Source organism: Myotis myotis, unplaced genomic scaffold, assembly GCF_014108235.1.
Source record: "Myotis myotis isolate mMyoMyo1 unplaced genomic scaffold, mMyoMyo1.p scaffold_m19_p_17, whole genome shotgun sequence".
Taxonomy (NCBI): Eukaryota; Metazoa; Chordata; class Mammalia; order Chiroptera; family Vespertilionidae; genus Myotis; species Myotis myotis.
Window position 1 is genome coordinate 8,407,910 of NW_023416321.1, and position 118,909 is coordinate 8,526,818.

At 56.9% G+C, this 118,909-nt stretch overlaps 7 protein-coding genes and 1 long non-coding RNA gene across 26 annotated transcripts; 2 read left to right on the plus strand and 6 right to left on the minus strand.

The window, feature by feature from the left end:
* Positions 1-10,117: 10,117 nt before the first annotated feature.
* On the minus strand, positions 10,118-25,837 carry GRB7 (growth factor receptor bound protein 7). Of its 5 annotated transcripts, XM_036339110.1 has the most exons (16): positions 24,880-25,837; positions 24,594-24,800; positions 15,142-15,298; positions 14,889-15,039; positions 14,552-14,732; positions 14,304-14,425; positions 14,106-14,183; positions 13,433-13,570; positions 12,989-13,099; positions 12,676-12,774; positions 12,112-12,192; positions 11,890-12,006; positions 11,634-11,694; positions 11,427-11,514; positions 11,228-11,321; positions 10,118-10,639 (listed from the first exon to the last, which is right to left on the minus strand). In XM_036339110.1, exons 2-16 carry the CDS (start codon positions 24,748-24,750, stop codon positions 10,493-10,495), a joined length of 1,782 nt encoding a protein of 593 aa, XP_036195003.1. In that variant the 5' UTR covers positions 24,751-24,800; positions 24,880-25,837; the 3' UTR covers positions 10,118-10,492. The 5 variants fall into 5 exon arrangements, with proteins under 5 accessions (XP_036195003.1, XP_036195004.1, XP_036195002.1 ...); XM_036339111.1 differs by having other exon boundaries at positions 14,552-14,708; positions 24,594-25,837; XM_036339109.1 differs by having other exon boundaries at positions 24,594-25,837.
* On the plus strand, positions 23,781-25,100 carry LOC118671221. Its single transcript, XR_004972668.1, has 3 exons — positions 23,781-24,481; positions 24,566-24,663; positions 25,057-25,100. It is a non-coding gene; the product is annotated as an uncharacterized LOC118671221 (long non-coding RNA).
* Positions 25,838-26,121: 284 nt separating the features above from the next.
* Positions 26,122-50,503, minus strand: ERBB2 (erb-b2 receptor tyrosine kinase 2). Of its 6 annotated transcripts, none has more exons than XM_036339102.1 (27): positions 50,219-50,502; positions 44,025-44,176; positions 42,763-42,976; positions 41,851-41,985; positions 41,242-41,310; positions 40,940-41,055; positions 40,672-40,813; positions 40,020-40,139; positions 39,604-39,730; positions 37,086-37,159; positions 36,911-37,001; positions 36,528-36,727; positions 36,044-36,176; positions 35,870-35,960; positions 34,464-34,624; positions 31,975-32,022; positions 30,556-30,694; positions 30,358-30,480; positions 29,989-30,087; positions 29,530-29,715; positions 29,242-29,397; positions 29,078-29,153; positions 28,618-28,764; positions 28,149-28,246; positions 27,804-27,992; positions 27,279-27,531; positions 26,122-27,153 (listed from the first exon to the last, which is right to left on the minus strand). In XM_036339102.1, exons 1-27 carry the CDS (start codon positions 50,289-50,291, stop codon positions 26,783-26,785), a joined length of 3,783 nt encoding a protein of 1,260 aa, XP_036194995.1. In that variant the 5' UTR covers positions 50,292-50,502; the 3' UTR covers positions 26,122-26,782. The 6 variants fall into 6 exon arrangements, with proteins under 6 accessions (XP_036194995.1, XP_036194996.1, XP_036194998.1 ...); XM_036339103.1 differs by lacking the exon at positions 50,219-50,502 and adding an exon at positions 47,873-48,011; XM_036339105.1 differs by lacking the exon at positions 50,219-50,502 and adding an exon at positions 43,858-43,911 and having other exon boundaries at positions 41,851-42,064; positions 44,025-44,153.
* A 10,206-nt stretch (positions 50,504-60,709) lies between these two features.
* PGAP3 (post-GPI attachment to proteins phospholipase 3) lies at positions 60,710-72,980 on the plus strand. 7 transcript variants are annotated; one of them, XM_036340646.1, is made up of 9 exons: positions 60,755-61,023; positions 61,557-61,833; positions 63,055-63,152; positions 64,229-64,381; positions 70,080-70,142; positions 71,185-71,246; positions 71,428-71,564; positions 71,785-71,989; positions 72,159-72,980. In XM_036340646.1, exons 2-9 carry the CDS (start codon positions 61,653-61,655, stop codon positions 72,208-72,210), a joined length of 951 nt encoding a protein of 316 aa, XP_036196539.1. In that variant the 5' UTR covers positions 60,755-61,023; positions 61,557-61,652; the 3' UTR covers positions 72,211-72,980. The 7 variants fall into 7 exon arrangements, 6 of the variants coding, with proteins under 6 accessions (XP_036196543.1, XP_036196544.1, XP_036196542.1 ...); XR_004972870.1 differs by lacking the exon at positions 72,159-72,980 and having other exon boundaries at positions 60,732-61,023; positions 71,411-71,564; positions 71,785-71,927; XM_036340648.1 differs by lacking the exon at positions 71,428-71,564 and having other exon boundaries at positions 60,736-61,023.
* Positions 72,981-74,574: 1,594 nt separating this feature from the next.
* PNMT (phenylethanolamine N-methyltransferase) lies at positions 74,575-76,828 on the minus strand. The gene is made up of 3 exons (XM_036342068.1): positions 76,314-76,828; positions 75,217-75,424; positions 74,575-75,097 (listed from the first exon to the last, which is right to left on the minus strand). The coding sequence occupies exons 1-3, from the start codon at positions 76,591-76,593 to the stop codon at positions 74,656-74,658; spliced, it is 930 nt and encodes a 309-aa protein (XP_036197961.1). The 5' UTR covers positions 76,594-76,828; the 3' UTR covers positions 74,575-74,655.
* Positions 76,829-78,141: 1,313 nt separating this feature from the next.
* LOC118671672 (titin-cap) lies at positions 78,142-79,292 on the minus strand. The gene is made up of 2 exons (XM_036340262.1): positions 79,133-79,292; positions 78,142-78,965 (listed from the first exon to the last, which is right to left on the minus strand). The coding sequence occupies exons 1-2, from the start codon at positions 79,240-79,242 to the stop codon at positions 78,572-78,574; spliced, it is 504 nt and encodes a 167-aa protein (XP_036196155.1). The 5' UTR covers positions 79,243-79,292; the 3' UTR covers positions 78,142-78,571.
* A 1,954-nt stretch (positions 79,293-81,246) lies between these two features.
* Positions 81,247-100,589, minus strand: STARD3 (StAR related lipid transfer domain containing 3). Of its 4 annotated transcripts, none has more exons than XM_036340258.1 (15): positions 100,454-100,589; positions 90,774-91,045; positions 87,415-87,492; positions 86,962-87,039; positions 86,789-86,842; positions 86,058-86,175; positions 85,764-85,862; positions 85,485-85,540; positions 85,016-85,108; positions 84,303-84,365; positions 84,050-84,145; positions 83,682-83,761; positions 83,486-83,590; positions 82,345-82,438; positions 81,247-81,900 (listed from the first exon to the last, which is right to left on the minus strand). In XM_036340258.1, the coding sequence occupies exons 2-15, from the start codon at positions 90,993-90,995 to the stop codon at positions 81,796-81,798; spliced, it is 1,341 nt and encodes a 446-aa protein (XP_036196151.1). In that variant the 5' UTR covers positions 90,996-91,045; positions 100,454-100,589; the 3' UTR covers positions 81,247-81,795. The 4 variants fall into 4 exon arrangements, with proteins under 4 accessions (XP_036196151.1, XP_036196152.1, XP_036196153.1 ...); XM_036340259.1 differs by lacking the exon at positions 100,454-100,589 and adding an exon at positions 100,192-100,308; XM_036340260.1 differs by lacking the exon at positions 100,454-100,589 and adding an exon at positions 100,168-100,291.
* A 796-nt stretch (positions 100,590-101,385) lies between these two features.
* PPP1R1B (protein phosphatase 1 regulatory inhibitor subunit 1B) lies at positions 101,386-110,827 on the minus strand. Its single transcript, XM_036342004.1, has 8 exons — positions 110,703-110,827; positions 110,189-110,343; positions 108,216-108,276; positions 107,886-107,908; positions 107,406-107,481; positions 103,815-104,012; positions 102,283-102,402; positions 101,386-102,195 (listed from the first exon to the last, which is right to left on the minus strand). The coding sequence occupies exons 2-8, from the start codon at positions 110,267-110,269 to the stop codon at positions 102,146-102,148; spliced, it is 609 nt and encodes a 202-aa protein (XP_036197897.1). The 5' UTR covers positions 110,270-110,343; positions 110,703-110,827; the 3' UTR covers positions 101,386-102,145.
* Between the last annotated feature and the right edge of the window lie 8,082 nt (positions 110,828-118,909).

Sequence of the window (118,909 nt, forward strand, 5' to 3'; positions counted from 1 at the left end):
AGTCCTAAAGCAGCTTCAGGCAGCACATTTACCTTCTCAGCCACAGCCCCTCTGGACAGGAGCCTAGTAGGTCTCTCTGCTTCATTTCCCACCAGCCCTCTTATAAAGCAGGCCTCCCACCACATACCTAGGAGGCCACAGTCTGAGAAACAACCACCCCCTGAAAAGTTCCCTTGCAGCCAAGATGACATAATTGGGGTGAGGGTGGGAAAGGAAAAGAACTGCCTCCCCAAATGTTTTTTTCATTAATTGTGGCCTAGGTATGTCCTACTAGCAGAGAACTAAATGGAAGTGTCTCCTGTTGCCCACCACCACCATCACCAAAAAGACACGTGCTTGGTGCAGATAAGCCAGCCAATCTTAGGCTTTGTTACCTCTGAGCTGTCCTGACTCAGTTTCTGACTGTCAGTGACAAAACTTCTCACCTTTTAAATGCTTAACATTTTGTTAGGAGGCCCACCTTCATTAAGGCCCAGATCTAAAATGACCTCAGACTTCTTTTGCCAAGAGAAAATTTTAAAAACACAAAATTTGACTTGGTTGAAACACTGTATTACCAAAACTCACATCAACATAAAGTTCTTCCAAATAACCTTTATATCACTATTCTTTTTATCCTTTGCTAAATGTGAGATTTTAAATGTTTTAAGGGGAAAAGCAGTATTTTTTATATATATCCCAGGGCAGGCAATAAGACCATAATGGAAATGTCAAATGTTAAATCTTTTAAAGTTCTAACTTTTAAAGTACATCTCACTGGGAACAGGTATCTAATGGAGATTTGGAAACTCAGGGACACTCAAGATTTGAGCCCTCAGACATGTCTAAGCTCTTTCACAAAGACTCAGAGTCAAAAAAGAGAAGAACATTTTGTCCTAGAACACAGCATCAGGCTGTGCAGAAGAAGATGTACAGTGATCTCTCTCTCTCGATTTTTATTGAATTTATTGGGGGTGACATTTAATAGTAAACTTATATAGATTTCAAGTGTATAATTCCACAATACACCATCTGTATATTGTATTGTTTGTTCACCACCCAAAGTCAGCTCTCTGTCACCATTTATTCCCCTTTACCCTCTTCTACCTCCCCACCCCCTTTCCCTCTGTGTTTATGATACAGAGATTCCCATCACTTTTTAAAAATTGGGAACTATTTTTGTGCTCAGACAGTATAGTTCAGAGACTCTCTGTAGGCAGAGTTCAGAAAAGCAGAATAACGGGATTTAAGTGCCTATAAAGACAATTGTGACTTAAAACCAAAGGCTAGACCTGGGTCACCCTAGGAAAAGGACTCTGTTCTCTAAGGCTAAAGGACTGAACGGTTCTGAGAATGATCAGTGAACCGGGTTTGGGGACTGCTGCCTCTAAGCACTTTGGACTCAGAAGGGACATGTTGGCTTTAAACTTGCATGAGCTCGTAACACAAGACTGTGTATCCAAGCTGTATATAGTCTACCCCACAGGCCACCAATATGGTAAACAAATCTTTGTATGTAGGAGAAACAATGCAAATTTCCTCTAAATGTCATAATAGTGGACTGTCTTCTACTTTGAGATTGAGTTGTTATTTGAAACTATAATGTTAATATTTTGATTAAAAATGTAAGGTCATAATGATATCTACCTCCCAAGGATGTTGTGAGGTTTTATGTAATTTTGTGTATAGGATAATGTTACTTTTTTTTTTTTAAGGGGCTGGGGGATTATGTTGGATACTTGCAAATTTTTCACTATATGTACCGTATCTGGATTTAAAGACATGGAAAGTATTCCAGGACCATCCTAGGACCATAATAATAATTCAGTTGTCAGTGGAGGCAACTGGTCTCTAACAGTTTCCTTTATGTTGTTTTAATGTATAAGAGTAAAGAATGTGTTGGACCAAAGTGAGTTAACCACATGCTACAGGTACTTCACGGCATTGCAGCCAGGAAAGTAGAATAGCTTTGCTCCGCCATTGTCCTATAAGCCCTCAGCCATTAATTCCCCAAGCAACTTAGAGTTTCTCCAGATGGCCCCCGCTGTCCATCTCCCCACTGACCCACTCCAGAAAGCCTAGAGAGCTGTCCTGTAATGCCACCACCTTCTCCCGAGCCTGTGCCATGCACCCCTGGGGCCTGTTCCATATTCTCAATGCAAGTGCAGCTTTGCTTCTTTCTCCTTATAAAAACAGGGTATATTTTCACATGTCAGGAAAATGGGGCAGCCTTAAACATGACTGATCCCATTGCCTGTGACTCATTTATACAAGGACTCTTCCAGGTTAGCAGACAAGGCCCTTTTCGGTGGGCCTGCTTCTGTGGGTTCACAGAAACCAAATTACTGTGGGTTGCAAAGAATTAGCAGGTCATTTGAAAAGCAGACATCCCTTCACCCAGACTGTGGTTCTCAGGTTCTCAGTCTGAGCTTTGGTGAGGGATTATTTCGGCGGCTGGAAAAACCAGAGCTTATTTTTAATTTCTGATTGCCAAAGCCACCACACGTGTGGTCTGTGGATGGCCTTCGTCTGCAGAATGACAGGGGAGGGAGGGAATGTGGTTTGGGGCTGGTGGCCTTTCCACCAGGAGCGAGGGAGGGAGCCTCGCTGAGCAGTTTGACACAGCCTGTGCTCACAGCAGTCTCATCTGGGTTTCTCAGAAATGCCCCCCCCCCCCCCCGCCCCCAGCAGTGACCTTCCCTCTTGACTTCTCTTGAGTTTTTCCAGGAGTCCAACCTTTTGGAGCTCGGTAAGGTGCCCTGATCGCCATAAAGTGCTTAGAGCCAGCTTCTGAAATGTAGCAATGCTAACCTTGCCGGAACCATAATGAGTGCATCCTCGCAGCAAAACCGACCCTGCTGATCGTTTTCAAAGTTTTATTGTGTTTGGTTTTTATACTGAAAAATAAAAAAAATACTGGTGTGTTTAAAATTAGTCATTGTGCATGCCTGTCATTTGTAGTTGCTGCTGTCAGAAAATGGAAGGCTTCAATCCTGCCTCCAGGGGCATTTCCTAATTTAGGCCCTCTGGCTATTGCTTAACGCCCAAGTACCAAGATGAACGGAACTATCGCCAAAATAAAGCATCGCACCAGACGCCGCGCTGAGCTGCCACTGGTACCCTGTCTCCTTAGTGAGGTTCTGGTTCCGCTGGTCCTTGGTTCACTCGGGACCCGAGGCATTTGGGGCCTGGACCTGACAGGATCGATATATTGAGCACAGTGTCTTCAAATTAATTTCAAGACACCACTCTGCCCTCCCTCCCAGCAGGGATGCTTCCTGAAAGATAGGCCAGTCCTGACTTCATCTCTGGGGTTCCAGAAACATCCATGTTGGGAAACTCAAGTTGCAGTTGCTGAACCACACTTACACGTAGCCTGTAGACGCCTGGAGGCCCCCACCTGAGGGGCTGGGGAAAGGAAGACCCGCATAGAGGGTGCACAGGATCCTTCCTGTCTCGATGCCTTATGTTGTCTCTTAGAAAATGTCAGAAGAGAGCTGAGAGGTGGTCTGGCTGCTCAGCCTCATCCAACACACCTTCCCTTTCCCTTCTGTGGGAGGGGCAGGAGGAAGCTACGCTGAGGCTCAGGATTAGCAAACACGGGGCCAGGCTGGTGGCAGCCTTCGCCGGCTCCACCTTCAGTGCCACCGGACTGTTGGGAGGCTCTGCCCCAGGTTGTCCAGTCTCACCACCAAGGGCAGGGGGAGGGCACTGGCACTGCAGCCCGTCTGTATTGTAACATCAAACACATCCAGAAATGCCCTCTCGGTAGCGGACGCTCAGCCTTGGAGAGAACAGTGGGTGGCTGTCTCCATCCCGCTCCCTCCTCAAAGCAGCAGCCGCTGGGGAGGAAACGGACGGACGACAGGGACACTCAGATCCCCCCTGCCAATGAGGAGCAGAGAGAGATCACAGCTGGCTGGTGCTGAGGTTGGGGCTGAAGGGATTTCCAGCTCAAGGACAGTTTCCTAATTCTTGGGAACTAATTTAATGCTTTAGAGCAGCGGTTCTCAACCTGTGGGTCGTGACCCCTTTGGGAGTCGAACCACCCTTTCAGAGGGGTCGCCTAAGACCATCGGAAAACACATATATAATTACATATTGTTTTTGTGATGAATCACTATGCTTTAATTGTGTTCAATTTGTAACAATGAAATTGGGGGTCACCACAACACGAGGAACTGTATTAAAGGGTCGCGGCATTACGCAGGTTGAGAACCGCTGTGATAGAGGGTGGTGGGCCTGGCAGTGGAGGCCACCCCACACCTGCATCCTCCTCCCTCTCCCCCCACTCAACACAACCAGGCCATTCACACAGGCTCCACCTGCAGGCAACTGCCACCCGAGGGCAGGAGAAGGAGAAGGACTGTCTTCCCTGCCTCCCCTGCCTCCCACCTCCTAGCACCCAGAGTTTGAGGAAGAGTGGAGGTGAGAGCTCTGGGAAGGCCAGCAAAGCGGAGGGATGGTGGAGGAGTACATGCAGCCCAGGACAGAAGTTCTGGCTGCAAAGCATTCCTGGGTCAGACAGTTGTTTGCATAAAAGCCAGAAGCCACTGCACCTGGGGTGGGGAGGCCCTCTGGGGAGGTACTCCCTGGCTCGGGGGAGAGGGGGAAGGAAGGTGTCATGGAAAGTCCCTGAAGGACACGGGGTGTTGAATTTGCTGTGGTTTTGTTTTTAACCCTGTCTTGACCTGTGAAGTAGGCAGCTGCCTCCCTTCCCCCCAAATAACAGACCTTACCCCCAAATAACATGAACATACCCAAGGAAAGAGCGCGGCAGTGGAAAGAATGGAGGTTAGAGGGTGATGTAAACGGCCCCCCTTCCCTAGGACTGAGGGGGCAGGAAGCCCCAGAGCAGCCTTTTCCCATCACCTCCCTCCCTCACCTCAGCCCTCTGGCCCCCTAGCCCAGAAGAGACAAACCACAGCCTGGGGCAGCTGATGGCTGGGAACTAGGGGGGCAGATGCCACCTCCTCCCCCAGGCTCATCCTTCCACTGCTTATCCCCATGCCACCCCCACTGGAATTACACTCTCAGCACCTCCACCTCCCTCTCACAGCCCCTAACTGCCCTCCCTAGGCCTGTGTGTGTGTGTGTGTGTGTGTGTGTGTGTGTGTGTGTGTGTGTGTTGCAGGGAGGGTGGGGGGTTGGGGGGGAGAAGCAGCCAGAGTCCCTGACTCCAGAAAAGCTCTGAGGTCTCCATAAAGCAAATGACTGCCCGGTGCAGCCTCCAGCTGGGTCGTTTGGACCCCTGGGTTCCTATCCCAGCTCTGCCACTCTCAGGGTACCCTGGGCACTTGGCTTTCCCTCATTGGGCCCTGATTTCGCGCCCCCCTCCCCCCTTGTTGGATCTCTCAAGTTGCTTCCGCCTGGGACTCAGCCTGGTCTCAACCCCATGGCTCCAACCAGGCCTTTCCTCCAACTCCAGAAGCAAGAATAGCCGAGAAGGCCTGTTCCCTCTTCCTTCTCTCCCACCCACCCAGGTGGTGCGCTGGAGCTGGGGCGACGGCGGCCGTGGTTTCCCAAGTGGTCGCTTTTTTAGGGGGTCTATGAAATTCCAGTCCTGGCCCATCGGGGTGCAGCCGACTGGGAGGTGACAGTGGGAAGCTCTGAAGATGGGCACTGAGGCTGGGTGTGAACGCTGGGCCTCCGTCCTCTCTCAGGACCTCCTCTTAATTCTGCGTGAACCCAGACACCAGATTCCCAGGTTGGGGGTGCCTGTGAGAGGAAAGCTCAGGCTGGGCAGAGGGGGGCAGGGGTGCGGTGCGGTGCGAGGTGGGAGCTGAGGGGGGTGTGAGGGGAGGGGCAGCTGCACTTCTGAGAAACAGCTCGGCATCTCAGCAGCCCGCAGCCTAACCCCCCTGCCTGCGGCTTCACAGCTCCCTCCTTCTGCCGCCCACGCCGCTCGGGGCCTCTCCGGGGGTCGGCAGCCCCCGCGGAGGCGGTGGCAGCTGGGGAGGAGCGACAGCTCGGGGGACAGCGGAGTGGAACCCATCGGGCGATGGAAAATGGACGGGGCGGGGGCGTGGGGTGCAGGACACCCCGGAGTAAAAACCACCCCCCACTCGGGGTCCCGAGCACTGGACCTCGGCCCGCCCGCGTATCCCCCCTCCACCCCCACCCAGGTACTCTCCCATCACACCCGGCAGGATCCAGAAGTGAAACCGCTCGAGGTCACAGCCCAGCGCCGGCGCTGCGCCCCGCCCCGCCCTTCCGGACACTGCAGCCCTGCAGGATCTCCCAGCGCTCGGCGACTGCAAGGAGGAAGCGGGGGGAGGGGAGGAGTGGGGCCCCGCGGGAGTCTGCAGAGCGGGGCCTTCGCTCCCCGGGGTGCCCGCTGGTAACCACGAGTGGAAACCTCGATGGGCACCGACCTGACACCGGGAGAGGCGCGAACAGCGCTTGCACTTCCCACCGCGGCCGCTGGGTGTCACTGCAGCCGCGCGGCTGAGCCGGCCCGGGCGCGGGTCCCTGGGAGTGTGAGGACCCGAGCCCCCGCGCCGGGCGTTCGCCCCACCGACGCCGCACCACGAAGCGAGGATGCGGCGCTCAGCCCTCCATCCACCCTCCTGGTCTCTGGAGGCTGCCGCTCAGCCCACAGACTCGCAATGAACAAACGAACCCCCAGCTCCGCGGCGCATGGACTCATGGCCGGGGCGCTACGGGGACCGACGGCGCTGAGCGCCAGACACCGCCCCCCCCCCCCCAAGCGCGCCCCCTGGCGAAGCGGCCGGGCCTTCCAGTCGCAGAGACGGGGGTGCCTCTGCTGAGAAGGTGCCTGCATTCCACCCCCCGGATCCTGCCCGGCGGCCCAGTGCCCCCAGAGTGGCAGCAACCGCGTGCAGACAGCTGGTTCCAGAGGGAGAGGGGGCCGGAAGGGCGAGCTGCGGGTGCGGATCACACTCCGCACGGGCTTTGGTGCCAGAGCGACTACGGGATGGTCCCGCGGTGCATCCAGGCTCACCTGACTCAGGCCATGCCCTCCCACTCTCCAGCTCACCCCTCAGATGTGTAGGACGGGGTGGCTCCGTTCGGGAGAAGGTAACCGAAAGGGGACTGATGGGTGTAGGTGAGCCAAGGCTGGGGGGAAGGAGATAGGTGGAATGCTTTGGAAAACTAGAGTAGTCTGGTAGGAATGCCCACTTCTGCCATCCCAAATGTCGCTCAGGGCGCAGGTTGGGCAGGTGGATGCAGAGGAACATGCCCGGTTGGCTGTGGCTCCGTGGGGGTGGGGGTGGCCCATCCCATCCCTGCATGCAGATTCCCCTCCAACTCCAAGGTCATAGGGCCCAGCTCCATTACGGAGACGCTAGCAGGATCCACGTGGTGGCCCTAAAAGAGTGACACTGGCCTCCCCATCTCCCCCAGTCTCCTGAAAACCACCCCAACATAAACCCATACCATGGAAACGCAGCTACAGCTCAACAGCCCAGGTGCCCAGCAAAGAAAAACCTGCCCCGCCCTAACCGGTTTGGCTCAGTGGATAAAGCGACGGCCTGCGGACTGAAGGGTCCCAGGTTCCATTCCGGTCAAGGGCACAGGCCGGGGTTTGGGCTCAATCCCCAGTAGGGGGCGTGCAGGAGGCAGCTGATCAATGATTCTCTTCATTGATGTTTCTAACTCTCCCTCTCCCTTCCTCTCTTCCTTATAAAATTAAAAAATATATAAAAAATAAAATCTGGCCCTAACCGGATAGAGCAGCGGTCTGCAGACTGAAGGGTCCCGGGTTCGATTCCGGTCAAAGGCATGTACCTTGGTTGCGAGCACATCCCCAGTAGGGGGTGTGCAAGAGGCAGCTGATGGATGTTTCTATCTCATTGATGTTTCTAACTCTCTATCCCTCTCCCTTCCTCTCTGTAAGAAATCAATAAAATATATTTTAAAAATAAATAAATAAAATCTGTCCCTTCCTTGGGGGCGCCACAATCCATCGTTCAAAGCCCATGGATTGACTGGCGGCCTCATTAGGGCAGGTAGTGGACAACCCTTCTCAGCCCAGACACTCCTTCCTGTACGGAGATTCTCCATTAAACATGTATATAATAATCAAATTTTCAAGCTTAGAGAAGAATTTAATGACTCCCTGTGTACCCTTTAAGCAGCTTTAATCCAACATCAATTCATAACCAACCAATGACTATACCCACACCCTCTCCCCTAACCTCTGGGTTATTTTTAAAACAAAGCTGAGCCCAGCCAGTGTGGCTCAGTGGTTGAACATTAACCCTTGAACCTGGAGGTCACGGGTTTTTTGTATGTTTTTTATTAGGAGGCCACGTTTTGATTCCGATCAGGGCACATGCCAGGGTTGCAGGCTCGATCCCCAGCAGAGGGCGTGCAGGAGGCAGCCGATCAATGATTATCTCATCATTGATGTTTCTATCTCTCCCTTCCTCCGAAATCAATTAAAAATATATACATACATATTTTTTAGAGCTGAGATATCATTTCACCAATAAATACTCCAGAATGCATTTCTTAAAGACTTTTTAAAAAGCATAACCACAATACTATTATCACACTTTCAAAAATTAACTAATTCCTTAATATCACCAAATATCTCAGAGTTCAAATTTCCCCTAATTGCTCATAAATGGGTTTTTTTTTTTTGGTTGGGTTTTTCTTCTTCTTCTTCTTTTTTTTTTTTTTTTTTTTTTTTTTTTGCAGTTAACTAGTTTGGATTTGAATCAAATAAGGTCAATGCATTATATTTGGTTGATGTATGTCTAAATTTCTTGAAAACTAGATTCCCCATCTTTTCTTGAAATATGTTTTGTTGTTGAAGAAACTGGGCTGTGTGTTCTGATGTTTCCCAGTCTGGATTTTGATCATCGCGTCTCCATGTGTCATCTCGAATGTTCCTGTTCCCTGAATTTCCGATAAACCAGTCCAGTGATTTTCAACCTATTTCACCACTTGGCTCATATAAACTAATGACTAAAATTCTGCGGCACACCAACAAATATATGTTTTGCTGACCTGACAAAAAAATAGGTATAATTTTGATTCATTCACACAGGACGGTTATTGTTGTGTTGGCTGTTGTTTTTTTTTTTTTTTTTACAATCTAAGGGAAAAGAGGTCAGTGCCTGCTTTAGAAATTCTTGCAGCACACCGGCTGAAAACTGCCAAACTAATTGTTGGATCCAGATTTAGATTTGATTCCTTGGCAAAAATAACACCTAGTTGGCCCTAGCTGGTTTGGCTCAGTGGATCGAGTGTTGGCCTGTGGACTCAAGAGTTACGGGTTCAGTTCCAGCCAAGGGTACATGCCTGGGTTAGGGGCTCAATCCCCAGTGCGGGGCGTGCAGGAGGCAGCCGGTCAATGATTCTCTCTCATCATTGATGTTTCTATCTCTGTCTCCCTTTCCCTTCCTCTCTGAAATCAATAAAACTATATATATTTTAAAAAGAGCCAAAATTATTAAAATTCTTAAACAAAAGTCTTCAGACAAAATAAATAAATAAATAAAGGCCGGCATGGGCAGTGAGCGGAGACCTGGCCCTGCAGGGTCTGTCTGGGTGTCGGGGCAGGCGCAGGGGAGTGAGCAGATTTCTAGGTTGAAAAGATCACTCTGGCTGTTGAAACTAGGTTGGAGAGGGAAGCGAGACTCAGAGGGCTGAGTGCTGGAGGATTCCATAAAGGCTTTCTGAAAGGGGCAGGACTATTAGGATGGTAAACAGATCTAGGGTTGGAGAGGAGAGAGGGGGGTTGACAGTGGGGGTAGGTACTGGAGCCGTTCTGTGACTTGGTGGTGGACATACACCTGGGTGTGGATCAGGACCAGTCAGCGCAGGACTTGTAGAGGATGGGGATGCTGACTCATCTCCACAGCCCAGGCCCATTGGAGTTACCTCCATAGATGTAGGCCCTATTGGGAAATCTTATCTGGATGACAGTCCCTTGTCCACTCATTCATTCAACAAGCAATTATTGGGCACCCTCTATGGGTCAGGCTCCATGCTGGGCACTGGGGCTCTCAGATGACCAAGACCACGGCCCTGCCCTCAGAAACATCCCGGCTGGCCAGTAAGTGGCATCTATCCATCTGACACATTCACCAAGGCCTGGTGCACACCTCTCCTGCCCCCCTTCTCAACCCCAGCGAGCCAGGTCTTGCCAGACTGAACTCACAGGTGTATCCAAAAATAACCTTTATTGTAAGGAGTATAAAACAGATCAACTGGCCTCAGTCTGTACAACGTGTGGGGCATCAGACCACCTGGGCTACCCCCATTTCTCCCATAATGCCTTGCCCCAGAGTAGTGCCCAGAAAGGAGCTCCCTGAAGGGGAGAGGGCCACCCCAAGTGCCTTCCCTTGAGATGAGGGATTAAGGGTGAACTGGGGGGATGGGTAGGGGGACCACTTTCTGCCTCAGTGAAGCAAAGGAGCAGAGGAGAAAACTGGATTGGGGGGGGCCTTCCAATCGTTCTCGATCCTGTCCCTGCCCTCTGACCCTCTGAGTTCACCCTAGGAGCCCGGGGCTGAAACACGGGCCTGCCGCCGCCCGGTCAGAGGGCCACGCGGGTGCAGCAGTGGCGCAGCAGGCAGGGCAGGATGCCGCGGTTCAGCTGGTGGAACTCCACGAGCTGCAGCAGGTCGGTGAAGCGCGTCTGGCCCTCGTCCATGCTGAAGTAGAGGCGGCCCTCCTCCTCGCTCTGGGGCAGAGCCAGGGGGTGGGCGGTCAGGGGGGAGCATGAGCCTGAGGGGCTCCCTCCTGGGCCAGGCCCGAGGTCCCCACTGCTTGTGCAGGGAGAAAGGAGAGAGCAGGAGACCCCAGACACGCTGGGGACCAGGAGGGGAGGGTGGAGGCGACAGGCTGCCGGGAGCCCCATGTCTCCACTACAGGCATCGAGGGCAGCGGTCGCCAACCTTTCGGACCTCACGGACCACCAGCTGGCGACCGATGATCTAGGGAAGTGGTTCTCAACCTTCCTAATGTCTCGACCCTTTAATACAGTTCCTCATGTTGTGGTGACCCCCAACCATAAAATTATTTTCGTTGCTACTTCATAACTGTAACTTTGCTACTGTTATGAATCGTCATGTAAATATCTGATATGCAGGATGTATTTTCATTGTTACAAATTAAACATAATTAAAGCATAGTGATTCATCACAAAAACAGTATGTAATTATATATGTGTTTTCCGATGGTCTTAGGCGACCCCTGTGAAAGGGTCGTTCAACTGCTAAAGGGGTCGAGACCCACAGGTTGAGAACCGCTGAGCTAGGGGCTGACTCACCGGCAGGATAAGATAATGCTTGACTTTCTGCAGATGGCACAGAGACAGGACAAAGCCCTGCGGGTTCCGCTGGCTGTCCCGCACCAGGAACAGTCTGCCAGGAGACAGGGCCACGTCAGCCGAGGACACCGGGCTGCTGCCTTCACTCGGGGTCTCCCTTACCCCTGGGCCTGCTGCCCTGCCCAGCCCTGCCCCTTACCCGTCTACCAGGCCTTGCTGGGAGATGAGCCGCTGGCTGTCCTCGCGGGAAATCCGTCCATGGAACCAGGGTTGGGTTCGGTGGATGGCTGGGGTGAGAGGCAGACAGGTGGGCAGTCACTCTGAGGGGATCCTCCTACTAACCACCGCCCCCGCCATGAGTGCGCAGAGACGCCCCCAGCCCCAGGGAGGCTGCGCCCTCACCCACCTGCACTGAGGCTGGTGCTGGAGCACGGGGTGGGCAGGCTGAAACGGTGGTTCGTCTTCTTCTGCAGAACAGAGGGGACACAAGGGTCGGGGGTGGCAGGGCCTGGCTGGGGTATCGCCCACCCTGAAGAATGTAGAGCCCCTTTCTGCACCTGGGGGCCTCCCCTCACCCCTCCCCCTCCCCCTCCCCCTCCATGGAAACCCATATGAAGAGACGTTCCCCAGGACAAACATGCAGGTGAGTGCAGGCGCCTCACCCGCCAGGCGTGGGCCTCCTCCAGGGCGACACTCAGAGCCTCCTGGGGGTTCTCGATGATGCGCCCCGTGTGGCCAGAGAAGTCCATCGCCACCAGGGTGTTGTCCGAGACACTCCTCTGCGCGTGGGACAGAACGGGAGGGGAGCGGTCAGAACAGGACCCCAGAGTCCCCGGAACAGGGTCTGGGTACCCACCCCAACTCACGCCCCTGTGTACACTCACCAAGGGTGGGAACCCCACACAGGACGGGCGCAGGTGGCGAGACTGTGCCTGCTGATAATTCTTATACAGCTGCACCCCATACTGGGGTGTGGAGAGAGAAAGAGGGCCCGAGGTCAAGCAGGTGCCGGGGTGCGGGCCGTGACACCCCCCAGACAGGCCCCCCCAGGAGCAGGGCTGTGTCTGCCCCGGGACCAGGGGTGCGGGCCGTGACACCCCCCAGACAGGCCCCCCCAGGAGCAGGGCTGTGTCTGCCCCGGGACCAGGGGTGCGGGCCGTGACACCCCCCAGACAGGCCCCCCCAGGAGCAGGGCTGTGTCTGCCCCGGGACCAGGGGTGAGGGCCGTGACACCCCCCAGACAGGCCCCCCCAGGAGCAGTGCTGTGTCTGCCCCGGGACCAGGAGTGTGCTGAAGCCAGAGCGGGGACTCCAGCCTTGGACCTGGGATCCGAGAGCAGAATGACGCCCCTCTTTCTGGAGACCTCCTGCGGGCAGAGCTATCCCTCCTCCCTTGTGCTGAGGGTCCCGAGGGCGGGGCCAGCCCCCATGCTGCTCCCGGGGCCTCACCTTGAAGAGGCGGAAGGCGGATAACCAGCAGGTGCGGCTCTGCGCGTCCTCACTGCAGAAGATGCACAGCCCCTTGTGGCCATTGCGAAGCTTGTTGGGCTGCGGGGAAGGAAGCTGGCTGATTCACTATCTGCCTTTAGGTCCTGACCTCCGATTCCTGTCTGTCTCCTGCCTCCTGTCTCCGTGGGGCAGGGGCAGGGGCAGGCGCAGGGAGAGGAGCCTGGGTGTCCCAGACAGAACTCAGAAGCCCCAGGTAGGATCCCGGGGAGCTGAGCAGTTCCCACTCTCCCCCAGGCCAGGCCCGGGCCCTCACCTTGATACAGAAGCCGAAGTCGGTGGGCATCCCGTACAGCTTGCGGCCCTGAGTCACCACATACGCATTGGACTCGTTTACATCTGCCAAGTACTGCAGGTGCCTTGGATCCTGCTCAGCACAGGTGAGAAGAGCTTGGTACAGGCAGGCTCTATCCCCCAGTTACTGCCCAACCAAGCCAGCTGAGGAGATATCAGGACGGATACCGGGGAGGGGGGGCAGAGAAGTGCCCCAGCTCACACAGCAAATCGAAATAGAGGCAGGACTCGAACTCAGTCCCCCTGCCTTCCCCACTGCTACCTCCTGGGGCAGGTAAGCTGGGCAGGAGGGAGGAGCAGCCGAGGGTCTCAGGGCCCAAGGGGAGAAAAGGTCCAGGAGTTCCAACGGGGAAGAGGCGACACCTAGCAGGGCCCGGATGGGGTTTCAGAGGGGCTGGACTGTCACCTTGGAGGTGCCCTTGGTGGAGTAATAGAGGCCAGACCGGCGCAGGAAGCAGAAGAAGCGCTTCCAAAGCTTCCGTCCTGAGCCCCGCAGCTGCAGGAAGCCCTGGATCTCTGGGAAGCTGCCCGCATTCAGGAAGTTCTGCGGCCAGAGGAGAGCAAGAGGGTGAGAGGCCGCCCCAGCCGTGTGGCTCAGTGGATAGAGCGCCGGCCTGCGGGCTGAAGGATCCCGGGTTCGATTCCAGTCAAGGGCACAAGCCCGGGTTGCTGGATCCCCAGTAGGGGGCGTGCAGGAGGCAGCGATCAATGATTCTCGTCATTGATGTTTCTATCTCTCTCTCCCTCTCCCTTCTCTGAAATCAATACAAATAAATCAAATAAAAATATATTAAAAGAAAAAAGGGGGTGAGAGGCCTAGAGGGGGCCACACACTCACACAGAAAACACGCAGCACGCAGGCACTGCCCCTTCCCAGGACCTGCCCTTATGAAAGGAGCTGCCCCACATGCATTTATTGTCCCCGTTTAACAGATGAAGAAACGAATGCTCTCGCAGGGAAAAGACACGTCCCCTCGGTTCTCTCCACCCCACGGAGGGAGGCACAAGGCTTCAGGGCCGAGAAGCAGCGGGGGGGGCCGGGGGAGCCGGGGGAGCCGTGACGATGTGAGTTCCCTCACCTGGATGAGGTCTTCATGCGATAAGCCCGTCGGTGCATCCAGACAGCTGGAGACCATCTTCTCTGGGAACAGGGAGTGCTGGGCAGATGGGAGTCCAGAGTCAACGACTGAGGGCCCAGGTCAGGGATCAGGGTGTCCCATTGCCCGGAATCCCCCCCCACCCCCGCACCCCCCCCCCCCACACACACACACACTCACTGGGGAGCTCTTGAACAGTTCGTACTTGGCGAAGTTCTTCCGGAAGACAAAGCGGCTGTCTGCGCCGATTGGCCATGCAGCTTGTACTTCCACTACTGACTCATGGTCCTCCAAGACCCGCTCTGGGTCAAGGGCAAAAAGCAGGGGTCAGTGGAGATCAGCCCAGACCTCAGGGATGAGCCGTCTGCTTAGCCCAAGGTGTGAAGCATTGCCTCCGGGCCCAGGCAGCCCCTTGCACCCCAACTCACCCAGTGCTAGATGGGGGTGGCACTCCACCAGCCCCCAGTTCTCATCACTGAGGGCGTGAGCTCGCTGCACCAGCATTTCACACACGTAGCGTGCGGTGGCGCCCGCCGCCACCTCCACGGACCGGCAGGCCCCGTCTTCGCTATACACTTTTACTACCTGCACCCCAGGAATTGCAGATGACTTGAGGAAAAGCAAAGGGTGGTTCTTCCCCGCCCCCCCACCTGCTATACCCTCAGGGACCCCTGAGCAAATGCCCCCGCCTCCAAGTGGTGCTGTCCCCCTCCCAGTCCCAGAGCCCTCCCAGGGCCCTGCCTTCTCTTTCCCAGGACAACTCACATGGGGGCAGCTGGTGTCTCGAGGGAGCAGCCCCCTTGCACTGGAGAGTCCCCCAGTAATGGGCGTTTGTGAAGGAGGACTACACAGCTCAGGGAAAGGGTTGGGGATGGAGGGCAGAGAGGTTGTCCGCAGCTCCTCCTCTCGAAGTTTCCTGTGTGGGTTGGGGAAGCGTTGACTTCAAGCTTCTGTTGTCTTTCCCAGTGCTGACCGCGCCCCTCCCCCAGCCCTCGTCAGCCCCATCACCCCGTTGCACCTGCTGGTCGGGATGGACAAAGGCTGGGACCTCTTCACCTCCCCAGCAAGGGGGGCATCGGGCGGCGGGGGAGTCCCCGGCGGGGTCCCCGGGGCTGGGTACAGGTCTTCTGGGGAGCTGCTGTGATGCGGTGGAGACAGGCCCAGCTCCATGGCATCTGAGGGAGAAGAGGGGTCCGAATGCAGCCTCCCTTGTGCCTGGTCCTGGGGAGAGGGGCCAAGGGGACCCGACCTCCTGACTTCCCACAGCGGTCAGGTGCCCTCGGCATTTACCCAGCACCTCACTGCTCCCCCTCTACCTGGAGTTTTCCTGGAGCCTTTGGGGAAAGAGTGAGCCCGTTTTGCAAAAGGGGACACTAAGTCCTGAGAAGCAAACATGTTGTTGTTGTTAATCCTCACCCAAGGATATATGTTTTGTAAATGTTTTTCAAAATATATATTTTTTTATTGATTTTATAGAAGAAGGGAGAGGGACAGAGAGACAGGAGCATCGATGATGAGAAAGCTAGAGCTTGCAACCCAGCATGTGCCCAGACTGGGAAGCGAACCATGACCTTCTGGTTCATAGGTCAACACTCAGCCACTGAGCCACGCCAGCAGGGCTAAAATATGTGTTGTTTTTATTTGTTTTTAGAGAGAGAGGAAGGGAGAAACATTGATGAGAGAGAAACATCCATCAGCTGCCTCCTGCAAGCCCCCTACTGGGGATCAGGCCTGCAATCCCGGCTTGTGCCCCCAATGGGAATTAAAAGGTCAACCTCTTGGTGCCTGGGTTTAGGCTCCACCACTGAGCCACACTGGCTGGCCCGAGGATATTTTTTCCATTAATTTTTAGAGAGAGTGGAAGGAAGGAAGGGAGGGAGGAGGGGGGAGAGAGAGAGAGAGAGAAAAACATCGATGAGAGAAAGACACATAGATTGGTTGCTCCCGAACACACCCAACTGGAGTTGGGATCAAACCAGCAACCCAGGTGCCCTTGACCTGGAATCCTTGGCCCTTTGGTGCCCGGGCTGACACTCTAACCACTGAGCACACCAGCCAGGGCGAGAAGGGGGCATTCTTGCTCCCACCACAGGTGAGCCAGGGAATAGAAGCCAGTGTTGGGACTGCTAGTCCAGTGTCCTTCCTTTCACCCCAAGTTGCCCAGGGGAAGAGCTAAGAGGGTCACCCCAACACAGCCAAGGCGCAGCAATAGACGCCACGACCCACAGACTATCTTGGGCTCCAGCTCTCAGCGTCAGGCCAAAGGGTCACCTCTCGGTCTCCGGAGTGTGGGGCACTCACTCCTCTGGGCTCTGCGCTGGGTTTTTGTTCAGCTGCCAGACCTGGCTGCCAGAGCCTGTTGTGGCAACGCATGCCCAAGTGCTGAGTGATGCACAGAGGGGAGAAGGAGGTGGGGAAGGACAGGAACCAGGAAGGCAGGAGGCAGGCTCAGTTGTGGTGGGAAAAGGAGACCTTCGCCCCAGTAGCTCCCAAACCTGTGTGCCCTCCCCAGGCCCTTCCTCCTGCCCAATTTTCTTGAAGTTCTGATGCTAGAGCTACTGCCTCTGAGAAGCCTTCCTGAAATTTCCACATCAAATCCAAAGGGCTCCCAGGGCACTGTGCTGGCCTCCGTGACAATTACTGTGCTCCTGTCTTATCCACCCCGCGGTCTCCTCGGCAGGCCAGGGTTTTCCCCACATCTTAGCACCCACAGGTGCATGGGAACCCAGGACAGGTAAGAGTAGGAGAAATGGGGCAAAGATGCCCACTGTGGGGTAGAGGTAGTGCAGGCCCCTCCTCCACAGGAACCAAGACCCCCTTGGCTGGTTGAGACCTGGGAGGACCTGGAAGACCTCACTAATTCCAGCCCCCTGCCCACTCTCTGGATCTCAGACCAGGGTTGTTAGGCTGCCTTGGGCACCTGGGATTGACCCCCATCCCCGTCCCCCAAGGATGTGGCAGGCCCCTGGCCCTTAAGTGAGAGAATGAGGGGACTTGGGGGACAGGTGAGTCAAGGTGGGGCGGAGCAGCACTGCCTGGGGCTCTCCATTCAACCTTGACTCATCTGTACAACTTCCTGGCTTAGGAGAAACACAAACAACCCTGCCTCTACCCACCACCCACCCTCTACTCCCGCCCCCAACCTACCAGCTTGGGAGGAATGGGAGGCTCAGGATAGGGAACAAGATGGGGGAGGAAGAGGATGCAGGGCCTGAGGCTCCTTTGACATCATCTCCTCCTTCCCTACCCTTGGCCTGCCTCCACTTCCCCAGTCCAGGTGGGACCTGTAATCCCTAGGTAAGCAGTCCAGTACCTATCACCCAGCCCAGGAGCCCCCTCACCCAGGAAAGAGAGAAGAAAAGCCTGGCCTGGATTCAGGGGCCCATCTGGAGTGGAGCCAACCTCCCAGTGGTGCACCTCCCTCGCCCAAAGAAACCTCAAAATGCTCCCTCCCTTGTCTGGGACCTCCCAGGCCTTCATTCTGCTGCTGCAGCCCACCTCTAGCACCCAGGACTCAGCAGGTCCAGGAGACTCATCCCCATCTCCCTTGCGGGATGAAGGTCCTCCAAACACATTGTCCTAGTGTCCTGGCCAGAGGTGTACCCCAGGACCAGGAGTGAAAAGTCAAGACACCCCAGAGGACAGACAGGCAGGTTAGGAAAGGCCCAGGGGAGAGACAGGGAGGGGCTTAGGGTCTTGCTGGAAGGGGAAGACACACCCACCATCACCATCAACAAACACCAGTATTTCAACACCAAAACACAATTTCACCACCGCCACCACCACCCCTAGCTAACATCTGTCAAACAGCCCTGGTAGCTTCATTCCAGGGAGGACTAGGGAGAGGGGCTGAGAGGGGCTGACCCTCTTAGCTCTTCCCCTGGGCAACTTGGAGCTGTTCCCAGGAAGGCAGAGACCAAAAGTGGGGTGGTCTGGGTCCTCCCCCAAAACAGATTCCGGTCAAGGGCACATGCCCGGGTTGTGGGCTCGATCCCGAGTAGGGCGCGTGCAGGAGGCAGCCAATCAATGATTCTCATCACTGATGTTTCTATCTCCCTCTCCCTTCCTCTCTGAAATCAATAAAAGTATATTAAAAATAAATAAAGTTTTCAAACTGGGGCCCTCGGAAATTCGCGTGTTTAAGAAACCCAACTCCCAAATCAATTTGACCCCTCAAGGCTGCACGTCCCAGCGGCGGCTCCCCCAGCGCCTCCCGCCCGGTGGCTCCGGCCCCACCCTCCTCCCCGCCCTCCGTGCCTCCTTGTTTACTTCCTGAATCTTGCCCCACCTGGCAGGCCCCAAGGTGCGGAGGGTGGCAGGGCCCTTTGTTTGGGGCCGATAAACAACAGGCCATCGTCCGGCTTCCCAGGTGGGGGCGGGGCTCACAGGGCAGAGGCCTGGGCTGCGGGTCTGGGCGCGGCGGGAAGGCCCAGGTGTTGTCCGGTACCCCACGCCCCGCCCCCGTCGGGATGGATTGTAGGGGGCAAGGCTTAACTTTTGGGGGTCTCTTGGGGTGCAGGGCCCAGGTGAGGAGGCGGTAAACCCCTTTGTGACCCGGAGTTGGGGGGAGGGACCAGGACCTGAGGCCCCGCCCACTCCCTCGCTTAGAGAGAGAAAAAGCACCCAATGGGAAGGGGGCAGCCCTTTTAAAGTTTAATTCGGGAAGAATGCTACAGGGTCCGGGGAGTTAATCATTACAGGCCGCTTGCCTTCCAGAAGGGCCCCCAGCAGGGACCAGCGGGGAGAGCAGGGGCCAGGGAGGGCACACCAAGAAGGGGCCTCTGGAGAGGCGGTAGGGTTGGGACGCCTGCCAGCGGCGGACAGGTGCATTCTCCATCCCCGCAGTGCCAGGGCCACCCGGACCCGGACCCAGACCCGGACCCGGCTCTTTCTCCAGCAGCTCAGTCATCCCAGACCATCTCCCCCTTCCGCCCCTCACCCTCCGCGCAGGACACACTGTCCGCAGGCCGCGTGCGCTGCAGACCACCCACTGCGAAGCCCCCTGCGTCCTGAGCCAGGAGCCCCCCCGCCCCTGCCTGCCCCGTCCCCGCCTGCCCATCGAGGGCAGGACTGTGGTCCTGAGCGGAGAGATACAATCATCCAGAACCCCTCTCTTAGACTGCCCCCCAAACAGATGGGAGGGTGCCCCCGGCCCGCCGTGGAGGCGTTGGTCTTTGATAAACTTGGGGAACCTCAAACTGGGGTAAAACCAGGCTGGACCCGGAGTGACTCCCGGCAGCTGGCTCGGGATTCAGCCCCCCTCCCAGCTCGCCTTCCGGGAATGGGGAGGGGCTAGTTTCAGCGGGAAAGCGCGTCCCCGAAAGGGAAGGCTCTGAGCTCTGGCTTCCCCGCTCCCGTCGCCTCGTCCGTCCAGGGAGCGCGGGGTGGGCGCCCACAGGGCGGGCAGGAGATGAGAACGGGGCGAGTCTGGGGGCAGGTGGTGAGGAGGGGGCGGGATGAGAAACTCGAGGAAAAGCGCCAGTGAGGCCGCCGGGTAGCTCGGCAGGAGGCCGAATCTTTCCACCTGGACCCCGGACCTGCCGGGGCTCCGCACCCCCAAGACAAAACGCCCGCTTCGGCCCTTACCTGGACCTTGCGCACAGGTACACCTGGCTGGGGCCGCGGGTTCGGGAGGGAGGCGCCAGGCCCTGAACTACCTGTCCCCCTCCTGCCCCCGCCCTCGGCCTGACATCACTGAGTGGGGGAAGGGGGAGCCCGTCGGCGGCTCAGCCGCTCACCTGGGCAGCCAGCCAGCCCGTGGCCCTGAGACCAGCACAGCCTGGGGCCCCGGTGCGTCTGGGGGGACGAGAGCAGGTTGTCATCTGGGATCGATCTCGGTCCCCTTACCTGGAGAAGCCTCAGCAGGAGTCGTGGGACTCAGGGTCCGAAATCCGGCTCAGTCTAGGGGACCTAGGGACCTGGACTTGGTTGCAAATCCACTCCCTCTTCTCTACAGGTGGTAGCAGGGTGTCCCCACGTCGGAGGTAGAAGTCGGGGGTGGGGGAGCGTGAGCAGCCCCGTGTGTACCCGCTTCTGGCCCAAGGAAACTAAAATTTGTTGTGCAGGTGGAGGCGGGGCCTGGAAAGGGGCCTGGGAGGAGGAAGCACCCTAGGGGCGGGGACTCCCTGAAACTCGACGCCGGCTGGGATTGTTTTTGTCCTTTTCGGCCTGGCAGCAGGTGCCAGGGAAGAGGCGGAGACAGTCGACCTGAACCGCCTCCAGAGCGAAGATCTCGAGTCCTCGTCGCCCGTAAGGGAGAAGCTGGGGGCGGGAAAGTAGGGGGAAGCGGCCCCGCCCTCTCCTCCCCTTGTCCCTTCTCCAAACCTGTTCATTGGCCAAGCCAGGCGGCTATCGGTTCCACCCCCTGGGGCAAAGGGCACTCTGCAAAAGAGGGAAGCCTGCCCCTTGACCTCCGGCCAGTCTAGTTACCCAAGCTGCATCCTGGCTCCCAAGAGGCACCCAGAGTGTGTCCTTCCTTCTAAGCAAAGTCCAGAGACTCAGCTTCTCCTTCTGAAATGGAAGGGGTAAGTCAGGATCTCTTGGTGGGAGGAGTGATCTAGGCAAAGCTCTGGCCAGGTGCCCGGGGACGCGGGAGAGCCCTCCCTCTAGCTCTCTCCTGCAGCACTAGGCAAACACTGGGGCTGGAGGAGGATCTGGGAAGCTGAGATCAAAGGCAGCGGCCACCTCCCCGCCAGAAGTGGGTAATGGTTGGGTAAACAAACAATCCACAAGGTGATAAGAGGTCTGCCATGAGAAATGGCTCCAGCCTCAACTTTCTCCAAACCAGATTTTTCTAGGAAAAACCAGTATGAGTGAACTAAGCAAAGAAGTGTGTGTGTGTGGGGGGGGGGGGGGGGGGGCGAGGTCACCTGGGCCTCGGGGCAGCTGTGCAAAGCACAGTGGACAGTTCACGCAATGATTCCTTCATTCATTCAGCTGGTATTTGTTACGTACCTACTATATGCTAACCCCATGCTTGGTACTGGGGAATCCAGCCGTGAGCAACAAAAACAAACCCCACCCTTGTCCTCAAACAGCCCAGGCAGGGAGACTGATGTTAATCAAAGGATCATACAAACAATAAGAAATGATAGGTGACAACTATGCTGGGAGAATGACTCACCTAGGGAGTCAGGGAAGTCTTCTCCATGGAAGTGACAACTGAGCAGAGGGGAGGCTGTGTCGGGCAAGAAAGTGGGTGTGGAAGGTAGGGGGAAAGGCAAGTGCTTTGGACTCAGTTGTGCTTTTCCCAGTGTGGCCTGTGACCGCCTGCCTCCAAATCTCCCTAGCCTTGTGCAAAAAACAGATCCCTATGCACCCTCCCCCTACTGAACCTGTCTCTGGGGCCAAGATAGGAATGTATGGTATTGACAAGCCCTCAGGTGGTTGTTCTGTAAACCTGGTTTAAGAGCCACCCATCCTGTCTGTCCAGACCGGCAGGAACTGTGGACAGAGGCCAGACCCTGCAAGGTCTATCTGGGCTTACGTAGAGGCACCGAGGAACAGGCCCGTTTCTATTCTGGAAAGTTCACTCTGGATGTTGAAGGATAGGTTGGCGAGGGAAGTCAGACTGAGAGGGCTGAGTGCTGCAAGATTCCACGTATATGGATTTCTGGAGGGAGTGGAACTATAAAGACAGAAAACAGATCTGGGTTTGGGGAAGGCGGAGAGAGGTTGACAGTAGGGGCACAGAGACTTACGGAAGGTGATGGATTGTTGTGTATCTTGGTCATGATGATGGATATACAACTGTGTGTGTCAGGACTCACGTACACTCAAGTGGGTGAATTTTACTGTGTATAAATTGTATCTGAATTTTTAAATAAAAAAGAAACAAGAAAAAATAGATTCATAGCTCAATGAAACAGAATCAAGAGTCCAAATATAGCCAAAACCGGTTTGGCTCAGTGGATAGAGCGTCAGCCTGCGGACTGAAAGGTCCCAGGTTCGATTCCGGTCGAGGGCATGTACCTTGGTTGCGGGCACATCCCCAGTGGGAGATGTGCTGGAGGCAGCTGATTGATGTTTCTCTCTCATCGATGTTTCTAACTCTCTATCTCTCTCCCTTCCTCTCTGTAAAAAATCAATAAAAATATTTTTTTTTTTTAAAAAGAGTCCAAATATAAACTCTTACATTTCTGGTCAATCGATTTTTGACAAAGGATCCAAGACCATTCAATGTGGGAAAGGATAGTCTTTTCAATAAATACTTCTGGGACAGTTGAATATCCACATGCAAAGGATGAATCTAGATCCTGACCTCACACAAGGCACACAAATTAATTCAAAATAGATCGACCTAAATGTAAGAGCTAAAACCAAAAAACTTCTAGAAGAAACCATGGGAGAAAATCTTTATGACTTTGTATCTCAAATACAACAGCAAAAGCACAGGTGACAAGTGAAAAAATTGATGAATTAGGCTTCATCAAAATTTTAAATTTTTTGCCCTTCAACAGACACCACTAAGAAAATACACACACACACACACACACACACACACCTTGTCAAACACTGGGAGTAAATATAGCTGATTAGGGACTTTGTATCCAGAATATAAAAAGAACTCTTACAAATCAATAATAGACAAACAACCCAATTAAAAATGGGCAAAATATTTGAGTAGATGTTTTTCCAGATAAGATATATGAGTGGCTAGTAAAGTTGCTCTTGTAAAGATGCTCAACATCATTTGTCATTAGGTTAATGCCAATTAAAGCCACAATGCGCCCTGGCCAGTTTTACTCAGTGGATAGAGTATCAGCCTGTGGACTGAAGGGTCCCGGTTAGATTCTGGTCAAGGGCACGTACCTGGGTTGCAGGCTCAATCCCCGGGCCCCAGCAGTGCCCTTGTGGGAGGCAATATGTCTCTCGCATATCAATGTTTCTCTCTCTGTCTGTCTCTCTAAAAATCCATGGAAAAATATCCTCGAGCGAGGATTAACAACAGCAAAATCCCACAATGATATACCACCTCACACTCATCAGAATGACTATAATCAAAGGGACAGATAAGTGTTGACAAAGATACGGGGAAGCAAATCCTTATATATTGCTGGTGGGAATGTAAAATGGTACAGCCACTTTGAAAAAACAGTTTGTCAGTTTCTTAAAAAGTTAAACATAAACTTACCATGCACTCCAGCAACTCAATTCCTAGAATCTACCCAAGAGAAATGAAAACATGTACCAAGACAGTTACATGAACATTCATAGCAGCATTATTCCAAATAACCAAAAACTGGACTTTCAGATGTCCATCAATTAGAATACATAAACAAAAGGTGACATCCATGAGATGGGATCCCAAGCTACAAAAGGGAGCAAACTGCTGGTACAGGCTACAGCGTGGATGAACCTCAAAACCTTTACACTGAATGAAAGAATCCAGAAGCGAAAGACCACATATTTTATCGTTCCATTTAATATACGAAATGTCCAGGAAAGGCAAGTTTATAGACAGAAAGCAGGTCCGTGGTTGCCTAGGACTGCAGTTGAGAGCTGGATTGACTGCAAGCAGGCAAGAGGGACCTTCTGAGGTTGATGGAAATGTTCTGTAATTGGATTGTAGCCACGGGTACACAAGTCTATATGTCATTGTTTTAAAACGAATGGTTTAAAGAAATGCTAGGGTGGGTGACCTGTTAGTATATTATGGCGGGCCGCCAGCGAGGGAAGAGGCAGGGAGACCTCCTTCCCAGCCTCCATTTCTAGAGTCGCAAAATGGGAATAATGGTGCCAGCCTGTAGTAAGGCTGGGACGACAGGGGAGGTGCAGGAACTGGAGGCACGTGATGGTGATGGGATCAGTGAGCGTAAGGAGTGAGAGCCCCAAAGCCTGTGGTCCCCAAATGCAGGGGGAGAGGTGGTCACTGCCCCAGATTGTAGGGCCTGTTGAATCGGCCAACGCCGGGTCCTGAGACTCCTTGCTCCACCACATTCTCTTCCTGGAAAGCAGTTTAAGATATTTTATTCGATCAGAGGCAGCAGCAACCTCCCAGCCAGAAGTGGGTAATGGCCGAGAACTCCAGCGGACACCGGGTGCGGGACAAGCCCCCGAGCTCGCCCTGAAGGCGGTGTGCACTGGCCCACCCAGCCGCGAGCCTCCTGGCCGAGGCTAGGGCCAAACCCTGGCGGCAGCGGCAGCCGCGGCCTGCAGGGGGCGCCCGGACGGAACGCGTGGCCCCGCCCCCTCACGTGCCCGCGGCGTCACGTAACACCCGGAAGCAGCGGCCGGAGCGGAGCCGGCAGCAATGAGCGGGGACGCGGGGCCGGCGTCTGCAGCGCCCCATCCCGGGGAGCTCGAACCGGGCAGTGGGGTCCGCATCGTGGTGGAGTACTGGTGAGCGGCTCCGGCCGGTGAGGTTCCGGTCCGGATGAGGGCGGGTCCGCGGGCGGTCCCTGCCCCGAAACCCAAGCGACCCCCAGGTGTGGTCTCCCTAGTGAACCCTGCGGCTTTGAGGCGACCTACCTGGAGCTGGCGAGCGCCGTGAAGGAGCAGTACCCTGGCATCGAGATCGAGTCGCGCCTGGGGGGCACAGGTGAGGCCGCAGAACACCTGCTGAGTCAGGGTTCCAAGTCCCAGCTGCCCCGCTCTGTCTCCGGCGGTGGCTGGCACCTAGTGACATGTCCAGACAGCTTGACCCCCTTCCATCGTGGAGGGGGTCACAGACGAATCCTGTAAGGGAAAGCCGGTGAGACTGTGAAAGGACAGGTTTGGAGGGGAGGGAGCCCTTCCTGGAGTTCAAAGGGCTCACATGCGTTCCTTGTTCCTTTGGCCTGACCCCGGGTTGGGAAATGTCTTGAAGAGCTGCAGGTCTCTAACCGGGCATGCGGAGGACATGGGCGCCTGTGCCCACTCTGAGTGCGGAGGGCCTCCTGACCTTTGCCTTGTTCTCAGCAGACAGTTGATTCACTGGTTTATTTAATACCAGGGGCCTTTGAGATCGAGATCAATGGACAGCTGGTGTTCTCCAAGCTGGAGAACGGGGGCTTCCCTTATGAGAAAGATGTGAGTATTTGCAGTGTTGGAAGCACCCCGGGGTCACCACGCCTCTGCCGCACATCATCCCACGCCATCTCTCTGCCCTCCAGCTCATTGAGGCCATCCGGAGAGCCAGTAACGGAGAACCCCTAGAGAAGATCACCAACAGCCGCCCCCCCTGCGTCATCCTGTGAAGGCATGGGATTCCAGGTTCCTGTGGGTTCTGGGGTACAAGCCTTGGTCTCCCCTTTGGTCCTGCTGAGGGTTCCCCACTACCCCTTTCCCCTCACTTAGCTCCAGGTAGCTGAGACCCTGGCCTCCACTTTGCCCCTTTGGGTACCAGGAGGGAATAGAAACTTCTGTCGGTCTGGAGCATGGGAGAGCCTCTCCACTGATATTATCACAGCCACCTTGTACCCCTTCCGGGGATCAGTGTCCACAAAAACTTGCTCCCCGCTCCAGCCTCGCTGCACCTGTAAGAGGCCACTGTCGTTCTAATTTATTTTCTACTAGCCCCGGGCATTGTCAGCTATTGGCAATAAACTGGCACTACAAACACTTGTGCCAACTAGTGTGTGTTATGTCCAGCCTGGGAGTGTGGGGGAGGAGCAGGGTGGCTGTGCTGGGTGGGCGGGCTTTTTCTGGATAGCGACTTCTGGTTCAGTGATCTCTTCTCATAGCCAATAAGGAAAATGAGTGACCCAGTAGACACTGCCTCTTCCCCGCCGCCCGCCGCCCCCCCCCCCCCCCCGCCTCTCATTATGATGGGAGGGGTGGGTGGCCTTAAGGGATTTGTTTTTTTCTAAGCAAGAATGATTTGGTTGGCAAAGGGCTCTCAGATCAGTATCCTCAACTCCAAGATCCCCCTCAACCCAGAAGCCAGGACGTTGGAAGATAGGCTTCTCATTCAGGCTTCTTAAAGATGACTAGTCGCTCCCTCCAGGAAAAGATGAGTTGAGTGTATGTTAGGCGGCAAGCAATACGGGAAGGCACAGAACTACCCCCAGGCATAGGCTGGTGCCCAGCTGTTTTCCAAAATGTATTTGCAGATGGAGAAAGTGGGTATGGAGAAAGGACATCCCCAACCCCAGGGACCACTCCCCTTTCCACAATACCCACTCTCCCCGAGTCCTTATTTTATCTTTTTTTTAAAAAACAAAACACAAAAAAAGTAAGTAAAAACAAATCAAAGAAAGCACTCTGTACAAGGACTAGACCTGGGCACTGCTGCTATTCCCTTCTTCCTGGGGGCAGCGCTAGGACTCAGAGACAGTCTCTGAATGGACTGCTCTTGCCCTCGACACTTCTTTGGGGCCTCTTCCCCTCCTAGGCCCAGCTCCCCTAAGTCCTTCAGTGCCGGGGGTGTGGAAGGAGAGAGCCAGGCTGGGCTGCTCCCTCAGGTGAGGAGACTGTGGCTGTGGCATCCATTGGACCCTAGAGTCTGCTGGGACAGGGCTCCTTCCGGATGCTGCCTCCTCTTCCAACCAGGCTGAGCTCCTCTGAGCCACCTGGGAACTGGAAGAGGAAAGAAGGTGCCTGGCATGGCGGGCTCCACTGATACGGTCCAAGGGCCCTTCCCCACGTTGTCCTGACACAGGGTCCGACACAGGCCGGAAGTCAGGCCTCCCCCACTCCCCACGGGTTCAGTAGGGCCTAAGCAGACTTGGCCTTTTGGCTCACACTGGCGCATCCAGGCCCAGATACTCGGGGTTCTCTGCTGTAGGGGTCCCTTCAAAGGTGCTGGGCAGAGAGCCACGCTCGGATGGGTCCTGGTCCCAGTAATAGAGGTTGTCAAAGGCTGGACTGAAGGCGGGAGGAGGGTGGGGCTGAGGGGCAGCCCTGCCGCGGGGTGCCAGGTACTCAGGGTTCTCCACGGCACCCCCAAAGGCGAAAACGTCTTTGACAACCCCGTTCTTCCCAGGGGACAGAGTCTTGGGGGAGAGAGTCTTGGGCTTTTCCAGAGTGGCACTGGCAGATCGAGGAGGCGGCAGGGGGCCCTCTAAGGGTGAGGGGGGCTTCGGGCGGACCTCTGGCTGGTTCACGTATTCTGGAAGGGCAAGAGGGGGGGTTTGTTAGGGAAAGAAACCCATGTGTCCCAGCTACTAACACAGCCCCCACGGTGGTCCCCACCTCCCCCACTTCCCAACCTCAGCTCAGGCCTGGATGCCATACCTGGCTGGGGACTGCAGGTCGCAGGGGCAACGTAGCCATCAGTCTCAGGGGGCAGGGGCACTGTGGGGTCCTCACTGTACCGCTGTAGAGGGCTGGGGTCATGTGGGGAGAGGCTCTGCAGCCCCTTGGCCGCCCCCATTCCCAGGTCGCTCTCAAACACATCAGAGCCCGCCCCCTCGGAGGGTGCCAGTGGAGATTTCGGGGGCTCCTCCTCAGGGGGCTCCAGGCCCAGTGTCAGTTCGCCACCGCCACTCTGGGGACAAGAGAGAAGGTCATGATGGTGGGGTCATTCATAGATTTGAGATGGAGACTCCACAGGGTCACAGGAAGGAAATAGAGGTCCCCTTTGGGGTATGGCACGGTCACCATGGGGAGAGTGGGGACATGGGTTGGAAGGCAGCAGGAATCCTTAGGGAAAATGGGATCTCCATGAGGCAGTGGTTGGGGGGGCGGACATCGAAGAAAGGGACCTAGTGCATTAGGAGAGGTAACCACACCCACCAGAGTGTGACCAAGGGCACTGACCCTGGTGGATGAGCTGCGATGCCTGCGGTGGGCCGTGCCCCCCGCACCCGGGGCAGGGTCTGGGCAGAAGAAGCCTTGCTGGGGTACCAGGTACTCCTCGGCATCCACCAGGTCCCCCATGTCGTCATCCTCCAGCAGCGATCGGTAGAAGGTGCTGTCCAAGGGGCTGGTGGGGCCCAAGTCCTCGTTCTGGGGAGGAGGGAGACAGCGTGGCAGCCTCTCCCCAGCCCAGTGCCCGGCCCCCGGGGAAGGCTCAGGGAGGTGCTGTGCAGGAGGCACGATGAGTTGGGCAAGGGGCCGGGCTGGGAGGCCTGGGACCCAGGGAGGTGGTGGGTGGTCCGGTACCTGGATAACCACGAAGCGCTGGGGGTCCCTGGCCATGCGGGAGAATTCGGTCACCAACTCCCGGAACCGGGGCCGGCATTCAGAGTCAATCATCCAACCTGGGGGCGGGAGGAGGGTCAGCATCTCAGTCCCAGGGGCAGTGGGTGTGCGGCCCCGCCCCTCCCTCTCCAAGCTTGTGTAGTGATTCGAGTCCAAAGCTCTGAGGTGGTAGAGACGAGGTACCAGAAGCTTTGAGAATCTCGGTAAGTTTGCCCTTTTGATTTGCGTCTAAGTCTCTTTCTAGCTGGTCCCTGGAGCGTCCCTGGACTGGTATGTGAAAGGGAAGCGAGACCCTGTGGAGGTTCCTGTAACCACGAGGGGCCTCTGGGTCACATGCATTCTGGCTTGGCCCCCTTCCATGTTCCCTGGAGACCCTCTACCCAGAACCTCCCACCCGCCTCCGGGCTGCCAGCACAGCTCCACCACGCACATTTGACCATGATCATGTAGACATCGATGGTGCAGATGGGCGGCTGGGGCAGCCGTTCCCCCTTCTCCAGCAGGTCAGGGATCTCCCGGGCTGGGATCCCATCGTAAGGTTTGGCCCCAAAAGTCATCAGCTCCCACACAGTCACACCTAGGGCAGAGACAGGATGAGACGGGCAACAGGAGGAGCTTTAGCGTCTGCGTCCCAGAGGCTCTGTCCAGGAGCCTGGCACCATGGGGGAAGGAGGAGAGGGATGTGTTGCCAGAGGGCAGGAGCTACCCCTAGTCCTTCCCCAACCCCTGGGACATGCACAGACCCTAGCAGGTGGAAGCACTGCAGTCCTCCCTTCCAACCCACATTTATGCTGAGGTGTCTCCGTTCATTCTCATCCTTTCACCAACATCCCACCATGGACAGGACCATGGCTCCTCGTCCACCCCGCCCAGGGCTGCCCCCCACGCACCGTAGCTCCACACATCACTCTGGTGGGTGAACCGTCGGCGGAGAATGGACTCCAGCGCCATCCACTTGATGGGCACCTGAGAGGGAAGAGAAGTCCTTGGACTAGGTGTGTTGGGGGTGGGCGGGGATTCTCAGAGTGCTCCCAGGGCCCAGACCCCACTCCACCTTGCCCCCATCTGCATGGTACTCCGTCTCGTCGATGTCCAGCAGCCGAGCCAGCCCAAAGTCTGTGATCTTGACGTGGTTGGGACTCTTGACCAGTACATTCCGGGCAGCCAGGTCCCTGTGCACAAGCCGCACTTCCTCCAAGTAGCTCATTCCCTGGGATTGGAGGCAACCTTGTTAACCAGGCTCTAGCCACACTCTCCCAGGAAACCTCCCCATCCCCACCCTGCGTGGGGGCACGCTTGCTCTCAGGGGCACCCATGGCGCCCAGACCCCCTGGGTGCGTACCTTGGCAATCTGCACACACCAGTTCAGCAGGTCCTGGGAGCCCAGGCGCCCGCGGTGTTCGCGGACGTGGTCCAGGAGGCAGCCATAGGGCATGAGCTGTGTCACCAGCTGCACCGTGGAGGTCAAGCAGATGCCCAGGAGGCGCGACACATACGGGGAGCCCACACCGGCCATCACATATGCTTCCTGGGGGCGAGGGTGCACACTGAGGGGGTGCGGGAGACCACGAACCCCAACCACCACGCGCCCCTCCTGAGGGCCAAGGTGTGACTGGGGACCCCCACTGGACCGACCCCATCTGACACCAACCAGAACCACAGCCCACAGGATGGGGAGGTGAAGAGTCCAGGTTTGGGGATAACACTTGTCTCCTTAAATCCCAGGGGAGAGGGAGCCCAGAGCCAGACCTGCAACCAGGGGTCCTCCCGTGCTCCAGGCTGGGAGGGTGGAGGGACTTACATCCAAGATTTCTTTGTTGGCTTTGGGAGATGTGTTTTCCCTCAACACTTTGATGGCCACTGGGATCTTCACATTCTCCCCATCGGGGATCCAGATGCCCTGGGCAGAGAGCGGGGAATGTGAGCAGGAAACGGCCGGCCCAAGAAGGTCATTCCTGTGTTTCCCCACGCCTGGGCCAACCGCACAATTTACCAGCAGCCTCATTATCTAGCCACACTCACCCATCCCTTTCCCCTGTTCCAGCCTCTATAACTGCCCTACCAAACATCACCGTCCCCAGCTCAGGGCTGCCTTCCCCAACAGAACCCTTGGCCACACCCCAGTGCATCCTCTGGGACCGCCCACCCCAACTGTGGCCCCACCCCTGACCTTGTAGACGGTGCCAAAAGCTCCGGATCCGAGCACCTTCACCTTCCTCAGCTCGGTCTCTTTGAGGATCCGCATCTGAGCCTGGTTGGGCATCGCCCCGCTAGGCGTCAGCGGCTCCACCAGCTGTGGGGAGAGGGAGCCTGCGTCAGTGCCTGGGGTGCTGGGCCGCAGACCCCAAGCAGGTAGGGAGGCCCTCACCTCCGTTTCCTGCAGCAGCCTCCGCATCGTGTACTTCCGGATCTTCTGCCGCCTTCTCCTGATCAGGACGCCGAGGACTGCCCCCACGACCATCACCAGCAGAATGCCCACCACAGCAGCAATGATGGACGTCACAGGGCTGCAGACAGGGGCCAAGGTCAGGGATTGGGGAGCAGTCTTGGGGAGCAGGGCTGAAGGGGCCCCATGGAGGCGCAGGAAGGTCACTGGTGTTTGGAAGGGTGACCCACAGACTTCTACCCTCTCTTCCCTGTTTTAAAACCTCCCTTGGCTCCCTGCTGCCTCCAGGATCAAGTCCAAACTCCTTGCTGGGTATTCAAAGCTCTCACCACCCACATTCCCACATTGTCTATGCTCTTACCCCTGGCTTAGCCCAGGATTCTCAAACTTCCTGACAAAAACCACCAAGGAGCTTGTTAAAATGCACAAGTCTGGAGCCCCACCCCCAGAGAGTCTGACTGTGGGAATGGGGTGGGGCCCAGGAATGTGCACCCAGTGATTCTGATGTTCTAGCCACACTTTTCACCCATAGGTCATGGTTTTCCATGCCTCCCAACCTCTGCACTTGCTGCTACTTCTGCCCGGACCACCACTTCTCTGTGGGGTCACCTTTCAGACTCGGCCTGGAATCGCTGGCACTCCTGGGCACTGACTGTCCTCCTGGCCCCTCCCCTGCCTAGCCAGGGGCTGGCGCATTGCAGACTCTCATGAACGCTTGCTTCCTAGACAAATGATGGCCTAGGACATACGCCAATCTTTTTCTCCCCAAAGCCCTTCCCCCAGCCCCCCACTGCCCAGAAGCCCAGTCCAACCCTGTGGCCTGCTGGTGAGGGAGGCCCCATGCCCTCCAGATCCAGCCTGGGCCTGACTCAGACTTCACGCTGTATCCCTCCTCTGTGCTGACTAACAGCGCACCACGCCAGGACCTTCCAGGAAGCACAGCCTAGGTTTTTCCGACCCTTCCCCAGGACGCCACCTAAGCTGCTATCCCCCTAAGGCAAGTGACGGACCTGCCCCTCTTTCAAGGCCTGGCTGAAATGCCACCTCCTCCTTGAAGCCCGCCTCCACCCCCTCCTCTCCCTCAGGGCTGCAGCTGCACCCTCTTCTCCATCTGCCTGGAGTCCCAGGGTCCCTTACGAGACGTCTAGCTACTCGAGGGTGGGAGGTACTGGGAACCTGTGCCATCTTTTCCCTGTTCCCCAGGCCACAAGCATCCTGAGCAGGTCCTCCATCCACTTGTTGAAACGAATTGGAAGGAAGACCCACAGTGGAAGAGTGGGCAGGAAAGGGACCTGTGTCATGTCAGGAGGCCTCCTCCCCTCCTTCATTCAGCAGTGACCACCCAGGGGCCGGTGGGGGATGGGGGAGCAACCAGGGGCATGTCCTGGGGACCAAGCTGACCTGGCTCTCTGCTCGGCGGGGCAGCCCTTCTCATCCAGGTCCACGCAGCTGCAGGAGAGAGAGGCCTGTCAACAAGGCCTCCCAGCAACCCCGGAGGTAGGTGTGGCTGCCTGGTTATCCCCGTTGGACAAAGGCAGAAACTGGGCTCAAGGTCATCAGTGATTTTCCTACCATCCCACAAGGGAGTCCCGTCCAGCCGGGGAGCCCCCGGCCCCCGTCCTCCTGCACCTCCCTGCGGTGTATCCTGTGGGGGCCCCCAAAGGAGCACCGAGTCCCAAAGCCCAGACATCCCCTCCCTGAAAGGCCAGGGCAGCGAACCAGCCCCACTTCTGGAGGACAGTCTGTGACGCAGCAGCCCCCCTCTCGTGTGCCCTAAAGATGCCAACACCAGGGGGCATGCCCAAGATGTTCACTTGTACAAGGAGCTCCCATGCAATAAACTTCCAAAACATGAAAATAAAAGGCCCTGGCCGGGTAGCTCGGTTGTTCAGAGTGTCTCCTGAGACACCAAGGTTGTAGGTTTTATTCCCGTCAGGGCACATGCAGGAAGCAACCAGTGCATGCGTAACTCAGTGCAGCAACAACACTGATGTTTCTCTCTCTCTCCCTTCCTCTCTCTCTCTAAAAAACAGTCCATCAATAAAAATTTAAAAATAAAAAAAAAGCCTAATCAATATCCCTCAAACAGGGACATGGTTAAATAATATATCCCAAGTCTGATCCCCTTCACAATACAAAAGGCACACACACAAACCCACACTGGTTACATGTGAGTTGAAATTGCCTTTTCCTGGGCATTTCTGACCTACAAAAACGGCAATCTTCTATGACGCAGCCCAGCGTGTTTATGTGAATGGCGGAGGGAAGCCTGCAGGAGGCACCCACCCCAGTGAATCCGGAGGTTCTCCCCAGGGAGCAGGGGGGGGCGGGGGGGGGGGGCAGGGGCAGGGACCGAAAGGGCACGTGCGCTTTGCAGTGTTTATACTTCTGATTTGCTGAAAATGTTTGTCACAAGGATGCATTCACGTATTTCATGTGTAATTAAAGACAACTTTGGCGGGGGGGGGGGGGGGGAAATAGGGTAGATCACCATGTTAGGACATGAAAAAACACTGCAAGATCCTGTCAAGTGAAAAAAATGCCATTTGCGCCCTAGCTGGTGTGGCTCAGTGGATGGAGCATCGGCCTGCGGACTGAAGGGTCCCAGGTTTGATTCCGGTCAAGGGCATGTACCTTGGTTGTGGCACATCCCCAGTAGGGGGTGTGCAGGAGGCAGCTGATCAATGGTTCTCGCTCATCGATGTTTCTAGCTCTCTGTCCCTCTCCCTTCCTGTCTGTAAAAAATCAATAAAATATATTTTTTAAAAGCCATTTGCAAACAATACGCATGATGTATGGTCTACGACACCATTTTGGTGGGGGGAAAAAAGGCTCTAGCTCAGTGGTTCTCAACCTGTGGGTCGCGACCCCTTTGGGGGTCAAACGACCCTTTCACAGGGGTCGCCTAAGACGGTCGGAAAACACATATATAATTACGTATTGTTGCCGAAACCGGTTTGGCTCAGTGGATAGAGCGTCGGCCTGCGGACTGAAAGGTCCCGGGTTCGATTCCGGCCAAGGGCATGTGCCTGGGTTGCGGCACATCCCCAGTAGGAGGTGTGCAGGAGGCAGCTGATCGATGTTTCTCTCTCATCGATGTTTCTAACTCTCTATCTCTCTCCCTTCCTCTCTGTAAAAAATCAATAAAATATATTAAAAAAAAAAAATTACGTATTGTTTTTGTGATGAATCACTATGCTTTAATTATGTTCAATTTGCAACAATGAAATTGGGGGTCACCACAACATGAGGAGCTGTATTAAAGGGTCGCAGCATTAGGAAGGCTGAGAACCACTGCCTCGCTGGTTTGGCTCAGTGGATAGAGCCTCGGCCTGGCGACTGAAGGATCGGGGTTCGATTCTAGCCAAGGGCACATGCTTGGGTTGATGCAGGAGGCAGCCAATCAATGATTCTCTCTCATCATTGGTGTTTCTACTTCTCTCTCCCCTCTCCCTTCCTCTCTGAAATCAATAAAAATATATTTTAAAAATTTTTTATAAAAATAAGTTAGAATACAGATAAAAACAACTGGAGAACAGTAATATGCATACATATATGTAACATGTTGTAATAATATACGTTAGAATACACAGATAAAGACAACTGGAGAGTATAACACGTTAGAATAATATATATGTAAGCATGTGCACAGATAAAAACTAGGGCAAAACACTGTAACTGATAAACAGTGGGGACAGAACTGCTAGCAACACTAGTTTATATTTTATGTTTTAATAAAAAATGTTAACCTGTTACTTTTGGGATCAGACAAAAAGGAGGTGAAAATGAAGCCTCAGGTTTTAGCAGAGCAGAGCTGTCCCCTTTGGTAATGCCGCAGAGGCTCCTGGGACAAAGCCCGCCTTTTTGCAGAAAAGGGCCCGCAGACTCACGAGTGGGTGCAGTTGATGGGGCATGGCTGGCACGTGCCCTCCTCGTCGGGGAACTTCCAGATGGGCATGAAGGAGTGGTCAGTCTTCACGCCACTGGGGCACCGAGCCACGCAGAGGGGGGCGTCCTTGTAGTGGGCGCAGGCCATGCACTGGTCGGCCTCCTGGGAAGGCAGGAAGGTCTGTGAGGGGCTGGGGGCAGGGTGAGGCGCCTGCGTCCCCTTCGAGCTGCCCACGGCCACTGGACAGCACTTTTCACGCTGTTCCTGGGACAGCCTACACCCGCTGCGTCTACTGCCCCTGCTCTTCATCCAGGCCCGCCCACCTTCACCTCCCTCCTCACCTCACCCCCCACCCCCGCTTCAAAGCTTGATCCCTGAGCGGGGGGCTTCAGGTGAAGAACTGGAAGCCAAGGGCGGGAGCTCATTGCTAAGGTCTAACAGCAAGTAGTAATAGTCACGAACATGTAGAAGCCTCTCCATGCTCAGGCCGGCGCAAACCCTATTTTACATCAGTTCTTCCTGCCCCCTAAGGGAACAGGCACCATGTGACACTCGCTTTACACATGAGGTTGGAAGTAGGCCCTGCACTTGAATCCAGGCAGCCTGATGCCGAAGCCCACAAGTCTATCCAACCACCTTGGCACAGTCACAGCCAAAACACAGGCTTCCGCCCGGCCAGCATGGCTCAATGGTTAAGCGCCGACCCTATGAACCTGGAGGTCATAGTTCGATTGCCAATCAGGGCACATGCCCGGGTTGTGGGCTCGATCCCCAGTGCAGGACGTGCAGGAAGCGGCCGATTAATGATTCTCTCTCATCATTGATGTTTCTTTCTTTTTCTTTTTTTTATATTTTATTGATTTTTTTACAGAGAGGAAGGGAGAGGAATAGAGAGCTAGAAACATCAATGAGAGACAAACATCGATCAGCTGCCTCCTGCACACTCCCCACTGGGGATGTGCCTGCAACCAAGGTACATGCCTTTGACTGGAACTGAACCCGGGACCCTTGAGTCCGCAGGCTGACGCGCTATCCACTGAGCCAAACCGGTTAGGGCATCATTGATGTTTCTCTCTCTCCCTTTCCCTTCCTCTCTGAAGTCAATAAAAATATTTTTAAAAGAACGCAGGCTTCCCTGGGATCTCTGCACAGTCTGAAGGGTCTCAGGGTCCATCACACAACTCACAGTCCGCAGCATAGAGTCTCCTTCCACCCACAGGCTGTTCCACCTCCCGCTGTTCCACCTCCCGCTGTTCCACCCTCCCGCTGTTCCACCCTCCTGCTGTTCAGGTCTGAGCTCAGGGCTCTCTCCACAGATGTTTTACCAGACTTGGCCAGGTCCCTGGCAATCTGCCCCAACCCACCCTTGCTTCCCTCCACCCAGCTCTGAGCCCACCAGCACCTCACCGATCCTAAGCAGGTCACTGAGCCATTCTGGGGCTGGCACTCGGGGTGGCAAGGCAGACAGTACCTGTCCTTCACATACTCCCTGGGGAGCCTGTGAGAGGGGATGGCGGGTGAGGGGGTCTGGAAGGAGCCCCCGTGCACCCCTCCGCCCTCCCCCTGCTCCGCCCCGCATACCCCTGCAGTACTCGGCACTCCTCCACGCACTCCTGGCCCCGAAGGAACTGGCTGCAGTTGACACACTGGGTGGGCCCCGGACCCCAGCAGTGCCCGTGGGCGCACAGCGGGTAGCAGGCCAGGCCCTCACCCACTGCAGTGAGAGGAAGGAGTCAGAGGGGACCCTTAGGGAGGCTCAGGCCCAAGTGAAGCAGGGGGAGAGGCTGTGGTGTGGCTTTGGGTGGGAACAGGGCCTGGGCAATGCAGGGAGAGAGAAGAGTTCTGAGGTCCCAGGAGGAGAGAGGAAAGGGGGGAGGGGGATGCCGAGGCAGTGAGGCAGGACTCAGCTAGAAGCCATGCCAAGGGGTCAAGCCGGCCAGAGCTGTGTCAAGGGTGGCGCCCCGGGGGCGGGCAGTCTGCAAGAGTCCCAGGTTGCTGCTGGGAGGGCCCCGGGCACGGTGTGCCGGCAGACGGGGAGCGGGCAGCGCTGGGCTCCCTGTCTTACCACACTCATCCTCTGGCCGGTTGGCACTGTGGAGCAGGGCCTGGTGAGGGTTCCGGAAGAGCTGGTCCCAGGGCACCGTGTGGACAAAGCAGAGGTGGGCGTTGCGGTGGATGAGGGCCAGCCCACTGCCCAGTTCCCGCAGCGAGCGCAGCCCCAGCCATCGGATGCCCAGTCCTTGCAGGGTCAGCGAGTAGGCGCCGCTGTGGGAGAAGAGTGTCAGCTGCAGGGTGGGCAGCCATCACTGGCCCCTCCCCCGTCAGCAAGGGCTGCCCTCACCTGCTGTCCCCATAGAAAGGCTGCCCCCGGAGCCCCTGGGGAGCAGGACGCCCCACATGCCCACGCGTCTCCCAGCCCCCCTCCAGCCCCCGCCTCCAGGTGCTCACTCGTGCAGCACGCGTCCCCGGATCACTTGCAGGTTCTGGAAGACACTGAGTTCAGGCAGGCTGTCTGGCCACGCCGAGATGTACAGGTAACCTGCAGGCACAGGCGGAGGCTAGGGTGCGGGGACAGGATGGCGCCCCCAGCCACTCCCGAGCAGGACGCAGGGGCAGAGCTCACCTGTGATCTCCTCCAAGGTCTCAAACACTCTGAGCTGCTCAGGCTCTAGGGGGGCAGTGTTGGAGGCGGGGTTCCTAGAAGAAAGATGAGAGGAGTGAGCAGGGCCTGGAGGGAGCGAGCACAACCCCAGGGCCGGCCCTGCCGCCCTCTCCCCACTCCCCTCTATTAATAACCGCACTTAAACCCTTTGCTCAAGCCCGGCTGTTCCCATCTTGAGCTACAAAGCCCAGGCCGTAGTTTGGCAGGACCCATCAACACAGTATTTATATCCTTTGATCTAGAAATTCTGCTTCTAGGAATGTGGCCTGGAGGAACACGGCCCCTGAGGCACGTACAAGGCCGAACTGTTTGTAAGAGCAAAAACTGGAAACAGCCCCGGCTGGTCTGGCTCAGTGGATAGAGTGTCAGCCTGGGGACTGAAGGGTCCCAGGCTCGATTCCGGTCAAGGGTATGTACCTTGGTTGCAGGCACATCTCCAGTAGGGGGTGTGCAGGAGGCAGCTGATCGATGCTTCTCTCTCATCGATGTTTCTAACTCTCTATCCCTCTCCCTTCCTCTCTGTAAAAAAATCAATAAAATATATTTTTAAAAAAAAATTGGAAGCAACCTAAGCACCCATCGGTAAGTAGGGGAGCTGGTAAACATAATCCTGATCTCTCCAGACTACAGACAAAAAGCTAACACCCAGGAGTACTCAGGTGGGTGCCAGGCACTGTTCTAAGAGCTTGTGCATATTAACTCAGTCACACTTTACAACCACTTCATGAGGTTGGAACTACTTGTGCCCCCATTTTAAAGATGAGGAAACGAAGGCCCCATAAGGTCACATGCACAGTAAATGGTCAAGCCAGGTTTCAAACCCAGGCGGTCTGGCTCCCAGGCCTGGGCCCTTAGCTGCTACTCTTTGCTGCCGCCACCTGCTCCATAGCTGTCGAAAGAATGAGGCAGAACCGTCACGACCAGCTCCCTAAAGGAAGGAGCAGACAATACCCAAGGTATGCTCCAGCTCCATTTACCTAAGCCAGTGGTCGGCAAACTGCGGCTCGCGAGCCACATGCGGCTCTTTGGCCCCTGGAGTGCAGCTCTTCCACAAAATACCGACTTCTGCGCATGGGCCACGAAGTTTCAATCGCACTGTACGTGTGTGCCCGCACGTGGTATTTTGTGGAAGAGCCACACTCAAGGGGCCAAAGAGCCGCATGTGGCTCGCGAGCCGCAGTTTGCCGACCACTCACCTAAACCAACCCCCTCCCTCCCCAGCAGAACTACCAAAACGATGTTTCTGGTCCTGGCCAGGTAGCTCAGTGGGTTAGCGTCGTTCCCATACACCAGGGTTGCGGGTTTGATCCCGTCAGGCCACATGCAAGAACAACCAATGAATGTATGGAACAACATTGACTTTGGCTCTCTCCCTTCCTCTCTCTCTGTCTAAAAATCAATAAATTTAAAAAACCTGAAACTATGTTTCTCCGTGTGTCTATGTGCAGATAATGGTCTAGAAGACACACAACCCGTTAACAGTGTCTCCTCTGGAAAGGGCAGTAAAGGTGGAAGAAGTGTTGAAAGGAATCTCCTCTTTTTTATTGAAATATAATTCACATATAATAAAATGCACAGATTTTTACTAGGCAATTTGATGAGTTTTGACAAATGCATTCATTCAAGACTCCAAGACACAGAACATTCCCATCATCCCAGAAATTTCCTTTCTGTCACTTTCCAGTCCCCCCACCCCCACCCCCAACCACCACCATCCCAGGACAACGCTGTTCTGACTGCTATCCCCAGGGTGGTCTGGCCGGTCTGGAACTTCACTTAAGGGGAATCACAGTGTGGACTTTGTCTGGCTAATTTCCCTTAAGATAATGTTCTTGAGAACATGTATGTGATCAGTGTGTTTCTTTTTTTCTTTTTTTTTTTTTTTTTTAAATATATTTTATTGATTTTTTACAGAGAGGAAGGGAGAGAGATAGAGAGCCAGAAACATCGACGAGAGAGAAACATCGACCAGCCGCCTCCTGCACATCCCCCACCGGGGATGTGCCCGCAACCCAGGCACATGCCCTTGACCGGAATCGAACCTGGGACCCTTCAGTCCGCAGGCCGACGCTCTATCCACCGAGCCAAACCGGTTTCGGCCAGTGTGTTTCTTTTTGTTGCTGAGAATTTCATTGTATGGACAGACCATCATCTATTTGTTCACCTACTGATACACATATGTGTTATTTCCAGGTTGGGACTCAGGAGATAAAGCTGCTATGAACTCAAGGAGAATGTAACTTGACCTGGATGGCTTGACCGCCACACAAGTGCACGTTCACGGATAACGTGTCATTTATGGAAATAACACCCCTCCCGGGAGTCCCCACTCTCTCTGAATTCCAGACCTCCCACCTCTGGCTCCTACCCGCCCCCCCCCCCCCCACCAGATGCTGCCACTCCTGGGTCTTCAGGAATCGGTGACTGCCCCGATACTGTCTGCGACCATTGTGCCCGCCCTTAATCGGAGTATCCTTACCCCTCAAAGCTCTCTGGCAGAAACGCCAAGCTCCCAAAGATCTTCTTGCAGCCGGCAAACTCCTGGATATTGGCACTGGTGACTGCCCTCGCCTCACGCAGGTGTTCCATGCCCAGCCCATAGCACACTGTGGGAGTGGGCAGGTGAGGGGGCCATGTCAGCCCCACATGGAGCACCAGGAACTCAGACTCCTGGGTCCCGTCCACAGTCCCCTCTTAGGGCCACATGCCCTCTCCCCACACTGGCAAGATATGGGGGAGCTTGTGGGACTGATCTTGGGGGGGGGCAGGGCAGAGACAGTGGGAGACAAGGACTGAGTCCCAGGAGGGTCTGAGGAAGGGGGGGACACTGGGCGAGGCCAGACAGGGTGTGCAGAGGGCCAGGAACCACAGCATGGTTTGGGAGGCGGTGGGTACCTCGGGCACAGGGCTTGCTGCACTTCTCACACCGCTGTGTTCCGTCCTCAGCTGTCACCTCTTGGTTGTTCAGGGGACAGACCAGGGTGCAGGATCCCACGTCCGTTGACAGGTAGTTGTCTGAGGAGACCAGGATTATGTGTCCATGCGCCCCAGCCCCTCACACCGTGAGCAATGTCACAAAAAGAGTGACAGCAACCAGGACTGAAAGGCCCTCCGGCAGGCCTGAGCACTTACCACTCGCGTACCCGCAAACAAACCTATGCGGGAGACATGGTGAGACCCCCATTTTGCCAAAAGGGAAGCCAGGGCACGATTTGATGTAAATTACTCAAGGTCATTGCGCCAGTGAGTGGAGGAGCCAGGATTTGAACTCGTTCAAACTTTATAACCACCTTATGAGGTTGGGGCTATTATTGTACCCATTTTAGAGATGAGGAAACTGAGACACAGTAGGGTCACATGACCAGTCAGTGCTCTGGCTCCCAAGACTGAGCTCTTAGCTTCTACTCTCTCTGCTGCCCCACAGCTGTTGGAAGAACGAGGCAGCTCCCCAAAGCAAGGGGCAGACAGCACTCACCGCAGGCTCCCACTTACATAAACCAACCTCCCCAGCAACATCACTGAGACCCTGCTTCTCCGTGGCACTCACAGGGACAGGTTGTCACACAGCTGGCACCAAAGGTGTAGCGGCCCTCGGGGTTGGGCATGGACTCAAAGGTGTCCGTGTTGTAGGTGACCAGGGCTGGGCAGTGCAACTCACAGATGCCACTGTGGTTGAAGTGGAGGCAGGCCTGGGGGGACAGGCAGCTGGTGGTCACTGGGCTGCTTTCCCCTGATGTGCCAGGGGCAATAGGGCAGGACCAGGCAGGGTGCCCCTTCCCTAGCTCCCCCAGGGGTGGGGCCCAGGGGGCACATACCAGGCAGTCAGAGTGCTTGGGGCCCGTGCAGCCGGCAGCACACTGCTCGTGGCAGCAGTCGGTGGGCAGTGAGCCTTTGCAGCGAGCACAGCCGCTGGCACACAGAGTTCGAGTCACTGTCAGGCAGAGGGCAGGATGAGGGCTGGGTGGCCACCTGGACACCAGACCCCCACCAGCATCACCTTCTGGGGAAGAGTCCCTGCCCCAGGGGACACCCCTGAGGTCCGGTAACCCACCCCTCCCCACTTCACCTCTATTCCACCAGCCCGGCCCCCCAGACTCCGTGCCTCCCAGAGACTCACAGATCTGACAGTCCTTGGAACTCTCTCCCCAGCAGTGGGAAGGGCTGCAGGATGGAGAACAGGGTTTGCCTGGGGAGAGAACAGAGAGACAGTGAGACAGACAGTGAGACAGGCCAGGAGGCAGCATGCACAGTGAGGGTGAGACCCAGGCGAGCCAAGGGGACCCCAAAAACGGAGACACAATCGAGAAGCAGAGGGAGCCTGGCCGGGTAGCTCAGTTGGTTAGAGCTTCCAATGTGCTAAGGTTTCGAGTTCGATTCCCGGTCAGGGCACATGCCCGGGTTGCAGGCTCAATCCTCAGTGGGGGGGGGTGCAGGAGGCAGTTGACTGATGATTCTCTTTCATCATTGATGTTTCTCTCTCTCCCTCTCCCTTCCTCTCTCTGAAATCAATAAAAGAAATATTTTTTTAAAAATCAATAAATAAAAATTAAAAAAGAAACAAAGGGAGACAGAACAGAGGGCCACAGAGATGAAGAGATGGCAGGAGGCACCAAGAAAGAGGAAGTGGGTGGTGTTGGTGCAGGGTCGGGGGATGTAAGCAGGATTTGGCGGAGCGGGGGTAGGCGGCTGAGAAGGAGGAGGCTGCAGGCGGGGAGGAGCGGCTTACAGGCCCGCGAGCGGTTGGTGTCTATCTGCAGGAGGGCCAGCCGGTTGTTCTTGTGGAAGATGTCCGTCCACAGGACGGTGTCCTGGTGGCAGAGCTGTGGGTTCCGCTGCATCAACACCCCTCCCTTCAGGATCTCTGTGGGATGGACAACAACCAGGCATCTGTCTGTCAGCTTCTGCTCCCGCCCCCCGCCTTCTAAAAGGGGAGCGGGCTTCTGAAACACACCCCAAATCCCCCGGGGAACAGAGAGGACACCCTCAGCATCTTTGAGCCCGACCGGTGCCATCCCCCACCCCGTCGCCCCCACATACACGAAGAACAGACTGAGGTCCGGGAGGAGGGAGATGTCCGTGTCAGGGTCCAGATGCCCAGGGACTCTCTCTTCTCCTCCCGCCCCTGCTCTGTGCTTGTTGTAAAAAGACGGACTCTGGAGTCTGAAACCCCGCCTCACCACCAACTAGCTGCGCAACCTCGAGCAAGTCACCTATCCTCCGTAAACCTGTTTTCTCGTCTGTAAAGTGAGAACACCGTGAACGCTGCCTGGCGAGATCACGGCCTGACTGAAATAGAATCATTGCACGCACAGCCGCTGGCACGCAGGGCTTGGGCCACTGTCAGCCCCAGGGCTACCATATACAGTGACACAGGCTGTTCACCACACACGTGTTCTCAGCCAAGGAGTGGGCAAGACCCACCCAGCATCCTCCTGTCAAGCTGCGTGGGCGGGAACAAGCTGCGACTTGCCAGGACGAAGGGAAATCTTTATTTTATTCTTCACAAGGACACCTTTCCTAGCGCCACCTGCACCCACCCAGAGGGGATGCAAGTTCCAGGCCACCCCACGCCTCCTGGCTAGCAGCGGCCCTGGCCAGCTCTCCATCACCAGGCGATGTCAAGGGTGATGGTGACCACCTGTGAGGCTTCGAAGCTGCAGCTCCCGCAGCCCTCCTGGGGAGGCCCCGGCGACAGGGGTGGCGCTGTCCTGCTGGTCTCCGTTGTCCAGCACGGCCAGGGCATAGCTGTCCTGAAAGAGCTGGGTGCCTCGGATGATTCGCAGCCTCTGCAGCGGGACCTGTGTCACTTGGCTGTGAGCGATGAGCACGTAGCCCTGCACCTCCTGGATATCCTGGGAGGGCGCAAGGGAGGTTGGGGTTGAGGCAGGCCTGGGTCCTGGAACACTACCCCCCTCCAAGGCCTCCTCGGGGTTACCCAGTGCGCAGGGACCTTGGGCAAGGCCCCTAGCCACTGAACGGTCCTGCTCTCTTCATGTGTAAAATGGAAACCAAGGCCACTCCCCAAACCAGATTCCTGTAGATCAGGAAAGATAATGGTGGGGGAGCACTCGGTAAGCTGGGAGCAGATGCCCCACCCTCTCTGCATCTCAGTTTCTTCATCTATATAAGGAAAGGCCTGGACGAGATGCCATCGGTGCATTGCATACCTGACCCCACTCCGGGGCACCATGGAAAAGGTTCAGCAGGCTGGTTTCCACTCTCCTGCTCATGACCCTTTCACACACATTTCCCATTTTATGTACAGAATGGGTGAGTCAGAGCATGCCTACTGCTCCCCATATACAGATAAGAAAACTAAGGCCCAGAGCAGACAAGAACCTAGACCACATTCGCATGGTCTGTCAGTGGCAGAACTGGCCCTGACACCCACATTTCCCACTACTCCGGTGGGAGAGGGACAGTGGCTGGGCAGTTGGACGGGGGGAGGTGATCGTGCTGGCAAGAGAACAAGAATTTAGCAAAGGGCCTAGCCAGTGTGGTTCAGTGGTTGAGTGTTGACCTATGAACCCAGAGGTCACGGTTCGATTCCTGGTCAAGGGCACATGCCCGGGATGCAGGCTCGATTCCCAGGGTGGGGCGTGCAGGAGGCAGCCCATCAATGATTTGCTCTCATCACTGATGTTTCTATCTCTCTCTCCCTCTCCCTTCCTCTCTGAAATCAATAAAAATATATTTTTAAAAAGAATTTAGCGAAGGAACAGAGGCATTCCACCTAGAGATGTCCACGGCCAGCCACGCTACAGAGAAGGAATCAGCTGGTCTTGCACTAGAATGGAGAGGGGTCAGACATCAGAAAGGACTTCCTGCTGAGGAACCGCTAGCGAGGAAATCTAGGCCCAGCTGGCGGCAGGGACCGGCTGGGTTGCCCCTGGCTCTCACCTGTAGGAAGAAGAGGCTGGCATTGCCAGGCAGGTGGGTGAGCTCCAGGTTACCCTGCACCACCTGACAGCCCTGGTAGAGGTGGCGGAGCATGTCCAGGTGGGTCTCGGGACTGGCTGGGAGCCGCAGCTTCATGTCTGTGCCGGTGCACACTGGCAGGAGGGAGGAGGCGGGTCAGAGGGCACCGTCCAGGGAGCTGCTCCAACCCGGCTGCCTCCTCCACACTCACTCCCCAGAGTCATGCCCTTAGACAAGGACCCCTCCTCCCATGTCCTTGCACCTGCAGAAGCTGCAACAGCAAAAGGAAGTTTGCAAGTTTGGGAAGAGGAGGGAAGTCAGGGGAGAGGCTCCGTCTGACTCAGCCCATTCTAAGCGTCCGAGGGCCCTGCTGTGTAAGCCTTAGGGAGCTTGCCCACCCAATCCAGGGGGCTGTTTGCAAAGAAAGCCTCTCTTTGTCCCGAAGCCACGACTCAGGGCCAAGGGGTAAAAAATCCCCCAACGGAGGTGCTGATGAATCATGAGCCCTCTGGATACCCCCTATCTCTCTCCCAAGCAAACAAACTCTGGGTATTCTCCCCAGCCCATGCCAATGCCACCCACGTGCCAGCCTCCTGGCAAGGGATACCCACCCCCACAATGCCACCCAGAAAGTGGGGAAGGAGGGTCAGCTGGAGTCATCGAGGGGGCATGGAGACCACCAGCGGCCTGGCCACTGCAGGGACCTCTAGAATTCCCCCAGGCAGAGACGAGGAGCATCAGACCCCATCTATGGGCACCCGGACCCAGGCTGCAGATCCTGGGCCGGAATGATGCCTACTCCGAAGGCTCCTCCTCTGGTACCTCACCCTCGCCACCTCCTCAGGGCAAGACTCCAGAAGCAGCTGGCACAATCTATGCCACGAAACTCCTGCCACAAGAGCACTACGTCAGCCCTGAGTACCTGCCCAGTGCCAACTATCAGCCAACTATCATGATGAACTGCCCCCAGGCCTACCTGGACCCCAGCTGGGTGTCCCTGAAACCAGAAATGCCCATGAAGCCCAGAAACACAGGACGGGTAAACTACTCCTGGTGAGGGGGCACTGGGGGCAGCAGCTGGCACCATGCCTGCCAGCAGGGGGGAGATTAAACTGTCCAGTTGAACTTGTTTTTCTGCTCTGGTGAGAAGATGAATCACCTGGTGCGTCTTGCCCAGGAGGGTGTGCCGGGGGGAGTGGGTGGAGGGCACCCCCAGGTACACAAGCCCACAGGTGCCTGAGCTGCCCGGAATTCCTGCTGGTCCCCACTCCACTTCCTACAGTCTACGTGCAGATTCAGGGGAACAGCACGGTGGCTGACCTCGAGGTCTGACACTAGGGCTCCTGCTCGCCCATCAACTCGGAGCTGGAGGTCAAATCCTGAGAGGGGCAGGTAATAATACCCTCGGCCTCCAGAAAGCTGGGGAAAGGCTGGTGGGGCAAGCCCCACCCTGCCCCCCATTGCTTCCTGGGCCTCCTAGTAACCTCCAGAGTGCTCTCTGTTCCCACCCCTCTGGGCAGAGAGAGAAGGAAGCAAACAGAGAGGATGGGGGGAGCCCAGAAATAGAATCCAGGGTCCCTCCCCCCAAGCTCCCAAAAGAAACAGGAGCGGGGGTAGCAGGCCAGGCCCAAAATAACGCCCGCTGCCAGGACCTCCCCCGGCCTCCGCAGCTTCAGCTGCTTTGTAGTCACAGCTGTCTCCAGGCCCAGACCCCGAGGCCCTGGCCCAAGCCCGGGAAAGGGACCAGCAGCGCTGGGGCAGGGGCTGTCTCCACCCCCTGCAGTCCTGTGCGGCTTCCAAAGGACACCAGCTGTGGCAGCCAGGCAATAGGAAAACAACAATGGAACAGTGCAGGCAGCTGCATTAACTGAGGGCCTACTGTGTGCTCAGCAGGCACTCGAGAGGGGGGGAGCTTCATAACATCCTGCAGAGGCTGGGACTGAGACCTCCATTTTGCACAAAGGGAAACTGAGGCTGACCGGGGTTATTCTCCCAAGATGATGAAGCCTGTAGGGAGCAGGATTTGAACTCATGTCTGTGTGCCTTTAGAGTCCGAGTTTCTTCCACTCGGCCTAATTGCACACACAGATTAACCCCACCCCCCACACAAACGTAAATACACACCAATTCCACCGGTGCCACTGAAAAACATTACAGGTGCTGGGCAGGGCAGAGGTGCTGGGCTGGGCAGGAGCAGAGAGAGTAGCAGCCCCACCCGACTAGTGAATTTGTTTGTGGCTCATTTGAGTCTGATTAAGACTTTTTAAGTGTTGGCAACAGGTGGTAAACTAGGTGCCCTGAGACCCACTCCCAGGGAGCTTGAAGCTTGTGTGCTAATCCCGCATGCACACACCAACCTGACAGAAAGCCCAGAAGGCCTTCCTAGCACCTCCCTTACCGCCACCTCCCTCCCCTCCACCAGGACCCGTCCCCCTCTCCTACTCCCCCATCTCGTCACCAGCTCCCCACTCCTCAGTCCCCACCTTCAGCCCCCACTGATTTTCTTGGGGGAGGGGGAGGTCCTGTTCCCTACAGGGGAGCTCTTTGTTTCCAGCACACCTGCCCCTTAGGAGCCACAATTAGGGCAGGGCACACAGTGGGCACTGGGGGATGGATGGATGGATGGATGGATGGATGGATGGATGGATGGATGGATGATGGACGGATGGGTGGATGAAGTCCGATCAAGAGTCTCCAAACCAAAAGGGACCAGTTGAGGTCACGGTGACCATCCCACTGCTGAGAGGCTGGTCACGGTCCCTCCCACCTGTCCCTCCAAATAGACTTCAAAGGTCAGGGTTTGGTCCCAGTTCTGGGGGTGTCCTCAAGTGGGTTCTCTCCTCCCCGCCAGCCTTCAGGCCCAGCTGCTTCTCTTGCTCTATACCAGCATGAAAGCCAATACTTCCTTTGGTTTCCATGAACACTACCTGCATTCCCAAAGCTCACCTCCACGAGACCCACCAACCACACACCTGGTACATCAGGGGGCCTGGGCTCAGGGTCACCAGACCAGAACCCAGCTGGGCCGCTCACTCTGTGACCCTGAGCACATCCTGGGCCTCCAGGGTAGAGGCCAAACCAGCTTCATCTCTGCGGCCAGCAGTGCCTGTGACTTAGTAGGCCCTCAGTGAATAGTCACTGACCTCAACTTTGCTGTAAGGAGGGAGTAATAAAACAATAACAGCTCTTCCCTTCTGCAGAGAAGTTACATGAGAAAATGAATCAAAAAGCAGTTTGTAAACATGACAAGGCTCGGTAAACAGAGCTGAGACAACACAAACATTGGCTATAACTCCCCTACTCCTTGAGAGAGAGCACACCCTTCCCCCTACCTCCACTCTCTTCTCAGGGGTAGACAGGAAAGGTGGCCTACAAAAGAGGGGGGTGTCACCCCAGAGGGGCTTCCCAGAGGCAGAGGGCGGGCATCTTTTTCCAGATCATTCCAGCTACCCAGGGACAGGCATAACTATCTGGGCCCCACACCAGCTCCCCTAGCCCCAGCCCACCCTGGTTCCTCTTGCTCCTAATGCAGCCGTCTCCTTCTCCACTTCAGTCCCCTGCCATGCCAGGAGGGCGGGCCCAAGCAGAAGGCAGGCATGAGGTGGACAGGGAAAGATGACTCCTAAGCCAAGAGGGGACCTGGGGTGGGCGGGGGTGCCCAGTGCAGCCCCATTTTCGATAGCCTAGATAAGGAAGGTCATTCGCCTAAATAACAGAGTAGCACCTCTACCCCAGTCTGGCCACCTGGCTGCCCCCGAGGCTTTGCTCAACTCCTTCCTGTTCAAGAGAGTAAGACTGATCGACTCTGAATACCTCCTCGTTAGGAATACCTCCTCGTTAGAAGCCAAAAATGCCCTGGACATGACTGGGTGGCTGGGAAGCCGTGGATAAGTCGCTTCATCTCCCTGAACTTCCGTTTTCCCCTCCGTGCAGCTACTTCACCGGGTTGTTGCAGAGGTGGAGTGCAACTGTCCACGGATAAGAGCCCGGCATAGACGAAGCCAGCTGTGCATTTTTGAGAAGTGAAGGCAAGGGAAGTTCCTATAGCAAAAGTGTGGGCCATTCCCCACCAAAAGAAAAGAAAGTGCTCTGTGTTCGGAATGTAACGTCTTCTCTTTTTGCATTTGATACCCTCTTTTCAATTGTTTTATTGTGAATATTGAAATGAGGTTACTTTCCCTAAGTATAGTCAAAAGAAGAAGGAGAGTGTTGGGAGAATCGTACAGGGACTAAATATGAGCTCTGCAAGATAAAAAAAAGAATGTGTTTGCTGCACCTTACAAAACCTGAACTCCAAGAGAGGGTCTCAGCAAAGTCCTGGGACTTCCCCATCTCCCCTTCCCCTCCACGCTCCTACCCTCAGTCCGGGGATGCCATGGGGGTGGCTAGAAGCAGCTGGGTGGTGTGCTACCATTTTAACCATTCCCTGCACCGCACACCCAGCATCCCTCTCTGCACCACCCAGCAGTGCACCCTGAGGAGTGAGAGAGGAGTGAGAAGACGGAAGGAGTCCCCAGTCATTGCAGGACCGACCCCTCAGATCCCAGCACAGCAGCAACCCAGCCGCTCCCCACCTGCCCAGCTCACAGGCCCCGGCGAGGACAGCCACTGGGCCTGACAGCCCAGCCCGGCCTCGCCCTTTTCAGCAGGAGGTCAGGGGTGAAGATGCCAGCCTGGGAAACAGGCAGGGAGGGATGGGCTCCAAGGAGAGGAGCCTTCGTCCCGGGAGAGAGGCGTGGGGCCACCTCCTGCGCTGTTTACAGCGGCGCTGGCCCAGCACCTTCCTCGAGAGGGCAGAGTTCACCCCAGTCCCCAAGTCAGCGAAGAGAGACTTTGTGTTTAGCAACACAAAGCCCAGACACACACACACACACAGACCACACAACTCAAGAGCACCGGGGCACAGAGGCCCCTCAGCTATCACAGCAAGGCTCTGAGGGAGGGGCCCTCCAGCAACAGGCAAGATGACACCCCCTTCTCCAGACGCAGGACCTGCTAAGACCACCCACCACTCCCAGAACCCCTCCTGTGTCTCCCCTCCACCGCCCAAGGTAGACGGGCAGGGAAATGTGTGCTGGGGGTCGCACTGCCCCACCTCCTTAAGCCCAGTTTCCGCCCGGAGGACGGGAATACCGCAGGCCTTCTCTCCTGGGACGGGTCTGAGGAGTAAAAGAGGGAACACACGCAAAACACCATGCTAGGGCCTGGCCCCGCGTGTAGGTCCAGGTTCAGTCGCTCTTGCAGACAGACGGACAAGTGGGGCAGGGCACGGTGCGCCCCTATGGCCCCTCCCCGCACACAGCACGAGGGAAGGCAGGACTCCCAGCCTCTGCACAGCCCACCTGGCCCCAGCCCTGCGCCTCCCCACACCACGCGCCCGGTGTCCCTCGCGTCTATGCCTCAGACCAGGACGCCCACCCGTGCTCTCCAAGTCACAGGGCACCGTCCCTGCGCTGGCCTCGAAGAAACGGACTCAAAACTCACGTCTCGCCCTCCCCCAGCCCCACCCCCACCCCCAGCCCCAGCCCAGGCTCCAGCGCCAGGCGACTCCGCGGGCCGGCCGGCCACCCTCTCCCTCGGGCTCTCGATGGACAGGCTGCTCTCCCCACCGCCCCCTCCACACCCAGATCTCGCCTGAAGCCGGAGAAGCTAAACCCAGTCGGCCGAGGGGGGGCGGGGGCCAGGGCTGCAGGGACCCCCGAGGAATCCAGCCCAGGCCGGTCCGGAGGCGGAGGCTGCCAACTGGAGAGGCTTTGAGAAGCTCGAGGGGCTGGAGAGGAGGCGCGCACACACACGCACACACACACACACACACACACGCACACACACACGCGCGCACACACACACGCGCACACACACACACCCCGTGCAACACGCCCTTTGAGGGAAACTTTCTGAACCATTTCAGGGAACTTTTCTGACAAGTTCCCGGCGCGATCCCGGAGTCTGGAAAGCGCCGGTCTCCCGAATGGGGCAGCGAGAGGCGCCGCGGGGTAACTGCCCCCCCACCCCCTTCTTCTGCCCCCTCCCCCCGAGAGCTGGACAGTCCGAAACTTCGGGTCCGGGAGCTCGCACGGCCCCCTCCGCCCGCCTGCCCGGGGGTTTCGGGGGGGGGGTGTCCCAGGCTGGGGGTCCCGTCGCGGCTCCCTGCCCTCCCCACCCCACCCCGGACTCACCTTGGGTGCCCGCGGCTCCGGGGGGCAGGAGGGCGAGGAGGAGCCCCCAGCGGTACCAGGCCGCCAGCTCCATTGTCCTCAGCGCGGCTCGGGTCCCATGGCTCCGGCGGGACCAGGCTGGGGCGCGGCGGGCGCAGGGGCCGGGAGCTCCGCGCCGAGAGGGCTCCCCGCGAAGGGGCGGGCAGCTGCCGGGGGGGCTCGGGGCGGCTCTCTGCGCGCGCGGAGGGGAATCTCAGCTCCACAACTTCATTCTCGCACTTCCTCGAGGCTGCCTCCTCCTCCCCCGCCTCCTCCTCCTGTGATTGGGAGCCGGCGCGCCCGGCGCCCCCCCACCCCCTCCAACCACATTCCTGCAAGTCCCTGGGAGTGGCCGCCGCGGTTCACTTTCTCCCTCCGCGCAGGCCTGGGTGCGTCCCGCCCAGCGCCCCGGCGCCCGGTGCCGGCCGCCGTTCCCACCCGTGTCCGCGGAGAAGCCCCCAGAAGCCGAGGAGGCGGTTGCGCCCCCTCCCCCGGGAGTCGGGGGCAAAGGCTTTAGGCTGCCCTCCGCGTTTAAGGCGCAGGTTTCACCCGTAAACATTCCTGGCGAGTTTGCAGCCTACTCCATCACATGCCCATTCGTTTTAATAGCAAATAATGGTTTTCCCACCCCATCCTTAAGTAGCATCGGTAGCCGGGGGGGGGGGGGGGGGGCGGGCGCGGGTCGTGCTTAACTTGTGGCTCCCAGGACTCCCTGACTTACCTTCTCGAATCTTTTAGGTGTATTTTCTAGTCTGAAAAGCAGGGTTTTAAGAGGGTCTGCAAGTTTGGGGAGAGAGGGTCCAATTGGAGGCACCGCCCATTTGAAGAACATCCCTCTTGTTTCTTTACCCCTGGGGCACTCAGCACCGATTTTTCCAAGAGTTCCTGTCTGTCCCGCACCTTCCATTGGCAGCTCAATTTCCCCTCCCGTCCCTGCATTCCAGCCGCAGCCCCTGGCCCGGCACTTAAGGCCCAGTGGGGGGTGGATTGGGGGTGGGGGGCTGGAAGAAAGACATGTTTTTGTTGGAAATTCCAACAAAATATTTCATGGGACATACCACTAAGTCTTACACTGACAAATTATTCCTTTTTGATCTGAAATGCTAATGTAACTGGGCAGCCTTATTTTCATTTGCCAAATCTGGCCACCCTGGTTGGAGTGCCTCAGCCAAGAGCACGCTTGTGCTGCTCATGGGGGTGAGGGGGTGGGGGGTGATCGGAGGCACCTCCTGGGAACTGAAGAATGGACTCCAGCATTTCTTCCTTTTTTTTTTTTTAATCCTCACCCAAGGATATTTTCCCATTAATTTTTAGAGAGAGTGGAAGGGAGAGGAAAAGACAGAGAGAAATACCGATGTGAGAGAAACGCATCAATTGGTTGCCTCCTGCACAAACCCTGATCAGGGCCTGGGCTGGGACGAGCCTGCAACGGGGGCTGACGCTCTATCCACTGAGCAAAACAGGCTAGGGCTAGTATTTCTTCTTTACAAAAACGTTGATTGATTTGAGAAAGAGAGAGAGAGGAAAACAGAGAGAGAGGGAGAAAGAGAGAGAGACATCGATTTGCTGTCCCAGTTACTTATGCATTCATTGGTTGATCCTTGCATGTCCCTGAGTGGGGATTAAACCTGGAACCTGGGCATATCTGGACGATGGAGCGAACCAGACAGGGCTGGACAGTAGCCTTTCTTAATCTGCCTCCATATTCCCTAGCGTGGTGACAGGCCGGCACTTTCACAATAGGGGGCATGGAGAATAGGGTGCTCTGGGGCCAGAAAGACCTGGGTTCAAATTTCCACTCCACCACAGGTTAGCTGAGTGACCTCAGGCAAGTGGCTGAACCTCTCTTAGTCTGTTTGCTCACTTGTGAAATAGCATCTGTGCTGCGGGTTGAAGGATAATATTACTGAAGCATTCGGCACAGTACTTGCCCATAGTAATTTCTCAATAAATGGTCGCAGAGTTAGTGTATACGGCTGCAGATCCAGGTTTTGTGGGGCCTGAAAGTTATGAAATTTGGGAGCTTCTTTTTAGGAAAAGGAATACAAAAGTTATGAATACAAAAATTGACGCATGCTCCAGCTCTAACCAGTGATAGTCAAACTAGAGGCCAGGTTCTAGGACAGCCGTGGGCAAACTACGGCCCGGGCCCGTTTGAAAAGAATAAAACTATTGAAAAAAAAGACCGTACCCTTTTATGTAATGATGTTTGCTTTGAATTTACATTAGTTCACACAAACACTCCATCCATGCTTTTGTTCCGGCCCTCCGGTCCAGTTTAAGAACCCATTGTGGCCCTCGAGTCAAAAAGTTTGCCCACCCCTGTTCTAGAAGGTCAGTCATGAGTCCAATTTAGATCATTTAGACAATTTTTGTTTGTTTGTTTGCTTAAGAAATAGAACAGAATGCCCTGGCCCGGTAGCTCAGTTGGTTGGAGCATTGTCCTGATGCACCAGGGTTGGGGGTTCGATCCCCGGTCAGGGCACATGCAGGAGTCAACCATGGGTGGGCACACTGATGGGTGGAACAACAGTTCAGTGTTTCTTCCTTCCTCTCTCTCTCTCTCTCTCTCTCTCTCTCAAAAATCAATAAATAAAAATTTAAAAACAGAAATAGAGTGGAATCAAAAAGATTCATGAATATCACATGCAGGAAGGGTAAGGGTGGAAAGGTATGTGTGTCCCGGGGATGAGGTCCAGTGGATTTATTCCTTGAATAAGACTCAGAAACATTCGAGAAATCCTGGTGTGTGTGGAGACACCGCTGCCCTTCGGGGTGGACATCAAAACCCCTCTTTTCTCCAGGGTTCAAGTTAAGAGTTAGAGAGGGTGAGGGTCCAAGAAACAGGTCAAACGAGTTAACCAATTTGTTCAGGACCCTCTCATGGCTAATGCGGAAGAAGTGGAACAGCCAGCAAAATCACCCCCTCACCCTCACCCCATCACAGAGCCCAGGACCTGGGCAAGGTGCCTCTCAGGCCCTCGGGGTGAGGAGACAGTGACCTGGCTCCAGGAGTCACTTGCTGGCCACTCACTGGACAGCTTGAACGTGGGCTTGTGTGCATTTGGCCTTCAAGAGACCATCAGGGTGTTAGGGTCCCCCAGCCCCCCTGACATTGAGTTAGGACAGTGGTCAGCAAACTCATTAGTCAACAGAGCCAAATATCAACAGTACAACAATTGAAATTTCTTTTGAGAGTCAATTTTTTTAAAACTTAAACTATATAGGTAGGTACATTGTTATTAACTTAATTAGGGTGCTCCTAAGGCTTAGGAAGAGCCACACTCAAGGGGCCGAAGAGCTGCATGTAGCTCGCGAGCTGCAGTTTGCCGACCAAGGGAGGGCTGGTCCAGCCGGGAAAGCTGCTGTGACAGCTTCACTGAGCCCCCTACTCTGTGCTAAAGCCAGAGGAGGCAGGTGTTACCTGTCTCGTCTTGCAGAAGAGGAAACCTCAGGTTCCCAGACAATGGGAACTGAGGCATGAATGAGGCTGTGGCTTCATCCATTCCACTCCAGAGCCAGAATGAAGGGTACCACGAACCCACCTTCACCCCGTGCCCCCACAGGGGATCCAGAGGAGGGCCCTCCAAGAAATCCTGGAAACGAACTACCGGTCCCAGCCCCCTCTCCTGCCCAGCTCAGCCAAGCCCACCCTCTCTGCATCCCAGATCCCTGAAGGAAACCCCAACTGGAGACAATGGTCAGTCCGAGTGGGCTGCCAAGGGGGGCGGAGCCAGCGGGCGGGAGTGGGATAGGGAGGAGCAGCGGTCTGAACTCAGGCTCTGGGGAGGAGGCTCAACAAGGGCCCAGGCTCCCAGAGAGAATGAGCCCATTCAGAGCTGGGAAGGAAGGGGAAAAAACCTTGTCTGGTGTTTGACAAGAGGCGAGGAAGGGGGGCAGGGGTGGGCGCTGCCGATTCGCTTCTCCCCTCCACGGCCCCTCCAGCAGGGCCTGGCAGGAGAGCCAAGGAAAGAGGATGTCTGAGGGACAAAGGCTGGGAGGGGAGGGCACTGGGGGAGGGTGGGAGTGGGGGGACCAATGTGGTTGCTAGAGGAGCCTGAGAGTTTGCCAGCAGGGTCCGGTAAGGGCCCGGGGAGGAAGACAACAGGGCAGAGGCGAGCCAACCAAGGGCCAGAGGACAGATGCGTGCGATCTGCACGAGAGGGTCTTTGGGCGACAGGTTCCTGGCCTCTGAGCAGCGGAGGTGACCACTGGCACTGCAGAGGCAGGAGGGGGCTCTGGCTTAGGGAAGGTGACCTCCAGGATCAACAGACTGGGGTCTGGAACCAGCAGCCTGTGAAATGCCAATCAATCATTGACCAGCCACTGAGACTAGGGGCCTCAGGAGACTCTGTTGTGTGTGGCTGTGTGTGTGTGTGTGTGGCTCTGTGTGTGTGTGTGTGTGCGTGTGGCTGTGTGTGTGTGTGGCTGTGTGTGTGTGCGTGTGGCTGTGTGTGTGTGTGGCTGTGTGTGTGGCTGTGTGTGGCTGTGTGTGTGTGTGCGTGTGGCTGTGTGTGTGTGTGTGCGTGCGTGTGGCTGTGTGTGTGTGTGCGTGTGGCTGTGTGTGTGCGTGTGGCTGTGTGTGTGTGTGTGTGTGGCTGTGTGTGTGTGTGTGCGCGTGTGGCTGTGTGTGTGTGTGCGTGTGGCTGTGTGTGTGTGCGTGTGGCTGTGTGTGTGTGTGTGGCTGTGTGTGTGTGTGTGTGTGGCTGTGTGTGTGTGTGTGCGTGTGGCTGTGTGTGTGTGTGCGTGTGGCTGTGTGTGTGTGTGTGCGTGCGTGTGGCTGTGTGTGTGTGTGCATGTGGCTGTGTGTGTGCGTGTGGCTGTGTGTGTGTGTGTGTGCGTGTGGCTGTGTGTGTGTGTGTGTGGCTGTGTGTGTGTGTGTGGCTGTGTGTGTGTGTGTATGTGTGTGTGCGCACGCGCATGCGCCGCGTGTTGGCACCAGAGTCTCCTCCCTCTGCCTTCCTCACCTGCCAGCCTGGGTCAGAGGATTGAAAACAAACAGAAAAAGGGAGGAGACGGTTCACAGTTCACAGTCCGAGGTCCAGGCCACAAACTGGGGCCTACCCCACAGGGCCTCGGATCTGGGATTGCTGGGGGAGCGTCTGTATGAGTTGGTTACTGGGGCACGGCCTGCAGAAAGTGGGCGCCAGGCCTCCCTGGGGCCACTGGAGAGTGATTTGGAAGGTTTTGGTCAGAAAATCTATTTGAACTTCCAAAAGGTGGCCTTTTAAGAATACTTGCAACCTAACCACTGGAAGGTTAACCCCAGTCCCGAGGTTAAAAAGGAGCACGTCAGACACGCTGACCCTGGGCATGCTGACCGCCTCCCTCAGTCCCTCTCACCCCCATCTCGGGGTGCAGGCCCAAGGCCTTTCTCTCTCCCTAGGTTGTTTTGCCAAGACAAAAATCTCTCTGGGCCCCGGCCGGTATGGCTACATGGTTAGAGTGTCAGCCCTCACACCGAAGGGTCATGGGTTCGATTCCCAGTCAAGGGCACATACCTGGATTGCAAATTCAATCCCGTTCAGTGGGGCAGGAGGCAACCAATCAATGTGTCTCTCTCACATCGATGCTTCTCTCTCCCCACTCCCTCACTTCCTTCCACTGTGTCTAAAAATCAATGGGGAAAATATCCTCAGGTGAGGATTAACAACAACAGCAAAACCTCTGTTCTCTCAGCCTCACCTGGCTTTAGTGCATGTACATAAAGGACACGTGCCTTCCGTCCTGGCCTGTGCATACAGGCTGTCAGCGGGTGTGTTCCTATCTCCTGTGTTGTAGTGTGTTTGTGCTGCCACTTAACATGCACCGGGGCAGCTCTGGGTGGAGTGCCTCAGTGGTAGAGCATCAGCCCATGCACCCAAAGGGTCGTTTGTTTGTTGTTGTTTTTTTAAGTTTAACTTGATTCATCTAATGAAATATTTATTTTTTAAAATACATTTTATTGATTTTTTACAGAGAGGAAGGTAGAGGGATAGAGAGTTAGAAACATTAATGAGAGAGAAACATTGATCAGCTGCACACCCGCTACTGGGGATGTGCCTGCAACCAAGGTACACGCCCTTGACTGGAATTGAACCTGGAACCCTTCAGCCCGCAGGCCGACGCTCTATCCACTGAGCCAAATCGGTTAGGGCAAGGGTTGCAGGTTCAATTCCTGGTCAAGGGAACATGATTGGGTTGCAGATGTTTCTCTCTGTGTGTCTCTCCCCATCCCTTCCACTTTCTCTAAAAATCAATGGGAAAATATCCTCGGGGGGGAGATTAACAACAACAACAAACCGCGGCTGGAGCTCTTTCCGGAAAGTGTCACTGGGCTGCGTGGCCTTGCACAGGCTTCCCTTTGTCGTCTGAAATACGAGAGTTTGATTGAATGGCTTCTGGTCACAGAGTCTCACGATTTGGAGTAGGGAGCAGTGACCCCTTCAGACCCCCATGCTGATCCCTTAAAGCCCTAGTGAACCATCCCTCTGCCAAATTTCAAATTCTTTACTTCACAAGCACTGGTTCTTCCTGCTCCATTTAGCCCTTCAGAACCCGGAGCTCACCCCGCTTCTGCCGGAAATAGCACTGGGGCTGTGAGGATTTGCTTGCTTTGGATTTGAGGAAGAGGAGACTTGTCTGGGGGCCGGAACAAGTCTCCCCAGAATGCGCCACCCTGGCAGTTGTTGTTGTGTTACCTTCCCCTCACCTGCCTACAGAGACGCAGACAGAAGATCCTGCTTAGCAACGCAACCTCAGCTTAGTCACCTCAGCACATATGACTGGTGTGTGGCAGGCAGGGGGGCACCCCAGCAAAAATCCGTTTGCTAGATTACCCTTGTCCCATTGCTTGTAGGTAGCCCTGCGAGAATGTGTTTACCAAATGTTTGCTCGGTTTTTTTTTGTTTATGAATTGCCTACCTTCCCTTCTTTGGCCCCAAATCACATGTATACCTCATTTTGTCCGTCGTCTTTGGAATTTTCATGCTTATGTGAATTCCCTGTGAGCACATATTAAAACTTGACTTTTTTTCTTGTTAATATGCTGTATATCTTTTAAAAAATTTATTGATTTTAGAGAAAGAGAGAGGAAGAGAGGGAGGGAGGGAGGGACATCAATTCCTTGTTCCACATATTTATGCATGCATTGGTTGATTTCTGTCTGTGTCCTGACTGGGAATTGAACCCAAAACCTTGGTGTATTGGAATGATGTTCTAACCAACTGAGCTGCCTGGCCAGGGGTCATGCTGTATGTCTTTTGAATTATCTCACCAGTCACAAGTACTAAAAGAGTCAGGGAAAAATTTCCCTCACCCCAACGCTAAGAAGCTTCTAGAAGCATAAAACTATGGCAATCATGATGACCTGATTTAGGGGGGGGGACAATTCTAGTTTCAAAGAATTTTATTCACTGAACCCATACTGTTTTATTTTTTTAAATATATTTTATTTTTTACAGAGAGGAAGGGAGAGAGATAGAGAGTTAGAAACATCGATCAGCTGCCTCCTGCACATCTCCCACTGGGGATGTGCCCGCAACCCAGGTACATGCCCTTGACTGGAATCGAACCTGGGACCTTTCAGTCCGCAGGCCGACGTTCTATCCACTGAGCCAAACCGGTTTCGGCCATTGTTTGTTTGTTTTTTTTCTCTTTTTCCTTGCCCTTTGCAGCCAATCATTCTTTAAGATCGAAGATCGACCCATTTCTCTTCCGTCTACGATTTTCCCTCCCCGTTACCCTTTTCCCAGGGCCACCACCAGCTAGGCTAAGCCCATCAGTTGTCCTTGAAGGAAGCACTCGCCTTTGATCTCCCAGTGCTGCTCTCCTCCCCTTTCAATCCCTAGGCCCCACCCCTCCTTCTTCCCCTCAACAGTGAAAGTAAATGTTTTAAATAAAAATCAGATCATTTACTTCACTCCAGGGCTAACACACCTCCCAATGGCTTCCCTTCCCCTAAGCCTTTCACCTTGACCTTCTTTTTTGTTTTTCAAAGATGCTAAGTTTGTTCCTGCCTTAGGGCCTTCGCACTCCCTGTCCACTGAGCCTAGAACAATCTGCCCTGAGGTGTTTGCAGAGCCGGTTCTTTCTGGTCCTGCAGGTTTCGGTTCAAACTGTTACTTTCTCAAAAAGGCTTTCTCTGACCACTCAAGGTAGTCTCTCCGGCCACCCCACCCCCTTACTTTCTCTCTCTCACTATTACATTATCCAATGATATAACTCGACACTTGTGACCATATACACTTTTTTAAAACATTTTTTTCCTACCCTAGCCAGTTTGGCTCAGTGGATAGAGCACTGGCCTGTAGACAGAGGATCCCAGGTTTGATTCTGGTCAAGGGTATGTACCTTGTACCTCGGTTTGGTTACAGGCCCCTCCCGGCCTGGCCCTGATCCGGCGCATGCAGGAGGCAACCAATTGATGTATTTCTCTCACATTGATATTTCTGTCTTTCCCTCTCTCTTCCACTCTCTAAAAATCAATGGGAAAATATCTTCGGGTGAGGATTAAAAACAACAACAAAACATTTTTCTTTCTTTTTAATTGATGATATATACAAATGGTACAAAATTTAAAAGGTATAAAAATAAAAAGTGTCCCTCACTTCCTTGTAACCCAGTTTCACTCCTGTCCAGGTGCAACAACTATTTCCACTTTCTTGTATGTCTTTCTAGATATATTCTCTAAAATAACAAAGACCATATACTCTTATTTTTCTTCACATGAGGTAGCATGTATAGACACACACACACACACACACACATACCATTTTCATCTCGCTTTTCATACTTACCAAGAATAGGAATATTTTTCCATGTCAGTGCCTTACGAATCTGCCCCATTCCTATTCATTTTTGTCCAGTATTCCACTGTAACTGAATGGATCTCTCTCAATCAATGTAATCCATTCCCTATCAGCATACATTTAGTTGTTTCCTTTCCTATTGAAAGTAACCAACAACGTTGCCATGAATAGCTTCATACTTACACCATTTTGCACTTGTGTAGATATACCTAGGAGAAAAGTTGCTGGTTTAAGGGTGATGTGTAATTGATAGCCTGACAGTGCTAAAGTCTCCTGTATGGTGATCACACCGATGGGCTCTTACACTAGCAGTGACATCATCTTAGTCTTTTGTTTGATACTTGCTTATTGCCTGTCTCCCTTCTCTGACCATGAGAAGTGCTGTAATGTACCCCGCGAATCACAGCAGGACGCCTCAAGAAGTCGAATTAAAGAGTCACATTTATTGCAATCCGGGACTATGAGGGGCCATTCCCCAAATCTCATAGTAATAAGATGGCCGCAAAACCAGACTTATATAGGCAAAGATCACAAAGGTATTGATTACATCCCAAGGTTTGGAATGAGGAACCTGGTTTGCAAAAAAAGCAGTTTAGCCCTGGCCGGTTTGGCTCAGTGGATAGAGCATTGGCCTGCGGACTCAGGGGTCCCAGGTTCGATTCCGGTCAAGGGCATGTACCTTGGTTGCGGGCACATCCCCAGTGGGGAGTGTGCAGGAGGCAGCTGATCGATGTTTCTCTCTCATTGATGTTTCTAATTCTCTATCCCTCTCCCTTCCTCTCTGTAAAAAATCAATAAATTAAAAAAAAACAAACAACCTTATAGTGCCTGGCCTGGATGGCTCAGTGGTTGAGCATCATCAACCTATGAATCAGATGATGGTTCATCCCCAGTGTGGGGCGTGCAGGAGGCAGCCAATCAATGATTCTCTATCATCACTGATGTTTCTTTCCCCCCTCCTTCTCCTTTCCTCTATGAGATCAACAAAAATATATTAAAAATAAATAAATAAAAACCCTTTTAGTTAATTTGGAGTTCTCTCAAAGAGAGAACCCTGCTTTGTGAGGATTTCGCCCTCTTTAAGCCTGTATTTCCTCATACAAACATTCATTCCAGAGTTACAGTAAGGACAGAATGAAATAATGTGTTATAAAAGGGAGATAAGGACACATAGGTAATACCTTAATAAATAAATAAAAAGGAAAACGACTAGTCTAGCAGATGCAAAGTAGCGTTGGCCCCTGGTTGTTTCCGATCAGCTCCTGGAAGGGCTGAGGGGTTGTTATGTTGATTTCAGCTGCCCAATCAGTGCCTACGGTGCTCAGCTCCAGGGGACACTATACAAATACAGTATGAATGCTGCGCCTGGCTTGTGCGGGAGGTAAGGCTCAGGAAATGTTTGCTTAATGTGTAAGTGAACGCAATCCAATGGCACTTCCTGCTCATTCACCTCCCAAGATAAAAAGAAAACGTTGAGTAGGGGTAGGGTGAAGAGGGGAGGAGAGGAGGAAAGTCAGTCATTCACACACACATCATGCACCTTTTAACTGGGAGGCTTCCAGCTTCACTGAGATGGATGAGTGTGTGAGTGTGTGTGTGAGTGTGTGTGTGAGTGTGCGTTGGTGGCAGTGCAGGACGGGGCAATGCTAAGGCAAGTGTCCTATTCCTAAAGGTGCTCCTCGTTAATCTCCCTTGAAATCGTGCACCTCTCCTGCTTTCAGTGTGCTCTGTCTGAATCGTGCTGGCGAGTTGACAACCCTGGAGTGGCCCCCGAAGTCTTACGTTTAATTACAGCGCTCATTCATTTAAAAACAAACCAACAACTCGTTCTTAACGCCGGCCTGGGGAAAACGGGCCCCTGTGCGGCACATCGCCCTCCACGTGGTACCGCCCTCCGCAGTGGCGCTTAAACTGGGAGCAGGAGGATGAGAGGGAGTGAGAATCAGACGGAAACAGACCAGACGAAGCCAGGCGGCTGGAGCGGCGCGGCCCTTGGAGGTGGGTCTGGGGCAGGGGAGTGACGGAGACCAGTGGGCAGGGGCCCAGCGGGCAGGGCCGGGGGGTGTTTTATCCTGCGGCACCTGGGAGCCAGGAAGGCATCCCTGGAAGGCAAGTGACACGGTCAGATCTGAATGATTGGAAACGGAGCGCGGACGGGAGGGAGAGGGAGAGGCGGGGAGAGTCGTCCAGAGGCTGCTGAAGCGACAGATGGTCTTCAACCAGCGCCGGCGCTGGTGCTGGTGCCGGTGCCGGAGGAGAGGGCGCGGGAGAGCACAGGTCGGGGGGCAGAGGAAGTGAAGCCCAGCAAGGCTGGTGCAGAGACATAGCCCGCCCTCAAACAGAGACGGGGGGGGGGGGGGGGGGGGGGACAAAGACGGATGTAGATAAAGGACCCCTTTACTTTGCGCCTTAATCCACCTGGCATCCTCCTTCCCTTCACCCAGCCGCCTCTTTATATGGAGATGAGAGTAAAACAAGGGGCGGGGCGGACGCCCACGGAAATCCGGGTACTTTGTTTTTAAACCAAGTAGACGTCAGCGGAGAAACGAAGAAAATCAAAGTACTTCCGGTTACTCCGGATGTGAAGGCTCCCGAGCTCCTCCGCCGGCGGAGGGCCAAGGGGAAGGATGGCCGGGCGGGCCGCGCGGCTGGTGCTGCTAGCCGGAGTGGCCACGCTCGCCAGCGGCTCCCAGGGCGACCGCGAGCCGGTGTACCGCGACTGCGTGCTGCGCTGCGAGGAACGGAACTGCTCAGGGGACGCGCTGAAGCACTTCCGCTCCCGCCAGCCAATCTACATGAGCCTAGCAGGTAAGCCCCGCCCCGTGAGCCACGCCCCTCGCCTTGGCCCCGCCTCTCTCTCATCCCCCTACCCCTCTGCAACGTCTGAGCCTTAATTCCCTACCCAGGACTCGTTGTGAGTGTGAGTGGAGCCCCAGGATAACGAGAGGCTCATCATTCAGTTCTGTTTTCCCAGAAACTCTCATTTACTTTATATTTATTCAGTCAAACGGGTACTTATTTAATAGTCCAGAGTCCAGGGCCCTGGAATGACACTGAAATCAAACCAGGGTCCTGCCCTTCGATGCTCACAATCCCCATGGGGACGAGTTTCTCAAGTGCAAGGTGCAGGATGACTCGAGCCATAAAGGATCTTTAGATTCAGCAACAGGACCATACAGGGGAGGAAGGATTCCTTTCTAGCGTTGAGGGTTTGGGGGCAGCGATCATCTTAGAACATCTCGAGAAGGAAGGGCTTCCCGAGGGATACATTGCATTTGGACCTGTGGCCATCGTGGGCACCTTCTGTGTGACAGGTGTCAAAATAGTCCATTTAACAACCCTTTGAGGTGGATTCCGATTTTACAGATAGGGAGCTCAGAGAGGTTAAGCGCCTGCCCAAAGTCACACAGCCAGTAAGTGGTATGTAGCGTGTCCAGTTCTGGCCCGTTTAACGACAAGTTCGTTCTCTTTACTATCCCTTTCCCATCTAGACAGGGGACACAGAGAGGGAGGCTCTGGGCAGATGAAGGCCCATCCAGAGGCTTAGTTTACTCAGGGAGCAGGATGCATAAAAAGGAGTATTGGGCAATAAAGCTGGAAAGACAACTTGGGGCCTTAAAAGTCAGACTGAAGAATTTGGGCTTTGCTTTTATAGGAGGGAGTTAAGATGGCAAGTGTTCCTCCCTGGTGAGTGAGCACAAACCCTGAGTTCAGGAAAGGCAAGCATAAGCCCAGGAATCCATAGACGAGTCCATCAGATGCCAAGATCCTCGTCTTGAGAGAAAGGAGAAGAACCATCTCTGTTTGCTCCCTATACCCCTCCACCCCCCGGAGCGCACACATGCCCCTTTCCTCATGTATATGACCCATCCCCTATCCATCCAAGCGGGAACCTGGAGTTCTGAGATTTCTTCTAGTTCTCTTCAACCTGCAGATCCTGTTGGCCTGCATTCAAGTGTAGGCCCTATTCAAGCTCTCTCTGTGCCTCCCATACTGGGTAGTTCACCCCGGCCAATTTATCTGTTTCAGGCTGGACCTGTCAGGACGACTGTAAGTATGAGTGTATGTGGGTTACCGTTGGCCTCTACCTCCAGGAAGGTCACAAAGTGCCTCAGTTCCATGGCAAGGTGAGTTGGAGGGTCGGGGAAGGTAGATGGTGGTAGTGTGGTGGGAGTAATATGCCCCCCCTCCTCCAAGTTGGACTGCACAGTCTGAAGGGTGGGGTAATCTGGATTTGGTACAGGTGCCTGTTCTTCTCAGAATATACTGGTTTTCATATGAGAATCAGATGGGACCACTGTGTCCTGCCTCTAGATTTGGAATAAGATCTAGGGTCTCCTCAGAGAGTGGCACTGGGCTTCTTAGAGTTGTTGGATGCCTACCTTGCTGCAAGGACAAATTCCCTCACCTACCCCAGCATCTCCTCTGTTGCTCCTTCAGTAGGAGCCTGGATTAAGATAACAATACCCCTCCGATTGCCTAGGGAGGAACAGTCTGCTGGTGCCTTTTGATATGATAATGATATGTTTAAAATATATTTTTTATTGATTTCAGAGAGGAAAGGAGAGAGAGAGAAATATCAATGATGATGGAGGGGGTCAATTGGGGGAAAAGGAGACATATGTAACACTTTAGACAATAAAAATTAAAAAATACATACATCAATGATGAGAGAGAATCAGCAATCGGCTGCCTCCTGCATGTCCCCTACTGGGGGTCCAGCCCACAACCCAGGCACGTGACCTCCTCATAAGTTGGCGCTCAACCACGGAGCTACACCGGCCAGGCATGATCCGATAATGGTCTTGTTCCAGTCTGTTGTTGGCAAGAATTATTCTCCCCGGTTTGTCACAGAGTAAGCTGTGGCTCAGAGGGCCGCGGTCAGAGGTAGAGGAGGATTAGGACCACTGTCTTCTAGATGGCAGGACTGTGCTGGTTCTATCACGCCATACTGAGTCATCTGTACTGGCCCACCCAGTCTTCCCAGTGACCGGGCTTACAGTGCTGAGTGCTGGCCAGGATGGAGGGGTGACCCTCAGCCAGGGACTGGGAGGGAGCTGACTGACTCAACGGGACTGAACCTGAGGCTTTGGCCAGGCCCAGAGCTGAGGAACTATCGATGCAGCAAGTCAAAGCTAGGTTGGGCCAGCTGGGGGTTGCTTGCCCCTCAGCCGCCCCCCGCCCCATGTGTTCCTTTTTTCAGTGGCCCTTCTCCCGGTTCCTGTTCTTCCAAGAGCCAGCTTCTGCTGTGGCCTCTTTCCTGAATGGGCTGGCCAGCCTGGTGATGCTCTGTCGCTACCGCACCTTCGTGCCAGCCTCCTCTCCTATGTACCCCACCTGCATGGCCTTCGCCTGGGTAGGTACCCTGGCAGGATTCTTGCTTTACACCCTCATCCAGGAAAGAGAAACTCTGAGATCCCCACTCTCCCCCTCTAGGGCTTCCACCCACCAAGCTCCCCCTGTGTTTTCCAGGACCACAGTTGCAGTTGAGGGGTGGCCAGGCCTGGGAAGACAAAGGGGAGGTGCTGAGTCAGGCCTTGCCTTTCTAGCGGAGTCCTAGGCCAGGCTATTTGGGAAGGAAGGTGAGAGTACAGAAACATCGTTCTTGCCTACAGGAGGAAGCCACTAAAAGCACCAATAGGGCAGCTGACAAACAGAGAAGGGAGATGGTGGTAGGAAGCCACGGGGCTTTCCAGGGGCCCCTCTGGAGAACTTGAAGCAATCGCAACCCTCGCCCCGGCCGGGAAGCAGTGGCAGCCACAGCACTCCCTCTAGCTCCCAGCCTGATCTTAGAGCACCCGGGGGGGGGGGGGGGGGGGGCTGAAATACGTTCCATCTGAGTATCCGGAGGAGGCTCTGAGCTTCACAGTGTGACTGGTCAGAGCTGCCTGTGTAAGCCTCAGGGAAACAGTCTCCACTCACTCACCTTCCTGACATAAAAGCAGCCAATCCTTCACATATTGAGTCCCTACTGTGTGCCACTCACTATGTTAGGTGCTGGAGATCCAAACATGTATAAAAAACAGATGGTTCCCTGCCCTCTGGCACCAATCCCACAACTGAATATAAAAGTTCGGTGGAAGAGAGGTGGTGTAGGGGCATGTGACAGGGGACTAGATCCGTATGGGACAATCAGGGAAGGCTTCCCTGAAGAAGGGGCATGCAAGGAAAGATCAGAATGGTAAGTGAATGTTAATTAGGTGAGTTCAGGGAAAATAGAAGTCATTGTCTATGGAGAAGACTCGGAATGTGCACAGGCAGGAGAGAGCTCAGGTTATATGAGGACCTAAACGGCCAGGAGGCCTGCCTTGCAGGGAGCCAGGAAGTGGGGTGTGAGCCTGGTGAGCAGATGGGCCGTGGACGGAGCCAGCCCATGAGGTGCCTGGGGCACACTGGGCGCAGCGGTCGCCAACCGGTGGTCCGCGGGCCACCGGTAGTCCGTGAGATCCGAAAGGTTGGCGACTGCTGCCTTAGGGCACTTCAGATCTTGACTTGCAAAGCATCAGGAAGCCATGAGGATCAGAGAGAAGGAGTTTCATGAATATATTATCTGGAAAACTAATCTTGGCTGCTGTATAGAAAACAGGTTGGAGGGGGCAGAAGTGAATGCAGGGGGCTAGTGGATTTTAATATATTTTTATTGTTTTCAGAGAGGAGGGGAAAGGGAAAGAGATAGAAACATCAATGATGAGAGAGAATCATGGATCGGCTGCCTCCTGCACGCCCCACACTGGGGACGGAGAAGCCACCTGGGCATGTGACTGGAATCGAACCGTGACCTCAGAGGGTCTCAGCTAGTCTTCATGCCTTGCGGTCATTTCAGGATTCCTGTCTGCAGCTCCCTGATTCTCGGAGCTTTCATTCCACTGTCATCTGCCCCTCCGCTTCCTTCTTGCTGGGGTGTCACACTTCCCAGGAGCATCTGAGGGCCCTCGGGGACAGAGAGGAGCTGTAAGGTGGGGAGAGGCAGACCCTTGGGGCCTGTGTCTTAGGACGCCCTACAGAACACTGTTCTGGGGCAGGGACTCCCCTCAGGCCATCGGTAGTCCTTGAGGAACAGAGCATCAGCATCCGCGCTCCCTTTAATGGTCCAGTTTGGATTTTACGCTTGATCTTTCGTCCTGTGTTTGCAGGAGGGAGGGATCCTGCCTGTACGGAGGGTGTGGCAGTGGACTTTGTCCTGGGCTGGGTCCTCTGAGCAGTGGGGCTCCTGATTTCTGTTGGGGTGGGGTAGGAAGGCCCCTCACCTGCTCCAGGTTAGATGTTGCGGGGGCGGGGGGGGTGCCTTAATCTTTTCCTTTGGGAAATGAGGAGACCCTGCTCCCAGCAGGACTAATGAATTGTTGAGGTTTAGGTCTGAGCTCTGCTGGGCAGCGGCAGGCTTTGGGGGAGCCCCTCAGAGCTCTGCATACCATGGACCTTTGACTTGATGGCACTGGGAGCCCCTGCTGCCTGCCAAAGCTCAGAGGCCAACCCAGTTCCTTGCCCCTTCATCCCGAAAGGAAAGGACCTCAGGGGTAGGGGTGAGAGAGGGGTCCCAGGAAGGCCCACCTGCAGGGCGATTTGTGGAGCTGGGGGCTGACTGTGCTCTTCTGCTGAGGAAACTTCAAGAAGAGCTGGAGATGGGTGGAGGCTGCAGCAGGATGAGGGTTAGACTTCAGGAAGGACTTCCCAGCAATCAGACAAGAGCCGGTGAAACCGGCAATGGCAGGAAGTCAAACCATCCTTTTGGATGGTATGAAACGCCCACCTCCTCCCCTCTCCATCCACCTCTTCCCCCATCTCTCTCAGGAGTGAGCTGGGGCAGGCTTGCCCTGCGTGAGGCAGGGGGTGAGACACCATGGCCTGGGAGGGGGCGGGGGCAAGGGGCAGGCTGGCAGCAGGCGTCATATTTAACATTCTGCCTCCCCCACTTCTGAGACACCGAGCTATTTAAAGACCCACTTGTCCCCACCACCACGGTGTCAGTGACAGCCCAAGCACTGGGGCTTAGCACAGGGGTCGAATTCCTGACAGATCTGGCTCACTTGGCATTCAACCGGTTTCATGGCTGGGATATTTTTGTCTCAATTTTCTTATTTTCCAACAGACCGAAACAGTCTCCCGCTCTCCCTCCACCCAGCCTTCCCTGTCCCCTTCATTTCCACCCTCACTGGCACCCGGCCCCTGGCCTCCCCCTTCCCTCCGTGTTTACAAGAAGTTCTTGGCGCCTGCTGGGCCAGCCCATCCTCCTCCTGGCCGGTCTGATTGGCCAGTCACCCCATCTGCCTCCCTATTCTACTCGAGCTTGGCTAAGGAGTCCAGGAACAGCGGGACACTTGCATCTGGGGGGCTTTCCCTTCCTTCTGCATTCGTCCCTCTGTCCACTTCACTTGAGTCTTGATTACAAACTGAGTGAAGGGAACTGGTGTCCTTCAGTGCCTCCTGGTGGGATAGGAGCTCAGGAGCCAGGAGACGGGGGCTCTTCCCATGGCTGAGGCGTCTGTGTTCTGGGATCAGAGACCCGGGGTCTGACCTGGTACATTGGGACCCTTAAGGAAGAGGAGGATGGGGTCAGGTAAAGGGAAATGGTGGGGGGTCAGCTTGCTGGACGATGAAGGAAACTGACATTTATGTGGCACCTACTGTATACCAGGCCACAAGTCACAGCAGCCGTTTATTGAGTGGCTTCTCTGTGCCAGGCATTTCGCAGACACCATCCTCAGGACCCTCAGGCAGTGAGTACTGTTATTAGCCCTGTTTTGTAGGTGAGGCAACTGAGGCACAAAGAAGCCATTTGCTATTTAGGGGCTAAGTCAGAACTTGAACCAAGGGCCTATCTCTTGTAAAGGCTCCGACATTCTGTCCCCAGCCTGGAACTGTGGGATGGGCCTGGGCAGCTGTGGGGAGACCGCCTCTTCTCCACCTAGACTTTCTTGACCTATAGGGAGAGCGGGAGGCAGACTTGGCCTCTCGGGTCTGTGGAGAGGTGTGAGGGTCTCATGCTAGTCATCAAGGTGGGGAGAAACAACACCTCATGTTGTGCCCTGTCCTGCACACTGGGCTGTACACTGCACCTGTGTTACTCCTTAAATCCTTATCAACACTGTTACCATTCCCATTTTACAGATGAGCAAACTGAGGCCCAGCAAGGCTAAATAGCCTGTCCAAAGACACAGAGGGAATGCAGAGCTGGAATTTGAACCCTGGCTGTCTGGCCTCAGGGCCTATATTCTTAATGACACTATCTTTCCTGAAGAGGAGCTCCCCAGAATGGGACACTACGCAGTGGAGAGGGGACTTTTCAGGGGTGCAGAGGCAGTTGAACAGGAGACCAAGCAGCCCCCACCCCTGTGCCCTACAGCTCAGCCCTGGCCTTGTGCAACCCGCCCCTCCCCTGCTCTCAGTGTTCCAACCGCCACTTAGCTCAGTCTTTTGTCACCTCCCCCTTCCTGCCGGATTACAAGGAGGCCTGGCTGGCTTCCAGTCCCTTCTGCCTTCCCCCCCACCTCCCTCTCACACTGGCTCCAGGGCCATTCTCCCCAAGGATGTCCCTGTTCCAGGCCTGCCTCGGAGACCTGGCCCACGTGATCACCTGGGTCTCCAGCCCTGGGCCTGCTCCTCTCCCCAAGCTGACTGTGAGCATCACACTTTGTGGGAGCAGCATCCAAGAAGCCACCCTATTCTGTCCCGTTTCTAGCCTCCAGATCATGCCTCCATTACTATCTCTGGGGAAGGGGCAGCACGAGGGATAGAACAGGAAATAACCGCACGTAGAATAACCACCTGCCATCAGGGCTGGGAAGGGAGGAAGGAGCACGGGCAGCCTCATCTGTCCCAGGACTTGAGGAGCATAAACAGCGAGATTCAGCCCAGGACCCAGGCCAGACAGGCTGGTGCAGGAGCAAGGAGAGCCCTGCGGGCCCCTCGCCATTGTCCTTCCCGTTCTCTCAGAAGCCGCCTGGGGCCTGCAGGAGGGGACTCATCCTCCTGTCTGAGCTCCCCCTGCAGTGCCTGATGGAGAGTGGCTTCTCAGCCTGCTCCCTCGACCCCCTGCCTGGCCAGTTTTCCTGGTGTCCTGGACCCACGTGAGCCGCTCCCGCCTTTGCCCATCTCTGGCAGGGTTGTCCCACCCTAGCGTATCCCTCCCTGCCTCCAGGGTGTCCCGGCTGGCTGCTGCTTCCTTTGACTGCTTGTCACTGATTTCCCAGCCCTTCCGCCCAGTCCAAGAATGTATGTTGGCCCCAGCCCACCCTTCTTTCAGTTATGTGGGCCTCTGCATGGATACAGCGGTCCCTAACAGAGGTGCCAGCACCAGGCCCACGTGAGTGATCTAGGGCTCATTCGACAGACGATGTGTACTTTCTCCCAGCAGTTAATTTCCAGGAAGAAGGCATCAGCGGCTCCCCTGGGCCCTTGACCACCACGGCCTCTCCAGCCCTGCTCCTCGCTTCTCCCAGAACGCGGAGCAGCAGCCACTGGTCCAGCGGGTTGGGCCGGCCCAGCCAGGAGGAAGCTGGGCTCGGGTGGCGGAGCCTCCTCCTCCTCCTCCTCCTCCTCACACTTGGCCCCAGTGGGATCTGCTTCATCTCCCTCTCTTGCTTGCTGGCTCCAGACACACCCCACGCTGGCTCGAGCCCCTCACCCCACCCACTTCATTCCCGCCCCCAGAGGCTGAGGTCACTGGCTCCTCTGGCCCAGGTGGGGCTGTCTTCACCTGCCAGTTGGGGAAGGAGGCGAGGCCCCCCCAGGGCTGTTGTCTTAGGATTGAGTAACCAGGGAATTTGACTTGGCCAGAACTGGTTCCCAGGCCAAGCCAGAAACCTGTGGCGGCTTCAAACCCCCACTCCCTTGGGGGGTTCAGGTGGGAAGCCGGGCCGGAGGGAGCTGGGCCGGTGGGAGGGGAGGGGCACAGATCTGTTTGGTGGGCTCCGGGAGCAAGGGGAAGCACATTGCTCTGCTCTGAAGAGCCCCTTCCCCAAAGTGAGACAGGTGTGAGCTGGGGACCTGGAAATTTTATGCGGGGGGTCTCTCCCTCCTTGGGGTGCCACACTCACCAGCCCCTCCCTCCTCAGGTCTCCCTCAATGCTTGGTTCTGGTCCACAGTCTTCCACACCAAGGACACGGACCTCACAGAGGTGAGCACCCCTCCTGCTCCCTCTCTGCGCCCAGAGGGGTGGGGCGGAGCCGGCTTAGTTTTCCTGCTGACTCTGCCCAGGGAGCCCTGCTCTGTGCCCGGCATTGTTAACCTGTTAGGGCTCGGGAGCCTCACTCAGCCCTTGTGAGGTAGGTGTGATGATTATTGGCTCTTTTTAAAAAATATATACAGTGGGGCCTTGACTTACGAGTGTCCCGACTAACGAGTTTTTCGAGATACGAGCCGTCTCTCGGCCGATTTTTTGCTTTGAGTTGCGAGCTAAAATTCGGGCTACGAGCCAGCTTCAGATACCCCACCGATAGTGGGCGCAGCGAACGTCACAGTGAACGCCACAACATCAGCCCAGCATCACGTGTCTCACTCGTTCACAATTGATATTTTTATTGATTTCAGTGAGGAAGGGAGAGGGAGAGAGAGAGATAGAAACATCAATGATGAGAGAGACTCATTGATTGGCTGCCTCCTACACGCGCCCCACTGGGGATTGAGCCCCCGGGCGGGCATGTGCCCTTGACCGGAATCGAACCCGGGATCCTTCAGTCCACAGGCCTACGCTCTACCCACTGAGCCAAACCAGCCAGGGCTTGGCTCTTCTTAACTGATGAGGCAGCTGAGCCTTGGAAAGGCGAGATCACGTGGCCTGGGTCGCCCAGCAGCAAAGGGGCGCGGAGCCCACAGCTGGGGCTCCGACTGCCTCTGGACTCCGGGGCACGCTCTGATGCTCTGGCATCGAGGCAGGCGCCCTCCACCAACGCCACTGAAGCTTCTCTGCTGAGCAGTGTTTTAACGTTGTGTTATATGCACACACCGTTCAATCTGTTACCTTCAGAAGTGAAACGGCAAGAGGCAGGAGCAGCAGGAGACAGCAACCCCACTGACCATAGGCGGGGCCTCGGCCACCCCTCCTTGTCCCAATCCCCGGTGGGTCCTCTCTGGGCCCTGCCCCCCCCCCCCCCCAGGAAGCCTTGTCCATCTCCTGCTCCCCTCCCACCGGGCCCTCATCCAGCTCTCCCTGTCCTCAGAAAATGGACTACTTCTGTGCCTCCACCGTCATCCTGCACTCCATCTACCTGTGCTGTGTCAGGTGAGCCCACCATGGCTGCGGGCCCAGGCCCCGGGGAGGGTGGGAGGCCTGCCCAGCTGGCCTGTTGGTGGGGGAGGCGGGCAGTGGCTTCCAGGTACTGATGTTGGGGTGAGGCGATGCCTCCGGGAATGCCACTGGGGACGGGCCACCCTCCATCTGAGCAGCTCTGGATGGTGGGCAGGACTGTGGGGCTGCAGCGCCCAACTGTGGCCAGTGCCTTTCGGGCCCTCCTGCTGCTCATGCTGACGGCGCACGTCTCCTACCTGAGCCTCGTCCGCTTTGACTATGGCTACAACCTGGCGGCCAACGTGGCCATTGGTGAGGCAGGGCCGGGGCCCCGGGGGCGGGACAGCTGCAGAGCTGCTGGCGTGGGGGGAGGAGTTGGTGCTGTTCCTAGAGAAGGAGGTTCTAAGAGAGCCTTGGGTGGGGGAAGGGAGAAGATTTGGGGTAGAAGAGGGGAGACTGGGCGGGGAGGCTGGGGGAGCGGGAGGTGGGGGGTGGAGGAGGTCCAGGGCCTGAGCCTCTCCCCCTCCCCCAGGCCTGGTGAACGTGGTGTGGTGGCTGGCCTGGTGCTGGTGGAACCGGCAGCAGCTGCCTCACGTGCGCAAGTGCATGGCGGTGGTCCTGCTGCTGCAGGGGCTGTCCCTGCTCGAGCTGCTGGACTTCCCGCCCCTCTTCTGGGTCCTGGATGCCCACGCCATCTGGCACATTAGCACCATCCCCGTCCACGTCCTCTTTTTCAGGTGAGTGCCCGCTGCCCAGGGCTCGCCTTCCCCATGCCCTTCCTCAGGGCTCTCAGGGGAGACAGTTCTCTGCTGCTTCGCCCCCTGCGGTCTGCCTGCACTCACCCCGCCCCGCCACCAGGGGGCGCCCTCGGGCCGGGGCTTCAGTGGCTCCTTCCTCTGCTCACAGCTTCCTGGAAGAGGACAGCCTGTACCTGCTGAAGGAATCGAAGGTGGACTGAGGGTCCGGGAGCGAGTCTGCCCTCGTGGGGACTCTGCTCCCTCCCTGCTGGCTCCTCTCCTCCCCAGCCCTTGCGATGATTTATTTTTTGAACTTAGACTTGGAGGGTGTGGGCCCAGAATCATGTAATAGGCCCACCACCCGGCTCGCCCCCACCTGGCCCTCACAGGCACGCGTTGGGGCCTGGCCTCTGAGCATCTGGGGCTAGAGGAGGGGCGGCCCCTCTGGTTCCTGAACTGAACTGTGTTCTTAGCTCCGCCAAGAGGAGAGCGGCCTCTGTTTGCCCGTCAGCCAGCCACCTCCTCACATCCCCTCTCCGCCTGGTGGTTGCCAGAGACCTCTGTCCAGCCTGGAGACCAGGTGCCAGGCGGGCTTGGATGCAGTGGGATTTCCTCCTGTTACCCCCGTGCCCTCCTCCAGGGACCACTAGGTGGCACTAGACGCTTGCTCTTTGGCTGCCCATGTTTCCAGGTCCAATGCATTCCACCCCGTGGAGTCTTGAGAGACCAGCGGTTGGAACTGGTGGGCGCAGGCCTGGGGTGAGCGGGATGCTGGGTGGGGCAGTGTGCGTGAACCCTGGCCTGGTGCAGTGTGGAGGCGTGGGGGTGGGGGTGAGTGGCTTTAACGTGTGTTGTTCAGCCCTGGCCGGGGCTTCAAGCTCAGCTGGTTAAAGCGTCATCCCGATGTGCCAAAGTTGTGGGTTCGATCCCCGGTCAGGACATATACAAGAACCAACCAATGAATGTATAAATAAATGGAACAACAAATCGATGTTTCTCTCTCTCTCTCTCTCTCTCTCTCTCTCTCTTCCTCTCTAAAATCAATAAAAATTTAAAAATAAATCGAGTGTGTGTGTTGGGGGAGCAGGCAGGTTAGTGTGGGTTAGGGGAAGCTACGTGGACTGAGTGTGAGTGCAGGGGATGTGCCACAGTGAGGGGAGGTTGGAGCAGGGTGAGGGGATTCAGTCACCGTCAATAACCATTTATTGAGCACCAACTCTGCACAAAGCCCCAAGATCTGGTTGGGGATGTGGGTGTCCAGGCTGTGTGTGTTGGTGGATGTGTTTGCCTGGGGCCCCCCTCCCTTTGCAAATCACAAAAGGGCCCCCACACAACTCCAGATCACCCTCCAGAACCAGAACCAGCCCTTTGGAAGGCAGAGGGAGGAGGGAAGTGGGGATCCTCTGGGCCCCTCCGGCCTCCCCCACTTTGGTGCCAGGCCTGCTGAGCCCTTGAGGCTGGACAGCCCAGGCCACACTCTGCCTGCACCCTGGCAAAGGTGCTCCCTGCTAGTCCATTCCTGCCCCACAAGGACAATGTGCAGCTCCAGAAACTTCCATTCAAAGGCAGTCTCTGTGATTAGCCCAGGAGCAGGACTCCTTGTCCTGTGTGTGTTTTCCGCGCTCACCTATGGATTCTGGCTCTTCCCCTGCCGCCTTGTCTCTCCTGGGGGCAGGGGCACTCTGCTAGGACTCCAACTGCAGGGACGCGGCCAAGTTTATTTTGATCCTGAGAAGTATTTTAAGGTCGGAGGGTAGCAGGGACTTGCTTAATAAACCAATTTTCAGCCTCACCTGCCCTTATTCAGCTCGTGTGAGAGTAGGACGGGCTGGAGCAGTGGTTCTCAACCTCTGGCCCTTTAAACACAGTTCCTCATGTTGTGACCCAACCATAAAATTATTTTTGTTGCTGCTTCATAACTGTAATGTTGCTACCGTTATGAATCGTAATGTAAATATCTGATATGCAGGATGGTCTTAGGCGACCCCTGTGAAAGGGTCGTTCGACCGCCAATGGGGTCGCGACCCACAGGTTGAGAACCGGTGGGCGGGAGGGAAGGAGGAAACAGTGCTGGCTGGAGGCAGCGGACAGGTGGGGTCCCTGCCTAGGTATGTGGGGGTGGGGATGGCAGGGACCAGACACAGCAACAGCAGAGCCCACGGAGCCCCAGCCCAGCTGTGGGGGAGCCGGCGGAGGGAGGTGGTGCTTGTTCTTCCTCTCACTTCCCCGGGTCTTGGTTTGTGCCTGGATTGTAACCCTGCCCCTTGCAAGTTCCTCCCGCCTCCCCTCTGGTCTGAGCCATCAGGAGTGTCACCTGCCAACAGGATAACAGGACCTGCCGCTGAGTCTGAGAACCAGTGGACTAGTAGGTGCCTGGCACACAGCAGGTGCTGACGGAGGTCCCTCGCACCTAAGCCTTCCTTAGTTTGGGGAAGATGAATGATACAGAAATCTGTGTTCATGGAAGCTTCCAGGGGGGAAAAGGCCAGGGTGGGTGCCTCCCACACCCCCGCAACACAAGAGAGAGCTCTGGGCCCTTGTTGCTTCCCAGGAGAGCCACAGACAGCACTGACACGCAATAGGACAGACATTTCTTTATTAGGTGCCGCCTCAGGTAATAGGGAAGCTGAGGGCTGAGGGCTGCTGGCACTGGGCGCACGGGGGCCTCACACCCCGACCTTCTTCTGGGCCCAGGCAAAGAAGATGCCCTTGACATCGTCTACGCCTGTTCGAAGGTAGGCAGGCATGGTGTAGGTGCGTAGGTCCCGCACCTTGTAGCCGCTACACACCAGGGCCTCCCTCACCTCCTCCTCACACAGGGGCACCACCCCTAGCCGGGCCTCCCCAGCCAGGTACCAGGACTCCTCCAGGGCCCCGATGAGGAGGAGGTGCCCCCCAGGCCTGAGCAGTGTAGTGATGTGGTCCAGGGCCCGCTGGAAGCTGGCAAGGTCAGGGCTCACCGCCTCCAGGCAGAAGGTAGAGACCAGGGCATCGGCAGGCAGGGGCGCCAGGCTCCCAGCGCCCAGGGGCTGGGGCTGGTGCACATCGACGGGGAGGACCCGCTTCACCCTCGCTCGCAGCTGGCGCTCCTTCTCCTGCCATGACTCACTGCAGGGACAGAGGGCATCGTCCGGCCCGGCTAGGACGCCCCAGGCTCAGACCTCTGTTGCCTTCCCCGCACACTCCATGGGCAGCCCCCTGCCAGACCCTCGTGCCCTAGCCCTTACCCCTTGTCCTCAATGAGGCAGACGTGCCGGCTGTACCCGCTCCAATCGAAGGCCCCAGGCTCCTCCCGCAGCCACAGCCCCAGCTCCTGGCGGTTCACCTCCAGGAAGTCTGTCATGGTGATGTCCTCGAAGTGGGCGCAGGCGCTGAGCAGCTGGTACACGGTGGGGCCTGAACCAATGTCGATGAGGGTGTGTCCAGACACCTCACCTGGATGGGGCAGAGGAAGAGGGTCCTGGTGCCTGCCTGGCCCTGCTTCTCCCTCCCTCCTCTCCTTCCCTCTGTCCCCCTCTTCCTTCTTCCTCTGTGTGTCTCTCTCTGGAAAAAGCATTGGCTGTGGGGTAGGACTAACCAGAGTCCTAAAAACATACGGCTTCGGCGTTTGGACAGGTTCAAGCCTCGGACTAAAGAGAGGGCACCGTCCTCGCCTGGCAAAGCCAGGTGCAAGTCCCAGCTTGGAGGGCAAAGCCCTCCCAGCACCATTAGAGCCAAAGGCTATTGTAAGCTTGACCTTATGGTCCGAACCTGTGGTCCCAGGTGCGAGAGGTGCAGCAAGTGCTGCCAAAACAAAGCTTGATCGAGTTCAGGTGCATGTAATTGAGTACATTCGAAACCGGGGAGAACATTGTAAGCACCCCCTTACTTTGCCGCGTGGAATCTGCTATAAAATAAAGACCGGCTTGCAGACCGCGGCTGTCTCTCCATCAGAGAGCAGCGTCCCACCCAGACCCAGCTTTCTTCTCTTGTCTGTCTGCTTTAATCCTTCACCGCCGCCTCTCGGGTTCACCCCTGACCGTGCTGGACATGGCTCAGTACCTGCCTCCCAGGGGGCACTCAGTGGGGTGCGGGCCGTTTCTCCCAGGTGTCTCTTTCTTCCCCAATCCCTGTCTCTATTTCTCCGTCCCTCCTGCTCTCTGTCCCGCACCGCCCACCTCCCCTCTCAATTCTGAGCATCCTCCCGCCCGGTGGGTCTCTCCTGTCGCCCTCTCCCTCTTCTATTTTCGCCTCTGAACTCCCTGCTCCTGGGTGCGCACTGGCTGCCCCACGCGCCCCTCGGCTGCCTGCGGGCTCCTGGTCCGGGGGGGGGGGGGGGGCGCACCTGTGGCGAAGGTCTGCGCCAGGCAGCGCAGCTTCCAGGGCCCGACGCCGTCGGCCACGCTCAGGTCCCCCCGGGGGGGCGCGTAGTTGTTCCGGAGGTAGGCGCCCGGCTCGAAGCGCTGGTAGGCCGCCGCCACCTCCGCGAGTCCCGGGTGCGAGTCCCGGGCGGCTCCCGCGGCGGGACTTGGGTCTGCCATGCTCGCCCTGCTCCTCTGCCACCGAGGCCCCCCGGTGCCCGCCGGCCGCACAGCCCCTTTATCTGCGGTTGGACCCCCGCCCATCCCTCCGCGGCCGGGGGTGCGGCGGGGCGGAGCGCGGAACCGCCCGGGGTCACGCGCGCTGCGCCCCCCTCACCCCATCCATTTCCGTTAGCGTCCCGGCCGCAGACACGGGTGGGCGGCGGCCACCGCGGGGACATGTGTCCCGCCCCCGCTCACGTTTCCTCCGCCGCCCGCCACGCTCTGCCACCTGGCCTGCTCCCGGCCCGCAGGCCGGCTTCCCGCCCCGTCACCCTGCGATCCCCACCCCGCCGGCCCCCCGCAGCCCCCGTCGCGCTCCTCCCGCCCCCACGGCCATGCACCCCTCTGCCCGGCCGCCATCCCTTCTCCCCCGTCCCCCGCTCAGCGCTCTCCATCAGGGCCCAGCCCCCCGCGGGGCGCCCCTTCCCCGGGACGCCCTGTCCAACATCCACCCCTCTCCGTGGTTAGGTTGCCCCACGCCCTCCTCCAGGCCTCCCTTTCGCACTTTCCGACCCCTCCTCCGTCCCCCGGCGCCCTCCGCCCTCCGCCCACCCCCACTGCGCACAGGACAGTCCGTCCCGGCTTCGCTGGGGGCGCCCGGGGCCCAGAGCGGAGCGCGCCCCGCCCGTGCGATGCCGGCCGCGATAGGAGCTCGAGCGGGACTAATGCACTTAGCGGAGCCACTTATCTGGGGGCGCCGGGGGCGGAAGGCTCGGGACGTTCCGGTCCCGGCGGGGCGCGGGCCCCAGGTGCGGGCGGGAGCGCGCAGGGCCCTCTCCAGGCTGCGAGGGCGCCGGGGGCGCGGCCTCGGCCTCTGGGCCCAGGGATCTGGGATCCCGCTCGTCTTGGGTGGCTGCCCCCTCTCCCTCCCCAGCCCCCGCCGGGAGTCGGGGCCAGGCTGCCAAGATGCCAAGGTGTCCCCTTAACCTCCCAACAGGAAGTGGGTGCCGCAGGCGAGCTCCAGGGTTTTCCTGGCGTGGGACCCCCGGGGGTCAGCCCAGTGCCCCTGCCCTGGGCAGGCTACCAGCCCCTGGCCTGCTCCTTGCGGGCAGCCAGATTGGAACACGAGTCACCACAACAGCTGCAGGGGGCACAGACAGGAACCTGCGCCCACCCCACCCCCAGCGCCCCACCCTGGGCTCCCAGAGAGGGAATGAGCGCCTGGCCCCAGCCGAGGATTGCTTGTCTGGATTCAGAGCTGAGGCAGGTCAGCCTCGGGGTCACTGACCCCATCCACACAGGGAGACACAGCCAAGGACAGCCCTAGTGCCAGCTCCCTCCATATTCTCCAAGAGATCAAACAAGCCCTGCCTGCCAGCTGGCCTCCTGGGCACTGCCCTGAGCCAGGGGACTGGACATGGAGGCCAGACTGCACAGCAGAGTCAGCGTACCGGAGGGGGACTGGACAGACGGCCCCCTGTTTACAGCTCTACCCGCCCCCAAACATGGGCGTATCCACTAGCTCTGCCATATTTAGCTCCCATGCAGGCCCTGTTCCCAGCAGTGAGCATGGGGTGTGTGTGTGTGTGTGTGTGTGTGTGACACCAATGGGTGGCCCCCACAACCGCAAGGAAAGACATGAAACTGGAACACGATTGAGCATTTATTGCAGCGCTAACAGAGGGTGCTGGGGGCTGCACCCGCCTCTGCCCTCTTCACATCCCCCTCCCTCTGGTCTCCAAGCCTTTCCCGGGCATTTCCCATCTCCGTACACTCTCCCTTGTCCTCTGAAGCTGGGTCGCCCCTCTCAGGCACCTCCTTCCCTCCTCAGCATCTTTTGTCCCTTCTCCTGGGCTGGGGCTGTTCAGCGGTGCTGGCCCCAGCTCTCCACACTTCGTGCCCACTGTCCTTGCTCCCCTCCCTTTGGGAACTCAGGGGAACCAGGCATCCTGGCCTCTGGCTCCCTCCTCTCCTAGCCCCCAACTTTGGGCAAACTACAAAGCATCCAAGGCCAGCAGCTCCCCTCCATGGTCCTAGCCAGGAAGGGCCCAGCCCAGTGAAGAGGGAGACACAGTCCCTCTCAGCCTCTCTGTGCGTCCTGGGACATGGAGCGGGACAGAGAGCGACGAAGGGTGCCTGGCTTGCTGACAGGCACCACAGGGGGCAACTGCTTGGTGATCTCCGCCACGTCCTGCCGCTCCGTGCACTGGCCACTCAGGGCTGTCTCCAGCGCCAGCAGCTCCCGCAGCTGGATGGGGGTGTCCTCGCGCTCCTCCTTGGCGGCGCCCACCTTGGTGGGGGTGAAGATGGGCAGTGGCAGCACCCGCTGGTAAGGCAGCAGGTACTCCTGCAGCCCTTGGCCCAGGATGCCCATGCGCATCACCAGCCAGGGGGACTGCTGCACCAGCGCCTGGCACTGGCCCTGCCGGTGGTAGGTCTCATGCCGCCGGGCATCCTCCTCATGCAGGGAGCACCTGGGGGCAGAGGGAGGGGCGCTGAGCTCCTGAGCGGTGCCTTCCACTTACGGGCTGGGCAGGGGACCCGGTGGGTGCAGGAGGGGTGACCCCACCCCGAGAAACTTTGTGCTAGGGCTTCCTAAGGCTGGGGAGGAGAGGAGGGACCCCCGCTGGCCAGCACTCACCCCTCCTCAGGCCGCGTGGACAGTGTCAGATCCTTCCATTCAGCCCAGAAGGCCTCCCGGCGCTCACAGTTCTGCTCAGACACCTGGCAGCTCAGCTCAGAAGTGGCCATGATCAGCCTCACTCCCTCTGCTCCTTCCAGGTCCTTTAAATAGCCCCTCCTCCCCTCCTCCAGGGCTATTTTCAGCCCCTCTGGTGTCAGATGCCATAAGAAGAGCCAAGACTCTGATGGGGGACACTGGGCCCAGGCTGGGGGGTGGGGTGCCTGGACTTTTGGCAGACCCCAGGTCAGAGGTCAGCTTCTGAAGAGATCAAGATACCCGGTGGGGGCAGGGGTCTTCCCTGCGACACCTCCTGGCGTCTGACACGCCTTGGACACTGAGACCACCAGGCACATGCCCAGCCTCGTGCCACCTTGGCACCTGCTCTCGGCCCCACCCCTTCCCCCTCACCAGGACAGAGGCTTGTCTGTAAACAGAGCAGGAGAGTGCAGGAACTGAGGCCCCTCTGGACTCCGTACCAGGCCATCAGGTCCCCAGCCCATTGCTCTCCTCTGCCTGGGTTTGAGGGCACATCCCCGACTATGCCCTCCACAGGGACAGTGCAACCACGTCCTCAGGTGTTGGCATGGAGAGGCCCGTTCTGGACTGTCAGCACCACCCCGGTGGCAGGGATCCTGGCAGCGCACTCCCCACCTGGAGCCTGGGCAGGAACCTTTTCCTCCCCCACGGCCAGTGGTCAGAGAAGGGGTCTCCCAAATCCAGCCAGTCAGGGTGGAGCAAGGTGTGGGAGTGGCCCCCTGCTCTATTCCCAATACCCCAAGTGGGATAAAACATGGTGAGGGGGCAAGCCAGGGGCTCCGATGAGTGGCAGTCAGCAGACCAGGCTCTAGCCCCAAATCAGCCATTAACGGGTGTGACAATGGGGCAGTCCCTGCCCCTTTCTGGGCTTCATCTCCCCTCACCTTCTGGTTACAACAGCCTGACCAGAGCTCTGGGGCCTGCCAGCTCCACTGTGTCACCTGGGCAGGGCCTGGGCCTCGGTCTCGTCACAGGGAGCAGGGTGGCAGGATGGCTGCTGGGCTGTGAGCTGGCACACAAGGTGGTGGGCGGGGGCGGGGGGGGGGGGTAGGAGAGGGAGGAGGAATGTGGACAAAGCACCGGAAGAGGCAGTGACAGGAGCCGAGATGAGGACCTGTGGGGACAGCTGGCACCACCTGGGGCAGGACTGCGTACGCTTGATGACTGAGGCACTATACCCGCGCTTGGTACTTTAATCTGATGATAGCCCTATGACATGACAGTCTCATGCTTACAAAGTAGGAAACGGAGGCCCTGACGCAGATCTGCCCAGGGTCACACACAGCCAGGACCGAGATGGGCTCCGGGCTCTACTCTAAGCAAGTTGGCTCCTTTGGGAGCCTGCAGGCAGGGAGGGAGGAGGGCAGCACCCTGGCCCTTGCCTGGGATCTGACTCTTGTGAGTGTGGCCGGGCCAAGGGGGTACGTACAGATGGAGCAGAGACCCCAGAGGTGCCTCAGTGACCAGGAAGCCCAGACCCCTCCTCCAGGCCCCTGCTGGTCATGGGACCCCAGAAACAGCCAGGGCCTGCTATGGGCCTGCTGGGTCTCTCCTACCTCCTCCCCAATCCTGGACTGGAGACCTTAACTTGACCTTCCTCACAGGAAGCCTGGCAGGGGTGGGTGGGGCATTTTTCTCTGCCCTGTCATCTGCCCAGTTGAGCCATTCAGGAAAGTGTGCGTAGGGGGGGGGGGGGGGGGAGGAGTCCAGGCACTGAGTCCCTCTGGCTCCAGGGGGTGAGAGAATGTGCCATGTGTCTGGCACGGTGGTGGCTCGCTCCTTCCCCCTCTGCAGTGCTACCCTCCCTTCCTCAAATGGCCAGCTGGAGGGCTTGCTTTTTTCTCTTTTGAGTTCATAGTTTTATTATTTTTTTAAATATATATTTTTATTGATTTCAGAGAGGAAGGGAGGAGAGAATCATTGACTGGCTGCCTCAAGCACGCCCCACACTGGGGACTGAGCTCGCAACCAGGGCATGTGCCCTGACGGGAATTGAACCGTGACCTCCTGGTTCATAGGTTGACACTCAACCGGCCTGTGAGTTCATATCTTTAATTGGCTCAAAATACAAAGGTCCCCAAGGAGGCCCTGGGCGGAGGGAGAGACCCTGGGAGAGGCAGGGGTTCACTGACAGCACCCACCATCCCCACCTGCTGCCCACTCCCCCGCAAGTACATGTGGAAAGAGGTCCCAGACCCTTTAATCGATCCCCAAACCGTGATGAGAGCTCCTGCACCGGAACCCGGTGACAAGGCCGCTCTGGCTCCATCCTGCCCAGGGCCCTGGCCCTCACCCACCAAGTCTGAGGCTCCCACTCCAGACCCTGCCCTGGGCTGGGCGGGGGCGCCATGTAAACATCAGCAGGACAGACTCCACTTGCCCCGGTGGCAGAGCCGGAGTCTAGGTGCTGACCCCACACCCTGCTCCCGGTGGCTCAGGCACAGCGAAGCCTGGCAGCCTGGGGTCAGGGGGTGCTGCTTCGTCCTCCTGAGGCCAGGTCCTCTGTGGGCAGCCCGCCGGCCCCCTCTCTGGCTCTGGAGGCTGTAGCGACCGAATCCTGGCCCGCAGGGTGGCGAGGGGCACGGTTACGCCCGGGCCCCCAGCTCTCCGATGCGCTGCCGCAGGTGAAAGGCAAATTCAAACATGGTGGCTGCGAGGCTCTGGTGGATGAGGTACCGGGGCAGGCGGCCCTAGGGAGGGGAGGGGAGGGGAGGGGAGGGGAAGGTGGGGATTAGCTCTCAGCAGGGCTCCTCCCTCAATGAGGGCACCAGCAGGGAGTGCTCTGGGCCAGAATGCAGGTGCAGCTCTGGAATGCCACCGAGGCCACCCTCGCCCCCTCACCCTTGGCAGGAAGAACATCCTGTGCCCAGGCCTTGGCACCAGCCAGCCAAACAGACCTGGGAGGGGCTAGGCTGGCAGCCAGCCACCCCTCCTCAGGGCCTCAGGAGCCAGAGGTAAGAAGCGAGAGGCACAGGCCCGCCAGCTACTGAGGGCAGCAAGATTTGGGGCCCTGTCACCAAATCTAAGAGTAAGAAAGGAGGTGGAGAGGAGGGGAGGCCCGAGCGGGGCAGGGAGCCCTGAGATCACACAGCAGAGCCCCATGGCACAGAGCTGCCTGCAGCCCAGCCCCTCACCTTGAGATCTGTGTTAAGGATCCAGATGAAGGTGCAGACTCGGGGGTTGCTAGCCGACTTGAGCACGATGAAGCCGCCAGGACCATTCTCGCCCCTGAGGGGAGAGGCACCACTGGGGACTCTGGAGCCAGGCCAGGCCCCGGACTCGCCCCCTCCATTCCTGGCCCACCTTGGACGTGGGCGGAAGAGGGAAGGGATCTGTCGGTCCAGCAACTGCTACCCTGCGGGAGCAGGGCCAGAGCAGGTGCCCAGAGCCCACGGCTTCCCACCCCCACCCCCTTGTGATGCTCCTACCGCAACTGCCAGGTCTGCACACCCAGGCACTCCCCACCCACCCAGCCCTCACCACTGTCCGGTCACCCTAGGTCAGCTCTAGCTGTGAGGGGTGGCCGGGCGGGCACTTCTCATCCCTGCCCAATTCAGGGAGCAGAGGGGTGCTGGTGGCTTCCAGGAGGAGGTACCCTCTCAGGAGATGGTCAGGGCCTGGGCTGTATTCACATCTCACCCCATTTAATCTGCCCACAGCTCCACTGAGCACGCTTAAGCCCACTCCACAGATAAGGACGTTGGCACCCCAAGAGGAAACAAGCTTGCCTGTCACCCAGCAAGTCTGGGTCGTGCTGAGACCAGAGCCCCAGTCTGATACCCAAACAACCGTGCTCTCTGTGAGCCCAGGAGGGAATGGGAAGCAGGGATCTGGGCAGAGGCCGCCTGAGGCTCTGGAGTCTAGGATTAGACAGACGGAGAGCCGCGGGACGCCTGGAACAGGCCGCGGGCACCGCGCCACTCCTCTTCCTCTGGCGGACTTCCGAGCGCTCAGGAGAAAGGCAGGGTATCGGACGGGGCGAGGACGGGGAAAGGGGACTCGAACCTCCTGCTCGGTGGCCCGGGGCAGGCCCTACCCCAGTCTGGCCCTGTAGCTACCCAGAGTGGGTGGCGTGGTCCAGTCATCACTCCCCCAGCCTCCAGCAGAGCAGCGGATCAGCCGGATTAGGGGCCGGGAGGACAAAGCCCAGTGGGACAGGGGACAGGAAAGGGACCTCAGCAGCAGAGAGTCCCCAGCTGTACACACTGTCCCGCCTGTCCTCACAGCGGCCTGGGAGGGGCTGGCTGGGATGACCCTGGGCAGGGCAAGGCTCACCTGACGTATTTGTGGGTGGGGGGCTTGGCGCAGTGGGTGGTGGCGATGCCTGAAGACAGGTATTTGTCTCTGCGCCGCTCTATGCGTCGGACGTTCACAAAGTCCCTGGGGGAGGGAGGGTTAGGTCAGGGGGTGCCACGCCCAACATGCAGGGGCAGGAGGCCTGCCTGAGAGGAGGGCCGTGGTGGCTACTCACCTAGGGGAGACCACCCCGCCCGCGGCCCCCGCGGACACGTCATAGGAAACGAGGGTGTTGTCTTCCACCCGATGCAGGATCTGCGGGTGTTGGGGGACATGAGGTGCGGCCCACCCCAGGAGACTCCAGCCCCGCCTGCTCCAGGCTCAGGTCCCTTTACCAACAGCCATTCCCTTTCCTGGGGCCTGGGCCAGGCGCCGTCCACTTTCCCAACCCTCTCCGGGAAACACTGTTGCCATCACCCCACTTCACAGAAGGGGAACCTGAGGCACAGAGCAGTTCAATGGCGTGACCCAGGGCGCCTGGGGTAGCTGGCCATGCAGGGCCCTGCCCTGCCGTGTCCTTGGCCTCTGCCCCGACCTGCTCACCTGGCAGGCGGTCACCGTCTTGTTCCACAGCACCATCCTCTCGGGCTGCAGGATCACCTCCTGGTACACCAGCTCCGCAGGGCAGGGCAGGAAGGTCTAGGCAGGGCGGGCAGAGGGCTGGGTGGTGCCAGCTGTGCTCAGGCACCCCAGCCCTTCCCTCTTGGTGGCGAGAAGTCTGCCGGCGGGTCCCTCAGCCCCCACCTGGAGTCCCAGAGGCTCAGGACCCGCCAGAACACCCAGTTCCCTCACGCACCTTCAGGATGAACGTCTTGCCATGAAAGGGAATCTCGATGGTGTACACAGTGTCCCCGTATTCCTGCGGGAGGGACAGAAGGGGGGCAGGGAGGTGGGCAGGCTGGGAGGGCATGGGGGGTGGCTCAGGAATGGGTGACAGGTAATTGAGGTTCTTAATAGCTCAGGGCAGAAAACTCCAGGAGTCTGGGGATCCTCGAGCAGCCGTTAGAAAAACAGTGGTTCTGACAATGTCCGGCAACAAGGAGAGAAAAGCTGTTGATATTAAGTCAAAAGACAGGAGCAGAGCTGAGGCCGTGACCACGAAGAACCGTGTCTCCAGGCCCATAAAGGCTGCCAGAGGCACTGGCCAGAGACAGGGACGGGGATGTTTCCCGTGTTCCAAGCTCTCCGCCATCTCTTTAGGTAATATTGTTTGATTGTTAAACAAAATACCAGACACAAGCCTGGCTTCCCCTTCAAAGCTGAGCCCAGGGAGATGAGGATGGGGGTGGGGAGGTTAGTGGGGAGGGCGGGTAGTAGGGGGGAGAGGGCTTAGAAACATCCAGTCCAGCCTGACCTCCTGGCAAGAGGCCACCCCAGCCCAGGCCCCTCTCCTGGGGCAGGGATAGGGCTCCACCTGGGTCATCCTTGGGCTTATTTCTCAGGCCTCAGAAAAGGGAGGGAAATCTCCCCACACATGTGGGCAGGGCAGGTGGGAGACAGGTTTCTTACATTATTCTTCTCGAACTTCCAGTTCTCCTCCTGGGCCAAGATCTGGTCCACCACAGCCATGGCCTCCTTCCCCTGGTGGATGTACTCCCGCTCCTGGTCGGGGATGGGAGGCAGAAGGGGTCAGCCGGGGCCTGTACCCCACTTTGCTTGTGGCTGGTTCTTTCCCTAGACCCTCCACACACCTCTCCTGGAAGCCTGACCCCGCTGGACATGGGTGTGCGCGGGTCTCCCAGGCCCTGAGGGGCTCTGGGGCCAGGAGCTGTGGCTACGGCTGCTCCCCACGGGTGCCCGGGCACGAGGCGGACCAGTGGGCCTGACAGCAATGGGGTTGACACTCAAATGGGCGCTGACTGGCATTCAAGCTGCTGAGATCTACCCTCTGCTGGGAAGCCCCTGCCCACCCGGGCGGAGCCCAGACTGGCCCTCTCTGGGGGGCCATCCAAAGGGAGGGTGGGTGGCAGCCAAACACCTGGGCGGAGAAGCTTCTCTTCCCGACAGCTTCTTCATCTGATTCATTGTCAGACCCTGCGGAGGAAAGCACAGATGACAATGGAGAGGTGGGGAGAGTGAGGGGAGGTGGCGGGGTTCAGGCACAAACGCAGGATGTGGGGGTGGACGGAGCTGTGTGGGAGAGGGTTGCTGGCTTTCCCCAGGGAGACCACACAAGGAATAGAAGGAGCAGCCCCAGCCTACCCCACTCCTCACAAAGCCCCTCCCGGAAGGCAGCTCCCCACCCACCAGCCCTCACCTGCAAAGGATTCTGGGGGTGAATAGAACTGGCCCTCGGAGAGAGCTCCGGAGAAGAGTAGGGGTCCTCGGGCGACAGCGGCCTGGGCAGCAAGGTACCCTGGGAGAGCAGACACGGCAGCCATTGTCCCACACCAGCGACAGGCCGGCGGCCTGGTCCCCCTGCCCGGGCTCACGCTTAGACTCCTGGGAGCTACTCAGGGTGGCAAGATAGCCCAGAACCAGCTCTGAGGCCTGAAACTCTCCTCTCTGGGGGCTGGCGTGACCCGCTGCCTCCCTTACCCCTGCCACTCACATCGTTCCTCCTCAGCCTCCTGGGGGAGGACCTTGAAGTCAAGGAACCAGGTCTCCAACCAGGCAAGGACAAAGGACACGATGGGGAGCAGGTAGCCGAACGCCCCTTTGGTGAGCAGCTGTGGAGAGAGGGGGCTGAGCTCCATGGCAGGGGTCACCGTATCCCAGAGCAGGGCCCTTCCTGGGACTGCCCACTCTGGCATATCCCCCACCCCTGGTACCAGCTGCTTGGGGACCCTCTGTGGCACATGCTCTGAGATGAATGAATGAATTCTACAGGATAGACTGAGGTTAGGCTGGAGGAAGAATTTCCTGTTCTTGGGCCTGTGAGGGGGCATGGGGTAAAGCCAGTGAAGATGATTCCTTGGGGCCTGGCCAGTGTGGCTCAGTGATTGAGCATTGACCCATGTACCAAGAGGTCACCGGTTCGATTCCTGGTCAGGGCACATGCCCAGGCTGTGGGCTTGATCACCAGTAGGGGACGTGCAGGAGGTAGCTGATTGATGTTTCTCACTCATCAATTTTTCTATCTCTTTATTTCTCTCCCTTCCTCTCTCTCTAAAATCAATAAATATATATTTTTAAAATAGACAATTTCTTGGAATATCAAAGGAAAGGTTACCCCCTCTCCCCAACTCAGATACCCAAAATCAGAGAAATGGCCCCTTCTTAGGAGAAGCCCATCCCTCAGGCCAGATGCCCACCAGACCAGCCGGACCCTGAGCCACTTACCTCAGAGAGGATGACCTTGACAATGAGGAAGGCACTGGACACCAGCGTGGTGACCTGTCCAGGGGAAGGGAGGAAGAAAGAGAGAAAACAGAGGCTGGGGGTGAGCCTCCTCCACCTGCTCCCCCGCACCAGCCCCACCAGGGCCCAGAGCTGCCGGGAAAGTGGCATCTTACCGCAATCACCCACCAGTGCCGGAGCCGCAGCACCGCGTAGCCCAGCAGCAGTCCGGAGAAGCGGAAGAAGGCCAGGACCTGGGGGTGGGGGGTGGGGAAGCCATCAACAGGCAAGCCAGTGCCCCTACCCCTGCTGAAGGCTCCTCTCCCTCCAGCCCAGCACCCCAGGCTCCCTCCACATGGGGGTGCACACCTTGGGAGAGAACAGCTGAGCCAGTGCTTCTTAGGGGACAACTTGGATGTGATCTTCTTGGACCCGAGTCTTGGCTGCCCCTCCCCCCCACGGGGGCTCTGAAGGTGGGGACTCACTTAGGAACCCTTTTAAAGACTGAGGACTCCCTGAGGGTGGGAGCCAAGTCTCCCTGCTCAGGACAGAATGTGCCGCAGTAAGAAGAGTCTAGCCAGAGTCCTGTCCCTCCTCCCTCTCTGCTCCCAGGGTCTCAGGTCACTCACAAAGATGTCAAAGAAGGAAGTTTTAAAGTTGTAGTGGATGATCTCCTGCTCCAGGTTCTTCCGAATACCTGTGTTGGTCTGGAAGAGGAAGATATGAACAGCTCTACAGGCAGAACCCAGTCCCGGGGCTGCCCCTCCCCTCCCAGAATGGGGAGGAGAGAGAGGAAGGGTGGAACCTGCAAGGGAGGCTGTAGACACTAAGCCACCACCCCTGGGGGTCCCCAAAGCACCAAGGGAGCTCAGCCAGAGGCCTGGGACCCCAGCACTAGTACCCTCCCTCTAAGGATCCAGGCAGCCCAGGTAAGCAGGGCTCAAGCAATGGTGAACGTGGGCACACCACCCGGCAGGGGTACCTGTGGAGGCCTGGGGCCGTGCAAGGGAGGCCCTGGGCCCTATGCTGGTAGGTGGACTGGCCGGCAGGTAGGACTGCTTAGAGCCTGCCGCACATAATTTCATCTCCCTCCCACCACTTCGCTGCTCCATCTTCCCAGTCAGCCATCCATCTGGGGTGATGGGGGCGGGGGGTGGGCAGTGGTGTCAGACGGAGCCCCAGGTGGCAAATCAATTGATTAGGTTTGTGCTTAATGAGCAAAATCCATCACGCTGCTGGAGAGGACGGCGTGGAGAGAGCAGACTTGTCCTCGCCCCTGTCCCTGCCCCAGCCACCCACACACTTTCAAGGGGAGCCTGAGACCTTGGCTAGGGAGAGGAGGGGCCTGGACAGACGCCGGAGCCAGGCTGCAGCCTGAGGAGGAAGGCCCCCACCACCGAAACCGGGGCTTCTAATCTCTGGCAGGTGGTCTGAGTTTGGGGGCGGGAGGCTGGTTAAAGATACAGATGTTCAGACCACTGAGTCTGAATCTTAGGGTGAGCGGAACATCTGGAATCTTTATAAGCTTCCTGGTGACTCTGGTGCTGAGACAGGGAGCCAGCAGTCTGGACAGCCCCCCCTCCCCCACTGATGTTAGAAACCCCCCCACCCCGCATACCACGTGCCTCTACCTCAAGACCACCCTGATCTCTGTGGAGTCCAACACCCCCGTGCCTGGCATGACACCCCTCCCCACCCAGGCCCTGCCCTCCTCTTTCTCCGCATCTGCTCCCTCTGTAGTGCACTAGGCTTAAAGCAAACTTAAAGTAGCAGGGGGGAAATTTTAGACTTAGCAAAGGTTGAGGTGACCTGTTCCGAGTTCTGAGAATTGACAAGACCAAGGATATGGCTAAGGGTGGGTGGCCATGCATGGCCCTGGAAGTTCCTGGTCAGCACACCTGTGCGTGAGAACCCTGAATAGAGTATTGTAAAAGGATGTCTGTGGCTTGTAGAGCACTGTAACAGTTATGATGGATATTTGTGGTTTGTGCAAATAAAAGCTTGCTTGACCCCAAGGCTGCTGCTGCTGTTCGGGCTCGCTCCCTGCGTGGAGAGGTCCGAGGCAGTCACTGGCCAGTTTCAATAAATCCTCGCTTGCTGTTTTAGACCTAATTGGAGTTGGTGGTCTTATTCTCGCGAACACGGGTCCACAACGGCTCTTGGGCTCCACAGCCCCTCTCACCCCTAACAGTTGCTATCCCTCAAGCTCTGTCCTCCACCTTCTCTCTCTCTCTTTTTAAAATATATTTTTATTGATTTCAGAGAGGAAGGGAGAAGGAGAAAGAGATAGAAACAGCAATGATGAGAGAGAATCATTGATCGGTTGCCTCCTGCACGCCCCACACTGGGGATAAGCCCACAACCTGGGCCTGTTTCGGACCGGGAATCGGACCATGACCTCCTGGTTCATAGGTCGACACTCAGCCACTGAGCCACCCCGGCTGGGCAGCCACCTTTCTCTTTACAGAGAACTCCCTCTGCCAGGGCGCCTGCCTGCACCCACTGCGTCTGGACTCAGGAGGGCCGAGTCCCAGTGCCGGAGTGCCAGTCTCTGGCAGCAAGACCGTCTGACCCTGCTGGGTCCTTGCAGCCACTGGGCCACACACAGTCTGCTAGGAAACGAAAAAGACACACGTGCCAAAATATGAAAATAAAACTACAAAATTGAAAATTAATAAAACTTGAAGTGTCTCCCAGGTGAAACATTTTGTTAACTCCACTAACTGCTAAACCCAGCATCCTAAAAGTTTTCATTACATTTGAACACAACTGGGAGGGTAGGTTTCCTCGCTTTGCAGGAATTCCCACACAGGCCTAATGGCCGCCGCGCTATTACCGCCCATACAGCCAGAGACTGTCAGGAGTAAAATCACCAGGATCCGTTCCCCTCCTTCCTGGCGAGAACAGGGTGTGGTGAAGCGCGGTGCTTGCTCTGATGTGGGCTGGGACCTTCGAAAGCTCCAAGACCCTGGGAGCTCTCTGACCTGCCCTGACCTTGCGGGCCTCAGCTTTTCACCAGGAAGATGGCCCCACGGTCCGCGTGGCTGTGGCTCTATCAGGACAAAGGTGCCAGCGCATCTCTGTGCGCAAAGGACGGTCCCCTCCGAGCCCTGGCTGCCCTCCAGCTCCACGTGCCCGGAGTCAAACTCACCCTCTTCACCCTCCAACCAGCCCCTCCTCCAAACTCCTCGCTGCTACAACACAGTCCGCCCTTTCCTGTCGCCCGAGCTTGAGACCCGGAGGAAGGGCATCTGCCGCCCAGACCCCTCACTTTACGAGACACGAGGGGCGGCTCAGAGAGGCTGCGTCCCTGGCCGAGGCCACAGTTAACGGGGAGGAGGAGCTGGGACAAGACCGAGCCCGGGAGGCCCTGCTCCCACCGCTCCTGCCTCTGCGTCAGGTGCTGCTCTGCCCTGCCAGCGCCTCGAGATCAGGCCCCACCGCCAGCCGGCCACGCAGCGCCAGGGGCGGGGTGTGGGCCCTACCCTGAGAGGCAGCTTTGTCTCCAGGCTGCTGGTAGCATCTCAGCCAACCCTCAGAGGCCAAACTGGAGGATACTGGGGTGTCCAAACTGGGGAGGGAGCGCTGGGAGTCACTGAGCCTGGGAGCTTTCACTGGTTTGCTCCCCACTGTACCCTCTGCTTTTAACACAGTGCCTGGAACACAGTAATGGCTCAGGAAATGTTTGCTGAATGAATGAATGAAGCCAGGAAGCAATGGAGGGCAGAGAGAAGGCAGGTTTCAATGTTGGGGTCTCTCCTTCTTTGTAGAAATCGGGAGGTTCAAATCCGTCCTCCACGCTTGCTGAGGGACCTGAGACAATGACTCCACCCCTCTGAACCCCAATTTCCTCTCTGGAAGGTGAGAACAGCTGTTCTTCCCAGTCTTCACTTTACCTGGACATCAACCCTCCCATACGGCAGGCGGAGGACCGAGGCCCAGGTGCCCCCCAAGCACAGCTTGCGCCTCCAGCCTCCAGCCCACTCACGTTCAGCTCGATGATCCAGAGCAGGGAGATGAAGAGCAGGTCGAAGGTGACAAAGAGACAGAAGGTGCGGCGGACATCGGAGATGGCCTGGCGCTTCTCAGGAGGTGGCAGGAGGAAGTGCGAGGAGAGGCTCTGCTTGTGGGACAGCGAGGAGCTGAGGGAGGCCACGGCTGGCAGGCTGCGCTCCAAGTCACAGGACAAATCCCTGGGCAGTTTGTTCATCCTGGTGGGCCCCCGCCTCCAGGCAGGGAGGGTGGGTCTCAGCGGCAGAGCTGCGGGAAGAGGGCAAGCCAAGCCTCTTAGGGTCCTGGGGGTCCCGTTAAGCTCCTTCATCCTTCACACACAGCCCCAGGCACCCCTCACTCCCCCAACCTCTGACACACACACCCTCCCACCCCCAGGCCAGTTCCCTCTCCGCCCAAACCCCTCCCAGCAGCTGGGCTTTCAGGTTTGATCACCCCTCTCACTGTCTCTTCCTTCCTCCCACCCCCTGCAAAGCCCAGAGGGGGGGCAGCAGGTTCACCCTCGAGGCCTCTGGGGTCCTCCCTGGTGTCTGGGGATGTAGCCAGCTCCAGCCCAGCCTGAGGTTCAGCCTCTGGTGTCAACAGCCGCCCCTCCGGCCTGCCCCACCCCCACCCCCAGGAGAAGAGGGCCCCAAGCTCTGTTCTTTGTTTTCCAAGCACAAAGCCACATTCCCTCCCAGTAGCCAGCCCTACCCTCCCACTCCCTAACCCGTGGCCACTGGGAGGGACTTCCTGGAGCAGAGTCTCCCAGGGCTCTGGGGTGTGGAGGGAGGACATCGCTGTCCCTTCTGCTCCACCCACCATCCCCACCTGAGGCCCCACCACTGTGTCTCTCAACTGGTCATTACAACTTGCTCCTAATGGGCGTCTCCAGGCTGCCTCTCTCACCTGGCAACAACCCCTTCTCCACACAGCAGCCAGAGAAAGCCTTCAAATCATCCATCAGACCCTGCCATTCCCAGCCTGCGGCCCTCCAACAGTGGGGCTCCCACCGGCCCCAGGGTAACAGCACCCTGCTCACGGGCCCCTGCAGTCCAGGCCCCGCGGGTGAGATTCTGCCATGCTCCTCTCAGAAGTCCTCCCCGTCTCACCGCTGCCACCCTGGCCTTCTTCAGGTCCCTTCACCGGGGTCTACAGCGGCCTTGGGCCTCGCTCTCCCCGCTGCTGTGTGGGACGTCCTTCCCAGCCCTTCCCACTGTCAAGTCGAAAGCCCTCTCCCCGTCACAGTATCAAGTATGTAAGTCCTCAGTGGACTCATCACCACCCGAAACGTCTTCTTTATTGTTCTGCAAACCCCATGGGTGCAGGGCCTTTCCCCGACGTGGACACTGCGGTCTCCTAGAGCCCAGCGCAATGCCTGGCACCTAGTAGGAGCTTAGTGATTGACTACTGCATAAGTGGGTGACCCAGAGGGGCCCCTGGCCCTCAGCAACGTGCTACGCAGCAGAGAGGACCAGGGCAAACCCTAGAGAAGAAGAGCCAGCCACTAGCCAAGAGCTCCACTGCCCGTAGAACACTGTGGCCCTGGCCATGCCCACCCCGGGCAGGAAGGAGGCTCTTCCTAGTCTACAGATAAGACCGCCCAGCTCAGAGAGGTGGATGGACGTACCCTCCCTTCACTGCCTGCACAACTAGGCGGCTGACATTCTTATGAACTCCAGAGACAGAAGGGGCCCCAGGCACTCCCTCCCCGGGGCATCCCCATGCAGCCCCCAGGCCTAAGATCTCTGCTCCCAATGTGCTGCAAGGGACCTCAGAGGCCCGGCTCCTGGGTGGGGGAAGAAAAGGCTCCGTCTAGACTCTAGAGCCAGAGAGGCGCTGACTCAGCGAGTGGGGCCTGAGCTTCTAGGACAGCGGTTCTCAACCTTCCTAATGCCGCGACCCTTTAATACAGTTCCTCATGTTGTGGTGACCCCCAATTTCATTGTTACAAATTGAACATAATTAAAGCATAGTGATTAATCACAAAAACAATATATAATTATATATGTTTTTTCCGATGGTCTTAGGCGACCCCTTTGAAGGGGTCGCGACCAACAGGTTGAGAACCGCTGTTCTAGGACTTGCTCAGTCTCCCAGAGTCTTCTCACTGGGCAGCACCAGGGGGCAGATTTGGGGGCCAGTGGAAGGGGAGCCCTGGATGTTTGTCTCTGGCCTGGGAAGGCAAGAGCTCAGCAGCCTTCCTCCTGATTTGCTGTTTCCTCTAAACATTTGTTGGATTTACTACCTGCCAGTCCCCTCAATCTACGGGGTCGAAAACAAGCCCCCAGCTTGTGGCCGGCAGGAGGTTCTGAGCAAGCCAGCTCACCCATCCCGGCCTCTTGCACAAGCCCCGATGATGGCTCCCAGCAGAGGCACCAGCCCAAGGCCGCCCCCCAATACCACACTCTTGGGGTCCCCATAACAAGCTCCTCTGGAGGGTACTGAAGGAAAGCTGAGCGCAGCTCTGGAAGGAGACAGAGGAGGGATGTGACAGGCCGCTGGCAGGGGACCCACAGCATCTATCAGCAGGCCCTGGTGCCAGACGGCACGCTCAGTGCATCCCTCACCGTGGCAGGGCCGCAGCTCCAGGCGGTGACATTTCCTTGTCTCTAATAGCCCTCCCGTCTCCTGTCAGACCGGGCTCCATCTCGCCCCTTCCCTGTCTATCTCTGCTTTCTAAGTGTCTTTGTGCCCCCTCTCCGTGCCCATATGCTGTCGCCCCCCCCCCCCCCCCCGTCTTCCTCCCATCTCTCTCCCATCTATGAGTCTTTCTCTCCTCCCCTTCTCTAGTTTTCTTCTGTTTCTCTCCTTGTCTTCTCTATCTGCCTGCACCTTGCCTGTCTCTCCCTCCTCCCTGTCTCACTTCAGAGCACTATGGCTTCCCCGCTCTCAGGCTGCTCCTGTGTCTGTCTGTCTGTCTTTTCCCCTGGCTTTCTCCCTCCTTCCCTCCCTGGGGACAGGACTTGGGTGGCAGCAGCTTGGGTGTGAGAAGCGCTCAGAGTGGCAACAGCACTGACACACACATCCAGACATCCCCGATGAAGCAAGAGACACAGATGAGGGCTGGGAGCAGAGGTGTTGGGGAGCCTGGAGCTGCAGACGCAAGGGTGTGCGGAAGCCAAACACGAGGGGTCTGAAGCAAGGGTGGGGGCGGCTGCCCAGAGTCGGAGGGAGAGTTTCTATTATCTCCCTCCCCCGCGAAAGCAGCTCAGAGTCCAAGTAAGTGAGAGCTTGTAACAGAACGGGCTCTGGTCAGGATAAGGCCCCAGTCCCAGTCTGGGGCAGCCACTAATCCCGGGTGACTGCGGGCAAGTCCTTCTCACCAAGGAAAAAGGTCCGTAGTTTTCTTAAAACCTCCCTTCTTTTAAGCAAGAGAAACTAAAATAAGTAAGTAAATCCCTACTTGGAACCTTCCTATATAAAACATAAAAAGAGGACTGTTATGGGTCCCGCCCCAGAAGGTGGCCACAGAGAGCCTTCCCGGTCAGACTTTCTACAAACTCTGGGGTCACCCCTGAGGCACCGCCTTGGCACACTCACTCAGATGATGTCAAAAGGCCTTTGGCTCCCTCAGACCACCTGTCAGCCTGAGAGGTGAGAACCACCTTGGCCTGGACCTGCCCTTCACAGTCCCCAAAGCACTTGTGCTCTGGCCCCGGGGCCCTGGAGGGTGGGAGGTGGCAGGGCCAGCAGAACAGGTAGGCTTGGCCTCCCGGCCACCAGGCCCACCTCCTGATGGGGGGAAGGCAGGCACGAGTGCTGTGAGGCTGGAGCCAGCAGGGCTGCCACCCAGGCCCCTGGGAGCAGCACCTCCCTCCCAACCCCACCGCCTGCTGTCACCGGCCCCTCCCAATCGCCTTCCGAGGTGCCAGGAGCGGAACAGCACGTGTGGCGCGAAGGAGTCCGCCTGAGTTGGCTGCAGGCTTGACATTCATCCTGTGTTTGCAGAAGCTGAGCTGCTAAGGCTTAGGGAGAAGTGGGAAGGAGGGAGGGAGGAAACTGGGGGTTTTATCACCCTAGGTTGGAAGGGAAAGAGGGGTGGGTGGGGAGGAAGAGGCAAATCAGGTCTCTGAGCAAGGTGTAAAGCTAAGCCCTCACCCCACCTCACCCCAACCCCCCAGGAACCATTAGCACTGCCAGGGCAGCGGGAGCCTTGGGTGGGGTCCAGGACTCCCCGCAGACAACAGCAGGCAGCTGATATGACCTGGACTCTGAAATCCGGGTTCAAATCTCAGTCCGCCCTGAACTAGCTGTGTGATCTGGGCCAAATATCACCTCTCTGAGGTTTGGTTTCTTCAGCTGCATTAAACAAAGGCAACAATAAAATACAGTAAGTCGTCCTCACTTATCCCCGAAAGGTTCTGTGACTTTAAGGGAAACTGCATAACGAGACTACTTTTACCGCAGGCTAATTGATATAAACAAGAGTTAAGTTCCTACGGCAGCATTGTGTGCGCTATAATGAAAGGATGTTGGGCCAAACAACGTTTATTTGAGGACCTGCTGTACTTGAATGCCACAGAACTGTGCACTTAAAAATGGTTCAAATGGTAAGTATATACTTTACCACAATAAAAAGGCAACAACTGCCACCTCCTAGGGCTGACAGCTATAAGGCAGGTGCTCTGAGATGGAACACATAGCGGGCAAAGCCCTTCAGGTGTGTGTGCGCGGGCGGGTGGGTGGGGTACTGCACTACAGCGAAGTGTAATAAAATCACCCCAAAAGGCCTTCGTTAAAACCTGAGCTCTCCACGGCACTTGTCGCCCCAGACCTATGTGCTCAGCGGTCCGTGTTTAGGCCTGTCTTCTCCCACTGGAATGCAAACTTCATGACAGCAGGGTCTCCCAGGGCTCTGCCTACGGCTGCGTGATGGTCCTGGGCTCATAGCAGATACTGAGGAAATGTGTTGAAGGACTATTTACAGGCTTCCCTCCAGGAGCACATGCGCACATTCATACCCTGCCAAGTCCAGACCACCTCCCCGGAGCTGGGTTCCACCCTCTGCTGGTGTCCCGCCCAGTCGGGGCCCAGACACCGCCTCCACTAGCTGGCAAGGGGAACTGGGCTCCTGGATCCCCCTCAGGCAGGGTGGCTGCTCCCCTCTCCTTCCCTGAGCCTGGACTTGCAAGGAGAGGTGAGTTAAATTCCTTGGAGAGCAAAGGTCAAGGAGGAAGGACTGAGCAAGACCCCAGCATTACACCCTCTCTTGCTTTGGGGGGTAACAGCGCTACCCCAATAGTCTCCTGACCACTAACTGCTCCCAGGACCCCGCATGGCTGGCTGGTCTTCCTTCTGTGCCTCTACTCCCCTGTCCTCTCACTCTGGGCTGATCTCCTCCCAATGGAGAAAAATTCTGATGAGAACAGTTCAAATGTCACCTTCTAGGCCAGTGGTTCTCAACCTTCTGGTCCTTTAAATACAGTTCCTCATGTTGTGACCCAACCATAAAATTATTTTCGTTGCTACTTCATAACTGTCATGCTGCTACTGTTATGAATCGTAATGTAAATATCTGATATGCAGGATGGTCTTAGGCGACCCCTGTGAAAGGGTCGTTCGACCGCCAAAGGGGTCGCGACCCACAGGTTGAGAAACGCTGTTCCAGGCAAAGCTGTCCCTCCCCCCCAGGCTTCCCCAACTCCAGATCTCGGGACTCTGGCTCAGCATTCCCCTTACACACAGCCATCTCTCCTGGAGCCCGCGAGGCCCAGGCCACACCGTCCGGCCATGGTACATGCCCAGTAAGTTCACTGCTCTGTGGATCCGCAATGCCCACCCTGTAACAGGGGAAAGGGCATGAGTCAAAAACCCCAGGCCGTCTTTTACTAGGCTGGCCCTTAACCACATCTCTCTCTGAACCTCAGTCTCCTCATCTAAACAACGGGGACAGGACAATGTAGTGCCCACATCACAGAGCTTTTAAAAGGGATTAGAAATAACACATGCAAAGTGCCGGTGCCTCATTAACAGCAGCTATTACTACCATTAGGGGCCGTGGGTACAGGGCTAGAGGTGGGGCACTGGGCCAGGCATGTGCAGGCAGGCCCAGCACACGGCACTGCTGCCCAAACGGAGGGCTCCATCGGTACCGCTGGGTCGGAGGATGGGCTCTGGCTCAGGGAGCTGACCCAGGACGGCACAGATTAGGCTCTCCTGTAAGTCCAGGCTCGATGGCCCATGCCCTCAGCCTCGGGACAGTTGGCTGACTGGCCCCTACTCTGCCCCACCCACCGAGGGTTTGGGAAGTTTCCTGGACAAGCAGGAGTTCAAAGAGAGGACATGGCGGCAGTGACAAATGAGACTGCAAAGCCGAGGCCAGAGCCCCGTTTCTCCCTTCCTTCTGGGGAAGTGGACAGGGAAGACTCAAACCAAAACAGAAACTACAGTCATCACTGTCCCTTCCCCTCCCCAGCCCGGAGGTTCTGACGGAACAGTTTACTGGAAAACCCTAACAAACGGAGATCCACTCAGCCTCCTGCCCCCTCCACTGGCATGCCAGGCCCTGGTAAATGTCAGGATGCCCCCAGCTCCGTGATTCTATGACCCTGGCCTACTCGAGGGCTGGTGAGTCAGGCCCTACCCCAAACCCTTATTTCTGTTGGATAAAACCTGGGGCTAATGAGATCAAGTCCTCGAGGTCAGTCTGGAAAGGGCCAGTCATCTTCCGGGAAAGATCTCAGTCCCCGTCAGCCCACTCAAGGGAAGGTCCCCTGCAGGGGTGGGGGTGGTGCCACTCAGACTCCTCCCAGAACCAGCCCTGATGAGACAGAAGCCAGGATCAGTCACTTCCCAGCCAGAAAAGGTTCACGATGGGGATACACAATTGATCAGATGTGATGGCCTCCCTGTCCCTGTCCCTTGTCCCGATAATGTGGCTGCTATTTGGGGGGCTAGGACTCTGAGAACACAACTACGGACCCGTAGTTAGGAGGTAGTTCTTAAGTCCTTCATGAGTGACCTTACCCTTACCTGCCATGTCTCAACTTGCTCATCTATAAAATGGAGCCAACAATCTCTGCCACGCGACAGAACAAGTATGAGCTGTCAAGTGTACAGGATTTTTGTCTTACCTGCAAAAGCCTAAGGGTGAGAGAGCCCAAATTAATGCAGCTCACACACGCTAGAGCCTACAGTGTGCCAGACGTGGCTGGTCCCTGGGGACACTCAGCAGCTCCTGGTCTGGTAAGGGAGGCTGACAGACAAACAATAAACAGTGCGACGCTGTGATCAGCGCTTTTAGGGAAGAAGGAGCAAAAAAGGGACTGTGGGCTCCAGAAAGAGGAGCATCTGACCCAGGCTCGCGATGCATGAGGTTGGGAAAGCCACAGGGAGCAGCAGCCATCTGACCTAGGCCTTGAAGCATCTATGCATCTATTCCTGGAGGCAAGGAGGATGAGCATTCCAGGCAAGCAAAACAACCTGAGCAAAGGCCCAGCCTCTGGTCTAAAGCACAGACCCTGCCCACAGGCTGAGCCTACCCCGGGGGGCTTGCCCCCAGATACCTGGTACTAGGCCTCTGGACCACCCCAGGACAAGGCGCCTGCAGGCTCCTAACCCAAGGGGCTCTTCCTCGCTTGGCCAATCCAGGAAAGGAATCCCCAGTCTCAGCAGGCGATGCCTCTGCCCTTCTGCCCCGCTCAGCATCCTCTCCCCCACAAGAACTCAGTGTAGAGGACCCAGCTCTCCATTCTCTGAGCACAGCAGAGTTCCCACCACCACCCCCTCCCCCACCACCCCTCATTAATTGTCAAAACCATCCTTGGCCTTTCTCTGCCTTGGGTTCCCAGAGCTCTGTGCACATTTCTCTAGAACTCCTGCTTGCCATGTAACATCCATTTCCAAGTTCATTGATTGAGCAGACAGACATCAAGTCTGGGTCTTTTTCACTCTGAAATCCTCACTCGATAAATCCAGCTCCTGCCCCCAATGCCCTCCACCACAGTATTTAACTTCTTGGCTTTTGGGCTCTGGGACAGAGTAAGTAAGCCACACCAACTGCCCTCAAGCAGCTTATGAAATTAAAAGTCATAACCACTGCTCTATATTGTTTTTACATAAACACTAATAGATAACATCTATTGAGCACTCGTAGGCTCACTGTTTTAAACCCTATACACACATTATTTCATTTAACCCTCCCAATCATTCTGTGAGGCACATTACTATCTCCATTTCACAGATGAGAAAACTGAGGCACTCGCTTCATCAAGGTCACAAAACAGTATCAGGACCCAGGAAGCCTGATTCAGGAGTTTGCATTCTCAACCACTATGCTATTATGGACAGGGCGCTGCAGGGACATAGAGCAGGAGTATCTAGTCTTAGGGGCTGAGGGAAGGGTGACCCAGGGGCGGAGCTACCTGAGCAGAGCACTCTGACAGACAAGGTAGCCTGGCAGATAAGAGAAGAGGCTTTCTATGTAGAGGGTCTGGTGTCTGCAAAAACAAAGAAACAGGAAATAGCAAGGTATGGGCAAGTGCAGCCGCAGTGCCATGTTACTGGACCTTAGGGTGCCCACAGGAGACTCCGATCAGAGAGGCCTGCAAACTACGCTGGGAACTCAGCCTTTCCCACAGGTGATGGGAAGCCAGCAAAGGGTGGTAAGCAAGGTGGTGACACTGTGAGACTTGTGTTTTAAAGGGGTCACAAGAGTTACAGTTTGGAGAGTCGGTGCAGGCAGCCAGGATTGGAAGTTGCTGGGAAGCCACTGCAATCATCTGGTGAGAAACACACCAGCAAAAGTGGTAACAGAAAAAGAAGGAAGTTCGCTGGGCTAGGTCTCCTCTTAGATGTGGGAACTGCTAAGATGTTGCCCAAGTTTTTCCCGCTAGGATGGGGTGTGGCAGAGGAAGAATGAGTCTGCAGGGGAAAAGGCCCTTCAAGTGCAATCGCGGTGCGCTCCAGCTGAAGTGCAGAAAGCGGGGTGGCCAAGTCTGGGGCTGCAGGGAGGGCTGCCCTTAAGTTGCAGGTCTGGGCGCGTCGCGGGTAGGTAAGTGGTGTAACCCCGAAGCCCTGGGAGTACATGAGACCGTCCAGACTCGGTGACGGAGTGAGGGGCTGGAGCAGAGAATGGGAGCCGGCACTGCACTGTCAGAGCAGCAGGAAGAAAGCAAGGAGCTGCTGCGGGGAGGAACCCCCACAACGGGAGGAGGGCAGGTGTCAATGATGCAGTTAGGAATGAGTGTTCCTGTGGTTATGAACCTCTAAGAACTCGAGAAAGACATTTAAAGGGCCCTTCTTTTGTCAATCTGAAAGTCACTGCAAAGGAAGTTGAGAGAGGCCGGATGTCAGGCAGGCGCAGACCTACCGGAACGCGTAGACCTTTTCCTCCTTAGGAAACTCTGACCCCTCCCCATATCCAACTCCTGCCCTGAATACCCAGATACCGTTCCCCTCGCCTCTTCCCTCACAGTCTCCGGAGGGGTCTGGAGGGCGCCCCGGGCCGCCTTCTCCAGGCCCTCTCGAGTGGGCGGGCCGAGGAGGGCCAGAAACGCCGACCCCGCGATGGACGGAGGGAAGCCGAGCAGAGGAAGGGGGCGGAACCTGGGACGCGGGGGGGTGTGGGCAGGGTCGGACGGAACCAAGAACGGACGCCGGGCAAGAAGGCGGGATCCTCTAGCAAGACACAACCCGGCGGCACTACCCAGCCCCAGGGACCTCTGCTGGACCCACCTGCTGCATGTCAGCCACCGGCCCGGCTCTTCGGCCCCAGCCGAGTCAGCACCACGGCCCCGGCGGCGCCTCCGAGCGGAAGGGGATCTCGCGACGGCACCACTTCCGCCGCTGAGTCCGCCCGGGAGAGCGAACGGGGGCGTGCGCGGCTGAAGCCCCGCCCCCTAGTCCTCCAGCCCCAGCCCCAGGGGCCGGAAGTGGGGGCTGCTGCTGAAGTTAGACTTGCCGAGGATCTTCCTGAGCGTGGGGGATGGGAAAGTAGCTCGGGACGTGGTCTTCGTTGGGCCACATAGGCCTGGCGCAGTGGGAAAGGGGGAACTTCCTGGACAGAGAACAGGATTTGGAGAGATCTCTGGACAGAGAACAGGATTTGGAGAGATCTCTGGACAGAGAACAGGATTTGGAGAGATCCACACTTACTCTTGAAACACTTCTGTTCTCTTCCCTCCCCAGCCTTTCAGCCTCCCTAGCCGCACCTGGAACTGGTGTGGTCGTTCCTAAGAGTTCCCCCCCCCGCGCTTGCTTTCTGCAGGAAGGACTCCTGGACTAGAGGACTGGACAGTAGGGTCGAGGCCCTGACTCTTTCATTTATTTACTTTTTTTACATTTTAATTTATTAACTTATTTTTAATCCTCACCCAAGGATATTTTTCCATTGATTTTTACAGAAAGTGGAAGGGAGGAGGAGAGACAGAAAGAAACATCGATGTGAGAGAGACACATGGATTGGTTGCACGCACACCTGACCTGGGGCCGGGGATGGAGCCTGCAACTGAGGTTCGTGCCCTTGACCTGAATTGAACCCGGGACCCTTCAGTCCGAGGGCCAATACTCTATCCACTGAGCCAAACTGGCTAGGGCAAGGCCCTGACTCTTGGATGAACACCAACCAGGTCCCTTTCCTTGTCCCTGAAAAAAGGAGTCTCCGCACAGTTATTTACAAAGATTTATTACAGCGCAGGAGCGGTTGAGGTCTGGAGTCAGGGAAGAGGGGAAGGGGGCAGAGCAGCTGGAGGACAAGAAGAACCTGGCTCCCCCCAACATGTGCCCCCCCCAAGGATGTATACTAGGTGGCATTCCTGGCATCAAAGCACAAACAAAACGCAACAAAGCAGCCTCTGCCAGTCCGTCTTCCAGGCACCCAGGCTAGGGAACAGGGGTGATAGGGGAGGATTTCCAAAATGAAGAGGCTGCAGAGAAGGGTGCCTGAATCCTCAGCCCTGGTAGAAGCCAGTAAGACGGGCGGTGACTGGGAACCCCCCATCGGAGGAGGGGATGGAGAAGGATCTAGGGCACCTACAGGTTCTCTGTACCCACTTCCTCAGATCCTAGGGTCCTGCCCTGTGGTTTTCCTGTGCCCAAGGGAGAGGGTCTGGAAGTAGAATGGTGAAGGATGGACCTCTGTCCCTCGATTACTGGATTTTCCAAGCAATTTCTCTCACATCCTGCATCCCACTGGGTGAATAGGGGAATAACTGGCAGGGGTAGGCATCAGGCAGCAAGTGCCCAAAACTCTGGGCATCAGCCAAAAGTGGGCAAACAAGCAAACACAGACCAGTTGAGTCTTCTAGAAGTCAGAAGCCGCAGCCCTAGCGAGTGAGGGGAAGGGTAGGAAACAGGGTGGGGATAGAGGGTTTCTGCGGAACAGTGATGCCCCCTCCACTTCCTTCTGGGAGATGCAGAGCTGAGTGCCTATGTGCCAGGCTCAGGGTGGGCAGGGCGCTGTGGGTCTTCCCCAGGCTCTGCAAGACAAGCAGAAGGACTCAAGGCCCGAACACGCCTACCAAGATCCCAGCTCCGCCTCCCCGCACCCCACTCCCAAGCCTCACCACTTAGTGCGGGGTCTTTCGCTTGGTCCTCAGAGCTTCCATCTCTCTGGGGCTCATCCAGAGGGGGCGGGCGCTCCCAGGGCCCCTCCAGACCCTGGCCACAAGTTGTCTTCTGCCCAACTGGGGACGAGGGGGAAAAGGATGAAACCAGATTCTGAGTGTCCACCTGACTGTCCTGGATCAGGAGCTGAGTCTCTGATGGCTGAGGCTAAGCTTTCTGAGGCCATCACGGTATAGCAGAGAGAACAGGGGACGAGGACAGCTCTGCCCATGACTAGCCATATGACTGAGATCAGTGGTCGCCAACTGGTGGTCCGTGAGGTCCGAAAGGTTGGCGACCGCTGACTTAGATAGTTCAGTGTATTACCGCTCTGAAGGGGGGTGGTAAAAGTGAAATTGTGTAGATTACCTTCAATAAGATGATAAGGAATACCCTGCCCAACCCAGCGCTGGCACCCGGGAGCCACTCTGGGAGTGGTGGCAATTGATATAGCTCTTCAGTAGTCTTGTCGTTCAATACACTGCCCTGTTGCATTTCTGGAGGGAACAATCTCCTCTATTCTTTCTACGTGTTCTGGAGGTTTCAGCGGGAGTTGACTTAACTCTTTCAGCTAGAGCTTTCGCTCCCGTGGCTGATGAGCTGATGTCCTGACGGCCAGAGATGCAGAGAAAAGGCCAAGATATTTTGTTTGGGTGTAAAGACTGGACACGTCAAGCAGGGACGGTCAATTGTTTTCAACCCCGTGAATAATGGGACCAACAAGTGTCATGTGCACTTGGAGGAACAGATGTGGTGTAGCCTTCCATGTCTGGGCATGGGACAGACAGCCATGAAGGTCTGGGATCTCCCTGCCAAGAAATCCTCTGGGCCTTGGGGCCCCCTGTGGGAATGGTTGGATCTGGGGCCTCTGGCCCTGAGGCCCTCTGTAGATCTTAGGCCCCTCTCTCTTCTCTCTCTTCCCAGGTAGCTGGGGCTGGAGGAGGGGAGGACCACAGGGTTCTTGAAGCCTAGGTCCTCTGTCTAGACACTAGAGGGCACCCTCTCACCCAGCTTAGGAAATAAAAGAGGAGAATCAGTCGCAGAGTCCTGGAGAGGACTTACCAGCCCCCTCTGCCTCCCAACAGAGACCCCATCCTATGTTCAGAAGTGCAAGTGATGGGGCCACTGGACGCTCTTAGTCCTCTACCCCTGCATCTCCTTGCGCCCCCTCACCACCATGGATGGGAAGTCCTTTGTTGGGTCCAGGCGCAAAATTCATGTGGCCTTGCCTTAATTCTCAGGGAAGAGAGGAATTATTAGGAAAAACCTGATTGGGAGAGGGGCTGAGTCGAGGATGTGAGCTTCCCAGGTGTCAGGTAAGGCAGAGTGTGAGGTATCCTGTGGGGTGAGAGTGATTGCACTTTACACGTAGGAGAAACTGTGACCTGGCGGGGGGTGGGGGGTGGGGGTGGATGTTGGTCCTAGGACACGCAAGGAGGACTCCACCTGGCCCACGGTGGTGGGACCCAGCTTCACAGCCCCTTCAGCTTACCAGGCCCCCTGCTGCCCTTCAGGACTTCAGCCTGGCTGTCCTCCTCCTCCTCTTCTTCTTCATCGTCCTCCTCCTCTTCTTCCTCTCTTGGGTAGCCCAGCTCCCGCAGCTCCCCAAGCTCATCCTCTTCCTCCGAGGCCTGGTTCTCGCCCAGGTTGCTGATGGATTGCAGGTGAGACTCAGCAATGCGCTGCACGGCTGCCAGGGGGACACCCAGGAAGGCAGGGTCAGCCGGACCCAAGAACCAGCCCCTGCAGCTGGAGAGGCATGTGGCCCGGCCCCCAGCCTCCTTTCATGGGCCTAAGTCAGAGCTCCCCCTCCCCTGCAGGGGCCTAGGTCAAAGGCTGAAGGCTACAGGTCTGCCTGCTGGGGGCCAGACCAGGGCTGAAGCAGCAGGGGGTAGACGCTTGATCAGATTTGGCTCTGAAGCTGTCCAAAGGTGCTGGCGCCCCAGAGGCTGGCCCCAGGCCAGAGGGTACCAAGCCGGACAAGACCAGGCGGGCACAACAGCAGCTTAACATTCCCTGGCTGGGGAGCTTACTTCTCCAAGGACCTGGTACTGGACACAGCGTCTTTCAGCTACAACCCCAGGCAGAAGGCATAGAGCCCTTGGGCCAGGGCCCAGGGGATTTGTACCTTTCAGTATCTGGAGAAGTGCCCAGAGGACTTAGGGCTCACTGCTCACCCCAACCCTGCCAGCCCCTGTTGCCCTATTCCAGGCTTGGTCAACACCCCCTGTGCCACTCCATGCACCTCTGCCCAGTCTCTAAGCATAGGAACAACCCTGAGACTGAGGACATAATAGTCTGCAGCCCGTGAAGCCTGTGCCTGGGGATATGGCGTGCTCAACGCGGCCCCCACAATCTTGACCCACATCCCCAAGCTTCCAGCTCCCTCTGTGGTGACCTAGAAAGCAGCAAACACCCCCCCCCCCCAACACCACCAAGGCCTGCTGGGATTGGGCCTAGGAAGGGAACTGTGTGGGCAGTTGGAGACAAATTTCTAAAAGACGGAAAGGGCCAGGTGGTTCAGAGAAAGGGGCGAGGGCTGGGGGATTCTGGGAGAACGGCAGAGGCTGAGGGGACACTGTGAGCAGTGGCTGGGACAGAGGTAGCAGGAGGCCAGGAGGTGGTGGGATTTTAGGGCATTTGGGTCACTCAACTCACAGCCCACAAAGATGCTGATGAGCTTAGGGCTGGGGTTGCCACAGTTCCTTCTTGGCCTGCAGGCAGCCCCTCCCTCAGAAAGCCCTGAGGGGTAGATCCAGGCTGAGGGGTAGATCCAGGCTGGAAACCTCCGGTGCAGTGAGCAGGGCACCACAGTCTTGCCAACTTGGGGACAGGCACAGAGGGTGCATTGTGTGTGCCCACTGCCCCGCCCTGCCCGGTGCCTCCCGCTGGCTCTGGGCAAGCTACCCAGGCAATAAAAGCACAATAAATCGCCCTGCCCTGGCCTTGGGGGCGAGGCAAAGCTTCACCTTGAGCCAAGTGTGAGAGCTAGGCCTGGGAGAGACCCCTTCAAGCCAAGACTCGGTGCTGGCCATCCTCTCCCAGGGGCCCTTGGCTTCTCCCCCTACCAACCCAACCCTGGCAGGTGCTCTCTCTTGCCCAGAAAGGGGTCAAAGCCTGCAAAACAGTGCCCTTCAGGTACAGAAGGGTCCTCTGAGGGCTGGAGGGAGGGGAGAAGGGAGGAGAGGAGGTGGCAGCTCCAGCAGCCTCCCTCGCCCCCAGCTGGAGGAGGTGAGTTCAGTTCGTGAGCCAGAGTGCCAACAATAGGTGTGCGCAGAGCCAATCTGGCACCCCGTGGGCCTCCCGCGTGCACAGCGCCCGTGCCTGTGCCTCTCAGGGCTCTACCCCTCCCCCTCCCCACTGGCTCCTTTCTCTGTCTCCATCTCTAGGGCCCTGAACCCCACCGCCCACCAGGTTAAACTCAAAGGTCCCCAGCACCGACCCTGATCTCCCCGCCCCTGCCTGGCCCATTCCACTACCCTGCTTCTCCCCACTCAGACCCTCCCAAGGCGCAGTCCAGAAGGCGGGGGTGGGGGGGGAGCAGGGGGGCACACCTCTGGCCAGTGCGGAATGCCAGGAAGCCTCGGCCCCATCCTCTTAACCAGCCCTCTGCCTCATGCTCACAGGCAAGATTTTCCTCATATCCACTCACCGCCCCCACAGCCCAGGACGGGGAGGAGAGATTTCTTATATTCTCTTTTCAGAGATGCCACCCACACCCCACTGTTGCTTCAGGGGTCAGCCTTCCCCAGATCCCTACAGGTGGGAAGTCCTGCCAGGGGCTGAACCACACTGCCTGCTGCTGTCCCTTCATCTTCCTGTCCTGAGGGAAAAGGAAGGGCCCCTGCCCATCTCTCCTCTGCTCGCAGCTCCCAGCCCCGGCCAGCCCAGCGGGGAACAGGTGCACCTGTGGACCTTGGCTACTGCTGGGGATTCATTACACCCACCAGGAGGGAGTCCTCCGCACACCCTTCCGGTCTCCCTCCCCCTGTCCCTCCCTCTGTCTGCGGGAGGAGGGGGCTGGCCAGGCAGGAAGTGCACAGGCAGGAGTTGAGGGGGTGGTGGGAAGGCAGCCTAAGGCTGAGTGAGGGCCTGCCCCACACTCCAATCCGCCCCACCTTCCCTTCCAGGTGTACCTCCCACAGCTCCCCACTTCAGGCCCAGGCTCCAGGCGGGCCCTGAAGACCCAGTGACTTCACACCTCCTCCCCTTAGCCCAAGGCTTCCCTCTCCCTGAAATGCTCTTCTAGGCCTTGCCAGCCAGTTGAATTCCTATTCATCCTTCAAACCCAGGCAGACATCCTCTCCCTGTAACTCTCCCTGACCCTTTGAGGCAAGGGCTGCGGGAGGAGAGGGACCAAATCTCACTCCTGTTTTGCCAAATGCCCACACTGTGGGTTGTGCTAGAGCAGGGACTTGCCTTCTCATACAGAAAGGAGAAGCAGGAGGGGCACCCAGTGTGCACACCTGGGAGAGGGGAGCGAGGGGTGCAGCCCAGAGAAGGAGGTGCCCTTTGGGGGACGGTTCGGCTGCACTTGCAAAGGGAAGGTGGGCAGCTGAGTGTCGTACATTGGTGTCTACTTGTTATTTTAGGCCACCTCTTCTCTTCCACCCCCACAGGCACCCTTCCCAGCCTCTGGACGCCTTCATTGTTTTTTTTTTAATCCTCACCCGAGGATAATTTTTCACTGCTTTTTAGAGAGAGGGAAAGACAGACAGAAATATCGATGTGAGAGAAACACATTGATTGGTTGCCTCCTGCATGAGCCCGTGACCAGGGCCCAGGCCGGGGAGAATCCTGCATCCCAGGCACATGCCCTTGACTGGAACTGAACCTGGCACCCTTTGGTTCCCAGGCAGATGCTCTATTCACTGAGCCAAACTGGCGGGGCTGGGCGCCTTCTTTTTTACAAGACCAAATTAGGATATTAGGACCGAATTGGTCTCTAAGTAGGGGTTGGGGGAACACAAGACAACCCCCCCCCCCACTAACAAAGTTCAACACTTCACCTCCCTCCCCCAGTGTCAGCCCAATTCCAGGGTCACAGGGACAGCCAGACCGAGGGGTGGGTGGGGGACAGTACCTTTCAGCGATGGGGGTGTGTAGGCACAGGGGTTGGGTCTCTTCGATTTGAGGTGGTGCCCTTCTCCTGAGGCCCTCTGCCAGGGGAAGTGCCAGGTTAAACAGGCTCACCCCCCCCCCCCCATTCCATCCCACCCACAGCAACCTGGGCAGCTGGTCTAGCCTCTGCTAATGGGTCTAGGTGCCCCTCAGGTCCTGCCCCAGGCTGAGGGCACCCCATGGCTTAGGAAGGGCCTCCTGAGAGCTGTGGCCTGGCTCAGGGCGGGGAACCCTAGGTCTGGAGGCTGCACCCCAGGCTGAGCAAACACAGGGCTGAGGAGGATCTGCTAAGACACAGGGCACCGGGCATTCTCACCAGAGATGCAGATTGATATGCTGATTGATATGCTAATATGTCCTCCTGGGTGGTACCCTGCCTTAGTAGGGAAGCAATCCCAGCCAGCCCACCACATCCCTCCTTCCAGCTGCCCCGGAAACTCACCTGGTGTGGGGAGGCCTCCTCCTCTGAGGAAGGCCATCCATGAACGCAAGGAGGAGGAACAGAGAAGAGGAAGGAGAGGGCAGAGAGAAAAAGAATCTGAATTACTTTCCCCAAAAGGTCAGTCTAGGGTACAGGAAAGTGTGCCCTCTCCTTCCTAGTGCTGGGAGGTGCCTGTCAATAAGTGAACCCGGGGAGAGCTGGGCTCCCAGACTTTACTACCCCCCACCCCCTCCGGCTCCATCTCCGGCCTCTGGGACTTTGGCAAGGGCCCCAAGAAGGCACCAGAGTTAGGGTGGGGCTGGGGCTGGGCCGGGGAGGAAAGGGGCCCACCTGGTGAGGAGTGCTCAGAGAGCCGGAACAGCATGGCGGGGGTTGGTCTCCGGCGCCGGATCTAAGGAGGTGAAGAAAGAGGTGGGGAGGAGGGAGGAGGAGGCTGACACCTGCAGGCTCCCCCCCAGTATTCCCCCCTCTCAGGCAGCAGGGAACAAACAGTGCTTCCGAGTCCCCTGGGAACCTTTGAATCAAAGCCTGTCAGAGCTGACAGGAACTCTATAGCTCACCCAACCCTCTCATTTTACTTAGGTGAAAACCCAAGGCTCAGAGAGGTTTAGCAAAGTGCTCAAGGCCACACAGCACACATCAAGGCAGAGGAAGAATGAGAGAAAAACCTGTCACTGACTCCCACCCATGCCCATCCCACTCCATGGCTACTCCGCAATGGGCTTCATTCCCTGGTTCTCTTTGTGAATTTCCCTGGAGCTCAGAGGGGACCTTTCTATCTTGCCCTATAGGCCCTTCCTCTCCCGTTTATGAAGGCTTCGGACCTTGGGAACTGAAGCTGGCTGTGGAAGGTGCCCATGGATGGTGGCACCACATGGCCCTGTCCACCTAAGGTCAGCTCAAGGGCTCCAAAGAAATTGGATCCAGCTGCAGAGGGAGGCTGAGCCAGGGCACTGCAGACACCTCCAACCTCACACAGAGGCTCAGGTGCGGCCTGAGCTGCAGACCCACAGGGGCCTGGGGGTATTTCTGGGGGCCTCGATCTGGGCCCCTCTAGCAGTCTCTCTGAGGCTGTGGAACTCCTAGTCCTTCCTCATAAAACAGGCCCTAGCCTGTTTGGCTCAGTGGATAGAGCGTCGGCCTGCAGGCTGAAGGGTCCCGGGTTCCATTCTGGTCAAGGCACATGCCCGGGGTTGCAGGCTCGATCCCCAGTGTGGGGCATGCAGGAGGCAGCTGATCCATGGTTCTCTCTCATCATTGATGTTTCTCTCTCTCTCTCCCTCTCCCTTCCTCTCTGAAATCAGTAAAATATATTTTTAAAGTAAAAAAAGAAGAAATGCAGTGAGATTGTCGACATCATAAACAACAACAAAAACCCCACACACAAACAAAACAAAAAAACAAAATGAAAAGTCGCCCTCCTTCGTCCATGAGCCAAGCTGAAGGGTAGGGCGTGGGGTGGAGGGGGCCCAGGAACTGCCCCGCCCCAGCGTGGCAATCAGACCAACTGTCAGTTAATTAGGTCCCCTCCGAGCTCCAGGGAAATTCACAAAGAGAACCAGGGAATGAAGCTGAAACTGCCACCTCCCGGGCCAGGCTCCCAGCACTGCCCTGCAGACCCACAGCGGCCTAGGCCTCGGGCCGGGGGGACGCCATGGTCCCCTATCTCCCCCCAAAGCGACTTGGCCCCACGCTCCCTGCTCAGTTAGGAACCCAGTGGGACTCAGCAACAAGTGAATCGGGCCAGACTGCGGGGGGGGGGGGGGGGGCTCTCCCTCCTCCCACCCCCTCCCCACCTTCCGAGGCCTCCCCGCCACCAGGGAGGCCCTCCCAGGGACCTCAGCGGTCCCAGGGGACAGGCCTGGCTCCTGCGATGAGCGGTCACCCCCCACCGCCCGCCCATGTTGTGGCTCTGCCCAGGGCCGGACAGCAGGAGGCTCGGCGACCCCAGCCCAAGCAGACGGGACGGGACGAGGCGGAGGGCCGGGGACAGCGGGGCCGGGGCTGGGGCCGGGCACAGGGGTCCGGAGGGCGGCCAGCCCCCTCCCAGTGCGGCCGGACGCTCAGACGCTCATCGCCCGGGCTTCCCGGGCGCGGGGTGAGGATGGAGGCCCCGGGAAAAGTTGCGCGTGTCTCCAGCGAACTTCAGGCGCTCCTGCCCCGCAGCCCCGCCGGGTCGAGTCGGCGCGGGACGCTCCGTGCGCCCCGGCCCCGGCCAGCGTGGACCCCGCAGCGCCCGGGGCGCAGGGGAGCCCGGGGTGTGTGGGTGGGGGGTGCTGCCGGGGTGGGGGCGGCCCCCTTACCATCTCCACCTGGCGGGGGTCCAGCTGGCTGGGGGGCGCGGGCACGGAGAACTGGATCTTCTTGCGGTCCTTGGGGTCCATGGCGGGCAGGGCGGTCTGCGGGGCTGGGTGCGCGACTCCGGTCCCGGGCGGCGCTCCGGCTCGGCGGGCCCGCGCTGCGAGCGGCGATGCGCGGGGGGAGGAGGAGGAGGCTGTGCGCTCCGACAAAAATACCCCAAAAACACCCCGCGGCGAGGGGGGCGGAGGAGGGTCGCCGCCGCCCGGCCCGCCCGGCTCCCCGCCGCGCTCAGCCCGCGCCCGCCCCGCGCGCCTCCACCCGCGGGCTCCCGGCGGCCGGTCTCTGCGCCTCTGCCGCTCCCTCCTCCCTCGCGCTCGGTGTCTCGGGGTGTCTCTGCCGCTCCGCGCTGCCTCTACCTCCCTCTCCCGCTCGGCGTGTCTCTCCGTCCCGGCCTCCCTCCCGCTCCCCCGACCCCACCCTCCGCCCCGGCCTCGGGGTCCCAGCCCGGCCCCTCACCTGGGACTGGCGCCCGGGGCTGGGTGGGAGGGCTCAGGGGAACGCGGCCAATGAGCGCCCAGAAGCGAGTTCTCCCCGGGCCGGGGAGGGTGGGAGTGTGACCAGGCGCGGGGAGCCGGCTGGGGGGCCCCCTGCCGTCTCCCCAGAACTTGAAGCTGCATTATTGATGGAGTCCAGCAGGGAGGATAATGTGGGGAGGCTGAGGGGGAGGGCATGGGGGGGGGCGTGGGGGGGAGGTGCAGCAGGGACTCTGGCTGTAACCCCTTCGTGGCCTGGGTGCTTGGAGTTTCACGGGGAGACCTGTGAGGTCGTGAAGAGTGTCCCCAGCATGTCACGCTGTGAATGGGGGTGTCCTGGAAATCGAGGGAGTGTGAGAGAGCGGGGTGTGCGTGGGAGGACACGTGTCAGTCATCCTGCAGGGAGTGTGTGTGTGTGTGTGTGTGTGTGTGAGTGCCAGCAGCCCTGTGGTGCCTATAGCTGGGGAGTGTGTGTGTGTGTGTGGGGGGGGGTGCATGCTAGTCTGTAAGTGTGTCAGAGTGTCAAGGATGCAGCGTGAGTGGCAGGGTGTGGGAGGACTGTGTGTGTGAGGGAGGGTGTGGGTGTGGGGGAGGCTGTCAAGGTGATGAGCACGGGTGTGCCAGCTGAGGGGTGGGGGTACTGATCCGCAGCTCTAGCCTGTGCCGGGAGGGGATGAGGCTGTGATCCTGTACAAGGTGCGCTGGATTCACGTGTCTCCTGCCTTTTCTCCCCAGATCTAATGGCAGGGAGCCAGACCCAGCCAGGGGCACAGAGTTGGGGGTGCTGGGGGGCTGCCTGTAGCAATACACACGTGCTATCACATGTGTGAGTTCGGTGCATTCCGGAACAGAGCTGAGGGGAGAGGGTGTGCTCATTTCCGAGGCGTGAGCCTCTCTCTCTCTCTCTCTCTCTCTCTCTCTCTCTCTCTCTCTCTCTCTCCATGTTTGTGTGTTTCTAGAGGGGCAAAGGGGAGGCCACTGGCCCTGTGGGTTGCATTGTCCCTGTGTATCTGCCCAGGCCCTGGGTGTCTTTGCAGGAGCCCATGTTTTGCGCTGCAGGCCTGTGGGTGAGGGTCTGAATGCCGCTCTGCGGGGCCGACAGGGTGCGTGTGTAGATGTGGACATTGTGCGTGTCTTCCTGGGGTTCTGTTTGTGTTGGCCAGTTCCCGCCTGGTCACACTCAGGCCTGCATCCGTCAGGAGCCCTCCCCTCACCTCCAGCAACTGTTCCACTCTAGCCCCAGAGTGTGCTGGGTCCTCGGCAGAGCCAGGGGGACAGGAGGCCAGAGGCGTCCTGTGGAAACGGGGTCAGGGGCATGATGTACTCTGGGGGTGAGGGAGAGGGTGGCCGGAGGGCAGAGCTTTGCTCTTGGAAGCCGAAAGCTCCAGCTACTCAGCTCCACACCCCTCAGCCCCAGGCCTGGCTCAGATCCGGCTGTGTTTGTTGACTTATATGCTTGTTGGGAAACAGCCGGATGCCAGGCTGCTGGCCCAGGGGTGTGGGCATCTCTGGCAGCCCCTGGCTTGGCCCAGACCCCCCTTCCAGATGGGGTGTGGTGGGGAGTGGCAAAGGCCAGTTTGGCAGCGCCTTTCAAGGGTAAATAAGGAGATTCTGAAAGTCAGAGGAACATGACCGGTCAGGCAGTAATCTGAGTGGCAGCTGGGCCAGGGAGGGTGAGGGCCTGTGGCTTCCTGTGCTGGAGCGTGGGAGGGGCCTGAGGTGGGATAAAGGGGCCAGAGGGCAGCTGGGCAGGTGATGAGAGGTCAGGGTCAAGGAGGGTCACCACCAGTTGCACCTTGGAGCCCAGGAGAGCTGAGATGGCCTTGGGGACCACAGCGGCTGCGGCTCATTTGACCAGGGAGGACTTGTTTATGGAGGTTCTGCCAATAACCTCCGAGTTCTGGGGAGTCCTGCGTCAGGGAAAAGGCCCCTGACCCAGGTTGGGGCAGCTGGGAAGGGAGACTTCCCTCTCAGCCAGGCCTGGAAGAGGGAGTGTTTGGGGGTGGAGGGGAGGTCTGTACCCTCTTCCCTCAGCCTTTCTGGCACCCACAGCTCTGGCTGCTACACCCCGGGGTTAAGAGGGGTGGGCAAGCCTAGCTGACAGAGGTACAAGCACAAGGGACAGATAGACAGGAAGGAGGAGGATGACAGAGACAGGAGGTGAAGGGGGGGGGGGGGGGAGGTAGAAAAAAGTGAAAAGAGACAGAAAGCGCATGTGAGAGATGGAGAGACAAAGGGAGGAAGAGAAAGCATCACGACCGATCAGAGAGGCAGGAGACGGAGATGGAGAGAGAACAAAAATAGCTCAGCATTAAGATAATTGCAGCTCGCAGCTCTGCCCTCCGCTAGGAATTAAATGAGGTTTTATTACTTTGATTTTTCTCTCCTGGATCCTACGCGACTTCTCAAGAACTTGGGGAAAAGTTTTTCAAGTGGGCGGTCAGGTGGTGGGGGCTGCGTGGGTGACAGAGGAAGGGAACAGGACTTCTGGGAGCTGGGGGAGGTATGGGGAGCGGCAAGGGGAGTGGGGAGCGGCTGGGAGGGGAGGGGGGCGTTAGGGGGAGGGGGAGGGAGCCTGTGTCAGGCACATCCCAGAGGGGCTGAGAAGCAAGGGGCCAGGGTGACCTCCATTCTCTTTGACTTAGAATTAATCATATGCAAATGAGATGTAAAAATAATATGCCACTCTTTGGGTATTATTCTTGAGTTAGAAGCACAGGCGATTGGGCCCAAGGAACAAATCTAAGACCTTGTTTGACATAACTCTAATTGAACTTTGGATCTTTCTACTTGGACTGACAAAAAAAAAAAAAAGTCTTATCACAGGCTGTCTATTGATGTACAATAGGTGTAAACACACTATTTTTTAATTTATTTTTATTTTATTTTTTAAAAATATTTTATTGGTTTTTTACAGAGAGGAAGGGAGAGGGATAGAGAGCCAGAAACATCGATGAGAGAGAAACATCGATCAGCTGCCTCCTGCACACTCCCCACTGGGGATGTGCCCGCAACCAAGGTACATGCCCTTGACCGGAATCGAACCTGGGACCCTTTAGTCCGCAGGCCGACGCTCCATCCACTGAGCCAAACAGGTCAGGGCGACACACTATTTTTTAAAAGGTTTTTTAAATTGATGTTTTAGAGAGAGAGGAAGGGAGAGGGAAAGAGAGAAACATGGAACCACAACCCCCTATCCGGAACCTACTGGGAATCGAACCAGCTACCTTTTGATGCACAGGACGATGCCCAAACAACTGAGCCCCACCGGCCAGGGCCTGAGCACACAATTTCTCTTCACATCACTGCCTGGTGCTTGCCACAGCGCCCGGCATACAAGAGGGATTACATGAACTGTCTCTGCAAGGTGAATTAGGGAGGGTGGTGTGAGGCCTTTGCCCTGTTTCTCGGAGGTGGGGAGAATGGACCCTCAGGAATATTCTTTTCCAGTGGTTCTCAACCTGTGGGTCGCGACCCCTTTGGGGGTCGAACGACCCTTTCACAGGGGTCGCCTAAGACCATCGGAAAACACATATATAATTACATATTGTTTTTGTGATTCATCACTATGCTTTCATGATGTTCAATTTTTAACAATGAAATTGGGGATCACCACAGCATGAGGAACTGTATTAAAGGGTTGTGGCATTAGGAAGGTTGAGAACCACTGCTCTATTCCTTCCCCCAAGCAAGATACAGTCTCATGGGCTGAATATAAACTGGGGAGCTGGGAAGACCTGAGGAAGAATCTTAGGTCTATACCTTACTGTGTGACTTCAGACAAAGTTCTTAGCCTCTCTGGGCCTCAGTTTCCTTGTGTTTCAAAGCCCAGCTCATAAGTAGCAGTGACAATTCAGTAAGAAGTGAGTAGAAGTCAGCAGGAAAAGAGGAAGCCCAAATATGAGATGGATTGGCTCCGTAGAAGAAGCCATAGGCATGAGTCTACAGGAGCTGAGCACAGCTGTTCAGAACAGGACATAGTGGGCATCATCCATTCATAGGGTCACCAGGAATAAGAGCTGAATCCATTGCATGAACATATGCTTACACACACACACACACACACACACACACACACACACACAGCCCAGTGCAGGGCTCCAGGTAGGTCATCAAGAAAAGTTCCTGCTCTATGGGGTACAGTCTGAAAATGGCCAGCAGGTGGCAGAGTCGGCTAGAGTTTGGGCTGACCTGCTGGCACTTTGAGACTGTAGTTAGGCATCACACCCATGACCTTGGCACCACTGAGTTGAACCCAGCTGGCTGGGTTGGCATGAGGCAGCTGGAAGGGATGCCCCAGGAAGCCCTGGAAGCAAACTTAGAGAAGCAGGGGAGCACTAGCTGGGCGCACTGGGGCATCTTTCCCTGACCCTGTGGTGGTGATGGGCAATGGGGGGGGGCGGGGAGCATTCCAAGTCCTGCCTCTGGAGAGGAGTGGACAGGGCACACTTTCAGCAGGGACAATGGTGGCTCCAGGACAGGCGGGCAATCACCCGAGACATGCACTCACACATTCATTCATCCATTATGCATCCTTTTGCTCATTCAATAAATTCCCACTGGGTGCTTTAAAACACACACACACAACTTTATTGAGTTAGAATTTATATACAATAAAATGTACCAATTTTAAATACACATTTCTGTGAGTTTTTAAAAATTTTATAGCATATAACCACTCTCACAATACAGATATAGAACATATTCATCACCCAAAAGCATTCTCTTTTGCCCCATGCAAATCAACCTCCCCTCTCCCCTCACTGGGTGTATCATTAGTCTTAGCACACTATTTTGAGACATATCCTTCCCACCATCTGTCTTTGCATCATCATCTGCCTGCCATAGTGCCCAGAATACAGTAGGCACTACATGCTGTAGAGGGGATGAATTGAGAAATGAATGAATGGATGAATATGGAAGTCAAAGACATGGACTGCGGGTGCATATACGGAGGCATTTACTCTCTACTGGGCACCGGGCTAGGTCCTTATATACACATTACCTCAGTATCATTCCATTTTACAGAACCTTTTGCCTAGACCCAGAGCCTGGTTCAAACACAGTCTGACCCCAGAGCTCTCACTCTTTACTGCTGCCCTTAATACATTCAGGATGGGCAAGTGGAAGGTCGCCTGCATGCACTGCACCGACCTTCTCTCTTGCTCAGCGTGGGACGAGGTTTCTCTCTCACCCAGCCTAGTTTGGACCCATCTGGGGTTGGCGGAAAGGGGGCTGGTGCGGTGGGGTGGGAAGCAGAAATCAATGTGCCCAGGCTGCCCTCTGGTGGCAGATCCGAGTACAGCGGTTTCCCTGCTTTCTGGCGCCCCCAGGTGGGGTGTTGCTGAGAAGAACGAACAAGCCAGCCGCCCACAGCGGGGGGCAGCCTCTACCCCGGGGCACCTGGAGACTCCCTGCTCTGGCCACTGCCTGGTGCCCCCCGAGGTGCCAGCTGAGGCTGCCCCCGAAGAATGCCAGCTGCCGGAGCCCGCCGCCTCCCACCCCCTCCACCAGCCTCACACACACTCCAATCCCGGTCCAGTCGGCTGCTTCCATTCCCTGAAGAAGAGGCCCTAAAGTTAAAACAGCTGTTAATTTATAAACCAATTTTTCCGTGACTGCTTAATAAATCGCCAGCAGCTGCTCTGCCCCCTCCTCCTGCCCAGGCACCCGGCCCTGAGGGCTGCACGGAGAAGCTCAGAGCCGCCAGCCTCCCCTCCTGCCTCCTTCCCCCAACTCCCCAACTGGCCCCCATTTTCCAGGAAGGTGGGTGGGCGTGGGGGAAACCCTGATGACCCCAGCTTCTTCGGGTTTCGGTGGAGAGGAGAGGTGAGGATGGGTTTTCTTACCTAGTGGGCTGCAGCCCAAAGTCCATCCCTACCAATGCCCTCCAACCCTCATCTGCCCGACACTCACCCCTAGACTCCCGGGCCCAGAAGATGGGTGTCAAAGGTTGCCTTAGTTCTGGGGGGATGAGGGTGCCCAGATTCCCCAGAGAAGTTTCCCTGAGCCCCTGGGAGGTAAGGGGATTCTGGGCTCGTCCTTGGGAGCGCTGGAATCTCAATTCCCATATCAGGGTGGTCCCCCTGACAGATGCTAACAACCCCGGACCCTGCTGTTCTCTAAAGGGTGGGCTGGGAGATGCCCACACACCCACCCTCAGGATGATGGGAGGAGGGATTTGGGCCTCCAGAACAGCCACTTTGCCCAACCCCCACATATAGAAGGCTCCATGAAAATCCACCTGGCGGGCACAGGCATGTTCTCTCTTTTTTTTTTTTTAGAGAAGAAGGGATAGGGAGAGAGAGAAACATCGATCTGCTACCCCCTTTATGCCCCCTGAGCCCAAAATCCAGGCATGTGCCTTGACCAGGAATTGAACTGACAACTCCAGTGCACAGGACACCGCCCAACCCACTAAGCCACACCTGCCAGGGCCACAGGCATGTTCCTTCTCTTTGCATCTGCAAATTCCAAAGGCACTCAGGGGGATGGTCCTGCTGGTGCTGTGACCCCTGACTCCTCTGGGCAAGGGGTCAATCTTGCCATGTCCCTGTAGCCACAAGGAGCTCCTAGAAAGGGGGAAGTAGGATGGTAAAGCACACCAGGTCAGGAGTTCAAATCCCGGCCTCCCACTTACTAGCTGTGTGACTTTGGGCAAGTAACTTAACCTTGCTTTCCTTTGCTTGTCTCCATTTATAAAATAGGGATAATTACAGAATTACAAGAATTAAACAAGTTTATGCATATACAGTGCCTGGCACATAGGAAGTGCTTACAAAGTGACAGCGCATTATCTTCACTTCCCCCTGCTGGATCTCCTGGGTCCCCCAAGTAGCAAATCTTGGGGTGGGGGCATTCAGGAGATTTTCAGGGGGGTAGGTAGTAGTACTGGGGACAAAATTAAGAAGAAAACCAACTAGGATTCCTGAGTTATATGGTTCTGACAGGGCTTTCTCATTCCACCACCTCCCCCAATCCCTTCACCCCCACCCCTCCCTACTCTGGAAGCCATGCCCTCCCCCAGCCTGCTTCTTGGGAAAGAAGGGAACGCTTACACACACTCCAGCTCCTGGAGCCCCTACCTCTTAAGAAGTAAGTTCTGCCCAGTCGGTATAGCTCAGCCGTTAAGCATCATCCCAAGAGGCCACCGGTTCGATTCTTGGTCAAGGCACATGCCCAGGGTTGTGGGCTTGATCCCCTGTGGAGGGCATGTAGGAGGCAGCCAATCAATGATGTTTCTCTCTTTTCAATTTTTCTCTCTCTCTACCCCTCTCCTTCCCCCCCCTCAAAAATCAATAAACACATTTTTTAAGAAAAGAATTAAGTTCCTCCCACAGTCTGTCTAATGGAAATCCTTCCATTTCTTCTCTTGTTCTCTAGTCAATAGGGGCTGCCCTGACCCTTTCCTGCCCCCCCACCCCACCCCCGCAATGGGGATGGGGAGGCATCAGAGAGCCGGCTGGGCTCTTCTGTCACAGGCCAGTGTGAGCCTGGCCTTGCCATATCCTCCTTGTGTGCCCAGAGCAATTCGGTCGGTCGGCCTCCTTGGGCCTTGGGTTCCCCAGCTCTGTAATGGGGAGAATCCCAGAAGCTGCCTGCGGGTGTTGTGATGTTGTGAGGGTTGAACGCGACGCTGCCCAGGAACCATGAAGCTCTTAGCATCAGGCCTGGCTTTCAGCAGGTGCTGAGGACATGGTGGTGGAGGGACAGGTGGCCGAGTGTGGTGGAAAGATGCCAGAGCTGGGCTGTCTGGGTTCAAAGCCCACTCCACGGCTCCCAGCTGAGTGATCTTGGCTCTAACCTTTCTGAGCTCCGGCTCCTTCATCCCTAAGATGGGGGCCTCAGCAGAGCGGACGGCAGTGGGTGTCTGTGAGAGCCTAGAGCTCTGGAATAGTCCTCCAGCTAAGGGAGTGTTACCCGAACCCACAGTGTGGCTAGTTGCTGTGACTGCCTGCCCCCCCTGGAGCCCTGCTGCTCTTCAGGCTCTGCGCCACCCAGGGGCTCGTGGGTGGCAGAGGTTGGCGGCAGGGGTGAGCAGACCCAGACTGGAGACCCTGGTATTGGGGATCTCGGCTCAGGGCAGGCCCGCAGCCTCCACTTCCTCAGTGCTCCCACCTCTGGCATCCCCCTGGTTCTGGTTGGGGCGCCCCTCCGCCTCTTTGAGTCAATGGCCCTGCAGAGCAGCCA

What these genes read in the sequence shown, in the direction of transcription:
- GRB7 (XM_036339110.1), bottom strand. Translation starts at nt 24,750, where the DNA reads ATGTCACTAGGTGCCAGCCACCGCCGGAGACAGAGCGGGGCAGCTGGG. An exon ending in AACTGTTCAAGAGCTCCCCA is followed by an intron (nt 14,184 to 14,303) that starts GTGAGTGTGTGT and finishes CCATCTGCCCAG; the next exon opens with CACTCCCTGTTCCCAGAGAA. An exon ending in CAGCAAGGCCTGGTAGACGG is followed by an intron (nt 11,322 to 11,426) that starts GTAAGGGGCAGG and finishes GTCTCCTGGCAG; the next exon opens with ACTGTTCCTGGTGCGGGACA.
- ERBB2 (XM_036339102.1), bottom strand. Translation starts at nt 50,291, where the DNA reads ATGGAGCTGGCGGCCTGGTACCGCTGGGGGCTCCTCCTCGCCCTCCTG. An exon ending in CGGAGCCGCGGGCACCCAAG is followed by an intron (nt 44,177 to 50,218) that starts GTGAGTCCGGGG and finishes CCCTCCTGCCAG; the next exon opens with TGTGCACCGGCACAGACATG. An exon ending in ATCGCAGCTCATCCACCAGG is followed by an intron (nt 27,532 to 27,803) that starts GTCAGTGCCCTT and finishes TCTTGTCCCCAG; the next exon opens with AGTGGCGGTGGCGAACTGAC.
- PGAP3 (XM_036340646.1), top strand. Translation starts at nt 61,653, where the DNA reads ATGGCCGGGCGGGCCGCGCGGCTGGTGCTGCTAGCCGGAGTGGCCACG. An exon ending in AGGACACGGACCTCACAGAG is followed by an intron (nt 70,143 to 71,184) that starts GTGAGCACCCCT and finishes CCCTGTCCTCAG; the next exon opens with AAAATGGACTACTTCTGTGC. An exon ending in GGCGGCCAACGTGGCCATTG is followed by an intron (nt 71,565 to 71,784) that starts GTGAGGCAGGGC and finishes CCCCTCCCCCAG; the next exon opens with GCCTGGTGAACGTGGTGTGG.
- PNMT (XM_036342068.1), bottom strand. Translation starts at nt 76,593, where the DNA reads ATGGGCGGGGGTCCAACCGCAGATAAAGGGGCTGTGCGGCCGGCGGGC. An exon ending in GGCGCAGACCTTCGCCACAG is followed by an intron (nt 75,425 to 76,313) that starts GTGCGCCCCCCC and finishes TGCCCCATCCAG; the next exon opens with GTGAGGTGTCTGGACACACC. An exon ending in TGCCTCATTGAGGACAAGGG is followed by an intron (nt 75,098 to 75,216) that starts GTAAGGGCTAGG and finishes CTGTCCCTGCAG; the next exon opens with TGAGTCATGGCAGGAGAAGG.
- LOC118671672 (XM_036340262.1), bottom strand. Translation starts at nt 79,242, where the DNA reads ATGGCCACTTCTGAGCTGAGCTGCCAGGTGTCTGAGCAGAACTGTGAG. An exon ending in TCCACGCGGCCTGAGGAGGG is followed by an intron (nt 78,966 to 79,132) that starts GTGAGTGCTGGC and finishes CTCTGCCCCCAG; the next exon opens with GTGCTCCCTGCATGAGGAGG.
- STARD3 (XM_036340261.1), bottom strand. Translation starts at nt 100,137, where the DNA reads ATGGGGAGGGGTCAGAGTTTCCTAAGGAGGAAAAGGTCTACGCGTTCC. An exon ending in TCAAGGTCATCCTCTCTGAG is followed by an intron (nt 86,176 to 86,788) that starts GTAAGTGGCTCA and finishes CTCTCTCCACAG; the next exon opens with CTGCTCACCAAAGGGGCGTT. An exon ending in TCCTTAACACAGATCTCAAG is followed by an intron (nt 81,901 to 82,344) that starts GTGAGGGGCTGG and finishes TCCCCTCCCTAG; the next exon opens with GGCCGCCTGCCCCGGTACCT.
- PPP1R1B (XM_036342004.1), bottom strand. Translation starts at nt 110,269, where the DNA reads ATGGACCCCAAGGACCGCAAGAAGATCCAGTTCTCCGTGCCCGCGCCC. An exon ending in ACCCCCGCCAGGTGGAGATG is followed by an intron (nt 108,277 to 110,188) that starts GTAAGGGGGCCG and finishes TCACCTCCTTAG; the next exon opens with ATCCGGCGCCGGAGACCAAC. An exon ending in GAAAGACCCCGCACTAAGTG is followed by an intron (nt 102,196 to 102,282) that starts GTGAGGCTTGGG and finishes CTTGTCTTGCAG; the next exon opens with AGCCTGGGGAAGACCCACAG.